The 143,802-nt window shown below is 44.3% G+C and overlaps 3 protein-coding genes across 6 annotated transcripts; 1 reads left to right on the top strand and 2 right to left on the bottom strand.

Moving 5' to 3' along the window:
- Positions 1 to 38,719: 38,719 nt before the first annotated feature.
- IL1B (interleukin 1 beta) lies at positions 38,720 to 75,527 on the bottom strand. 2 transcript variants are annotated; one of them, XM_043468801.1, is made up of 8 exons: positions 75,502 to 75,527; positions 47,799 to 47,901; positions 47,129 to 47,190; positions 46,320 to 46,368; positions 43,386 to 43,584; positions 42,438 to 42,599; positions 40,466 to 40,596; positions 38,720 to 39,519 (listed from the first exon to the last, which is right to left on the bottom strand). In XM_043468801.1, the coding sequence occupies exons 3-8, from the start codon at positions 47,173 to 47,175 to the stop codon at positions 39,307 to 39,309; spliced, it is 801 nt and encodes a 266-aa protein (XP_043324736.1). In that variant the 5' UTR covers positions 47,176 to 47,190; positions 47,799 to 47,901; positions 75,502 to 75,527; the 3' UTR covers positions 38,720 to 39,306. The 2 variants fall into 2 exon arrangements, with proteins under 2 accessions (XP_043324736.1, XP_043324737.1); XM_043468802.1 differs by lacking the exon at positions 75,502 to 75,527 and adding an exon at positions 75,469 to 75,486.
- Positions 75,528 to 104,285: 28,758 nt separating this feature from the next.
- On the top strand, positions 104,286 to 115,636 carry LOC122442616 (interleukin-37-like). 3 transcript variants are annotated; one of them, XM_043470466.1, is made up of 6 exons: positions 104,286 to 104,383; positions 107,040 to 107,171; positions 109,501 to 109,563; positions 112,708 to 112,827; positions 113,427 to 113,569; positions 113,996 to 115,636. In XM_043470466.1, the coding sequence occupies exons 2-6, from the start codon at positions 107,090 to 107,092 to the stop codon at positions 114,242 to 114,244; spliced, it is 657 nt and encodes a 218-aa protein (XP_043326401.1). In that variant the 5' UTR covers positions 104,286 to 104,383; positions 107,040 to 107,089; the 3' UTR covers positions 114,245 to 115,636. The 3 variants fall into 3 exon arrangements, with proteins under 3 accessions (XP_043326401.1, XP_043326402.1, XP_043326403.1); XM_043470467.1 differs by having other exon boundaries at positions 113,999 to 114,327; XM_043470468.1 differs by lacking the exons at positions 104,286 to 104,383; positions 107,040 to 107,171 and adding an exon at positions 109,343 to 109,425 and having other exon boundaries at positions 113,996 to 114,327.
- Positions 115,637 to 130,112: 14,476 nt separating this feature from the next.
- LOC122442615 (interleukin-37-like) lies at positions 130,113 to 142,471 on the bottom strand. The gene is made up of 6 exons (XM_043470463.1): positions 142,446 to 142,471; positions 138,630 to 138,764; positions 137,423 to 137,479; positions 132,443 to 132,562; positions 131,515 to 131,663; positions 130,113 to 131,349 (listed from the first exon to the last, which is right to left on the bottom strand). The coding sequence occupies exons 2-6, from the start codon at positions 138,712 to 138,714 to the stop codon at positions 131,110 to 131,112; spliced, it is 651 nt and encodes a 216-aa protein (XP_043326398.1). The 5' UTR covers positions 138,715 to 138,764; positions 142,446 to 142,471; the 3' UTR covers positions 130,113 to 131,109.
- Positions 142,472 to 143,802: the final 1,331 nt, after the last annotated feature.

Here is a 143,802-nt window from a genome sequence, read left to right as displayed (position 1 = left end):
TCAGTTTTTATCACACAGCAAAGTGAATCAGCTATACTTACACATATATCTTCTCCCCTTTGGACTTCCTTCCTATTTGGGTCACCATATAGTGCATTAAGTAGAGTTCTTGTACTATACAGTAGGTTCCTCTCACCTCCAGAGCGTTCAGTTTACTACTAGTTTCCTTTTCCTTCTCCCCAAATGTCCCACATTCTCCCATCTTTCCACCTTTGCTCAAGCTATTCCTGCTTTGGGGTTTATTCCGCCTCTTCCATCCATGGAGTTAGGACCTTTCTTTCCTAGCCCTATTCCCTCCTAGACACAGAATGGAAAGCATAGATTTGCTATAGGGAATGTCAAGCGTGGCTGGTGAGAGATCAGGTTACAGTCAAAGGAATTCTAAGTTGAATGCAACCTTGTCTAGGGTGGGTATAGTAGGCTGAAGTAATTATTAAAGGTTATCAGTTCATTCATTCATAAAATATGGGGATCTTTGATCTGGGAACCTGTTTGAAGCCAGTGATTAAGAGAAACATGGTTCTGGGAATTCCTGGGCGATCCAGTGGTTAGGACTCTGAGTTTTTGCTGCCAACAGTGTATGTTCAATCCCTGGTCAGGTAACTGAGATGCTACAAGCTGCATGGCACAGCCAAACCCCTCCCCTCCCCCTGTCCCACCCAAAAAAACCAACCTCATGGATCATTTCTGCTAGCTGGAAGCCATATGGGTGGTTATTAAGAAAGCTGTCATGTGGGATGCTATGGAGATATATGTGGGGTGGGGGAGGGGAGAACTGAATCTATTCTTAAAGGAAAACAATGTAATGAATAGAAAGAGGAGGATTTATCCCAATGAATGAGCAGATAGATGTAGGGAAAGCGACTCACATCTTGGGCCATGAGAACAGCATTTGGGGGCATGTTGCCCCCAAATCTAGAAGAACGATGGCGTATTAGAGAAACTGAAAAAAGGGCCAGCTTGGCAGAAGCCAAAAGAGTGAGGGGACTTTAAGTGGCCTGATGTGAGGGTGAAGGGGTTGGCAGGGCCAGGTCATGACCGGCAGCCTTGTAAACACATTAAGGATATCAGATTTATCCTGAAGGCAGTATCGAGATGTTTTGAGCAGGTAAAATCAGGTTTGTATTTTTTAAAGATCTGTATTGTGTTTAAACTGGAGAAAGCAAATGAGGGGAGAAAGCTACTCCCAGTAGCGGAGAATCCTCCCAGTAAGAGATGAGGATGGCTCTGACGTGGGTCCTGGCAGTGGAGGTAGAGGGAAAGGGTGTATTTGGGTTATTAGAAGGTAGAACCTACAAGACTTGGTGATTAGATGGGGGATGTGAGGAAGATAGATGACTCCAAGAAAACTACTCCCTCGGATGGCTGATGTATTTTATTAACAGTTATCCCTATTGTGGAAGGAGCAGTGAGGAATAACTACAGCACTATGTTCTAAGATAAACAGTAACGGACTTGCAGAAGAGGCGGTGGAGTGGGAGGAGCCTGTGACTGAAGCCAGTGGGAGTTGGGGCATGTGTTTACAGCTCAGAAAGAGCCAATGGGCTGGAGATGGCGATGTGGAATTCTTAGCAGTGCAAGTCTTGAGAAAGGGTGAGAGGCTCTGAGAGGTGCAGCTGCTGGTCAGAGGGCAGGTGCCCGGGAAAGGGTGAAAAGAGTAAATGGGAAGCCAAGGAAGTAGGGAAAGCATAGAGCATGTGAGTCCCTGGGAGTCAAAGGAGCTGCCAGCTCTGGTCCTTCCACAGGGCACAGTGCAGCTCACCTGTGGTGTTACTCATTGCTCCTCCTAGCTTGTTCTGACCTGTTTCAGCCCTTTCATTTCAGTCACCCCATGCCCTATTCTGCCCCCAGCCTTTTCGTGGCTTAGAAGAAAGCGATTTGATAAAATCTTCCATGCAAAATTTCCAGGACCAAATATAGTGCACCTTGCAGATATTGATGTCTCTTAAAAGAAGAGCTTGGAGAAAGCAAGGTTTTGGGCTGGGCCTGAGAACTGTGCTTTGTGAGGGCTACTGACCCACTGCTGTGCTCAGTCATGTCTGACTCTTTGTGACCTGGTGGACTGTAGCCTGCCAGGCTCCTCTGTCCATGAAAATTTTCAGGCAAGAATACCAGAGAGGGTTACCATTTTCTCCTCCAGGGGATCTTCCCCACCAGGGATGGAATTTGCATCTCCTGCATTGGCAGGTGGATTTGCTACCACTGTGCCAACTAGGAAGCCTTACTAACCCACTGAGAAAAATAAATACATGAGCATTAAGGTACAATGTAATTTAAAATTTTAGAAATTAACATTGGGCACCGTCATGCTTTATTCAATACTTGGATAAATAATCCTTAAATCCAGCTGAGACTGAAGGTAAAACAGGAGAGAAATAATGAAATGTTGAAGAGATCAACTGAGAGCTTGTGTCAGAGGAAGGAGAAAAGATTGAAGAGGTGGGTGGGGTTCCCAAGTTGTGGTGGGCATCTCTAAGTGTAATATCTGAACTTTCATTTATGACCAAGAATGAACCCCTGGAGTGTTTGGAGCAGAGCAATGATGCATTGGGGAAATTTTTGACAGTGATTAGCACGGAAAGTGAGTGAGGCTGGAAGCTCAGTCTGCTCCTCCAGGTGAAAAGTGACAAAAGGATGGGCAGAGGGAAGTTGTGATGGGACCGGATGCAGAAAATGGATCAGAGAGGCCCAAGTGGGGAAGGAGGAACGGACCCTGATGGGTCCTGGGTGTTTGAGAGAGAACGAGGACTCGACGGTGACATCAATCTGGACAATAGAGAAGTCTGGAGGAGGAAATGGTTTGGGGAGGAAAATGATGATTTATGCTCTAGACAGTTTGAGTCACATGGGGTGGGCTTCACCCATAGAAAGCATTTCCCATATTTCCCCATTTTACTTAGTTCTGCTTTGTCTGTGGTCCTGGGAATTTCTATAAAACGGAATCAGTGGCCTTTCCTTGCAGAGTTTGGAAAGAAGGAATTCATAGAAACAAAGTGAAAAAAAAGGAAGTGACGTATTCTTTGTCTCATAGGCTTGAGGGAAGAGACAGGATCTTCTGAGTCTCAGTCTAAATTTCCCGAAATGTAGCCTGAAAGGTGGTGGTCTCCATGTCAAAGCCAAACTTCCAGTATTTAAAAGCAGTGGGGGAATGCTTATGTTAATGAATGAATGCTGTTCAGGAAGGAATCATCCATTGAAAAAATGAAAAGGTTGCCTTCTCCATACCAAAAAGTGCTAGTGTGTCAGTCATGTCAGGCTATTGCGACCCCATGGACCATAGCCCCCCAGGCTCCTCTGTCCATGGGATTCTCCAGGCAAGAATGCTGGAGTGGGTTGCCATTCTTTTCTCCAAGGGGTCTTCCCAACCCATGGATTGAATCTGGGTCTCCTGCATTGGCAGGCACATTTTTTATTGTCTGAGCCACCAGGAAAGCCTCCAAATTCAAATTCAATTCCAAATAAATGAAAGGCATAGGCATTAAAAAAAAAAAAGAAATAATAAAATTGTGAGAAGAAAGTAAAGGCAGATATTTACATAATTCTGGGTCTTGGTAGTGGCATGCAGGGTCTTTAGATGGGGCTAGGGGCGGCGGCTGAGAGGAGCAACCCCACGTCCAAGGGAAGGAGCAGCCATAAAGAGGTAGCCATGTCCAAGGTAAAAGAAACCCAAGTAAGAGGGTAGGTGTTGTGAGAGGGCATCAAAGGGCAGACACACTGAAACCATAATCACAGAAAACTAGCCAATCTGATCACATGGACCACAGCCTTGTCTAACTCAATGAAACTAAGCCATGCCGTGTGGGGCCACCCAAGACGGCCGGGTCATGGTGGAGAGGGCTGACAGAATGTCCACTGGAGAAGGGAATGGCAAACCACTTCAGTATTCTTGCCTTGAGAACCCCATGAACAGTATGAAAAGGCAAAATGATAGGATACTGAAAGAGAAACTCCCCAGGTCAGTAGGTGCCCAATATGCTACTGGAGATCAGTGGAGAAATAACTCCAGAAGGAATGAAGGGATGGAGTCAAAGCAAAAACAATACCCAGTTGTGGATGTGACTGGTGATGGAAGCAAAGTCTGATGCTGTAAAGAGCAATATTGCATAGGAACCTGGAATGTTAGGTCCATGAATCAAGGCAAATTGGAAGTGGTCAGACAGGAGATGGCAAGAGTGAATGTCAACATTCTAGGAATCAGTGAACTAAAATGGACAGGAATGGGTGAATTTAACTTAGATGACCATTATATCTACTACTGTGGGCAGGAATCCCTTAGAAGAAATGGAGTAGCCATAATAGTCAATAACAGAGTCCTAAATGCAGTACTTGGATGCAGTCTCAAAAATGACAGAATGATCTCTGCTCATTTCAAAGGCAAACCATTCACTATCATGGTAATCCAAGCCTATGCCCCAAACAGTAATGCTGAAGAAGCTGAAGTTGAATGATTCTATGAAGACCTGCAAGACCTTTCAGAACTAACACCCAAAAAAGATGTCCTTTTCATTATAGGGGACTGGAATGCAAAAGTAGGAAGTCAAGAAACACCTGGAGTAACAGGCAAATTTGGCCTTGGAGTACACAATGAATCAGGGCAAAGGCTAATAGAGTTTTGCCAAGAGAACACACTGGTCATAGCAAACACCTTCTTCCAACAACACAAGAGAAGACTCTACACATGGACATCACCAGATGGTCAACACCAAAATCAGATTGATTATGCTCTTTGCAGTCAAAGATGAAGAAGCTCTATACAGTCAGTAAAAACAAGACCTGGAGCTGACTGTGGCTCAGATTATGAACTCCTTATTGCCAAATTCAGACTTAAATTGAAGAAAGTAGGGAAAAGCACTAGACCATTCAGGTATGACCTAAATCAAATCCCTTATGACTATACAGTGGAAATGAGAAATAGATTTAAGGGGCTAGATCTGATAGAGTGCCTGATGAACTATGGATGAAGGTTCGTGACATTGTACAGGAGACAGGGATCAAGACCATCCCCATGGAAAAGGAATGCAAAAAGGCAAAATGGTTGTCTGAGGAGGCCTTACAAATAGCTGTGAAAAGAAGAGAAGTGAAAAGCAAAGGAGAAAAGGAAAGATATTTCCATTTGAATACAGAGTTCCAAAGAATAGCAAGGAGAGATAAGAAAGCCTTCCTCAGAGATCAATGTGAAGAAATAGAGGAAAACAACAGAATGGGAAGGACTAGAGGTCTCTTCAAGAAAATTAGAGATACCAAGGAAACATTTCATGCAAAGGTGGGTTTGATAGGCCAGAAATGGTATGGACCTAACAGAAGCAGAAGATATTAAGAAGAGGTGGCAAGAATACATAGAAGAACTGTACAAAAAAGATCTTCACGACCCAGATAATTACGATGGTGTGATCACTCACCTAGAGCCAGACATCCTGTAATGTGAAGTCAAGTGGGCCTTAGAAAGCATCACTACAAACAAAGCTAGTGGAGGTGATGGAATTCCAGTTGAGCTCTTTCAAATCCTAAATGATGATGCTGTGAAAGGGCTGCACTCAATATGCCAGCAAATTTGGAAAACTCAGCAGTGGCCACAGGACTGGAAAAGGTCAGTTTTCATTCCAATCCAAAAGAAAGGCAATCCCAAAGAGTGCTCAAACTACCACACAATTGCACTCATCTCACATGCTAGTAAAGTAATGCTCAAAATTGTCCAAGCCAGGCTTCAACAATACATGAACCATGAACTTCCAGATGTTCAAGCTGGTTTTAGAAAAAGCAGAGGAACCGGAGATCAAATGCCAACATCTCTTGGATCATCGAAAAAGCAAGAGAGTTCCAGAAAAACATCTATTTCTGCTTTATTGACTATGTCAAAGCCTTTGACTGTGTGGATCACAATAAACTGTGGAAAATTCTGAAAGAGATGGGCATACCAGACCACCTGACCTGCTTCTTGAGAAACCTATATGCAGGTCAGGAAGCAACAGTTAGAAATGGACATGGAACAACAGACTGGTTCCAAATAGGAAAAGGAGTATGTCAAGGCTGTATATTGTCACCCTGCTTATTTAGCTTATATGTAGAGTACATCATGAGAAATGCTGGGCTGGAAGAAGCACAAGCTGGAATCAAGATTGCCGGGAGAAATATCAATAACCTCAGATATGCATATGACACCACCCTTATGGCAGAAAGTGAATAGGAATTAAAAAGTCTCTTGATGAAAGTGAAAGAGGAGATTGAAAAAGTTGGCTTAAAGCTCAACACTCAGAAGACAAAGATCATGGCATCTGGTCCCATCACTTCATGGCAAATAGATGGGGAAACAGTGACAGACTTTATTTTTGGGGGCTCCAAAATCACTGCAGATGGTGATTGCAGCCATGAAATTAAAAAACGCTTACTCCTTGGAAGGAAAGTTATGACCAACCTAGAGAGCATATTAAAAAGCAGAGACATTATTTTGTCAATAGAGGTCCGTCTAGTCAAGGCTATGGTTTTTTCAGTGGTCATGTATGGATGTGAGAGTTGGACTGTGTAGAAAGCTGAGCTCCCAAAAATGGATGCTTTTGAACGGTGGTGTTGGAAAAGACTCTTGAGAGTCCCTTGGACTGCGAGGAGATCCAACCAGTTCATCCTAAAGGAGATGAATCCTGGGTGTTCATTGGAAGGACTGATGCTGAAGCTGAAACTCCAGTACTTTGGCCACCTCATGCGAAGACTTGACTCATTGGAAAAGACCCTGATGCTGGGAGGGATTGAAGGCAGGAGGAGAAGGGGACAACAGAAGATGAGATGGCTGGATGGCATCACCGACTCGATGGACATGAGTTTGAGTAAACTCCTGGAGCTGGTGATGGACAAGGAGGCCTGGCGTGCTGCAATTCATAGGGTTGCAAACAGTCAGACATGACTGAGCGACTGAACTGAACTGAACTGAACTGAGTGAACTCTTAGCTATGGTATGTCGGGTCTAGTTCCCTCACCAGAGATTGAACCCAGGCTCCTTATATTGGGAGCACAGTGTCTTAGCCACTGGACCAACAGGGAAGTCCCTATTATTACTTTTTAAAACTTCTTTATAAAATAATAATGTAAACTCATTGACTCCATTGAAGCAAATATTTTTTTCCCTTTTGGTCTGCATTTCAGTTTCTGAGCAGTATTTATGATCCCATGTTATAAAAACAAATAAGACAACCCACTCCAGTATTCTTGCCTGGAAAAGTCCATGGACAGAGGAGCCTGGTGGGCTGTAGTCCATGGGGTTACATGACTGAGCGTGTGTGCACGAGGGTGGAGGGAGATGGATTGGTAGCAATAAACTAGTAGAACTGAAAAAAAAAAAAAAAAAAAAGCTGGAAATATACCAGTCTGTCACCAACAGAAATATTTTGAATTTTGGATTACAGATATTTTAAATTTTCTTCTTTGTGCTTTGCTTTATTTAAAATATTTCAACCACAAACATATATTACTTTTGTTATACTAAGAAAAAATTTAAAAATGTTTAAAAACATTTAAAACATTAAAAAAAAAGTCTTCCCCAATTGCTTATGAAAATTTTACAAAGAGATCTTCCTCTGGCCTTCAGCTCTTGGGGTTTTTCTCTTCTGGGCTTCTAAAGAGGATGGGTATGCCTCTTTTCATTGGATATGTTGGTAGTTTTTTGGGTAGCAGATCATTGTATAAAAGTCCCTCCAGACTACTCTCCAGTTGGCCTGGGCCCATGTTTATCCTTACTTAATATTCTGGGAAATCTTCTTTCTCAGCCCTCATAACTATAATTGAGCCAGGCCCTAGAACTCATTACTTCATTTCCAGGCCCTAGAACTCATTACTTCATTTCCATCCACTTGCGTTGTCTTAATGCAATTTCTTAATGTCTACTTTGGCATTTCCTGTCTCAGTTCTTGAGTTTCATGAAACAGAGACCTTAGAAAACTCCTAGTATGTGATAGACCATACCTTTTACTTCTTAGAATTTTGGAACTGTTTTCCTAGTCCAACTCTTCCTCATGGTAGAAGTTAAGTATCTTCACCTGCATTTCTTGCAAAGACTAGGGTGATTTGAGAGTTGGGGGTACTTGTAGCTTTGTGAAGCATGCTTCCCTGGTGGCTCAGTGGTAAAGAATCTGCCTACAATGCAGGAGATGCGGATTCAATCCCTGGGTTGGGAAGATTTTCTGGAGGAGGAAATGGCAACCCACTCCAGTATTCTTGTCTGGGAAATCCTATGGACAGAGGAGCCTGGAGGGCTACAGTCCATGGGGTCACAAAAGAATCAGACAGGACTTAGCAACTAAAACAACAAACAACGACAAACCTTGTGACTTTTTATTTTTATTGAAGAATAGTTAATCTACAATTTTGTGTTAGTTTCAAGTGTACAGCAAAGTTGTTCAGTTATACATCTATCTATCCTTTTTCAGATTCTTTTCCCCTATAGGTTATTAAAAGTATTGCATATACAGCCAGTAAAAACAATGAAATAATGCCATTTGCAGCAGCATGGATAGACCTAGAGATTGTTGTACTGAGTGAAGTAAGTCAGACAGAGAAGGACAAATATCATATGACATCCCTTACCTGTGGAATCTAAAAAGAAACGATACAAATGAACTGACTTACAAAACAGAAAGAGACTCATAGACTTGGAGAATGAACTCATGGTTGCTGGGGGGTGGGGGTGGGTTGGGGGAGGGATAGTTAGGGATTTGGGGATGGACATGTACACACTGCTATATTTAAAGTGGATAACCACCAACAAGGACCTACTGTATAGTACAGAGAACTCTGCTCAATGTTATGTGGCAGCCTGAATGGGAGGAGAGTTTGGGGGAGAATGGATACATGTGTGTGTGTATGATTGAGTCTCTTCACTCTTCACCTGAAGCTGTCACAATATTGTTAACGGGCTATACCCCAAGACAAAATAAAAAAATATTGAGTACAGTTCCCTGTGCTTTGCAGTAGGTCCTTATTTTTATATGCTATGATGTGCTTAGTTGCTCAGTTGTGTCTGACTCTTTGCCACCCCATAGATTGCAGCATGCCAGGCTCCTCTACATGGGAATTCTCCAGGCAAGAATAATGGAGAGGGCTGCCCTGCTCTCTTCCAAGGGATCTTCCCAACCCAGGGATCGAACCCAGATCTCCCACATGGCAGGCGGATTCTTTACTGTCTGAGTCACCAGGGAAGCCCAAGAATACTGGAGTGGGTAGCCTACCCCTTCTCAAGGGAATCTTCCTGACCCAGGAATCGAACCAGTGTCTTCTGCATTGCAGGTGGATTCTTTACCAGCTGAGCTACCAGGGAAGCCCCTATTTTATGTATGGTAGTGTGTATATGTTAATCCCAAAGTTCTGACTTATCTCTCTTTCCCCCATTCCCTTTGGGTAGCCATCAGTTTATTTCCTATGTCTGGGGTTCTATTTCTGTGTTGCATATAAATTTATTTGTAACACATTCTTTTTTTTTTAAATCCTCAGCAACTTTGTCTCTAGGCCTGGCTAAATTGTTTGTGTTAAGGATTGGGTTGAGAATGATTGAGGAGATTATTATGAAACTACAACTCTATTCAGTTTTGGGGGACAGCTTTCACATAGGCAGGGGTCCTGAGTGATTAATTCATCTGAGGAGAACTAGTTCCTTCACTTCTCGCTGCAGGAAGGAGAACCTGGGCTTTGGAGTCTGACAGACTGGTGTTTTCTAGCATCTGAAATGGGGTACCTCTCCTTATAAGGTAGTTGTGGAAATCAAACAAAAGGTGAGTTTCCTGGTAAAAAAATAAATACTCAAAAATATTCAAATTCTCTGCTTTTGCATCTGATGCAGTCCTTAAAATATTTGGAAATTCGCATCTCTCATAGAAATGAAATTTCTGTAATATGATAGAGGAAAACTTTATTCACTGATAAACTTTTGACCAACCATAAACTTATGCAAATCAATTATCCTAGTTTCCCATTTTACAGATAAGAAACCTGAGTCCCTGGGAAGTTGAGTGAGTTGTCCATGGCTACTTAACTAGTATTTCACTAGATGTTCTGTCTTCTGTGCATCATTGTCTCTGTGTCTGTGCCTTTGGTTAGGCACAGTTTAACCCATGGGACTACCATTTAGTAACTGATTCCATTTACTGGAAGAGGATTGATCCATCAAGCCACAAGTATTTCCTCTAGGCCTGGCATTGTTCTTGGTGCCAAAGAAGATACCGGTATAACTCCAGTCTCTTTAGACCTCACTGCACACCTACAAGATTGTCTGCAATGAAAAAGACTGACCATACCACATGTTGATGAATATGTAGAGGAACAGAACTTTCATACTGTACTGGTGAGAATTAAAAATGATGCAACTGCTTTGGGAAACAAGATGACAGTTTATTCACTTAAACATTTATTTACCATATGACTCAGACCTTCCACTTAGGTTTTTATTTACTTAAAGGAAATGAAAACATATGTTTATACAAAAGCACATACAAGAGTATTTATAGCAACTTTGTCATTACTTGAAAATGGTAGGGACTTCCCTGGTGGTCCAGTGGCTAAGACTCCACACTCCCAGTGCTGGGGGCCCAGTTCAGTACCTGATTGGGGCATCAGATCCCACATCCTGCAACTAAGATTTGACATGTTGCAACTAAAAATCCCTCGTGCCACAAATAAAATGTGAAGCAAGAAAATGAGTAAATAAAGATAAATATTTTAAAAATGGCAACAATCCAATGTCATCAATAAATGAATGGATAAAAAAGTATGGTACATCCACACACAGTGGAAAACTTCTCAGCCACCAAAAGGAATAAACTGATGACATACACATCAATATGGATGAATCTCAGAATAGTTATGCAGAAAGAAGCCAAACGCGGAAGAGTACATGCTGTATGATTTCATTTATAGAAAGTTCCAGAAAATGCAAACTGACTTATGGGGGCAGCAAGCATCAGTAGTTGTCTGGTGTTGGGGGCTGGTCGGGGAAGGGAGGGTTACGCAGGGGCATGGAGAAACTTTGGGGGTTACTGGAAATGTTCACTATCTTGATTGCGGGGATAGTTTCACTGGTGTATGCCTTTGTCAAAATGATCAGAATGTACTCTTTAAGTGTGTGCATTTTTTTAAACTGGTCAGTTGCATCTCAATAAAGCTGTTAAAAGACTAAACATAAAAAGACAGAACAAAGGTACTCTGGGTCTCACAATTGTGTGGCTGTAAAGAAACTGTAAAAGCAAATAAGGACCTCTGTATAGCACAGGGAACTCTATTCAATACTCTGTAGTGGCCTATATGGGAAAAGAATCTTAAAAATGGGGACTTCCCTGGCAGTCCAGTTGCTAAGACTCTGTGCTTCCGATGCAGGGGACATGGGTTTGATCACAGGTAAGGGAACTAAGGTTCTGCATGTTGCACGGTGTGGCCAATAAATAAAATAAATACGGAAAGGAATCTAAAAAAATGAGTGCATGCATGCATCCTCAGTCATGTCCAACTCTTTGCGACCCCATGGACTGTAGCCTGCCAGGCTCCTCTGTCCATGGAATTTTCCAGGCAAGAATATTGGAATGGATTGTGTATATATGTATAACTGATTCACTATTCAATAAATCTGAAACTAACACAACATTGTAAATCAACTACACACCAATAAAAATTAAAAAAAAAAAAAAAGAAGAAGAAACTACAAAAGCGTAATTCCAGTTCCCCTGACTGCTATTTCCTTCTGGCCAAGAACTCAGAGTCCGCTCCTGTGTCCCACCCGGCTTATCTTAGAGTCAGAGATAGCTTTGACACTGTAAATCGGCCTGGGAATTACAGTCTCCACGTGGCACTGACCCTGCTCTTGTTGGGAGTGGCTTGTGATGCTTCTTCAGGGCATGGTGCTGGCCCTGCTGCTGGGCATCAGCAGAGAAAGCTGATGTACAGGCCAGAGGCACAGTCCCTCCAGGAGGGGCTGCTCTCTGAGGACCTGCCTGTGGACAAGCATCAAGGCTATTCTGCATCAGAACAGAAGAGAGCAGATCACGTCCCTACCGCCTGCCTCTGTGTCTTGGGTACTTTTGACCCCCATGTCTCATGGAGTCTCTGATGAAATAACTCTCCCAAGCCCCTTCTCGTGATTTCCGTGCCTGAACAGAGGAACCTACTAAAGAAGAATGCCACAGTGTTTCCTCACCGCAGATTCCTGGGCAGATTCTCCTGCCCCCGCATTCAAATCAGCTCATGCCAATGAGTGACTTCCTGCTGCTTGCCTCACCCACTCATGTGACTAGCCTGGACCAAGTACAGTCCTGCTGTCTCCAAATACAGGCTTGACCTGGGTTTCCACCCGCCCCTCCCATCACTCAGGGCAGGCTCGGTCTGGTTGGCAAACCCCAGATATGAAGGACTTTCCCTACTTCCCACTGCTTCTTCCTAGGCTCCAAATCAGGGAGGAAGGTAGTACAGAGGAGGAAGGGCAAGGAGGAAAAAGTGAAGGAACCAACACGCTTCCTCGTCCCAGAGCCATGGCCAGGCTGAGTAGGACCCATGAGAAACTTCGAATTAGATGTGAGATTGGTATTTTTGCTTCCTCTCCTCCCCTGCCAGTTCTCACCACGAAAATCCTTAAACATCCAGATAAGTTTGAAAAGTAGCACAGGTTCTTCCTGTAACATAGGTGGTCCAGTGGTTAAGAATCTGCTTGACTATGCAGGGGACACAGGTTCCACCCCTGGTTTGGGAAGCATCCACGTGCTGTGGTGCAACTAAGACCGTGTGCCACAGCTACTGAGCCTGGACACCCTAGACCCCATTCTTTACAACAAGAGAAGCCACCACAATGAGAAGCCCGAGCACTGCAAGGAAGCAGCTCAACCCACTCACTGCAGCTAGAGAAAGCCCACATGTAGCAATGAAGACCAAGTGGAACCAAAAATAAAAATAAATTCAAGAAATTACTGTTTGTAATACTTCTCCCACCTTCAGATATACTTGGTGTTCCCTAGTTCAAAGACACTTTATTTTACAGCCTTTACAGAATGAATTTGCTGTCTTGTATTAGCACAGGAAAAGTGATCTGTAGATCTACTTATTAATTTTTTTCCCTGTTAATGTCATTTTAATTATTGTTTGTTGTTATTGTTTAGTTACTAAGTCATGTCTGACTCCTTGCTTCCCCATGGACTATAGCCCACCAGGCTCCTCTGTCCATGGGATTTCCCAGGCAAGAATACTGCAGTGGGTTGCCATTTCCTTCTCCACTTTAATTATTATCCAGATGTTAAATGACTATCATGTTGCTCTTCAAAAACATTGAGCCAGGCAGCGACAAAGAGAGTTCCCTCACAGCCCTGTCAGTACTTCTAAAAAAAACAACTTTACTAAGGTAAAACCAACATATGAGAAATTGCACATGTTTAAATTGTGCAATTCTTATGTTTTGATGTACCCATGCAAAACCATCACCACAATCAAGATAGTGAAGGCATTCCTCACTTCATAAGTTCCCGCAGGCCTCTTGGTAATTCCTTCTCCCCTCTTTCATTTCCAGCAAACACTGATCTGTTTTCTATCACTGTGACTTAGTTGACATTTTCTAGATTTTAATGGAAATAGAATTGCACAAGATGTACTTTTTTTTTTTTTGGTCTCTTTATTGGCTTTCAAGCAACCTTCCATATTTTACCCTCTACTCCTTCTTTCAGAGATACTAGATGTTGGCTGGTTCTCAGTTTTCCCACTGCTCACTTAAGGTCAGCTTCCACTTGTCCAACTACTGCTTTCCAGCTTTTGATTTTTTTTTCCCCCTTGAGAAACTCCTGCATGAGGCTGTGAACTCTTGCATCTCTGTTGTGAAAGTGAACTCAGCACAGGGCATGCCAGGGAGCTCTCTGGTCTTCATCCCCTCCCACTGTTGCAGTCTCCTTTCCTGTTCTCTTCATCCTTGTGGGTCTGTGCCTTTAAAGCCCCTTTAATGTTATTTTAGTGGGATTGGGAACAGAAATAGCAGTAGTGAAAGAGTTCATATCTGCCATCTTTATCTGGAATCTGAGACTGTTCAAATATGAAGATTATTCAAGAGAAAGCTCTGCACTGGCTGGAGGCATCAGAAGGCTCTGACAGCATGTTTGAAGCAGTTGCTTCAGGAAAACAGATGGAAAGATATACTGCATTCTTGGTCTAGAAGAATCAATATTGTTAAGATGACCCTATCACCCAAGGCACTCTACAGATTCACTGCAATTCCTATCAAATTACCAATGGCATTTTTCATAAAACTAGAACAAGTTATTTGAAAATTTGTATGGAAACACAAAAGATCCTGAATAACCAAAACAATCTTGAGAAAGAACAGAGTTGAAAGAATCACTTTGCCTGACAATACCACAAAGCTCTAGTAATCAAAACAATATGGTACTGGCACAAAAACAGACATATAGATCAATGGAACAGGATAGAAAACCCAGAAAAATAACCCATGCACTTACGTCAACTAATCTATGACAAGGCTTCCCAAGTGGCTTGGTGTTAAAGAATCTGTCTGCCTATGCAAGAGACACAAAAGATGCAGGTTTGACCCCTGAGTTGGGAATATCCCTTGGAGGAAGAAATGGCAACCCACTCCAGTATTATTGCCTGGAGAATCCCATGGACTAAGGAGCCTGGTGGGCTACAGTCCATGGGGTTACAGAGTTGGACATGACTGAGCACAACAACACAACATAACACACACACAACAATCTATGACAAAGGAGGCAAGAATATATAATGGAGAAGATAGTCTCTTCACTAAGTGGTGCTGGAAAAACTGGACAATTACATGTAAAGGAATGAAATTTGAACGTTCTCTAACACCGTACACAGAACAAGCTGAAAACAAAATATTTCATGTTGCCATTTGCACTGTTCAGACTGCCCAATGTATTGGTTATGTTTGTTGTTCAGTAAAAGCTTGTTTCTCCTCCTTCCTTCCCTCTCTCTCTCTCCCTTCATCCCTCCTTTTCCTCTTTTACTTCAGCAGCTGATTTGGGGAAATTTCCCAGGAGGAGAATGTGCCTGCCATGAGTAAGGGTAAATGAAGATAAATGAGATGCTGCAGCTTAGTTTAGGATGGTGTGAAGGTCAAGAGAGGCACCTCAGGAGTCAGCTAAGGGTGAGTCTTCCTGCCAGGAAAAGAAGAGGGAGAAAGCGAAGGGAGTTAAGATAAGCCTCTGAGTAAGGGGATTCTGAGCTTCCCTGGTGGCTCAGATGGTAAAGAACCTGCCTACAGTGCAGGTTTGACCCTTGGGTGGGAAAGTCCCCTGGAGAAGGGCACAGCACTCCACTCCAGGATTCTTGCCTGGAGAATTCCATGGACACAGGAGCCTGGTGGGTTATAGTCCATGGAGTTGCAAAAGTCAGATATGACTGAGTGACTTAACATTTCATTTCAAAGGGGTTCCAGGGCCTGAGGCCAGGAAGAGACTTAATTTTTATTTTTTGGGCTATGCCACATGACATGTGATCTTAGTTCCCTGACCAGGGATCAAACCTATGCCCCCTGCAGTGGAAGCACACAGTCTTCACCACTGAATTATCAGGGAAGTCCCAGGAAGAGACATTTAACAGTCCAGAGTTTCTGAGGTGGCAGGAACTCAGCTGATGAGGAGCAGCCTGAAGGCCTGGACTTTTTTGGTGTTCGGGTAGAAAGTTCCTTCCTCATACAGAAAGATTAAGTGGCTGATGAGTGGGTGGATGTGGAGGGACAGGTTTGGGAAATAGGTTCAGGTAGAGACTACAGAGTTCTTATAGATGAGGTTTTGTTGTCCTAATCTTAGAAAATGGAATCTAAGGCTTTCTGAGAGTGGAGGGTGGCTGGGAGGAGGAAGGGTCTCTGGGGTTTAGGTCCTGAGAAACTGGGGAGCCCCTGCCCAGGTGTCTCTCAGGGGCTCTGCTGGGGTCACTCCAAAGGTAAGAGGCTCTTAGCCCTGCTAGATAGTGTAGGCTGAGAGAATCTTATTATAGTATTTACTTCCTTTTCTTTCGATGAAAGTTTAAAGGTCACCGTTTGCTCTTGCAAAGGAAGTTCCACAAATATTCCATGTGCAGCCTTAGAAATAAATAGCACGACATCAAGTTCATTGCAAACTCCCTGTTCTGGGGGAATTCCCAAGGAAGTGGAGGCAGAGTTCTGGGAGAGACAAGATGAATTCAGAGCGATTACTCAGTAGCTGCAGCAGAGACCAAAATTTCCCTGCACGTTTATCAGGTTCTCATTTGCCAACTCAGCCTAGAAGTATTTCTGTTGATGAAAAAAAAAATAGCTGTGGGTGAAATAATTTATTTTTCAGGCATGGGCCTCCACCCCTGCTTGGCCTGGAGGCCTGGTTCCCCTTTGTCTGGGATGGCAGAGGAAGAAAGCCCTGGTGTCATTATTGAGGAAAGGGAAATGGGTGGGTATCCAGGCCCGAGTTCCATTCACTTGTAACAGTAAGCAGAGCTGAGTGTCAGCTGTGTAGACATTCTACAGGTTGTATTTGAATCCCCATCTGCCACTTCCGAGGTATTGGCAAGGACTGTGAATGGTTCTGGGACATCCCTCCCCTCTTTGGGGCAGATAACCCAAAGCTCACTTTCTATGGATGGAGGGTGGGAGGTTAAATGTAAGTAATGCAGCTGTACTGCAGGCCAGAGAGTTACATGCCAGAGTCTCATAAGTCATTCATCATTTGTGAATAGCTGTGGTATCAGGTTCAAGGTTAAAGCCTTCCTACCAGCTCTGGAGAACAAAATTTCCCTATTAGGCTGAGATACTTCTGAATAGAGAAGCATTTGGAGGGTTGAGGGACTAATATGTTATTTCCAGATGCTTTGCTTTAAAAATGTAGATTTCTTGGACTTCCCTCGTGGCACAGTGGATAAGACTCTGTCTGCCAATTCAGGGGACACAGGTTCTATCCCTGGCCCAGGAAGATTTCACATGCCTCAGAGTAACTAAGCCCATGCATCGCAACCACTGAGCCTGCACTCTAGAGCCCACAAGCCATGACTATTGAAGCCCATGTGCTGCAACTACTGAAGCCAGAGGGCCCTGAGCCTGGGCTCTGCAACAAGAGAACCCACCGCAATGAGAAGCCCACACATTGCAAGGAAGAGTAGCCCTTGCTTGCAGCAGCTAGAGAAAGCCCATGCAAAGCAATGAGGGCCCACCCAGCACAGCCAAAAATAATAAATAAATAAAAATTTTAAAAATGTATACTTCTTACTCAGGAGAGAGAGCATAGTAAGTCAGAGCAGAACCAGAAGTACAAGGGCAAAAGGAGGAGGGAAGAATTCAGGGTATCGAGTATGACGGTGTGTATTAGATTGGTACAAAAGTAATTCGGTTTCAGACCGTGAATTTTAAATTGTTATAACTAGGTTCAAACACATCTTTATTAATCAAAATAGGAACCATTACAATCAACCCATTTTTGCCAATGAGAAATGAGTTTATTTATTCCTGTAGCATAAAAAATCCATGCTTTTGGATTCCACGAACTCATGGAAAGCATTTTCTGCCTCCTGCAGCTTGTGGAAGTGCTTTCCCTGCAAAAAGTTGTCAAGGTGCTTGAAGAAGTGGTAGTCAGTTGGCAAGAGATCAGGTGAATATGGCAGATGAGGCAAAACTTCACAGCCCAATGTGTTCAACTTTTGAAGCATTCGTTGTGCCATGTGCAGTTGGGCATTGTCATGGAGAAGAATTGGGGTCATATTGTTGATCAATGCTGGCTACAGACAGCAGTTTTTGGGGCATCTTATCAATTCACTGAGCGTACTTCTCAGGTGTAATGATTTTGCCAGGATTCAGAAGGCTGTAGCGGATCAGATGGGCAGCAGACCACCAAACAGTGACCATGACCTTTCTTTTTTTGGCTCAATTTTGGCTTTGAGAAAGTGCTTTGGAGCTTCTTCTTGGTCCAACCACTGAGCTGGTCATCACCAGTTGTTGTATAAAATCCACTTTTTGTCACATGTCCCAATCCAATTGAGAAATTGTTCTTTGTTGTGTAGAGTAAGAAAAGACAATGCTTCAAAATGATGATTTTTTTGATTTTTGGTCAGTTCGTGAGGCACCCACTTGTTGAGCTTTTTCACCTTTCCAGTTTGCTTCAGATGCCCAATGACCATAGAATGGTCGACGTTTTTCTTTGGCAACTTCTCATGTAGTTATAAGAAGCTCAGCTTCATTGATTGCTCTCAATTGGTCATTGTCAACTTCTGATGTCTGGTCACTAAGGTCCTCATCTTCAAGGCTCTCATCTCGTTTGAAAAACTTCTTGAACCACCACTGCACTGTATGTTAGCAGTTCCTGGACCAAATATGTTGTGTATGTTGCCAGCTATCTTTGCTGCTTTATGATCCATTTTGAACTTGAATAAAGAAGAATCCCTCAAATTTGCTTTTTGTCTAACATCATTTCTATAGTCTAAAACAAATATAAAATAAACAGAAAATAATAATTGTTAGAAAAAAAAGCAAGAAATGAGCATTAAAATGATGTATAACATAACCACATTTATTTAAGAATGTGTTCCAATCAGTTCAGTTCAGTTCAGTCACTCAGTCGTGTCTGACTCTTTGTGACCCCATGAATCACAGCATGCCAGGCCTCCCTGTCCATCACAAACTCCTGGAGTTTACTTAAACTCATGTCCATCGAGTCAGTGATGCCATCCATCCATCTCATCCTCTGTCGTCCCCTTCTCCTCCTGCCCCCAATCTCTCCCAGCATCAGGGTCTTTCCCAATGAGTCAACTCTTCGTATGAGGTGGCCAAAGTATTGCAGTAAAGAGCAAATTTCAACAATGCAAAACTGCAATTACTGTTGCACCAAACTGATAGTAGGGTAAAGGGGAGGTGGCTGAATAGAGGGAGAAATGCTTCCACATTTGTCCACCCCCATGCCCAACTGATAATAGTCATTTTGTACTTCATTGAAACAACAAAGACAGTAGGGCAGGAATTCTCTTATTGTCCACTTGAAACACTGAGTTCACCTGTCTCTGCTTCTATTACGGTGGAAGAAGTGTCCCTAGGGACAATGGTCATCTCGAACTATGGCTTCTACATCTCCCCTTGCACCTCAGCCCACGGTCTGTTCAGGACCCTTTTCTCAGCTCCATCATCCATTCCTCCTTCTTTGCCAGGTCTCTGCCTGGGTTCTGACCTTGTGAATAAGTCCTCTTTGACCCCACATCCCTCTTCAGCCACCACCTCACTTCTTTGTGTTTCTTCCTGGAGGGCTGCAATTCTGCCCTTTCTTCATTCTACTCCAGTGTGATTTCTGTGGCCACCACTCCCCTGTTGCCAAAGCCAATCATTGACCACCATCTTGTGGGTGGTTCTCTGTCCTCATCTGCCCCAACCTATCAGCAGCACTGGAAACAGGTGGCCACTCCCTGGTTTTTGAAGTGCTTCCTTGCTTTGGTTTGTGTGACACTTAATTTTCCTGGTTTCCCTCTTACTTTTCCTCTGCCCCTGGTTGCGCTCTTCATTCACCTTTGCTGGCTCTTCCTCTCCTATTTGTTAATATTGGCATGTCCTAGGCTCAGTTTTGTGTCTGTCTTCTTCTCGGGAGGTGTAATTTAGTCCCAGGCTTCGTTTACCCTCTGTTTGTCTGATCCTAAGTTTACATCTCCAGCCTGTGTTTATTTTCTCTGAGCTTCAGACTTGTACATCTATCCAACTCTTTGTCATCATCACTTGAGTATCTAATTGATATCTCAAACTAAACATGCCCGAATGAGAATCTTTGACTCATCACCTACTTTAAGCCTCTTCCTCTCTTGGTCTTCCTCAGTAAATAGCACCAAGATTTACCTAGTTAATCTTAAGAACTTTTTTTTACAAAAAACTTTTTATTGGAGCATAGTTTATTTATAAGGTTGCGTTAGTTTCTGCTGTTCAGCAAAGTGAATCAATTATACATACATGTGTATTCACACTTTTTTAAGATTCTATTTACAGGTCATTATAGAATAGAGTAGAATTCCCTGTGCTATAATTAGGCCCTTATTAGTTATCTATTTTATGTATATTAGTGAATATATGTCAATCCCAATCTGAAACTATTTTTTTTTAAAAGAAGCTATCTGATTCATTAATTTTCCTCATTCCCATATCCAATCCACTTGGATGACCATTACTTCTACCTCTGAATTGTATCCAAAATCATTTTTTTCTTTCTTTGTTTTCCTCTAGAGAAATTTGGATGCAACATATTCTGAGCCACCATGTTCCTTGGATGGTGCAGTAACTTCCTAATTGATCTCTCAGCTTCCACTTCTACTCCTGGCCAGTCCATTTTTCATACAATGGTTACAATAATGCTTAAAAAATGTAAATCTGGCAATGTTACATTTTACTTATCATCTTAAAAACAATGGTTTCCCAATAATTTATAATAGCTCCAAATTCCTCAGAATGATTTATAAAACCTGATGATGGTGGTCCTTATCAGTTTGATTTCATACCACTCTCAGTGATGTGCTGAAGCCACTTACATCTGCTTCTGAGATGACTCAGTGCATGGCTTTCCAACTTTGCATTTATTGATACCATGTTGGTAGCTTGAAGTTGCCCATGATGGAAATATTGACACCTTGGAAATTGGTAAATGACAAAACCCAAGAATTTTTGTTTTCTCTCAGACGGTCTCCTCTTTCTCATGATGCCTCAACCACACTGGCCTTCTAACTTTAACTTGAACTTATCCATCAGGTTGTTGCCTTAGGCTCTTTATGCTTATGAAAACTTATAGTTCTCTCTGTCTGGATTATTCTTCCTTTCCATGGTTGGCTTTTTCTTATCATTTAGAGCTTAGTTCAGAGTCATTTCCTGGGAGAGGTCTTCCTTGATGAGCTTCCTTGATGAACCTCCTTAATTCTACTGTGCCACTCTGTTTTATTGCTGACACAGCATTTACCTCTAACTGAAATAATTAATTTTAAAATTTATTTATTTATTTTATTTTTGGCTGCACTGGGTCTTCATTGCTCTGTGTGGGCTTCCTCTAATTGCAGCGAGTGTGGGTCACTCTTCTTTGTGGTGCATGGGCTTCTCATCGTGGTGGCTTCCCTTGTTGCAGAGCTCAGGCTCCAGGCACTGGGGCTTCAGTAGTTGCAGCTGGTGGGTTCTAGTGTGCAGGTAGTTGTGCAGGTTCTAGTTCTGTAGTTGTGGTGTGCAGGCTTAGTTGCCCCAAGGCATGTGGAATCTTCCTGGACCCGGGATCGAACCCGTGTCCCCTGCATTGGTAGGCAGATTCTTATCCACTGCACCACCAGGGAATGCCTAAATAATTTTTTTTTACATGGTTACTCTTGTCTCTTCACTTTAAAATGTTGCCTCCTGTTGCTTCCTAGTACCTAGAACAGGGTCTGGCACATGGTTGGCACTCACTAAACATTACTGAATGAATATGTGAACTTCTTATTGTTCTTTATCCTCCTGGGCATCAATTTCCTCATCTAAAACAGGATCACTGAGGTGATGTCACAAGATGGTGATAGGAGACCCCATTCTCTGTCCCCCAACAAGGATCAACAATTAGACAGCTATCTATGAATGAAAACATCTTCAAGAGAGCTCTGGAATCCACTTACAAAATATCAGCATGAAGGTGGAAGAGAAAAAGAGAGGAAGAGAAAATCTGAGAATAACTGCACAAAATGGGAAGGAAGAATAGTTCCATTTTGCCTACATCATCCCATCCCTCGAGTGAGTGTTGCTCAGCACCAAGGGGGAAATCCCCAGTTAGAGAGAGCCCCTGTTTCTGGGAAGGGGAAAGCAGGACCAGCCACTAGCTTCCCTTTTGGGGCACTACATGAAGGACTCACTTCATTTTCACCCCACCTGGTGACAAACTACACTTATGTCACATAAAATAGACTTTAAGTGAAGAGCTGTAATAGACACAAGGTAATTATTTAATAATAAAGGTGTTAATTCATCAAGAGGATAGAATAGTTGTAAATATGTATGTACTCGACATTGGAGCACCTAAACCATAGGCAGATACTAACATACATGAAGGGAATAATAGACAATAGTACAATAATACTAGGGGACTTTCAACAATGGATAGCTCATCTACACAGGAAAGCAGTAAAGACATGTTGAATATGAATTGTGCTTTAGACTAAAAGAACCTAACAGACATACATAGAACGTTCTATCTAACAGCAGCAGAAGAGATTCTTCAAGCACATATGGAACATTGTCAGCATAGATCATATTTCAGGTTACAAAATGTATCTTACACATTGTATGTGCTCAGTTGTGTCCAACTTTTGCGACCCCATGGACTCTAGCCCACCAGGCTCCTCTGTCCATGGAATTTTCCAGGCAAGAATACTGGAGTGGGTTGCCATTTCCTTCTCCAGGGGATCATATCTTAGCAGATTTTAGAAGATTGATATCATACCTAGTAATGACCACAGTGCTCTGAAACTAGAAATCAATAACGGAGGAAAAAGGAAAATTCACAAATCTGTGGAAATTAAGTGACACCCTGAGGAACAACGAGTCAATCAAGGATAAAATAGAAAGGAAAATAAACAAATCTTGAAACAAACAAAAAAATAAACACAATATATTAAAACTTACAGAATGAAGCAAAAGCAGTGCTAAAAGGGAAGTATATAGTGATAAATGCTACATTAAAAGAAAGGAAATATTGCAAATAAGTAACCGAACTTTATATCTCACGAAACTAGGAAAAGAATGAACTAAACCTGAATTTAGCAGAACAAAAGAGATAACAAATTTCACAGTAGTAATAAGTGACAGAAATTAGGAAAACGATAGGTGAGAGTGACAAAACTGATTTTTTTAAAAGACAAACACAATTGACAATCCTTTAGCTAGATGTACTAAAGGAAAAAAAAGGATTCAATAAACAAAATTATAATTAAAGAGAGTTTTCAACTGTGATTTCAAATCACAGAAATACAAAGGAGCATAAGAAATGACTATGAACAATTATAAGCCAATAAACTGGACAACCTAGAGAAATGGATAAATTCCTAGCAAGGTATAATCTACCAGTCTGAATTTATAAGATATAGAAAATCTGAACAGATCAATAATGAATAAGGACATTGAATTAGTAATCAAAAACTTTTCAACAAAGAAAATTCTAGGACCAGATAGCTAGTGAATTCTACCAAACATTTAAAGAAGAATTAATGCCAATTCTTCCCAAGATCCTTCCAAAAAATACTTAGAAGAGGAGGGAACAGTTTCAAACTCATTTTATGAGGTCAGCACTACCCTGATATCACAACAGGCTACTAAGAAAACTACATGCCAGTATTCCTGAAGAATATAGATGCAAAAATTCTCAAGAAAATTTAGCAAACCAAATTCAACAGCACATTAAAAGGATCATACACTATGATCAGGTGGGATTTATTTCTGCCATGCCAGAATGTTTCCACATTAATCAGTGAATGTGAAACACCACAGTAATAAATAAAAGACACAATTCATACAATCACCTCAACAGATGCAGAAAAAGCACTGGACAAAACCCCACATTCTTTAAAAATAGAACTTCTGGGGATTTCCATAGTGGTCCAGTGGTTAAGACTCCACAATTCCAGTGTAAGGGCCCTGGGTTCCCTCCCTGGTTGGGTAACTAAAATCCCACATGTGGCTCAGTGTGACCAAAAAGTTGCTGATTAGTTGCTCAGTCATTTCTGACTCTTTGCGACTCCATGGACTGCAGCACGCCAGCCTTCCCTGACCTTCACCATCGCCTGGAGCTTGCTCAAATTCATGTCCATTGAGTCAGTGATGCCATCTGACCATCTCATTCTCTGTCACCCCCTTCTTTTCCTGCCTTCAATCTTTCCCAACATCAGTGTCTTTTCCAATGAGTCAGCTCTTTGCATCAGGTGGCCAAAGTATTGGAGCTTCAGCTTCAGCATCAGTCCTTCCAAGACTGGTTGGATCTCCTTGCAGTCCAAGGAATTCTCAAGAGTCTTCTCCAACACCTCAGTTCAAAAGCATCACTTCTTTGGTGCTCTGCCTTCTTTATGGTCCAACTCTTACATTCATATATGACTACTGGAAAAAAACATAGCTTTGACTGTATGGATCTTTGTTGGTAAAGTAATGTCTCTGCTTTTTCATATGCTGTCTAGGTTTGTCATAGCTTTTCTTCTGAGGGGCAAGTGTCTTTTAATTTCATTGCTGCAGTTACCATCTGCAGTGATTTTGGAGCCCAAGAAAATAAAGTCTGTCACTGTTTCCATTGTTTCCCCATCTATTTGCCTTGAAGTGATAGGACTGGATGCTATGATCTTTGTTTTCTGAATGTTGAGTTTAAAGCCAAAAAAGAAAAAAATAAAAAAGAACTATGGTGTGATCCTAATGTCCTTAGACTTCACCAGCCAGAGAATCTCTGTTATGTGGGCTTATGCTTGGACTTGCTAATGTGTGACCGCTCCCTTCTTGCCTAGTCTCTTCCACTGTTTCAGGAATTTCCCAAAGTCATGGTGCAACCCAGGAACTTCAGAACAGGTCCACACACGTTTTTGCTTCCTCTCATTTGCACATGGCTTCCTTGAGCTCCAGTGTAGGAGAGGGTTTCCCAAAGTTGCTCTACAGTCTGTAAGTTGAGTTGGGAGGGGCCTTCAATACTTGTACTGGCCTTTGGCTTCTCCTAAGCAGCATGAAACACAAAAACTCTCAACAAGTAGCTCTCTGGCCCTAACTTCTCCCTCCTCTGAGGACACAAAACCAATCTGCCAGGTTGAGAGGAGTATAAATGTAACCTTGCTGATGTAACAAAACATCAGATTTGTCTAATCTTTCACCTTTTTAGAACAGATATTATACATGTAAAATATTCATTACCTAAAACATACACACTATACTATATATCACATATATTATGTGTGTATATATGTAATGAATATATATATATGTATATTACATATATATACATGTAAATTATGTATACAAATATCAATATGTATATAGCAAAGCTAGATACAAACTAGGGTAATAATATAACAGTTGAGTTCACTATTTTCCCTGGGCAGGATTAATTTGCTATCCTATGAGAAAAAATGGCTCAGCACTCATCCATATTCTGCAGATCAAGATCCAGCTCAACACCATCTGGGCCTTGATCAATAGTAAACAGTAAGTTAAACAAAAGCACTTTTCCTCTAGCGGTTTTCCTGGTGGCTTAGTGGTTAAGAATCTACTTACAAGGCAGGAGAAGCAGGAGACCCAGGTTTAATCCTTGGGTAGGGAAGATCCCTTGGTGAAGGGAATGGCAATCCACTCCAGTATTCTTGCCTGGAAAATTCCATGAATGGAGGAGCCTGTTGGGCTACAATCTATAGAGTCACAAAGAGTCAGACACAAGTGAAGCAACTTAGTGCGCACGCACTTTCCTCTAGAGAAGGTAGTCAGCAAACTGACCCATGAGTTTAATCTGGCCTTTTGTTTGTTTTTGTAATAAAAATGCATTGGGAAACAGCCTGTCCATTTGTCACAGGTTTTATGCCAAAGCAATGGTGTTGAGCAGTTGTGATAGAGACTTTATGACCCTCAGGCATAAAAGATTTACTATCTGTACTCTTCCAGAAAAAAAAAATTTAGAACACCTGGTGCCTTTTAGGCATGCTAGTTAGATGCTGAAAAGGTGCAAATACTTTTTGTCTTTTCCCCATTGGATAAATTTTCTCAACATAATGTTTGCCTCTTATGCCTGCCTTAAATGGGCAGTTCTGCCTTAGTAAGTCCAGTTGTTTAGACTTTAGTGATGTCAGTCAGTAAAGAGAAGGGGTCTAGGATATGCAGTAGAGATTTTAACAGAGAGTTTGGAAGAGAAAGGGTGGAGGCAGCTGTGAAGGAAATGGATGGAAGAGATAGGGACATTCTAAGAAATGGTACTCAGGGACTTCTTGGTAGTCCAGTGGTTGAGACTTGGCCTTCCAATGCAGGGGGTGTGGGTTCGATCCCTGGTGGATGAGCTAAGATCCCACAAGATCTGCAGTCAACATACAAAAACATAAAACAGAAGCAATATTGTAATAAATTAGTAAAGACTTTAAGAATGGCCCACATCAAAAACAATCTTGAGGGAAAAAAAAAAGAAGAAGTGATGCTTGGGCTATGGACACTTTTCATGGGGTTTGTGGAAATAAGCCAATAATCTGAATTACTTGAAAATTACTTTTTGTTGCCAAAATGTGTGTGTGTGTGTGTGTGTGTGTGTGTGTGTGTGTGTGTGTGTGTGGTGGGTGGATGTTTTCCCATACTGGAATTCAGCCCTGAGACTAGGCAGCAGAGCTGTCCATCGTTTGAGATTCAAAGGGGCCAGTGAGAATGAAGCATTCAAGGACTGTTAACAAGTTGGGAAGAAAGAAGAAGCACAGCATCCTGAAGACCACTTGGGGACTGGCTTTTCTTTGTGGGGTGACTTCCTGTGATGTCAATTAACTCTTTTTTTAAGGTTTGAGAGTTGCTTGTGTGGGGACTTCCCTGGTGGTCCAGTGGCTAAGACTCTGAATGCAGGGGACCTGGGTTGGATCCCTAGTCAGGGCATTAGATCCCACATGCCACAACTAAGACCCAGGGCAGCCAAATAAATAATTTGAAAAAAAAGTTATGTGTGTGCTTAGAAAAAGCATTTATTTGAGCCTAAATTTGTTGTGAACTATAACCATTATACATTTAAAAACCAAGATTTTTCTTTTTTTTTTTCCATTTATTTTTATTAGTTGGAGGCGAATTACTTTACAATATTGTAGTGGTTTTTGCCATACATTGACATGAATCAGCCATGGATTTACATGTATTCCCCATTCCAATCCCCCCTCCCACCTCCCTCTCCACCCGATCCCTCTGGGTCTTCCCAGTGCACTAGCCTCGAGCACTTGTCTCATGCATCCAACCTGGGCTGGTGATGTGTTTCACACTTGATAATATACATGTTTCGATGCTGTTCTCTCTAAACATCCCACCCTCGCCTTCTCCCACAGAGTCCAAAAAGTCTGTTCTGTACATCTGTGTCTCTTTGTCTGTTTTGCGTATAGGGTTATTGTTACCATCTTTCTAAATTCCATATATATGCGTTAGTATACTGTAATGGTCTTTATCTTTCTGGCTTACTTCACTCTGTATAATGGGCTCCAGTTTCATCCATCTCATTTGAACTGATTCAATTGAATTCTTTTTAATGCTGAGTAATATTCCATGGTGTATGTGTACCACAGCTTCCTTATCCATTCATCTGCTGATGGGCATCTAGGTTGCTTCCATGTCCTGGCTATTATAAACAGTGCTGCGATGAACATTGGGGTGCACGTGTCTCTTTCAGATCTGGTTTCCTCAGTGTGTATGCCCAGAAGTGGGATTGCTGGGTCATATGGCAGTTCTATTTCCAGTTTTTTAAGAAATCTCCACACTGTTCTCCATAGCGGCTGTACTAGTTTGCATTCCCACCAACAGTGTAAGAGGGTTCTCTTTTCTCCACACCCTCTCCAGCATTTATTGCTTGTAGACTTTTGGATAACAGCCATCCTGACTGGCGTGTAATGGTACCTCATTGTGGTTTTGATTTGCATTTCTCTAATAATGAGTGATGTTGAGCATCTTTTCATGTGTTTGTTAGCCATCTGTATGTCTTCTTTGAGAAATGTCTGTTTAGTTCTTTGGTCCATTTTTTGATTGGGTCATTTATTTTTCTGGAATTGAGCTTCAGGAGTTGCTTGTATATTTTTGAGATTAATCCTTTGTCTGTTTCTTCATTTGCTATTATTTTCTCCTAATCTGAGGGCTGTCTTTTCACCTTACTTATAGTTTCCTTTGTTGTGCAAAAGCTTTTAAGTTTCATTAGGTCCCATTTGTTTATTTTTGCTTTTATTTCCAATATTCTGGGAGGTGGGTCATAGAGGATCCTGCTGTGATTTATGTTGGAGAGTGTTTTGTCTGTGCTCTCCTCTAGGAGTTTTATAGTTTCTGATCTTACACTTAGATCTTTAATCCATTTGGAGTTTATTTTTGTGTATGGTGTTAGAAAGTGTTCTAGTTTCATTCTTTTACAAGTGGTTGACCAGTTTTCCCAGCACCACTTGTTAAAAAGATTTTTCTTAATAAGTTCAAATTACAAACCTCACTATTCTAAGGCTAAGTTTTTGATAGAGCAGTGAGAAAATCACTCTCACTTTTTAAATTAATGGACAGTTATTTCACTGCTTAAAATATTAAATCTCACTGAATCTTTAGCTTTTATTTTAGCATAGTAAATTGTGTTTTCCTTAAATATTTTAAGCTATAAATTTAATATACCTACAAATTTAGTAAGTGATTCTTTCAAACACTTCAGAAACCTGCCAGGGGGAGACTTAGAAATCTAGTGAGTAAAGTATTTCTAAACACCTAAGCAATATCTATAACTCCAAAAAAAGAAAAAGAAAAAAGAAAAAAAAGTAGTAAATCAGACTAAAAATCAAACACTTTTTACAAACATAGTCAAATTTTCTATCCTTCAAATTAAAATCAGAAGCCCAATATCAATTACACTTTTCAAATTGGAATGGCAAAGTTAATATTTCAAATTCTTTAATGTTTCAATATTTTAATGGTTTCAGGCACATTAAATAACAAAGACGGTTGACCAGGAGAATCTTAAAACTTATTTCTAAACTTAATGCCAAGGTGACAAAACAATGGATCTTATTTATATCATCAGTTCTACACTTTTTCTTTTTTCCTTTAAGTACTTTCCGAGTGTTGTCAAGCCACTTAACAGAGGGGCACAGATCATAGATTAACTGTCTTAGATGGTGTGTAGGTCAAAGATTCTGACCCTGGGGTTCCTGGGTGAAAGATTTAGGAATTTGATTTGGACCATCGGCTTGAAAATCTGAGCCAGTTAGTGACCTCTTCTTGGATAACTCTTGACGCAAACCGTAAGGTAACACGCTCAGTCAACCCTTAGTGTTGGAGTCAGGCTGCTGAGTCAGTGGCGAGCCTTCGGATCAGACTTTTTAGCTGTGAACTGATTTCACAACTAAGCCCCAAGGACGTCTTTCAAAGGGCACCCTTACGCAATTTTTATCTTAACCGCTTTTCATCTTTTCCCCACCTCGTGTGTATAGACATAATCTTGCCTCTGGCCTGGATTGTGGTTAATATCTCTCATTGCTTTATCAGTTGCAACTTTCTTTACTATCTGAGTTTTTCCCCCAGTGTTAGTTGATGACTGCGATTCTGTACACATTGTATTGATTAATGGGTACTTTAATACACATACACATAACATTTCAGCATTCTCATGCATTTATTGCCTATGATAGTCACTGTTGACAGTCGTCATGTAATAATGAATAAAGGGGAGATGACTTTCAGGGCCTTCTAGAAGCTGGTATGTCCTTAAAGGGGGTGAAAGTGTGAAAATGTTAGTCGCTCAGTCGTGTCTGACTCTTTGCGATCCCGTGGAACATAGTCCGCCAGGCTCCTCTGTCCATGGGATTTTTCAGGCAAGAATACTAGAGCAGGTAGCCATTTCCTCCTCCAGGGGATCTTCCTGACCCAGGGATCAAACCTGGGCCTCCTGCATCGTGGGCAGATTCTTTATCATCTGAGCCATCAGGGAAGCCCGAAGGGGTTGACGGTAAAGCACAATAGTGTTTGGGGCTTGGCAGAGGAGACTCCACGAGAACATACATACATAGTCAGGGCAGCTCAGTCTGCTGGATCTGAGAGTCAGAGTGAGGCAGTGAAACAGTCCTGCTTAGGGAACCAGGAGAGGAGAACCCAGACTGTGCAGGACTAACGACCACAAGGGCCTTGACAGCTGGCATCACTGAGCACTCTGAGCTCTCATTCAGAAGTCAGGAAAGAGCTGCTTCGTATTTCTATCCTAGGAACGACTGACCTACCTGCCGCTGTACCCATGTATATCCCTGCAGACCCGTGCCAAGCATCACCTCCCCTGTGAGCTACTGAAGGTTTTGGCTCCTGTGATTCCCCTTTCTCTCTCCCCTCTACTGACTGACTCATATAGACCTCCCTGTGTGTTATAACAGCTCTTACCTTAAACATAAAAATCCTCTTTTGACCCCACAGCCCCCTCCAGCTACCTCGGCATTTGTCTGGCCTTCTCACTCCCACTTTTATTTCACAGTAGAACTACTGAGAGGGGCCTTGCCTACTCACTGGCTTCACTTGCTCGCTTTCTATTGAATGTGCTCAGTCACTCAGTTCTGGCCAGCTCTTCGCGACCCACCCCATGGACCGTAGCCTGCCAGGCTCCTCTGTCCATGGAATTTTCCAGGCAAGAATACTGGAGTGGGTTGCCATGTCCTCAGCTTTGTCTTTCTTTTTTCTAAAATAAAAGAAAAAATTATTTACTCATTTATTTATGGTTGCACTGGGTCTTCATTGCTGCATGCAGGTTTTCTCTAGTTGTGGTGAGTGGGGGCTACTCTTCATTGCGGTGTGCAGGTTCTCATTGCTGTGGCTTCTCTTGTTGCAGAGCACAGACTCTAGGACACACAGACTTAGTAGTTGTGGTACCTGAGGTCTAGAGCACAGGCTCAGTAGTTGTGGTACATGGGCTTAGCTGCTCCTTGGCATGTGGTATCTTCCCAGAGCAGGGATTGAACCTGAGTCCCCTGCATTGGCAGGGGGATTCTTGACCACTGAGCCACCAGAGGTCTTATTCTCATTTTTGTTATGGCCACACACCACCTCTTTCTCACTGAATCCAGTGGCCAGGTCCTCACGTACTCAACCTCTCAGCATTCTTGGATTAGGCGGACCCCTCCTTTAACCATTTTTCTCCTGTCACCCTCTTCCTTTTCCTGATTTTTCTCTTCCCTCAGTCTTTCCTCCTCCTCAACGAGAAGCCTTCAAACCAAGCTTTTGAGCTGTGAGTTGATATCACATCTAAGCCCCATGGACATCTTTCAAATGGCATCCTTACACAGTTTTTATCTTAACCGCTTTCATCTTTCCCTCACCCAATGTAGATAGATAGAATCTTGCCTCCTGTCTGGATTGTAGTTAATATCTCTCTTTGAAAGCCCCATTGCTCCCTTTCCATCTCTCTACATAGTGCCTCTGGCTCAGTCTTTGGTCACTCTCTCTTTTATAGCTACACACTCTTGGTAGGTATTCTGATGAGACCCCCAGCATTCCATGCCTTTACATGCCAGTTATTTCTGAATCTGAATCTCAAGGGGTATTCTCATTTTATATTCTCATAGAAATCTAATATGAAATGAAGTTTTCACTCCTCAAATGAAACTTGGACAAAACAAGGCTTCTGGACCACCCCTCCCCTCGACATACCACTTGTTCCTTCCCAAGTCTTCCCCATTTCCGTTAGATACCCCCATTTGCCCAGTTAACCAGCTTTCAGATCTGTGAGTTCCCCTTGATTACGCTCTTTCTCTCATCTCCCACATTTACTACATCTGCCAGTTCTGTAGTCACTACACCAGAACACATCCCTTCCTACCTTCTCTGCTTTTACCCTAGCCCAAGGTAACATTATCTCCTCGTAGTTCATTGCCACAGCCTTCCAACTTGTCTTTCTGCTTCCACTCTTAACATCCTCTCCTTCTGTCCCCAGGGTCCATTCTTCACATGACAGCAAAAGTGATAAAGCCTCTATGAGGTCATCCCTTCCGGGAGTAGGATGCTTTGTGTAACACGCTAAGTCCAAACTCCTTACGCAGAGACCTGGCCCTGGCCTGCCTTCCCATCCTCCTCTCCAGCTTTCTCTCTTTTTTTATTTCTATAATTTTATTTATTTATGTATTTTTGATGGTGCTGGGTCTTCATTGCCTCGAGGGCTTTTCTCTAGTTGTGGTGATCCGAAGCTACTCTCTAGTTGTGGTGTGTGGGCTTCTTGTGGAGCATGGGCTTTAGGTCACATGTGCTTCAGTAGTTGTGGCATGTGGGCTCAATAGTTGCAGTTCCTGGGCTCTGGAGCACAGGCTCAGTAGGGCACTAGGGGCTTGATGGCTCTGAGGCATGTAGGATCTTCCTGGACCAGGGATTGAATCAGTGTCTCCTGCATTGACAGGCAGATTCTTTACTACTGAGACACCAGGGACATTCTCCAACTCTCTCTCTCTCTCTCTCTGCTTCAGTCACACGACCTTCTTACTTTGATGAGGTTCAAAGCAGGCCACCTCCAAGTATGTCACTTAAGTGTATTGATTCTTTTGAAATAAAGTTACTTTGGAAACAGTGTAAGAAGAAGGCTCTGACCCTCCTCTGTCCCCATGAATGCCAGAAATACATCTCTCATGGAAAGAAACCCTACCTACACCAGAAGGATGGGAGACATAAGGAATATGAGATAAGGAATTCAAGGCCAAGAAAGTTGTGCAAACAAATAAGCTTCGTTACTTCAGTAGTCTTCTGCCCCAAGCAAAACCTCCTCTGTTTTGTCAAATTTTCTCAAATTTTCTTTGTCTGAAAGGTATAAAAGTTGCCTGCTTTGGTCACTTCTTTGAGCTATATATCTTTGAGTTTCTTGGATGTGTGAAATTAAATTTGATTTTTTCTTTCTCTTTTCGATGTTTTTTGTCAATTTCATTACTAGACCAGCTCAAAAGACCCTAGCATGGTAGAGGAAAGTTTTTTCTTCCTCTACACCTAATTCATGCCAAACTGATTTACAGCTCCCATTGGTTCTCTCCCCTTGGCATGCTGTCCCCCCAAATCTTTGCAAGATTGGCATCCTCTTACATCTCTGCTCAAGCCACCTCCCATAAAATGGTACCTCTCATTGCACCCACCCTTTATTTTCTATCCTAAGAAAGATTGCACACACCCTTTATTCTCTATCCTAAGAAAGCTTTGCTATTTTCCTATCACTGGCATAGATGCTAGAGCCAATGACCCAACCTCCCCTCCACCCCCATCATTACAGAGGAAGAAAAGAAGCCAGAGGTCAGAGTGGCCCCAGGCCCCCACTTCAGCCTTCTCCTTATCACTGTGCAGCAGAACTTGATTAAGTGTTGTCACTGCCATCACCTGACACCCTGACATCAGCTGCGGTCACTTTTGGCATCATTCAACCAGTCCAGAAACACAGCACCAGGGCAACAGCCCCATGAGTGGTGGGAAGGATGCTGGAGTGACCTTCACTTCCCATGTTACTTCTGTATGATCCCTGGCAGATGAAAGGCTTCATACATTTTGTCTCTGAGGGCTGGTGGGATGGGGGCACAGGGGCTGCAGGTGAGGGGCTAGAGAGAAAGAGAAGCATTGGCCCTTTCAAACAGCCTGTGGGGAAACTCAAGACTTGGAGTTTGAGTTTAACAGACTCAAATAACAATCATAACTCACACCTTGGTTTCCAGAGAGTCCTTCCTGCCTCAGCCCACCTGGGCCCCTCTGTCTCTAGCTGTCTCCCCAGTTGCCAGAAGGGAAATTGTTCTCAGAGGCAGTGATGTCCTGAGGCCCAGGCCCCTGGCACCTTCCTTGTACCTCCCAGTCTTACTTTTTCTTGTTCACATCCTGCATTTCATGGTTTTATGACCTGCTCTCAGAGAGGGATGTGAATTTTCACGATTACTTGTGTAAGCAAACAGTCATGCTTCTACAAATAAGAAGAGCGGTACTTCTGGACTTCCCACGGACGTCACTTGGCTTGCTTCCACACTGCCCATTTAGGAGCCAGGATGTGGGTGGGATGTGATAGGAATTGGGAGGAGGCTCTGACTGTGGTCCCACACCCCTGGGCGGGCATCTCATCAGTTCTCTAGGTCATCCTCACTCTGGCGTCCAGTTCAACCAGATGGTTTTGAGTACTTCAGCAATGTTGTACCAGGAAGTGGGGGATGGGTGGGGAGGAGGTCTATCCGAAGGCATACAGTCTTACCCTTGTCCCTCTGGCCGGGATTCTGGCACAGTCACCCACCCCCAGCCTGTCTTTCAGACCGGACACGCTCCCATCCACCATTGTATCATTTATCTTCCCCCACCAGCTTGCTGTAGGCCAAGCTTACAGGATGAGCCACGCCCTAACCCTATATTGGCTTGACACGGAATCCAGTTCATCAAATCAAAATCCCCAAGCACTGGCCCTCTACTCTTCAACTACCTGAATAGGATCTCCTTGAACGATAGTTGGAGCTATGGTGGTGGAGAGTGCAACCTGCTGGAGGGGCAGACAAATTGAATTCCCAGTTCATTGGAGAGACTTCCTACTTCCGGTTATATTTCCGGTTGCGTTCATGGTGGATGGGAGGGTGTCAGCTCTCCTCACTCAAACCTTCTGACCCTTTCCCTTTCCTTTCCAACAGACTATTTTTACTTGTTTTTCTCTTTCTGACTTACTTCACTCTATGACACGCTCTATCTGGGTCCATCCAGGTCTCCAATTTAGTTCCTTTCATGGCTGAGTAATATTCCATTTGTATACATGTACCATGTCTTCTTTATCCATTCATCTGTTGATGGACACTTGGGTTGCTTCCGTGTCCTTGCTGTTGTAAATAATGCAGCTATGCATACTGGGGTGCCTTTATCTTTTACACATACATGTAGAATCTAGAAAAAGGGTATAGATGATCTTATTTGCAAAGCAAAAACAGGGACACATATGTAGAGAACAAAGGTATGGACATCAAGGGGGATTGGGAGGTTGGAATTCACATTAATACCCTATAGATACTATGTATAAGATAAATAACTAATGAGAACATACTGTATAGCACAGGGAGCTCTACTCGGTGATCTGGGTGGCTTGAATGGGAAGAAAGTCCAAAAGGAAGGGGCTATTGCTGTATAGTAGAAACTGTCACAACATTGCAATGCAACTATACTCCGAAAAAAATTAATTAAGAATAGCAACCAAAAAAGAAGCCATGGAATGATACATGGAAAAAATAGGCCATTTTTCTTTTCCAGGATAAGGCTCCTCAGTGCAGAGGAGGAGAGCTGGTTTTGGGAAATAACTTGGCCACAAACCAGGAATAGAACAGCCTTTGGAGGCTCTATTTTAGTCTTTGTCTCAGGTACAGGAATTGAAACACAATTAAAATACAATATCTTAATGAAAAATATTAAAATGTAAGTACATATGTATATATATTTGTATAATTCATGAATCTATTCCTCTGGTAAAAAATTCAAACATTATGAATAAAGTTGAAGTTCCTCTTGATGACCCCCTCCCAACCCCATCCCACTATTTTCAGTCTGGTCTGTACTCTCCAGGGCTCTCTGCCTTCCATACTCTTAGAATCGCATGGTTATGCATTTTACTTTTTTTTCCCCAAAAATATATTTATTTATTTGTTTGGCTGTGCTGGGTCTTAGTTGTGGCACCCGGGATTTTGGATCTCTGATCTTCATTGTGGCATGCAGGATCTTTTTTTTTTTAGCTTCCGCATGCAGGATCTTTAGTTGCGGCGTGTCGAATTTAGGTTCCCTGACCAGGGATCAAACCCTGATCCCCTGCATTGGGAGCACGGAGTCTTAGCCACTGGGCCACCAGGGAAGTCCAGATTATACATTTTGGATGAGCAGTGTTTATTTTTTCTTTTATGTGAATGATCTCATTCTGTGCTTAGAGTTCTGCAGTCTGACTTTTGCACACAATGATTCACCTGGATCTCTCTCGTTTCAGTGCTCTCTTTTTCTTTTTAATTTGCTGTGTTTTATTTAAGATTTTTTCTAACAAAGGATGTTTAGCTTGTTTCCAGTTTACTTTTTCCTAAACAATTCTAAAATAAAAGTCCTTAAACTTGCTTCTTTAGGGGAGACACCCAGTAGGGGAACAGTAAGTCATGTTAAAAATAAATTAGGCACTGTCAGGACTTCCCTGGTGGTCCACTGGCTGAGACTCCATGGTCCCAAGGTAGGAGATCCGGGTTGATCCCCGGTCAGGGAACTAGAGTCTGCGTGCCACAACTAAAGATCCTGCGTGCCACAATGAAGTTCGAAGATCCTGCACGCTGCAACTAAGACCTGGCACAGACAAATATGATAATAAATATTAAAAAAATAAACTAGACACTATCAATTTTCTCTCCAAAATGGCTTTACCAATTTACTCTCACATAGATGATTTGCAGGGCTTCCCTAATGGCTCAAGCACTAAAAATATCTGCCTGCAATGCAGGAGACACAGGAGACTCGGGTTCGATCCCTGGGTTGGGAAGACCCCTGGAAGAAGCCATGGCAACCCATTGCAGCATTCTTGCCTGGAGAATCCCATGGACAGAGGAGCTTGGTGTGCTATAGTCCATGGGGTCGCAAAGAGTCAGACAACAACTGAAGCGACTTGAGCACCTAGACACAGATGAGTGAGATGCCTTCACAGTTTGTCAGTTTTCTTGCTGGTATGTCCTCTCTTTGGGGCCTGAGAGTGGAGTTGAACCAAGGGAAGGGAACAATACCACTGCTGGGGCTCCCACGGGGCACCTCTGCTTTCTCCCCCAAAATAGCCGCCTGCCTCCCAGGAGTCCTAGTCCATGTTGCAGATGGGTACCACTTGGATGTCTGCTCCTAACAGCCATCCCATCCTTTGCACCGCAGTTAGGAAACAGACTGAACTGGGAGAGAGGCTTTGCTGGGTTGCAGGGTCTAGTTCCATCCACATCTTGTGCCCTGGCTTGGAGAACTGTGAAGAAGGAGGAGAGGGTGTTGGGAGCAAGCCACTGAGGACCCGAACATTGTTTTTCCCCAACTAAGTCATATGCCACTCCCCCCTTTTTTGTTTTGATAGAAGGCTTTAAAAACTTAGTACTATTTTATTTGAGTAGCTAATATATTCACATGATTCAAAAATCAAGCAATATAAAAAGTATTGAGAGAAATGTCCTGCTCCCACCCTTATCCTCTTGTATCTTATTCCCCAGCCCCTCATGACTACTTTTTAAATTTGTTATGTATCTTCCAGAGTTCTTGAAATCAGATAAAGGACATTGGAAGGGACTGCCTTATTTCTTTTTAAACTTTTTATTTTGTATTGGGGTATAACTGATTAATAGTGTTGTGATAGTTTCAGGTGGACAGCAAAGAGACTCAGCCATACATATACATGTATCCATTATCCCCCAAACGCCCCTCTCATCCAGGCTGTCACAGAACATTGAGCAGAGTTCCATGTGCTATACATTAGAGGATTGCCTTATATAGTTTTTTCTGCCTCTTGTTACATGAAAGCTGTATTCTTAGTTGCTCAATCGCGTCTGACTCTTGCGACCCCATAGACTGTAGCCTGCCAGGCTCCTCTGTCCATGGGATTCTCCAGGCAAGAATAATGGAGTGGGTTGCCATTTCCTTCTCCAGGGGATCTTCCTGACCCAGGAATTGAACTCAGGTCTCCTGCATTGCAGGCAGACTCTCTAATGATTGAGCTCTTAGGAAAGCCTACATAAAAGCTAGCACACTATAAACACTGCCTCTTGTTCTTTTTTAGTTTTCACAATATCTTGGAGAGGATTCCCATAATTCATTCTACAAATGTCTCATAATTCATTCTATGAATGTCTCACAGTTCATTTAAGCCAGTCTTCTTTGATAGAAACTTGAGTTGTTTCTCATCTTTTGCTGTTACAAGTGATGCACAATGAATCATTTTGATCATTATTGCACATGACTGTATGTCCACTTGTAGGATAAACCCCCCAAAGTGAAATTGCTGGGCCATAGGGGGATGTGTATTTGTAATGTTCATAGTTACTATCAAATTTTCCTCTGTAGGAGCTGAACCCATTTATTCTCCTCATACATGCATTGTAATGTTCAGGAGTGAGTGTTTCCCCAGTCTTCCCAACAGGGTGTGATGTTAAACTTTTGGTATTTGCTAATCTGATAGCAGAGTTTAATCTCAAAATGCTGTTAATTCAACTTTATTCTAAGTAATATGGAGCATCTTTTACTCTGTCCAAGATCAAATGGTATTTCCTTTTCAGAGGACAACCTATTAATATGTTGTTTTATTAAATTTCTGCCTATTGTTTTGGTTGATTTATATGATTGCTTTTTCTCTACTGTTTTGTGGGAACTCTATATATTAAACAAATTATCTCTTTGTCTGAGATTACAATTCCTTTTCTCCCCTGGGTTGTTTTTGTGTTTTGACTGGTGACTTCTGCAATCCTGAAAGTTTCCTCTTGGCCTCCTTCATTCTTTCATCCTCCATGCCTGTGTTCATACTGGTCCATCTATCTAGGCTACGCTCTCCTTTTCTTTGTGTGGGGAACTCTTGCTCATCCTTTTAGGCCTGATTCAAACATCGCACAACTTGACCCTCGGTCTCCAGAGCAAGTCTTGTCACCCCTCTTAGCTGCTCCTTTCATACTTTGCCATGTCTCTACTTGTTATGCTTATTTTTAAAAATCCACCTTCCCTATCTAACTAGGAACGCCTTACCTTTCTGGTTTCTGTACTCCCAGCCCCTAGGACATAACACTGGCTTAAGATGTGTTTGTTGAATAAATGAATAGAGAAACACTTGGCAGTTGTTACCACCAGTCCTTACTCCCTATAATACTCTAGCTGATCCTGTTTTTCAGAGGAAACTTGTGTACCATATATACTTTTGTTGAATAACAGAAGTGAAAGGGAAGGGCGTTCAAGCTGATCTTGGCTGGACAGTGATGTTCCTAAGCGCTTTGCATTCAGGGATGAGGAGGTTTCTAATTCCCCCAGGAGAATGCTCATGACTTCATTCATCTTTACTCTTCTACATCAGATCCCAGACAAGTCAATGACCACGTGGAAAAAACATTTGTTTACAGTAAAATTTATTTCAGAATCATTGAACAATCTGATCATTCTTCCCTCTTCATAAATAATTCTATTTAAATAACCTGAGCTGGTATGCTTTCAGGTTTGGTGAAAGGACTTGGCAGAAGGATGGCACACTAGCCCAAAGGAAATTGGTTCCATAGTTATTGAAGGCTAGGGTTTTTCACAGATGCGGCTGCTTCTTGGCCCCCTGGAACTAAATTAAATAGACTAACCCATCAATAAATAAATAAATAAATAGTTAAGTGGTTGCTCATCAGAAGCTGGGTGCAAAGGACAGAGGATTTCTTTGAAACTAGTGTGCCATGGTTTCTGCCAGGCTGGCTTTGAGTGAGTAGAAGAAGTGAGAGAGGGGTGGCTCAGTGGATGGGGTCTGAAGATGGTCACTGGGAGGAAGGGATTGTTCCTCCTGGTTGGTGGGGAGATCTCTAAGCACTAATACAGGGCAGGCAGTTGGTCATGGATCAGACAATAGTGAAGTTCAGGCTGCAGCTGTGGTCTTCCCTTCCCTTCTGCCAGTCCTCGGGGTTATTCAGCCCACGTGGACTCCCCGGGTATGGCTTTCTTTAGGGAGAGAGGGTTTCCATTCTGAAGTCAGTTATATCCTGGCCGCCTCTAAAATGTCCCAGGAAGACGGGCTTTTCTTCAGTTTGAGAAGTGCTGATGTACCAGTTAGGGTACAGGACAGACTCAAACTCAACTGTATCCTTGATTTCTGTCTTGTAGAAGACAAATCGTTTTTCCATATTCCTCTTGGGGTAGACTTTGGGGTCTACTTCCTGCAGCAAAACAGAAATAAACATCTTTAAGAAGGAAAGGGCAAAGACACTCTACTCTGGTCTGGACAAAGTTGGTCTCTGGGTTGTTTAAAAATGGATTAGCAGGGTTCAGGTCTGGGAGCCAGGCTCCTGAGTTGTCTTTGGGACCCTGGCCTTCTGTGTGGTGACAGAGGGCACACTTATCCTTCTCTGAAACTTAGCATCAAATGCTAGGGTGTATAATATAGGTGGAAATGTTTTCAAAAGTGAAAATTAGGTAAAAGCTTCTAGGTGTAGTTAGTTTCCAGGGAATTATCCTGTGTTTTTCCTCATGGCTCTGGCTAGAATGACTTCAAGTTGGACATGAACTTTTTGCTGGGAAAACTGGTAGGAGGAGGAGGTGTGATTTGGGGAGTGTAGTGGAGATGGCAGTGACTGGTCCCTTGAACTGATTAAGTCCTCAAAGTGTCATCTATCAAATGATGGTTGTTGTTTAGTCACTCAGGAGTGTCCTACTCTTATGTGATCCCGTGGACTGTAACCCACCAGGCTCCTCTGTCCATAGCATTTCCAGGAAAGAATACTGGAGTGAGTTGCTATTTCCTACTCCAGGGGTTCTTCCTGACCCAGAGGTCTAATTGGCATCTCTCGTGTTGGCAGGCAGATTCTTTACCTCTGAGCCATCAGGGAAGCCCCATCAAATGGAGGAACTCTAACAATGTACTATCTGTTGGGTGGCAAGACAGAAGAAAATCTGCAGAATAATTTATTTTTTTGTAATGGGAGTGAAAGCTACATGCATTTAACATTTACATTAAATTGATTTCCATTTATGCAAAATTATCCTGTAGATCTACTCCCAGAGGTTCCGAGGAAGGGGGAAAGTTAGTTGACTTTGAAGTAAGTGATGGCTAGGGATGCCCCAGAAGAGCCTGAGAAAGGCCTTCAGCCCCTGGTACTCACTCACCTCCAGCTGCAGGGTGGGCGTATCACCTTTCTTCACACAAGACAGGTATAGATTCTTGTCCCTGATACCCAAGGCCACAGGAATCTTGTTGTCTCTTTCCTCTGCTTGCACGAAGCTCATGCAGAACACCACTGGGGAGAGGAGAGGGGTCTTGTGGTCAGGGACATGGCACTGCAGGGTCAGCCCAACCCCTGGACCCCAAGCCCGAGACTCGTACAGTATAGCATCCTCTGTGGGAACCTACACTGAGGTTCCTATGGCAACCCACTGAGGTCCCTACCGCCTAACAGATAGGGTAATCCCACAGATCATAGCAGCTTCAGTTTCTTGAAACAGCTTTTTCCCTCAAACGGTCTGGGGGCTTCTCAGAGATTCATCATAGTGGCAGTGAAAAGTCAGGGGGTCTAATTTTTAGAAATAGGAGAAAGCTCTCATGTCCCTGACTGGAAATGTGCCCAAGCACAAGAACAGAACAGTATGATCAACATGAAAATTGAGAAAAGAGATGAAGCTGGGCTCCTGAAAGACACTGGGCATGGATCTGTTTCAGGACTATAAAGAGACAAGTGGGAAGGACCTGGGAAAGGAAAAGATTAGCTGGGAAAAGTGGTTCCAAAGAAAAGACATGCAGTTTTAATCTCCCTTAGTTACAGCTGTCTCACTTAGAGGCCCCAAGGTCATGCTCACAATGCTGTTCTAAAGAAACAAGGTTGTCTTGGCTTGGTTGAAATCAGGATGCTTTCTCTCAGGGATGCCTCTCTTCAAGGTCAGCACCCTTTGAAGAGAACAGTCTGGCTGTTCCTTTCAGCTGCCCCCTTGATTGTACCCCTCCGTACAGGGTTCAGCCACAGTGGCAAAGTGCCAGACAGATTCCCGCAACCCACGGCCATCCCTGGACTTAAAACAATTGCCAGTGACATGGGCTTCCCTGGTGGCTCAATGGTAAAGAATCTGTCTGCCAATGCAGGAGACACGGGTTCAATCCCCGGTCCAGGAAGATCCCACATGCCACAGAGCAACTAAGCCCGTGCGTCACAGCTACTGACACTGTACTCTGGAGCCCATGAACCACCTCCTGAAGCCCCCTCACCCTAGAGCCCATGCTCCACAACAAGAGAAGCCACTGCAATGTGAATCCCCTGCACCACAGCTAGAGAGTAGCCCCAGCTCACCACAAGTAGAGAAAAGCCCCCACAGCAACAAAGACCCACACAGCCAAAAATAAAGAAAAATTTAAAAAGAAAAATAAAAAAGTTGCTGGTGATAGTGGAGAGATATAAGTTCCTGCTTATCAGTTAGGTTTCCCTCTAAGGAACCATCTGGTTTTGGATGGGAAGGATGTTAGGGGTGAGGGGGCAGGGTTGGGAATGAGGAGGGACAAATTATCTCCTCACCATTCTAGTTTCAACCCCAACAACCGGAAGAAAGAACCCACAGGCAGTTAGGTCATGTCCATCAAATGACCTCTTTCTAACAGAAGCATTGCCATTAAATGACTTGGCTGGGCAGTGGTCCTGGGCTCGCTGGAGCAGTCTAATTTCTCAGAGTCACCTCTGTTGCTGAAAAATGAACGTACTGAGGGACTCAATGTGGTCTCATCACTAGAATCCAAACAAAACGTTTGCATGTCCTTCATTGTTGTTGTTGTTATTTGGTTGCTAAATCATATCCGAGTCTTTGCAACCCCCTTGACTATAGCCCTCTAGGTCATGGAATTTCCCAGGTAATAATACTGGGGTGGGTTTCCATTTCCTTCTCCAGGGGATCTTCCTGATCCAGGGATTGAACCTATGTCTCCTGCATTGACAGGCAGATTCTTTACCATTAAGCCACCTGGGAAGCCCCAGAATGTCCTTTATTATATGTTATTTCACTGCCATGGATCATTTTCCTTAATGGTCTGCTCTGTTGAAAATGTAGAGAATTAGCAAGCAACGAGGAGGCCAAGAAAAGAGACAAAGTCCCCAGGTACCTTCTCGGCTCATTTCCTGTGAGAGGAGGTGGAGAGCCTTCAGCACACATGGGCTAGCCAGCACCAGGGATTTTTGCTCTCTGTCCTGGAGTTTGCAGTTTACTGACTGCACGGCTGCGTCACACAGAAACTCGTCGGAGGACGTTTCGAAGATGACAGGCTCTGAAATGTGGAGCACAGACGTTTTTTAGGGAGATGCCCAGGTGATGATGGGAGGCAGAATTTGTTTCCTTGGAGGACATCTGAGCATGCCTAGCTGACGCTCGATTACAACATCAGTGGAGAGGAAGTTGGGGTGGGTCAGAACACTGGGCCTGGCACCCTAAGAGGTAGGTTCAAACTTCAGCTCTATTACTTGCTGTGGATGAGCCATGGAGTCACTTATGTAAAATGGTGGTGGCAACCGATGTGGCCCAACAAGGACATTCTGAGATTCACAGGATATAATGTAAATGAAAGCATCCAGAATGATTGGCTGCTTTGCAAATATGAGTAGTTAATCAAGGTCCTATTTTAAGAATAGTGTCAACAACTAAAAAGGAGACTAAAACCATCACCAAGTTGAATTTTATACAGTAGTGTATTGAAATGTAACATTTGGGTACCATTTTATGCAGGTCTGTAAATTCTGGAAAAGCTTCCATAATTTTAGGATGCATAGCATGATTAGCCAGTTACATCATTATTTCATTAAGGAAGAATTCCTTAAAAAAATCTTTTAAGTGAACAAATCAGTCTGATGGAAGACAAAACAAACAAACAAAAAGACTAGTTTCAACTGAAGAGATGATTAACTGGGTTTCTAGGTGTCTCTGTTTTCCTCTCATTACTGGGCCCTCTACTTTTAAAGGGTTTCTGCCTCAGGGGGGTTAGTTGACTGTTAGGTTATGGCCTCTGAGAAGGAAATGACCAGCGATCTCATGTCTGCCCTCAGCTCTCACTAGGTACCTTCTTCGAAGATGAATGAAAGGACGTTCCTCAGGTCATCATCATGGAAGACATGTGCGTAGGCACTGTTCCTCAGCTTCTCCATGGCCACGATGACCGACACCACCTGCCTGAAGCTTTTGTTGTATAGCTGGTGAGAAATCTGCAGCTGGATGTTTCCAACTTCCACGGAGCCGAGGTCCAGGTGTTGGATGCAGCTCTGTGAAGAGACCAAAGAAGTCAGCGTTGGAAGGTGGTTGGGCCAGACAACTCCCGTTTTGACACGAGAGAGGAGGAAGGAGGAGATTCATGCGTGCTCAGCCACTCAGCCATGTCCGGCACTCAGAGACCCCATGGACTGTAGCCAGGCTCCTCTGTCCATGGGATTCTCCAGGCAAGAATTACTAAAGTGGATTGCCATTTTCTCCTCCAGGGAGTCTTCTGGACCCAGGGATCAAACCCGCCTGCGTCTCCTGCATTGGTGGGCAGATTCTTTACCACTGAGCCACCTGGGAAGCCCAAGGAAGAGAAAACAGAGCTTCTAAAGATAAACTTTCATCTCTCCACAGCCCAGAGAGGTTAAGTGGCTTATCCAAAAACCTAGCGGCCAGTGAGAGGCAGACCCTAAACCATAATGTAAGCTTTCTAATGCAGTATACAACATTCTTCTAGAATAAATCCATTCTTACCTTATCTTTTCTTACACATTCTCCACCTAACCATAAACTTATACCTTCTTACACTATTTATCTTTTTGGAAGCCTAGTGCACCAACGTTATGTATTTCATTTTTCATGGCCATGATGATCAGATTTTCAATATGCCTCTTGCCCAATCAACAATGTTCTATACAATCTTTTTCTCAAATGCTTTCTCATAAGCATCCTGCAAAACAGTGGTTACTATTATGAAATAGTTTCTCAGTTCAGAGAAACTGTTTAACTAACTGCATTAAGCCTTAACTGAAGTTGCTTGCAAGGCATTATAATGGTTTAAAAGTTTGAAGGACAGGGAGGGGGGATCGGGATGGGGAATACATGTAAACCCATGGCTGATTCATGTCAATGTATGACAAAAACCACTACAATATTGTAAAGTAATTAGCCTCCAACTAATAAAAATAAATGAAAAAAAAAAAAGGAAAAATTTTATTTATTTAATTATTTATTTTTTTTTAATTCATCTATATTTGTTACAACTTTTTAAAGCAGAATGTGACTTGAGCACTGCATTTCCACTCACAAAACTTGCTCCAAGTTACTTTTCCAGCGGCTTTACAACATGCCTGAGCAGGCTTATAAGTTTGCTACTCTAAACAATATTTTTCTTTGGAAAACAAGCCCTATGTACGGACAGCGAATCCAATCAAGTTGGTTCAGCTTGACACACTAACTTCTAGAGGCCTGGCACATGCAGTCATAACTACAGGGGATGGAAGTTTTAAAAAGTATATCCCAGAAGATGAAAACTTGCTTTAACAAGTGTTTCTTTTAAACATCACGGTATATACTTCAGAACACTTCAGTGACAAAAAATTTTGGTCTACTAAAGAATCCGCTTGATAGCTAAACACTTCAGACCACAAAGTTAACACAGGTTACACACACACCTTACAACAAACGTAACTACTTCCATCTGTTAAAATAAGCCAACATGAAACTAGGAAAAAACTAGCTCTGCTTTAGTGCTAAAAGTATCACAGTATCACACTTAGTATAAAGAAATCTTATCCTCCCCTTATGTAGTTACCATGCCATACGATTTTTAAACGTTAACAAAAATAAAGAAATACTTGAAAACATATTAGAGGGAATGGAGACAGAGTGCTAAAAAAAAGTTTGAAGGACAGTTCAAGAGACCTGTAACAACACAGAGGAAAGTTGAGTGGGAGGGACATTCTGCCCAGAGCAGAGGCACCATGAGAGAGAGCCAGAATGCTGCAAGAGACTGTGGGAGGCAGGGCTCAACAGAGAAACTGGGCTCCATCTAGGACTGGAGAAAACCAGTTATGCTGGTTTTAAAACCTTTAAAGAAAGGAACTTTTAGCAAGACAGGAATGCTAGATAAGGCTGGAGGAGGTTGTTACAAACTAAAAACATCAGAGAGAAAGAACAGCTGCCTGCTAATTGGTTCAACTGCACTAGCTAGGCTGATGGCTGGAATATCTGAGAGAGTTATTAGATTACAGAAGTTATTACACTTGCAGAAGAGGAGGGACAGCTGGAGGGTCAACAGTGCTCTCTGGGTCACAAAGTGTCAGACACTACTGAGTGAGTGAGCACACACCCACAAAGAAACGCTCCTCTGCTAGATAAACTTAGCTCCTGCAGGTAATATCTCAGAGCCAAGGGCTGCAGGATACTAGGGTCTTGGACATCATCCTGCTTATGACCCTTATTTTTCAGACGAGGATCAAAGGGGTAAAACGACTTGCTTAAGATTCAATGGCAAGTGAATAATTTTCTTGTACTTCCCAAACTCAACTTTTTGTTTACATCATGATTTGTCCTTAAGCTCCACTTCAGGGAGCAAAAAACAACCCCACCCTTAAAGGAGGCAGACATGCTCATTCTCAAGGTCATCTTCTCTGGGTCAGGTTCAGTTCAAGTGATTAATGTAGCTTCATCACTTTTAGAGCTGAACACCTCTCCTAAAAGAAGAATTAAATTTGCTTGGAAGCCTGAACTGTCTTCCTAACACAAGACAGCAAGCACTATCTCTACTAAAATTCCCCTTCTAAAAGCCTCTGCAAGCATGACCAGGATCACCAAGCCTCAGTGAAACACTGGTGGCGTGGGAGTTGCAGAGTGGCCAGCTTCCGTTTGTCTCACTGGAAGAGGAGAAAGTCATTCTATCACAAAATTCCATAGGCACAAGCCGGCCCAGAACACGTCCCTTGAGTCTTTCCCGTGTCAGAGCCCCTCAACATGCTGGGATCAAAGCCCATGGACTCACCTTCATCTGTTTGGGGCCATCAGCCTCAAATAACAGCTCATTCTCGTCACTGTAATAAAACAGAGAGGTTGCTCAATTATATCTCCTGGACAAGATTAGCTTGTCTTCCCAGTTGATAATCTTCATCATCAATGCATGTGTGCTAAGTTGCTTCAGTTGTGTCTGACTCTTTGTGATCCTGTGGACTGTAGACCACCAGGCTCCTCTGTCCATGGGATTCTCCAGGCAAGAATACTGGAGTATTGCCACGCCCTCGTCCAGGGCATCTTCTGGATCCAGGGATCAAACCCATGTCTGCTGTGTCTCCTGCATTGCAGGCAGATTCTTTACCCACTGAGCCACATGGGAAGCTGGGCAATAGGAAACTGCAAACAACGTGTTCCTGAGGGCTGCCTGAAGCAGGCAGTTGCCATGGTAATATACATGGGACAGCACAGGAGGAGGGCGGGTACCCATTGCTCTCTGAGCTCTCTGTTGTATCCTGAGACCTAACTTCCAGCCCGGTGAAAATCTGAGCTTTCCTTCTCAGTTAAGCCAAATCTGCCAAGGGATCCCCTGGATTGTTCACTTGGAATCTTTCTTTCCTGTTTCCATACACAGGAAGCCCCTGAAGCAGCATCTGGGTGGCCTAGGGGTGCCATGGCTGGACTTGCAGTGGGACATCAGTCCTTAAACCAGGTTGACTTGGAACCCTGCTTGCCATTGTAAGAGGCAGTTTGGGAGATGAATCTGGTCTCTAACCGCATGTAAAAATCCACTCTTGAGAGGAAAGCCCTGCTCACACAAGTGGTATCAATTTTCCCACTTACCTGTAGTAAGCCATCATTTCGTTGATGGGTTCAGGTACAGTTGCCATGGCTGCTTCAGAAACCTGTGCAAAGAGGAGAAAAATGAGTGACAATTTGCCATGCCAGTTCCCATGAGGACTGCCTTCTTTACATGTGAATTGCCCTCAGCATCTTGTACCTGGCAGGCAGGCAAAGAAGCCATTTTCGAATGAATGAGTGAATGCATGAAAATCATCCTTTGGGTTTAGAGTAAGTGAAAGTCACTCAGCTGTGTCTGACTCTTCGCAATTCTCCAGGCCAGGATACTGGAATAGGTAGCCTTTCCCTTCTCCAGGGGATCTTCCCAACCCAGGGGTCGAGCCCAGGTCTCCTGTATTGCAGGTAGATTCTTTACCAGCTGAGCCACAGGGGTCCAGAGTAAAGCATTTGCTAAACCAAACCCAAACCAGGAGCGGATCTCTTAGGTGATTTGGGGCAGAGGTAGGGTCCCGAGCTCTCAGATGCCAGCTGCTAGATAAGTGGTATTAATTCCCCTATTATTTTGCAAGTTATGGCATTATAACACAACTGGCAGTTTTGCAGAAAGCCCAGCTGTCAGGCAGAGAGGGAAGAGAAGAGAGAGGGAGGAAGACAGAAAAAAGAGAGAGAGACTCCTTTAAGACCTAGTCAGAAGGAAGAATTAAAGTGGTACCTGGGCAATGAAGGTTGGCTGGAGAGAATAGAATCCCCGAGTGGCTTGCTGTGCCTCCAAGCAGGTATACTGTCTGCTGGTTTCTCCTACACTGCTTTATGGCCTTCAAAAGCAGAAGTGGAGAGCTGAGAGATTTCCCCTTTGGTTAACTGATTTCACAACCAAGTTTAAAAAAAAAAAAAAAAAAAGGGAATTGATGGTAAATTCTGGGAGAGAAATAATTCTCCAGTTCTTGGGAGAGAAAGTGGTAGCAAACCGTGACACATTCTTGCAAATGTGTCATTATGCAAATATATGTTTTTCTGATGATGTCAAACAAAAATAGTGGGTTTTCCTAGATTAGAAGGATGTTTTAATTTTGGATCTCTGGGGACAAAGTGGAGGACACACAGAGGCACACACACGAAAATGCTCCCTCACTCACTCCTTTTACTTAAGTTTAGGAAACTTCTCACTTGGAGATGGATAACTGAGCAGAGGGAAGTGACAGTAACCCTGCGAATTCCGAACCCATCATGCTGTTTTCTACCTTGGAGGCTCTGGGTCAATTACTGAAGCCTCTGGGGAGACATCTGATCTTGCTAGGACAAGGCAGGGAAAACACCGTTGTGCAGGGGTGCAGGCTTCAGATGGAGCTGGGGGAACCTTGGAGACAAGCTCATCCAACCCATTCTGACCAGGTGCTGGTATCCTAGCCGATTGCATATGGAATCGACATCAATATTTGATGGACAGTGAAACAAGCCTGGATTGAGAACCTGTTTGAAAGACTGTGAATAAATTTCATAATCACATTCCCTTTTTAAAATGCAGAGATGTTGGGGTCTTTTCTGGAGGTCCAGTGATTAAGACTCTGCACTTCCACTGCAGCGGGGTTAGGTTCGATCCTTGATTGGGGAACTAAGATCCCGCATGCCTCATGGTGGAGCTGCATAAAAACTGCAGAGATGGTTTTTGCCTAACAGAATTTTTTTTTTCTGTTAAGTCTGAAAAGCAAAAAATTTCAAAATAAGAATATTCAGCTGAGACTATATCTGTTGGTAGCTCCAAGAGTTGTTAGACATTAGACCTTTTTTTCCTCTAGCTTTATTACAATGCAGTTTACATTAATATTGTATAAGTTTAAGGTGTTCAACAGGGGCTTCCCCGATGGCTCAGAGGAAAAGAATGTGCCTGCAATTCAGGAGATGCAGGAGATGTAGTTTCGATCCCTGGATTGGGAAGATCCCCTGGAGAAGGAAATGGTAACTCACTCCAGTATTCTTGCCTGGAAAATTTCATGGACAGAAGAGTCTGGTGAGGTATAGACCACAGGGTTGCAAAGAGTCAGACATGACTGAGCGACTAAGTACAGCACAAGGTATACAAGTTGATGATTTTATATCATATGTGTGTATATATATGTATATATATATATATACATATAGCAAAAAGTTTAATCATTCATAAACGTATACATATATACAAATATACATATGTACTATATGTGTGTACATATATATACATATATAATACACATAGTGTTGAGAACATTTATGATTTACTTTCTTAGCAAATTTCAGCTATATTATACAGTGCAGTGCAGTGTTAATTGCTCAGTCGTGTAACCCTATGGTCTGTAGCCCACCAGGCTCCTCTGTCCATGGGATTTCCCAGGCAAGAATACCGGAGTGGGTTGCCATTCCTTTCTGCATTCCTTTCTGGGTAGGGATCTTCCCTACCTCCAGGGATGGAACCCAGGTGATCCCACATTGCAGGTGGATTCTTTACCACCTGAACCACCAGGGAAGTCCACAAGATATGTAATACAGTACAGTTCATAATGATCGCTATACTGTACTTTAGATTCCCAGAACTTAGCTATCTTAAAACTGAAAGCATCATACATACTCTTTGACCAACATCTCTCATTTATCTCATCTAGCCCTTGGCAACTGCTATTCTTTTCTCTGTTCCTGTGAGCTTTGCTTTTATTTCTTTTTTAAGATTCCATGTATAGGTGGGATCTATAGCTTTTGTATTTCTCTGACGTATTTCACTTCGCATAATGCCCCTCAAGTTCATCTGTGTTGTCACAAAGGTAGGATTTTCTTCTTTTATTTTTTATGGCTAAATAATAATCTTTTATATACATGTTATATATCTCTAAATTGAGATATATATCTTTGTAACAATAGTCTGAAATCAGAAAGTGTGATATCTTCAGCTTTGTTGTTTTTAAGATTGTTTTGGCTATTCAATGTCTTTGGTGATTCCATACAAATTTTTGAGTTGTTTTCTATTTCTGTGAAATATGCTGTTGGAATTTTGATGGGAATTGTGGTGAATTTATAGATGGCTTTAGGTAGTATGGACAACCTAGAGGGGTGTGATGGGGATGGAGGTGGGAGGGACATTCAAGAGGAAGGGGACATATGTATACCTATGGCTGATTCATGTTGATGTATAGCAGAAACCATCAAAATACTGTAAAGTAATTATCCTCTAATTAAAAATAAAATGCATTTAAAAAATATTAGTTATCCTAGTCCAAAACATGGGATATCTTTCCCTTTACTCATGTCTTTGATTTCTTTCATCAGTGTGTTATAATTTTCAGTGTACCTGTCTTTTCGCCTTCTTAGAAATTTATTTCTAAGTATTTTGTTGCTTCTTATGCTTTGTAAATGGCACTGTTTTCTTTATTTCTCTTTTAGGTATTTTGTTATAAGGGTACAGAAATGCACCAGACTTTGTTTAACTCAGACACCAGAAGCATGCCTGCCTGGGTATTGCCCCAGGGTAGCCCTGGAAGAATGAATGAATAAATAATCAGGTCAAAACTGGTGTGTGGAGTCTAGGAACGATGCCTTCTCTACCCTCTTTGTCACCTATATTATAGCACATTTAAAAAATAATTTTATTATGTATTTATTTTTGGTTGTGTTGGATCTTCATTGCTGTACATGGGCTTTCTCTAGCTTTGGCGGGCAGGGCCTATTCTCTAGATTTGGTGCACAGGCTTCTCTTGTTGCAGAGCTCAGGCTCTAGGGAATTCAGGCTTAAGTAGTTGAAGCACACTGGCTCAGTAGTTGCAGTTCCCAGGCTCTAGAGCACAGGTTCAATAGTTGTGGCTCACGGATTCAGTTGCTCCATGTCATTTGGATCTTCCCGGATCAGGGATTGAACCTGTGTCTTCTTCAGTGGCAGGCAAAATTACCACCGAGCCACCAGGGAAACCCCATAGCACTTATAGCACTGAATCAGAACCTGGCTCACTTACCAGGTTCCCTTAGGAGCTTGTGAACTTTTAGAGCCAGGACAAGCACACTGTGTGATGTGCAAGTTCTGGCAGTAAAACTTTGCCGCAACAATGCAGGAGACATGGGTTTGATCCCCTGGAGAAGGAAATGGCAACCCATTCCAGTATTCTTCCCTGGAAAATCCCATGGACAGAGGAGTCTGGAGGGGTACAGTCCTTGGGGTCACAAAAGAGTGAGACATGACTTAGTGACTAAACAACAATCACAATAAATCTTGATATCAGGAAGGTAGATGCAAGAAGCCCATCTTCGGGATGTTGTATGTTCCACATGGAATCTAAAAGTTGCAACCTGTTCAGTACATCCATTTGTTGTGGGTTTGGGGATCTGTAGTCATCTCCTAAGTCTAAGCCCTCATAAAACTGGAGGTCTGGTTCTGCAGACTCTGTTTTGCCATCACAGGATCCACTCTGGAAATGAACCCTTGATCCTCAAGTCTCATTGAAAGAACTACCACCTTCCTCAGACTCTTTGTGCTGGGGACCTGGTGGTCTGGTAGCTCTGTGGGTTCTCCTGACAGAGAATCAGAATTGGTGATGTGATTAGAAGCCAAGTGAAGGAAGATGAAAGCCCGCAGCAGTAAGAGAAGTAGGCAAGGGACTCAAGCACCATTTCTGAATGAATCCGTTCTGTTTCTGGGATTTGAGATAGAGGTCAGGAATGAAACTACTTCTCCATCTTCTTCATCCACCAGTATCCAGAGTGCATGAGCCCTCATTCTTTCTGCTCAAGGGAAATTTTGGAGCCATGGGGCAATGCCCCTTGATGTAGTAATCGCTACAGTTCTGCCCTGTCTCATCCCGGCCCTGTGGCCTGGACACAAAATCTGGCAGCATTCTGTCCATCTCAGGAAGTGAAACTTCTTATTGTGTCAAGCACACAGATTGCACAATGCCTGTATTAAAAACTGTCTTTCCAAGGGGACGACTCAGGCCCCAGGACTTCCTTCCGGTCCCCAATAAGCAGAAAACGTCTCATTACAGATGTAGTTGCACAGAGGGAGGGCCTGGAAGAGTGATGACGATGGGGATGGAGATGCAGACAACCCGGGAATGGACCAAGCAGAAGTGGGAGATTGGCAATCCTGGATGTCATAGGGAGCTTCAGCTTTTGGGGGATTCTTCAGCTGTTGAGTCACCCAAGCTCTTCTCAGCTCAAAGTTGCCTACTACTCTGCTGAGTCATTCCTTTGAGACAGGACCCTGGCCTTACTCAGAGCAGCGTGTGCCTTGGTACCATCCTATGCCTCATCTTGGGCATCTAGCGTCTCTTATTAAGGTTGGTCTCACCCAAATGGTCTTCACTCAGTTTGAACAAGAAGACAGGAAAAATAATCATGGGTTAGTTCTTATATCGTCTTGATACATGTAGTGATGTCTGCTCTATGTTGGAGGCCATGACCAACCTTACCATCTTCCCCAAGTCCCTTCTCATCCTCAGCATTGACTTCCTAACATTTTTCCTAAGAGTCTGTCATTTTCCTTCCATTATTTCTGTAGGTCTTTCTGTTATCCGAAAGTGTAAACAATGTCCTATATAGCCACACCTGTCACCTTGGATACATGACTCCTTTTCCTTCTGCACTGGGTATTATTTGGGATTGGGAAGTCTGATTTTTAGGTTTGAGACCTCTGTTCTTTTCAGAGCAACATCTTAGTTGGGTCTGCTTCCTGCCCCCTTGAACCCAAGTACTCAGAGAGGGGACAGACTCCAGGAATGCTCCATCTTTTCTCCACATCTAGAACAAGGAGGGCTTAGCTATTTAAGCAGGAGGCTCAATTCAGTGAGGTATATGGTCTCCAGTGGACTCTTCCTATAGGATGAGATCTTTTTTCACCTCTGAGAACCCAGTGAAAACTTGCCCTTCCTTTAGATCTAGCAGAAAAACCATGGGTAGGTGAGATGGATACCAAGAACTTTGTGTTCTATATCTCTTTGCACACATAATGGGTATAGGAGAGCTGGCCATAAACATACCATCAGTGACTCTGATACAACTTATCCCAAGGGTCTAGAAACATTCTGTAGAAAGAGCCAGGTAGCAAGTATTTTAGGCTTTGTTCACAACTCAACTCCACCATTGTGAGAAAGCAGCCATGGGTAATATGTAAACAGATGGGCTTAACTGGGTATGGCCTATAGACTGAAGGATGCGTGTCCCTGTCATATACCATTGTATTACACCATTTTTATTGTATGCAGATTTAGAGATGATACTTTAAAAAAAGCTGTCCTTTCTTATACAACTCAAGGTCCAAAAAACCAAACAACTGGATTAAAATGTGGGCAGAAGAACTAAACAGATATTTTTCCAAAGAGGGAATACAGATAGCCAACAGGCAACACACCTAGTCATCAGAGAAATGTAAATCAAAGCCACAGTGAGATATCACCTCACATAGGTCAGAATGGTATCACCACTGAGAAAACAAATAACAAATGTTGGCAATGATAGGGAGAAACGGGGACACTTTTACCACATTATTGGTGGGAATGTAAATTGGTTTAGCCACTACGGAAAACAGTGTGGTTTCTTAAAAAACTAAAAATAAAACTGCCATATGACCCAGCAATTACATTCTTGGACATATATCTGAAAAGAACAAAACACTAATTTGAAAAGATACACAGCCTCAGTAATTCGAAATGAACACAGCCTCAGTGTTCATTAGCTGCATTATTTACAGTTGCCAAGATGTGGAAGCAACCTAAGGGTCCATCAGCAGATGAATGGATACTGAAGATATGGTGCGTGTACACAATGGAATATTGCTCAGTCGTAAAAAGAACGAAATTTTGCCATTTGCAACAACATGCATGGATTTGGAGGGTATTATGCTCTTAGTACGTGAACTGTGAACTTCCAGATGTTCAAGTTGGATTTAGAAAAGGCAGAGGAACCAGAGATCAAATTGCCAACATCTGCTGGATCATTGAAAAAGCAAGAGAGTTCCAGAAAAACATCTACTTCTGCTTTATTGACTATGCCAAAGCCTTTGACTGTGTGGATCACAACAAACTGTGGAAAATTCTGAAAGAGATGGGAATACCAGACTACCTGACCTGCCTCTTGAGAAACCTGTATGCAGGTCAGGAAGCAACAGTTAGAACTGGACATGGAACAACAGACTGGTTCCAAATAGGAAAAGGAGTACGTCAAGGCTGTATATTGTCACCCTGCTTATTTAACTTATATGCAGAGTACATCATGAAAAACGCTGGGCTGGATGAAGCACCAGCTGGAATCAAGATTGCAGAAATACCAATTGGATATTGGGAGAAATATCAGTAACCTCAGACATGTAGATGACACCATTATGGCAGAAAGTGAAGAAAAACTAAAGAGCCTCTTGATGAAAGTGAAAGAGGAGAGTGAAAAAGTTGGCTTAAAGTTCAACATTCAGAAAACTAAGATCATGGCATCCGGTCCCATCACTTCATGGCAAATTAGATGGGGAAACAGTGGCTGACTATTTTTTTGGGCTCCAAAATCACTGCAGATGGTGATTGCAGCCATGAGATTAAAAGACGCTTACTCCTTGGAAGGAAAGTTATGACCAACCTAGATAGCATATTAAAAAGCAGAGACATTACTTTGCCAACAAAGGTTGGTCTAGTCAAGACTATGGTTTTTCTAGTAGTCATGTATGGATGTGAGAGTTGGACTATAAAGAAAGCTGAGCACTGAAGAATTGGTGCTTTTGAACTGTGGTGTTGGAGAAGACTCTTGAGGGTCCCTTGGACTGCAAGGAGATCCAACCAGTCCATCCTAAAGGAGATCAGTCCTGGGTGTTCATTGGAAGGACTGATGTTGAAGCTAAGACTCCAATAATTTGGCCACCTCATGCGAAGAGTTGACTCACTGGAAAAGACCCTGATGCTGGGAAAGATTGAGGGCAGGTGGAGAAGGGGACGACAGAGGATGAGATGGTTGCATGGCATCACCTACTCAATGGACATGAGTTTGAATAAACTCCGGGAGTTGGTGATGGACGGGGAGGCCTGGCATGCTGCAGTCCATGGGGTCACAGAGTCGGACACGACTGAGCAACTGAAATGAACTGAACTGAATGCTTAGTGAAATAAGTCAGATAGAGAAAGGCAAATACTGTTTACAATCAATTAAATGTGGAATCTGGGACTTCCTGGGTGGCCGAGTAATTAAGATTCCACACTTCCACAGCAGAGGGCATGGGTTTGATCCCTGGCCAATAAACTAAGATCACGCATGATGCATGGTGTGGCCAAAAAAAAAAAAAAAAGCAAACTAGTGAATGTAGCAAAAAAGAAGTGGACTCTCAGATATAGAGAACAAAATAATGGTTACCAGTGAGGAGAGACGAAGGCGGAGGGGACAGTATAAGGGTGGGGAAGTAAGAGGTACAGACTATTAGATATAAAATATGCTACAAAGATATATTGTACAATACAGGGAATATAGCCAATATTTTATAAATAACCATAAATGGAGTTATTATTTTCATTTAGTTACTCAGTCATGTCTGACTCTTTTGCCATCCCATGAACTATAGACCACCAGGCTCCTCTGTCCATGGGATTCTCCAGGCAAGAATACTGGAGTGGGTTGCCATTTCCTCCTCCAGGGGATCTTGCTGACCCAGGGATCAAACCCGAGTCTCCCACATCACAGGTGGCTTCTTTACCACTGAGCCACCAGAGAAGCTCATAAAAGGAGTACAACCTACAAAAATTGTGACAGTCTATTGTACACATGTAACATATAATATTGTATAGCAACTATAACTCAAAAATAAAAAGTCAATGCAAAAAAAAGGGGGAAAAAAAGCTTTCTTTTATTGGGCACCTACAGAGGATGAGGTGGTTGGATGGCATCACCAACTCGATGGACATAAGTTTGAGTAAGCTCCGGGAGCTGGTGATGGACAGGGAAGCTTGGCGTGCTGCAGTCCATGGGGTTGCAAAGAGTTGGACACAACTGAGCGACTGAACTGAACTGAACTGAAGTACCAGGCACCTTTATCTCATTATCTTATTTAGTCTTCACTATTTACCTTTGAACTTTAAGGTAAACAGTACCGATCCATTTCACCTGTGGGGAAACTAAGGCTAACAGAAGTAATTTATCTAAGACCAAACAACTAGCAAGTGTTGAAATCATGACTCAGATATGGGTTTGCTGAACCCAAACCAGATCCTTTTTTTTTTTTTTTTTTAAATCTCTTAATTTATTGTCGTGAACACTTCTTGCCCCATTCCTGTGATGTCCATGGTGTCCATCTTTCCGCTCCTTTCTCAATAATTCAGTTATATTCCAAAGGATGTCGCCCTGGCAGATTGCGTGTTTGCCCCTAAGTGTTTCTACACTGGCCTAGTAGGGTTAGGGTGGACTCTTCCCTCCTTTTCCCACCTGTGACAAGTTGTGTGAGTTTGAGTCTTTCTCCTTCTCTCAGGGCACCACAGGGACTTTCCAGCTGGGTTCTCAGTTCTCTCTCTTCCCTTTTCTGAGTATCTTCCTTATTCCTCTTCACTTTCTTACCTGCTCTGGCCGCTGTGTTGCCTGATCTCCTCTGTTCTATCCTTTTTCCTTAAGACTTTGCTATAGCACTGTCAAAACAATCCTTTTAGGGTTTCTACCCCCAGAATCTTACACCTTTAAAAAAAAAATGATGCTAAAAAATACATCTCTCCTAAAATCTGTGATAAAATGCATCTCTCCTAAACTCTCTGTTGTGTATTCTACCCGCTGGTTGTTACATAATCAAAGGCAATTTGGCCACTTCCTTCTATGGCTTACTTAATTTCACTTCTTGACTCATTTTCTCCGAATTGGCTAGAACTGAGTTTTCTATTTTCTGGGAGAGGAAGTTCTCAGCAAGGTCACTCAGGATTTATTGGGTGTACTGGTTAAGTCTAGTAACCCAAACTCTGGGTGATTATCTCCCCTAATTACTGAACGAGGATGTCTGATTGTGTAAAGGTGTTATAACAATTCTGCTCAAATTTCAATACAGTGGATAGATATTACAGAATTCACCAACCTCTGACTTGGAGTTTCTTTCTTGCCCTAATATTAGAAGGCTAGAAAATCAATACCTCCCTTTAAAGCATCAGTGGAACCGTCACATAGAACCCGTTTTTCAAATTAGGTTTTTATAGAGTGATGTTTGACATGATAGTTCTGGAAATGATCAAAGTTAATTGATGATGTGCACAGGCAGAAAGTTATATGCTAGAACTAGTCCCAATATCCTTGGGACTTCCCTGGCAGTCCAGTGGTTAAGAATCTGCCTTCCAATGCAGGGTATGTGGGTATGATCCCTGGTCCGGGAGCTAAGATTCCATGTGCCTCGCAGTTAGTGAGCCTGCACACCACAACTGGAGAACCCACATGTGACAACTAAGAACCAATACAGCCAAACATAAATGAATAAATTAAAAAAAACTCCAATACCTTTCTTGGGCTTTTTGTTAATACATGTGTGTGTTAAGTCGCTTCAGTCGTGTCTGACTCTTTGCAACCCTGTGGACTGTAGCCTGCCAGGCTCCTCTGTCCATGGAATTCTCCAGACAAGAATACTGGAGTGGGTTGCCATTCCCTTCTCTAGGGGATCTTCCTGACACAGGGATTGAACCTGTGTCTCTTACATCTCCTTCCTTGGCAGATGGGTTCTTTACCGCTAGCACCAACTAGGAAGCCCTTTGTTAATATATATGCTCATTTTAAGATTTTCAAGTAATTCAAAAATATTTAGAATTAAAAGAGGAAGCTCTCTACTCCCCTTCCCCACTTCCTCTCTCACTGGAAAAGGCATTCAATCAGAAAGTATCCCAGTTCCTAGAAAGGGTCTTTCTTGAGTGCTTCCTAAATGCCTGGGGTCTGTAGATTTCTCTTCATCCCCATACCTCACTACCGTTCAAGTCTTCCTTCTCACCTAGGTTATTTCAATCATGTCCTAATTGGTTCACTTGCTGCCATGGAAATTCCATCCATCCATTCCCCACATACCAGCCACAGAGATCACAAAACAAATCTGGGACCCAAGCCCTTGTATCAGTCCTGTCATTGGCTTCCCATCCCCTTTGTGGATGAGCCCTCCTAAGCAGGGCAGACAAGTCCCATCATGGAGTCTTCCGCTTTCCTCTCTGAGCCCACGCTTCAGCCCTCCCAAACTATTTGCAGTCCCTTGAATGTGGTGACCTTTCTGGGCTTTGGTACGACCTGTTCTTTCTGGCCTGAAACCTGCTTCTCCTATTTGGGGTTTGGCCAAACCCTAGTCCTTAAGGCTCATGCTTTGCCTCCTCCATGACAAGTCTCTTCCCAAGTTGGGTGGTGGGTACCCTTCTTACCTATGATGTGCCTCTAACACCCTCTGCAGGCCTCCTTCATTGTGTTTTATTTGCTTGTCTCCATTACTATTTTTTCTTTTTATTATTGGAGTATAATTGCTTTTGGAGCTTCCCTGGTGACTCAGATGGTAAAGAATCTGCCTGCAATGCAGGTTTGATCCCTGGGTTGGGAAGATCTCCTGGAGAAGGGAAAGGCAACCCACTCTAGTATTCTTGCCTGGAGAATCCCATGGACAGAAGAGCCTGGGGGGTTACAGTCCATGAGGTTGCAAAAAGTTGGGCACAACTGAGTGACTAACACATGCATAATTGCTTTACTGTGTTCTTTAGTTTCTGTTGTACAATGAAGTGAGTCAGCTATATGTCTACATATCCCCTCCCTCTTGGACCTATCTCACCCTGTCCCCCTCACCCCATCCCTCTAGGTCATCACAGAGCACTGAGCTAAGCTCCCTGTGCTATAGAGCGGCTTCCCACTAGCTATCTATTTTACACATGGTAGTGTATATATATCAATCCTACTCTCCTAGTTCATCCCATCCTCTGTTTTTCCCCCATGTCCATATGTCTGTTCTCTACATCTGTATCTCTATTTCTGCTTTACAAATAAGGTCATCTATACCATTTTTTCCTATGGGCTTCCCAGGTGACGCTAGGGTAAAGAACCTGCTTGTCAATGCAGGAGACATAAGAGACATGGGTTCGATCCCTGGATCGGGGAGATCCCCTGAAGGAAGGCATGGCAACCAACTACAGTTTTCTTGCCTGGAGAATCCCATGGACAGAAGAGCCTGGCTGGTTATGGTTCATAGGTTTGCAAAGAATTGGACACAGCTGAAGCAACTTAGCATGCACATACCATTTTTTGTAGATTCTACATATATGTGTTAACATACTGTATTTTTTTCTTTCTGACTTCACCGTATATGACAAACTCTAAGGTCATCCACATCTATACAAATGACTCAGTTTCCTTCCTTTTTATGGCCAAGTAATATTCCATTGCACATATGTACCACATCTTTTCTATCCATTCATCTATTGACGGACATTTCAGTTCAGTTCAGTTGCTCAGTCATGTCCAACTCTTTGCGACCCCATGGACTGCAGCACATCAGGCTCCCCTGTCCATCACCAACTCCTGGAATTTGCTCAAACTCATGTCCATTGAGTCGGTGATGCCATCCATTTAGTTCCTTACTATAAATGTACCTGTTGCAGGCTTGGGATTATTACAGCTTTGACCTCTGTGCCTGGCACGTAATGGTGCTCCATAAATGTTGGTTGACCAAATGTATGAAAGTCAGGAGTGATCACACCATGCCACTCTCATTGCTTCCATCTTATGCTAGCTTCCTCTAATGGGGAAGAGTTTCCTTAGAAAAGAATCTCCTTGCATGAAAAGCAGAGATTCATCAGAAGTACAATGTCCATCCCAGAATGAACTCTTCAGCAACAAATAGGCCCCTCCAGACTCTTAGAGCGGGAGAGTGGTTCTGGGCCCAGTCAGGGGTGTTACCCTCTGGGAGAAGCTCAGCTCCTGCCATGAAGGCACAGTGTACACCTTACTGCTTGGTCTTGTGTCAGAGCAGGGCCCACCTGCTTCTCTGGGGAACTCTGACCCTTTTATGAAGTTAGTTTTGGGACAGGCAGGTAATGGGAGCTCCCCCCATAACCACAAACAGGTGATCTGGGTCTCACCAGAAATACCCTGGAGGCAAATTTCTGGAAAGATGCTCCAATTTCTCCAACAGGGCAATTTTGAAGTGTTTCTTGAGGGCTTTTCAAATTCCTCTGAAAATGCAGGAATTCTAGGAAGATGAAGTCAGAGCTGATGACAGGTTGGGGTGAGAAAGTTTAGGTCAGGTCAGGTAAGGTAATGTCCATCATTCATTCAACACACCAGGTACCAGTTTGATGTGTGTTTGTGTGTGTATGTGTGTATGCACAGAGGAAGCGTAACACAACTAAACGAGACATGATGGCTGTCCTCAGGGAGTTTTTGCAAACGTCCATAATTTAAGATGGAATATGGCAGTGCTGGGACAGATATAAAACATCATGAAGCTGTCGTCTCCTTTTCCTCTCCACACTCAGGGACACAGCCAGGCCACAGGAGGGAGAGAAACATGTTCCAGCTCTCTGTGGGCTGCATATGCTCCAGACTGCATGCTGGGCTGCTTTTGGGGGACTTGTGGACTTTGGTGGGAAGGGTCATTTAGTGCAGGGCAGGGCTGAGGACCCGAGAATGCCAGGAAAGGAGTGGGGTGAGCATCCCCTCACTCTGGACAAGAGACTGTGAGGAAGAGCAGCGCTGGCCTTGGCTATATGGTGTCTGGAGAAACTACAAAAGTCTTCAGGTCCTACTCTATAGCACAGGGCATTCTGCTCAATGTTATGTGGCAGCCTGGATGGAAGGGGAGTCTGGGGGACAATGGATATAAGTATATGTATGTCTGAATCCCTTTGCTGTCCACCTGAAATTAACACAACATTGTTAATTGGCTGTACCCCAATGCAAAATTTGTTGTTGTGGTTCAGTCACTCAGTTGTGTCCTACTCTTTATGATCCCATGGACTGCAGCATGCCAGGCTTCTCTGACCTTCACTGTCTCCCAGAGTTGTTCAAACTCATATCCACTGAGTCAACGATGCCATCTAACCATGTCATCCTTTGTCACACCCTTCTCCTCCTGCCCTCAATCTTTCGAGCATCAGGGTCTTTTCCAATGAGTCAGCTCATCGCATCAGGTAGCCAAAGCATTGGAGCTTCAGCTGCAGCATCAGTCCTTCCAATGAATATTCAGGGTAGATTTCCTTTAGGATGGACTGGTTTTGGATCTGCTGTTTACTGACAATCGAAACTGGTTGTATTCTCATTGTGTCCCCAGGCCAGGGTATGTGATGAACAATTGTTGTTCAATTGGGGATTGATCAGACCATCCTTCGCAAGTTCTGGATGGCTGATTCTCTCTGGATTCTGTTTAGGTCTTACTCCTCCTTCTCCAAAGGATGCAGGCCCTGGAAAGTTAGTGTCATTCAATTCAGTGCCTCTGGGTGGGCGGCTCATGTCCCTCGGTCCTGCCAGGGAGATTGTACTACTTTAGCTGATGGGGCAAGTTTCCCTGCCTCTCTCAGTTCCTCATGGGAGTTCCTTCTAAAATTGCTTGCTCAGTCCAGAGAGTGACCTTACCCAATAGGGTCCTACTTCACAGGGGCTTAAGGCACTGTGATGTCCTGATCAGACGTCTCCTCCTGAGCTCCCCAGGGCAGCCGATGGCCGAGGGACCAGCCTGGCCCAGGGTCCAGCCCAGATCCAGCAAAGCACAGACTCCCATTCAGGTACCCAACTTCCGGCTCGAGGTCCTCCCACCCATGCTGTATGTTCAGATGGAGAGAGCATGAGGTGCTCCACTGTGCCCCCGGGAAACCCCAGGACTCTGAAATCTCAGTGTCAGCCAAGGCCATGTTCTTCACACAGTTCCTGCCACTTGAAATCAGTCCCCTGCTTGTTGTCTTTTTTTTTAATTTAATTAATTTATTTTTGGCTGCGCTGGATCTTCATTGCTGCCCGAGGGCTTTCTCTCATTGCAGAGGTGGGTGGACTTCTTGCAGGCTCTAGGGCATGTGGGCTCAGTAGCTGTGGCACATGGGCTCAATCGCTCTGAGGCATGTGGGATCTTCCAGGATCAGGGATCAAACCTGTGTCTCCTGCATAAGCAGGTGGCTTCTTTACCTTGAGACCACCAGGGAAGCCCTGCCTATTGTCTTTTCTATAAATGACGTTGTTGACAAGCGGACTAGGCTGGTGTGAGTGGAGATGGAGGGAAAAGGGAATACATTCTCAATGTTTCCTCTGAATCCACAGCGGTCAGGTTGGCTGAGCACATGTGGTTTTGTCAGACCACTTAGCTCTTATGTTGTCTTGTAAATACCCAGCTCTCAGGAGTTGGCTGGTTTCTGTGAATTCCAGCAAGTTCTTTAACTCTTTCTTTCCAGAGGGTGATTTCCTAGGAGACATTATTTTAAAGTATCAAGAGTACGACTGGATTCACCTCAGGCTCCTGTTGTCACAGGACAGGGAGATTTCCTCTGACTTCTTTTAAGTTCTAAGTCATGAGAAAGCAAGCCTACAAACAAGCAAACAAACTCGTCACATGGATACCCAGAACTGAACCTTTTAACTTAATCTCCCCAGGTGACAGCGTCCTTCTTGGTTACTAGGGAACCGCTTTGGGTGTGATGGTTTGGGGACATAGCTGACCCTCCCCACCAGTCTGTAAGTTCCTAGGGGGCCATGACAAAATTGTCCACCTCGCCTTCTCCTGTGACACCTTGCTTAGGGCAGGCACTCAGTGAACCGGCTGAGTTAACACTGAATAAAGGATTCCAGGAGGCACTCAATCAGTGAGCTGAAAAGACCAAGGAGGGCATCAGATACAGTGTTGCCCTCCTTGTCCTGCCTGCAGATGTCATTCCCTTCATAATGAGAAGTTGTCCCTTCCTTGTGAGAGTGACCTCATTTCCACCGCTGCCACTGAATCTCTGACTGTAGCGATAATCCAACAGGGACTGTTGGTTGTGAGTGAGCGCTGTGCTGTGCTTAGTCGCTCCGGTCGTGTCTGACTCTTTGCGATCCTGTACCCCACCAGGCTCCCCTGTCCATGGGATTCTCCAGGCAAGAATACTGGAGTGGGTTGCCATGCCCTCCTCCAGGGGATCTTCCTGACCCTGGGATCGAACTCACATCTCTTAAGTCTCCTGCTTTGGCAGGCGGGTTCTTTATCACTAGCACCACCTGGGAAGCCATGTGAGTGAGTATGTATGCTTTAAGACTGGAAAATGCTAACTGGCAACAGTGACTCCTAAAGAGCTCACTTGACCTGGGGCTGCAGTGAACTTGGGGAATCCTGTTCCCCGGTGCGCATCACTGCTCCTTTGTCTCATGAGTTCCCTGAGACTTCTGACTGAATGGAACCCCAAGTGGGCTTACGGCGCAGGGGTTTCCTGAGGTTTCCCACATCCCTCATAATTTATCCTCCTCCCTTCCCAAAGGTTATCATTACCTTCCATGTAGTATTTTCAGTACTGCTGGGAATACAAAGATGGATTAAAGATGGTTTAATCAAGGAACACGGGCTTCCCTGGTGGCTCAGCGGTGAAGAATCTGCTTCCAATGCAGGGAACCTAGGTTCGATCTCTAGGTTGGGAAGACTCCCCTGGAAAAGGTCGCAAAGAGTTGGACACAGCTGAGTGACTAATATTTCCACTTACTATCACCTTGAATATAAGGAATTAATACTCCAGGCAGAAGAAGCCTTACTCTGGCCACCGCCAAGGTTGGATGCCTCTTGGAAAGGCTCCATTTCAGCAATCATGCATGCAGGCGTCCCGTTCTCTGCCTGCAGCATTCCTGCTTTCTCACTCCCCCACTCTCAAAGCACCAGTTATTCACCCTTATCAGAACCTCTAGCCCACAGACATCCCCCCTCTCTATCTGCCCCCTCTGCTTTTGCTTCCTTATCCATCCAGTTTAATTTCTAGGCTCCATCTTTGCAACCATTTCCTTGACAGTCTTCTCAGCAGACTTCCTCTTTTTCCTTCCTAGCGTACGTGTGCATGTTCAGTAGCACAGTCACGTCTGACTCTTGATGACCCCATGGACTGTAGCCTGCCAGCTTCCTCTGTCCGTGGGATTATCTGGCAAGAATACTGGAGTGGGTTGCCATTTCCCCCTCCATTTCTTCCCTAGTACTCACTAGACAAAACCTCCGACCTGGTTGTGTTAATGGTCTGCCTCTCTGTTGGGACTGCTGGGGACTGTTGGAGAAAACCACTTGGCCTTACATATGGCTGTAACCTGGATGCATGGGCTCCACCACCACCTACTGCTCTCTCATTTTGCTCAGTCATCCTAGGAAGCTTTCCTTGGCGTTTGTTCACAGCAGCAATATCCTGATTCCATCACTCACATGCTCAGTCCTTAAAAATAAATCTCATCATCTGAAAGTCTGCTCAGCATCTCCCACCATACTGTCAACTGCATCCCACCCACCCCTACTATGCTCTTATTCCTGGATTGGTACAGGCTCTTTCTTTTCCCCAGGTCCTGAACATCCTGACTCATTGTTATTTATTTATTTTTGGCTGCACTGGGTCTTCATCGCTGTGTGTGAGCCTTTATCTAGTTGCAGATAGCAGAAGCAACTCTCTAGTTGCCGTGTATGGGCTTCTCATTGCAGTGGCTTCTCTTCTTGCGGAGCACAAGTCCTAGGTGCATGGACTTTGCAGCTTGTTGACTCTAGGGTGTGGAGATTTCAGTAGTTGTGGTACACTGGTTTAGTTCTTCTGTGGCATGTGGAATTTTCCCGGACCAGGGATTGAACCCGTGTCACCTGCATTGGCAAGCAGATTCTTATCCACTGAGCCATCAGGGAAGTCCCTGACTCATTATTATATAATAAAAAATTTTATCTGAACTTTGTCCCAGATTTCTGGCAGGGTGCTTCTGAAACCCTTGGAATTTCCTCAGTGACAGGTAATGATCTGACTCATGGCAGGGCATCTAGAGAGTTTCATGCTGGTGCCTGGTCATCAGAAGGACCAATTTGATGATTAGAGGGCTGGGGCTGGGAGACACATGATATCAATCCTTTCTTCTGGCCTCCTGGGATGAGAGGGGGGTTGGGGATTGAGTTCAATCACATAGCCAATGATTTAATCCATCATACTTGTGTAATAAAATCCCCCCAAACTCTGGACACTGAAGCTTGGAGAAGCTTTCTGGATGGGACAAACAATGATGTACCAGGCAGGTGAGGCAGTCCGACCCACAGGGAGAAGGCAAGAAAGCTCTGTGGTTCCTCTCAGACCTTCCTCTAGATGTCTTGTCATTTGGCCTGTCTTCCTATATAATAAAATTATAATACTTTACACTACAATTGTTGTTATTGTTCAGTCGCTTTGTCATGTCTGACTCTTTGCAACACCGTGGGCTGGCTGCAGCATGTCAGGCTTCTCTGTCCTTCACTATCTCCCAGAGTTTGCTCAAACTCATGTCCATTGAGCTGATGATGCCATCCAACCATCTCATCCTCTGTTGCCCGCTTCTCCTCCCTCCCTCAGTCTTTCCCAGCATCAGGGTCTTTTCCAAGTATCTGGGAAGTACTTTTCCAAAGTACTGGAGCTTCATCTTCAACATCAGTCCTTCCAAGGAACGTTCAGGGTTGATTTCCTTTAGGATTGACTGGTTTGATCTATTTGCTGCCCAAGGGCCTCTCATATAGTAACAATAATAGTACTTTCCTGAGTCCTGTGAATCTTTCTCATGATTTATCCAACCTGAGGGGGTCATGGGAACTTCTCAGGTTACAGCCACTTAGTTGGAAGGGTGGGTGGCCTGGGGACCCCTGAAGCACAGCTGGCATTGAAAGTAAGGGATGGTGCCTTTTAACTTGTGGGGTCTGTACTGACTCTAGGTGATTATTACTAGAGCTGAAATGAAGTACACCCATTTGGGATTCAAATGGGATACCCATCTTCTCAAAGACCTTGTATTGATCTTGCTCATCTTCAACCATTTGCTCTCTGCAGCTCCATCTCACCAGACCCACTCATGTCTTGCTTTTCTAAAACAAAACAAGGGAAGACAACATCTTTCCTCTACTCTCTGCCTATTGCTTTGCTTTTCTTGAAAGAGTGCCTTCTCTTGCTTCTCCTCCCACTCTTCAACCCTCAATGGTTTGCTGCCTCCCAGATGGAAACTTCTCTCATGAAGGTCATCCCTGGCCCACAGATGATGGACCATTTTCTGCCCCCTCCCCTTTAAAAAATTATTTATTTAATTTTTTGATTGCGCTGAGTCTTTGTTACTCCATGGGCTTTCTCTAGTTGCAGCAAGTGGGGACCTGTCTTTGTTGTGGTGCGTGAGCTTCTCACTGTGGTAGCTTCTCTTGTTGCAGAGTATGGGTGCATAGGCTTTGGTAGTTGTGGCTCTCCAGCTTAGTTGCTCCACAGCATGTTGAGTCTTCCCAGACCAGGGATCGAACCCATGTATGCTTCACTAGCAGGCAGATTCTTATCCATTGAACCACCAGGGAAGTCTTCCCCTCCCCTTTCAAATTTGACTTCTCAGCAGTATTTCACATTATTGACTATTTTCTTATCTTCTTCAACTATAAACCCCTCCTACCCTAGCTTCTGCAATACCACATTGATTTTCCTTTGTCCTATTTTTGAGTTTATTTTTTTTTATTATTGAATTTATTTATTTGGCTGAGTGGGTTCTTAGTTGTGGCACGTGGGATTTTCGTTGTGTTATCAGGATCTTTCCTTGTGGCCTACAGTGGGCTTAATTGCCCTGTGGCATGTGGGATCTTAATTCCCTGACCAGGGATCGAACCTTCTTCCTCTGCATAGCAAGACAGATTCTTAACCACAGGACCACCAGGGAAGTCCTGTGCCCTTCTCTTGTATTTCCAGCCTACAGAAGTCTCATCATCCACATGGGTTCCTAGAGCACTACCTTGATTCCTTCTCCTCATTCACTAAGCTAGCTCCTCTTCTGATCAACTACTTGTTTGGCTTCTTCTACCTCCAAGATACCTTTGGTCTCTGTGCATATACACCCTCTGAGTCTGCTGCTCCCTAGTCCAGATGACAACCCCCAACTCACCTCTTCATTGGTCTCCCTGCTGTTCCTCAAGTGACTCTCCAACTTATTCTCCACCTACAGCTGGAATGATATTTTCAGAACAGATGCAGTCACATAGAGCCAGAGCTTTATGTGGGGCTTCCCTGGCGGCTCGGATGGTAAAGAGTCTGCCTGCAAGGCAGGAGACTGGGTTCAATCCCTGGGTTGGGAAGATCCCCTGGAGAAGGAGATGGCAACATACTCCAGTATTCTTGCCTGGAGAATTCCAAGGACAGAAGAGCCTGGTGGGCTATAGTCCACTGAGTCAGAGAGAGTTGGACACAACTGAGTGAAAATATTTTTTGATTTGGTCTATGTAAGGTACTAGTGGCTTTTTGGTTGAATGAATGAATGTCATGTCCTAGCTTAAACCCCAAAAGCTTATTTTATGTATTTATTTATTTTAATTGAAGGATGATTGCTTTGCAATATTGACTTGGTTTCTGCCATATATCAACATGAATCAGCCATAGGTATACATATGTTCCCTCCAACTCCTACCCCATCCCGCCCCTCTAGGTTGTCCCAGAGCACTAGTCTGAGTTCCCTGAGTCACACAGCCAATTCCCACTGGCTATCTACTTTGCATAGGGTAGTGTACATGCTTCCATGCTATTCTCCATCTGTTCCCGCCTCTCCTTCCACTCACCTCCCTGCCTGTGTCCATAAGTCTGCTCTTTATGTCTGTGTCTCCATTGCTGCCCTGCAAATAGGTTCATCAGTACCATCTTTCTAGATTCCATATATATGCATTAATATATGATACTTGTTTTTCTCTTTCTGACCTTCTTCACTCTGTATAATAGGCTCTAGGTTCAACCACCTCATTAGAACGGACTCAAATGTGTTCCTTTACACAGCTGAATAATATTCCATTGCATTTATATACCTCAGCTTTTTATCCTTCAACTGTTGATGGACATCTAGACTGCTTCCATGTCCTAGCTATTGATGTAGTGCTGCAAGGAACAACCTAATAGTTTCTCGTGAACCTTAGAGTCCAAGCTCCTGGACACAGTTTCTAGCCCTTCTGACCTAGCCCTTATACACGCCTCTCTTTAACTTCAGTTGTTATCATGCTCACCCTCCCTCTATGTGGGACACTCTGCCTTTGTTTTCCCTGTTATTCATCTTCTACATTTCAACTTTCATGGGCCTTTTCCTGTCTCACCTGCTATTGGGTCCTAGTCACTTCCTGCTCCACCTATTATATACCAATTACATTTTTATTGTGGTTGTTTACAGTATCTATTTGCACACCCTTATCCGTGTCTTAGTATCCCCATCACTCCATATTCTTGGCAACATTTGATGTAGCCAGACTTTAAAAAAATGGATAACTTGCTAGAAAATGATATCTTATTATAACTTAATTCCCATTTTTCAAATTTTTAATGAGGTTGAGCATCTATTTAAATATTTTCTAGCCAGGTGTGTTCTTCTATGAAATGCTTATAATTCTCCCTGATGATTTTTATTTTTAAAATTCATTTGTAGGAGTTCTATTTATATCATCTGAATACCAATTTTTTTTTTTTACTCCACTGAGTGGCAGGCGGGATCTTAATTCCTTCTGTCTATGTCTATGTGCTTAGTTGCTCAATCGTGTCCAACTCTTTGGACCCCATGGACTGCAGCATGCCAGGTTTATGGGGATTCTCCAGGCGAGAATAGTGGAGTGGGTTGCCATGCCCTCCTCCAGGGGAATCTTCCCAATCCAGGCATTGAAGCCAGGTCTCCCGCATTGCAGGCGGATTCTTTACCATCTGAGTCACGAGGGAAGCCCAGAATACTGGAGTGGGTAGCCTATCCCTTCTCCAGGGGATCTTCCCAACCCAGGAATCAAACCAGGGTCTCCTGCATTGAAGGCGAATTCTTTACCAGCTGAGTTACCAGGGAAGCCCTAACCAGGGATCAAATCATGCCCCCTGCAATGGAAGTGCAGTCTTAACCTCCGGACCACCAGGGAAGTTCCTAAATATCAATCTTTTGTGAAATGTGTATGTTGCAAATATTATATTCCAGTTTGTAGCTTGCCATTTCACTTTTAATGAAAAAAGTTTAACTTTTAAAATGAGATCAAGTCGATCCATTTTCTAGTTATGGTCTATACCTTTGGTGTCTTGTTTAAGAAATATCTTCCTGCCCAAAGCCACAAAAATATCCTCCTGTGTTTTGTCCTAAAAGTTTTCAAGTTTTGCTTTTCACATGTGTGCCTTTATTCCATTTAATTTACTGCCTCCTCTGCTGGAGAGGGGCTTCCCTGATAGCTCAGTTGGTAAAGAATCTGCCTGCAATGGAGGAGACCCCTGTTCAATTCCTGGGTTGGGAAGATCCGCTAGAGAAGGGATAGGCTACCCACTCCAGTATTCTTGGGCATCCATTGTGGCTCAGCTGATAAAGAATCCACCTGCAATGTCGGAGGTCTGGGTTCGATCCCTGGGTAAGGAAGATCCCCTGGAGGAGGAAACGGCTATCCACTACAGTATTCTGGCCTGGAGAATTCCATGGACAGTACAGTCCATGGGGTCTCAAAGAGTCAGACATGTCTGAGCGACTTTTCACTTTCACTTTCTGCTAGGGAGAAGCTGCAGGAGGATGTAAAACATCAGTATTGTTTCTTGGTGATCCCCAGAGCCCCAAGTAGTCACTGGTACCCAATAATGGACCTGTGACTAAAGAAATAAATAGTTGAGTGACTGAAGGTAGAAACAAAGTAGCATGGGTGTTCAAAGGGAGCAAGAGATACCTTTGAAGAGAGGAAGGTGAAAAAGTAGGATAGTGGTTCTCAATCCTGGGTCCTCAATGGAATTCCCCAGACAGCATTAAAATGTACTGTGGAGAGACTTCCCTGGTGGTCCAGTGGCTAAGACTCCATGCTCCCAATTCAGGGGCCCTGGGTTCAATCCCTGGTCAGGGAACTAGGATCCCACTTGCTGCAACTAAAACCTGGCACAGTCAAATAAATTCATTAAATAAATAAAAATAATTTAAAAAATAAATAAAGGGGAAGGGGAGGGAAGACAGCTGGTGAGAAGGACCACTAGAATGGGTAGAGAGTGTGAGGAAGAGAGTAGTGGGGAATCTGCCCCGGGAGAAAGGTGAATGAACAGATGTCAAGGGGATGGTTTCTCAGGGATCCCCATGGACACAGCGCTCCTCCCAATCTCCAACTCAGCCATCAGTAAGCAAGGGTTCCAGGTTCTCTCTTTCTCTTCCTTGTTCCAGGAGCAGAACAGTGACTGATATATACAGGAGGAGAATGGAGGCAGCCTGGTGGGGAGTGAGGGGTGCAGAATGCAAAGATGGAGGAAGAGGATGAGGCTTCTGTCCCCAGAGGAGGAAGACTGGGGCTACAGAGAGGCCTGTGGGTGATGCCAGACTCCACCTTAGGTCAGGAAGGAAGTATTTCTATGAAGAATGATGTGGAGTGTTGTGGTAGAAGCAGCCAGCCATAGTCAGCTTCCTGAAGTGTCAAGCCTTTTAGATGGCTTTTAAAAGCCATTTAACGGTGTTTTACCCTTCATGGATCACAGCCTTGTTGTGGCAAAGGGGCTATGGTTTTTCCAGTAGTCATGTATGGATATGAGAGTTGGATCATAAAAAAGGCTGAGCACCAAAGAATTGATGATTTTGAATTGTGGTGCTGGAGAAGACTCTTGAGAGTCCCTTGGACTGCAAGGAGATCAAACCAGTCAATCCTAAAGGAATCAGCCCTGAATATTCATTGGAAGGACTGTTACTGAAGCTGAAGCACCAATACTTTGGCCACCTGATGCAAAGAGCTGACTCACTGGAAAATTACCCTGATGTTAGGAAAAACTGAAGGCAAAAGGAGAAAGGGGAGGCAGAGGAAGTGATGGTCAGATAGCATCACTGACTCAATGAACATGAATTTGAGCAAACTCCGGGAGAGAGTGGTGGACAGAGAAGCCTGGCATGCTACAGTCCATGGGGTTGCAAAGAATCAGAAATGACTTAGCAACTGGACAATAACAACAACAAATAGAGTTTTATTTGGTGTTCAAGTTCACAGGCAACTAATATAGTAACAATGGGAAGCTATTTGCGAAGGCTCAAGGGAGTGGCCTGGAAGTTCTGTGTTGTTATAGCAGGTGACTTAGGGTGAGTTCAGACTTGGATCTTTGCATACCTGGCACAGTCACCTGGCTATCCTAGAGCATCTTCACCTTAACATGCCTTGCAACGAACTTTGATATTTCTGCTCAACCCATCCCTACACCCATCTCCCAGCTCTCACCAAATGGTACTCCAACCACCCAATTGCTTAAGTAAAAGTCTTAGTACTCATCCTGAATTTCTCCCTATCCCTGTTCTGTCACCCCATTCAATCCATCAGAGCTTCTGGCAGGCTCTGTCTCTGACATAAATCCTGCCTGTGTGTTGCCAGTTCATTCCAACTACCTTTCAAGGGACTCCTGTCAAGACAGGCAGGCCTGTAAATGCAACCAGGAGACTTAAAATGTAACCGATACAACTGGGTGGAATTACACTTACCGGTTATTCTTCCTTGAACAACAAACATTTGCTATTTATATAGGGAAACAAGCCATCTTTTTTCTCATGCCAACTAACAGACGTTATTAGTTGACAAAATCTGCTGATACCACCAGTACTGTTTTTGAATGCTCAACTTGAATTATTCTCACTGTCATATATGGGAGTTATTCTTGGGGAAAGGTAATTGAGTTTTCCAAAGCAAACAGAAATTTGGGGTGTGCCTCTGGAGCATGACTCATGGAATCAGATTCTCAGAGGGAGCTCCGCGTGCCTCCAGGTGACTGTAAAGGAGCTTTGATGGCTGCCATGGGGGTTTGGTTGACCTTTGCTGGAGTTATCAAGGTTGAAGTTTGGCTTGCTTGCCTAAGTGTTCCTTATCTGATTACTAAGAATCAGATTCATAGGGGTTGATTAATAAGCTAGAACGCCAATGTATCACATTTATGGTGAAGGCCATATCTATAGTAACTGTATGTAGTCAAGTTCATATCAGGATGAAAGTTCTGACAAATATATAACACAGGTGAGGGGCTACCCTGGTGGCTCAGTGCTAAAGAATCCACCTGCTAATCCAGGAAACAAGAGTGTGATCACCGATCCAGGAAGATCCCACATGCCGCGGAGCGACTAACCCCGTGCCCCGCAACTATTGAGCCTGTGCTCTAGACCCAGGAACCACAATACTGAGCTCACGTGCTGCAGCTACTGAACCTGAGACCCTAGAGCCTGTGCTCGGCCGCAAGAGAAGCCGCTGCAATGAAAGTCTGCTCAGAGCACCTGGAGAGTAGCCCTGGCTCGCTGCAACTGGAGAAAAGCCCCTGTAGCCAAGAAGACCCAGCACAGCCAAAAAATCTAACTAATAAATAATTTAAAAAATAGCATGTGAGAACCATTGGACTGCAATTTAGATTCTCCTGGAAAACTGTGGTTGCCATTAACTTACCTTTCTGCAGACTGTGATTCTCAAGCCCCTAATATTAAAAGACATGTTCCCATCTGCTGCTTTACTGCCAGTTTTCTTTTTGAAACCTTAATCAGTAAGTCAAGTGGGCCTTAGGAAGCATCACTATGAGCAAAGCTAGTGGAGGTGATGGAGTTCCAGTTGAGCTCTTTCAAATCCTAAAATATGATGCTGTGAAAGTGCTGCACTCAATATGCCAGCAAATCTGGAAAACTCAGCAGTGGCCACAGGACTGGAGAAGGTCAGTTTTCATTCCAATACCAAAGAAAGGCTATGCCAAAGAATGCTCAATCTACTGCACAATTGCGCTCATCTCACAGAGTGGTAAAGTCATGCTCAAAATTCTCCAAGCCAGGCTTCAACAAAACATGAACCATGAACTTCCAGATTTTCAAGCTGGCTTTAGAAAAGGCAGAGGAACCAGAGATCAAATTGCCAACATCCACTGGATCATTGAAAAAGCAAGAGGGTTCTAGAAAAACATCTATTTCTGCTTTATTGACTATGCCAAAGCCTTTGACTGTGTGGATCACAATAAACTGGAATATTCTTCAAGAGATAGGAATACCAGACCACCTGACCTGCCTCTTGAGAAATCTGTATGCAGGTCAGGAAGCAACAGTTAGAACTGGACATGGAACAACAGACTGGTTCCAAATAGGAAAAGGAGTATGTCAAGGCTGTATATTGTCTTATTTAACGTATTATTTAATACGTTATTAAACGTATTATTATTTAACGTATATGCAGAGTACATCATGAGAAACACTGGGCTGGATGAAGCACAAGCTGGAATCAAGATTGCTGGAGAAATATCAATAACCTCAGATATGCAGATGACACCACCCTTATGGCAGAAAGTGAAGAACTAAAGAGCCTCTTGATGAAAGTGAAAGAGGAGAGTGGAAAAGTTGGCTTAAAGCTCAACCTTCAGAAAACTAAGATCATGGCATCCAGTCCCATCACTTCATGGCAAATTAGATGGGGAAGCAGTGGAAACAGTGGCAGACTTTATTTTTTTTGGGCTCCAAAATCACTGCAGATGGTGACTTTAGGCATTAAATTAAAAGACACTTGCTCCTTGGAAGAAAAGCTATGACCAACCTAGACAGCATATTAAAAAGTAGAGACATTACTTTGCCAACAAAGGTCCGTCTAGTCAAAGCTATGGCTTTTCCAGTAGTCATGTATGGATGTGAGAGTTGGACTATAAAGAAAGCTGAGCGTCGAAGAAATGATGTGTTTGAACTGTGGTGTTGGAGAAGACTCTTGAGAGTCCCTTGGACTGCAAGAAGATTCAGCCAGTCCATCCTAAAGGAAATCAGTCCTGAGTGTTAGTTGGAAGGAGTGATGTTGAAACTGAAACTCCAATACTTTGGCTGTTGACTCATTGGAAAAGACCCTGATGCTGGGAAAGCTTGAAGGCAGGAGGAGAACGGGACGATGAGATGAGATAGATGGATGGCATCACCGACTCAGTGGAGATGAGTTTGAGTAAACTCCAGGAGTTGGTGATGGAGAGGGAAGCCTGGCATGCTGCAGTTCATGGGGTTGCAAAGTGTCGGACACGACCAAGTGACTGAACTGAACTGAATCAGTTCCTATTGTTCCCTGACCTCCATTCCTGAAAGGCTCACAGCTTTCTGTTGAACGAAAAAGCAGATTTCTGTTTTGGGCAACATGGCTGAGTATAGACTTTGCAGGGTCTTTCTGGCTCAAAACAAATGTTGTAGATAAAACAGACTTAAACACGCAATTTTTTTTTTTTTATTTCCAGTAAGGAAAGAAAATCTCTAAATTCCTCCTTCTGTGTCTCTCACCCCCCGCCTCCACTCCATGCCCTCTAAAGTGAACTTGAGCCAGAGGGGTGGTAAACAGCAGCAGGTAAACATATTGCAAATTCAGTCTTCCTCCCAGAGAGGAAAACACTTACTTTAGCATTGTGGTCAGTGGCACCTCTGAATTAGAGTTCAAGGTCAGTGGGAAGGTTGGGGCTGACCCCAAGGTCACAATCTAGGACCTTCAAAGCATGCTAAACTGGGCTCCAGGTTATTAACATTTTCCTGGTCTTCCAGCAGTTTGAGTTAAATCCCTGGACAGGGGTGATATTAAAAATGTTTGACAACTTACACAGCATAGACACCAGCTAATCAGAACAGGAGCCATCCAGAAAAGATCATGACTACAATAATGATGTCAGTTGTTTTGTTTGTTTAATTGCTAGGTCATGTCTGACTCTTCTGTGACCCCACGGACTGTAGCCCACCAGGCCCCACTGTCCATGGGATTTCCCAGGCAAGATATTTGAGTGGGTTGTCATTTCCTTCTCCAGGGGATCTTCCTGGCCCAGAGATTGAACCTGAGTCTCCTGCATTGGCAGGTGGATTCTTTACCACTTGGCCACCTGGGAAGAATTCGTTTCCCAATGCAGGAGATGTGAGTTTGATCCCTGTGATAGGAAGATCTCCTGGAGAAGGAAATGGCAACCCACTCCAGTATTCTTGCCACAATAATCCTATGGACAGAGGAGCCTGGCAGGCTACAGTCCACGGAGTCGCAAAGAGTCCTGTCAGACAGGACTGAGTGACGGAGCAGGCATGCCCAGTCTCCCAGCAGAGGGAAACACAATCCTCTCTGCAGGCAGGACTCCAATCTGCCATCGATTAAAGTCCCCACAAGCTAACATCCATCATCAATGAGCTCACAATCAACGGTCACCGAACACAGCGCCACAAACAGTGAGTGACATGAATCAGAGTCAATAGAAACTACACACAACAGCTGGGACCTCCCAGACCTCAGCTCTTGGAATGCCTGAATATAGAATACAGCTGCTACCAGAGTGAACATTTTAATCAGTACTTACTACGCAGCAGGCCCTGTTAAAAGCACTGCATACCTTGTGCCAGGTGCGGTGACTCAGCTCCACACTCACCTTCTCATTTGCACTGGATTAAAAGGTGGGTAGAAGGTGGGAGCTATTTTGGTCTTGGCAGTGCCTCTGGCAGCCACTGCCAAATGGGCAGTAGCAATGGTAGTGCCAGCTCTTGTGGCTTGGACTGAGGCAGGGACTTACATGCACACTGTCCCCCTGGAGGGCCAGTGGTCAGCAAATGAGCAGTGCTGTATAGCTCCTGCTGTCTAGATCGTGCATGCTGCTAAGTCACTTCAGTCATGCCCAACTCTTTGCCATCCCATGGACTGTATCCCACCAGGCTCCTCTTTTCATGGGATTCTCCAGGCAAGAATACTGGAGTGGGTTGCCATGCCCTTCTCCAGGGTTATCTTCCCCAACCAGGGATCGAACCAGCATCTCTTATGTCTCTGGCTTTGGCAGGAGGGTTCTTTACCGTGAGTGCCACCGGGAAAGCTCACTACACTTAAGAATAAGCTCATTTCTACATTGGGCTCCCTCTGTGGCTACTGAGAGATAGTAACTCAGCAGGGCTTATTGCTTAATAGTGAATATCTGAGAGACACGTGAATATGATCCTAGGAAAGTCTTTTGTGTCTTTGAAAGGTCCACGAGGCTTAAATTTTCCTGAAGTCCTAGCAAGTGTTTTTATAATCACACCCATGTTTTCAAGACAGATTCTGTGTGTGGAAGACACATTTTAATTATAGCATTGTTTGCTCTCTGGAGAGGCTGGGAATGAGAAATAGTTTTATTGCTGAACTTTGCAAGTCTGGGCTCTTAAAATTTTTTTTTCAATTGGAGGATAATGGCTTAACAATACTGTGTTGGTTTCTGCTGTACAATAACATGAATTAGCCATGAGCATACATATGTCCCCTTCCTCTTGAGCCTCTTTCTTATCCCTACCTCCCCCCATTCCATCCCTGTATGTTGTCACAGAGCACCAGGCTGAACTCCCTGTGTTATCCAGCAACTTCCCACTAGTTATCTATTTTACACATGGTAATGCATATATTTCAATGCTTCTCTCTCAATTTGTCTTACCCTCTCCTTACCCCAATGTGGTACCTGGAGGTTTGAATTTTTTTTTTTTTTTTTGGTTATTTACTTATTCCCCACAGCACACTGAATGCTTAATAAATGGTTATGGACTTTGAGTTTCATTTAAATGGGTATGTTCCTTGTCTAATTGGCTCCTGGACAATTGAATAGTTCCTCTCTAGCATCACCAGGAGAAGGGGAGCCACTTTGGGCTGCACTGTGCCAGGTGGAAATGCATGAATTCACCCTGGCTCCTGACAAAGAGCATGGGAAGATGCTAAACTGAAACCTTCCATTTTTAGAACAATGTAGTGATGTGGCACTCATCACTCTCAGGTGGTATTTTATCCTGTAGTTACCACTGGTGTTTTATGACAGAGCTTACCCAGGTATGGATTTTATTTCCCATGCAGGGAACTGAGGACAGGAATGAGGTTGAAGCAGACTCTAGATAGTGAAACCAACATTCATATAATTTCTATTATGTGATTTTTGTAGAATTTTGTTTTGCATTCCTTTAGGTGGTGCAGTGGTAAAGAATCTATTTGCCAATGCAGGAGACGCAGGTTCCATCCCTGGGTTGGGAAGATTCTCTGGAGTAGGAAATGGCAACCCACTCCAGTATCATTGCCTGAAGAATTCCATGGACAGAGGAGCCTGGCAGGCTACAGTCCATGGGGTCTCAAAAGAGTCAGACACAACTGAGCGATGGAGCATTAATGTTCCATCTTAATGGAGCTTAAGCATTGAGCAACACTTATCTAACTTGATAGTTGTAGGCTGACTGAATGTTTGAGATGTCCTCAAAAATTATGGCTTTGGTCTTAGAAAAGCTATTTGAAACTATTATTTCTAGTGATATTTAAACAGCATGGACACTGAGTCTGGAGACTTCCCTTAGACTATGAAATATCCTAGATGGTAAAATCACATCATCTTTGAGTAGAAAAATGCTTATCCTTTCGTCCTGCACAGTGGGATAGGTACCTAGCTTGTCTCCACAATGAAATCAGATGAGTAAAGCGTACTTTACTAAGAAAAGAGTTGAAGCAAAGAAATCTCTGCTGCATTTACTCTGTAGGAAATCATCTATTCATCAGACTTCCAACTGACCTCAACTCTTAAGAAATAACTACAACAAGCATAAACATTGAGTTACATTTTTAAAGAAATTTTCCCACGATTTAGGGGACTGTTGACTGGATAAACTGACAGATCTATAATTCTGGGAGAGTAGACTGTTGCCCTGACTGGTTTGACTTATTTCAAAGCTACACTTAATTTTTTTTGTGTGTGTGAAATAGTCTGGATTCTTAAAAAAAAAAAAAAAAGTTGGATTACATAATATTGAGAAATACTGAGCCATTTGCCTGGAAGAAGTGGATGTGAGAGAAAATTTGAACTAATTTAGAGATGGATACTATTGATATCTACCTTCTGAGACTTTTAGGCTGACCCACTGAAGAGGCATTACTTAACAGCACCAGGCAACTATGGGGATGATCAGCTTAGAGTGTTTGGTGGTATTGTGTTTGTGAGAGAGAAGGGGAAGAGGGCAGTAAGGATTCCAAAGTAAGGGCCAAGTTATGCCTGAGCTATTTGATCCATAACATAAGGGAGATTGAAGCAAAGAATCTCAAGCAAGAGGGGTGTGCATTTATTGATCTTCCTTTAAGAAGGACACAATGATAAGCATTGGGAAAATGAGGATGAGTAAGAATTGGTCTCTGATCTCAAGAGGCTCACAGGTTTGCTGGAGGACAGACAAAAATATTTGATAAGTATGGCAGAGTGTTAGAGATGCTCTGATAGAGGTCAGTGCGGGAGACCAGGAAGAGAAGGGCCAGTTGATTGAGTCTAGGAATCTGGGAGAATATATTCATGGGCAGATGCTACTCACATGTCTTATAGGAGAAGTAGCCCTCAGAGGGGATGGAGGGTATCAGACTTAATGTCTTCAGGTAGGCTCTTTGAAGGCAAGTGATGAGAGATGAGACTAGCAAAGTAGGCAAGGACCACATTAGGAAGGACCTTGTGTACTAGGCAAAGGAGATCTCGGTGATACAACAGAATTTGCATTTTGGCAAGTTTATATTTTCACTGTACAGCTGGAGTTGGGCCAGGCTCAAATCCGGGAGACAGTCTAGGAGGAAATGATGAGGTCTTGAGATAAGCGAATGGTGGTGGGAAGAGAGTAGAAGGGATAGAGCTGAGACATTTTCAAGGTAGAATTGGAAGGAACTTAATGATTTTAGATATGAACGGGGATTGAAGAAGCAAAGTTGAAGCTAACTCTCAGACTTTTAGATTGACCTGCTGGAAGAGGCATTACTTAACACCACCAAGCAACCAGTGGGACGATCAGCTTAGTATGTTTGCTTGCTCTAGGGGGAGGGATAAAAAAGGAGTCATTGCAGTAGAGCTTGGATAAATGAATTTGTTATGTTTTTGGTATTTATAGGTAAATCTCCCTAGACAACAGTTTGGCTGGTGATGCACAGTTAATGGAAGAAGTCATTCTATTTCCCTGAAGTCCATGGGGTCTCAAGTAGCCAGACATGACTCAGCAACTGAACTATGATTCTGTTTCCCAGACCTCAGAGAGAGTACATGGTGACCCTGCAGAAGCTGGGTGAGGAGCTTGGGGAATAAATGTTCTCACTTCTCACCCTTCTGCCTTCTGACTTCCTCTCCATTCCTCTGGTAGGCTGAACCGAACTGAAAGCTAGACACCCAGAGAGCCCAGTGAATGCAGTCCATGTGAGTCAGACTCCAAGGGAACAAGTAGGGTGGAAGAGAGTGATAGAAGATCTGGGAGTTCAAAATGAATATATGTAGGACAGGAAACACCTGAGGGCAGGTAGTATAAGAATTGTCAGTACGGGAGAAAAGAAGAAGGCCAGAAGAAAAAGCAGGTGAAGGACTTCTTTGGCGGTCCAGTGGTAAAGACTTCACCTTCCAATGCAGGGGGTGCTGGTTCAATCCCTGGTCAGGGAACTAGATCCCAAATGCCTTGTGGTCAAAAAATCAAAAACAGAAGCAATATTGTAACAAATTCAATAAAGATTTAATAACTGGTCCACATTTTAAAAATCTTGAAAAAAAAAGTAAAACTGGTATTTAAAAATAAAAGAGAAAGAAAAACCAGGTGACTCAGAGGATAAAAGAAAAAGGAAATGGAAATGGTCAGTGGTGCCTAGGGCTTCCCAGGTAGCACTAGTGGTAAAGAATCCTCCTGCTAATAAAAGAGATGAAAGAGACCTGGCTTCCATTCCTGGCTGGGGAAGATCCCCTGGAGGAGGAAATGGCAACCCACTCCAGTATTCTTGCCTGGGAAATCCCATGGACAGAGGAGCCTGGTGGGCTACAGTCCATGGGGTCGGAAAGAAATGGACATGGCTAAGCACAGCACCCAGGAATGTGGCCTAAGATGTGGGTAAATCCACTGGATTTAGGAAGATTTCACAAAAGTAGCTTCAGTGGAGTGGTGGAACCAGGAGTCAATCAGATGAAGTGGATTAAAAAATAAAAAGGCTTTTCAAAATGAAGTTCTTCTGAGTCTTCTGAGAAGGCCAAACCTTCCTAATTCCTTCATTTCTTCATACAACAATGTTTTAGGTTCTTTCAACTTTCGAGTCATTCTTTGTGTTCATATTTATTTGTTTTCTTGTTTGTTGAATATCTCTCCTATCAAGCTGTAAGTTCCATAGGGCAACATCATATCTGTTTTATGCTCCAATATACATCCAGTATCTAATACAATGCCTCACAATTAGAAGGTTCTCAACAAATATTTGCTGAATTAATAAGTGAACAAAGTAGTGAAGAAACTTAAAAAAAAAAATAAAAAGGCTTTTCATTTCTAGCCATATAGATGACTAATTGTGTAGCATGATTTCTCCCAGTAAAAGAATCTGAAACATAAAGATTAAGTTAGCTCTCATTAGCATATTTTTAAAAGCATGACTCAGCTGATAAGAGAAATAATATGAGACTGGATGCAGTAAGAAAATTATTTCACAAGTGAGGTTAACCACATTTATGCATGCTAAGCCACTTTAGCAATGTCCAACTCTTTGTGACCCTATGAACCATAGCCCGCCAGGCTCTTCTGTCCATAAGATTCTCCAGACAAGAATTCTGGAGTGGGTTGCCATGCCCTCTTCCAGGGTATGCACAGGAGATACCAAAGAGAAGTTGGTTAGTTACAGAGGCACAACAATTAGAATGATGGGGAACTCTTCAACAGTTAAAGTGAAAGCTGAAAAACAGTGCAATAATGGTTTTACAGTATTGTAAGCAAATGCTATCAACTGAGAATTGTGGGTCCCATAAAAACATCTTTCAAGAACAAGAACCATGCAAAAATGTCAGTGGTGAGAAGTTTCATACCAAGAGGCCTTTATTAAACTAACTTCCAAAGGCTGTACTAGGGGGAGGGGAAAATGACCCCACTAGGAAAGTCTGGGATGTAAGAAGAAATGGTGGGCTAAGAACATAGTTAGTGTTTGAATAAAGCTAAACAAATGTTTGAGCTTCCCAAGTGGGACACTGGTAAAGAAACTGTCAATGAAGGAGATGTAAGAGACACCAGTTTGATCCCTGGGTTGGGAAGATCCCCTGGAGTAGGAAATGGGGTAGGAGCCTGGTGGCCTACAGTCCATGGGGTTGCAGAGAATTGGACTCAACTGAGCACACACACACACACACACACACACTCACAAACAAGCATCAGCTGTTCAAAATAATAAAACTAATTTGTGAGGGAACTATAGTAGGTTTGGGGAGGGGAGAGATAGAAGTTAAAGCACTCTGAGGTTCTTTTTAGTTTGAGAGAAGGGAATAAATATTGACAAATTTATTTTTGTCAAGACAGATTTTGACAAAGTAGATTTTCTTTAATTAAATATGATGTTAAAAACTCTTAGAGGTAAGCACTTTTATAACAGAGATAAAATATATAATTTCTTTAGACTAGTGAACAAAACATTAATGAAAAAATGACACAAAGCTCAAACCATCTAAGAAAAGAGAAAAAGATGACATGAGAATTCATAGCACATGCCATATTTTTACAAAACAGAAGTAGAGTCACAGATGTAGAAAGCAAACATACGTTTACCAGGGGACAAGGTGGGGAGGGATAAATTGGGAAATAGGGATTGACATATATTTCGGCATATATTTACTACTATATACGCAGGCTTCCCTGATATTTCAGTTGGTAAAGAAGCTACCTGCAATGCAGGAGACTCCGGTTCAATTCCTGGGTCTGGAAGATACCCTGGAGAAGGGATAGGCTACCCTCTCCAATATTCTTGGGCTTCCCTTGTGGCTCAGCTGGTAAAGAATCCGCCTGTAATGCGGGAGACCTGGGTTCAATTCCTGGGTTGGGAGGATTCCCTGGAGGAGGGAAAGGCTATCGACTCCAGTATTCTGGCCTGGAGAATTCCATGGACTGTACACCCCATGGGGTCACAAAGAGTCAGACATGACTGAGCAACTTTCACTTCACTTCACTTCACTACTACTATATACAAAATAGCCTAAATAGCACAGGGGACTCTACTCAGCACTCTGTAATAACCTGTATGGGAAAAGAATCTAGAAAGTGGATGTATGTATCTGTGTAACTGATTCACTGTGCTGTATCAGAAACTAACACAACATTGTGTATCACCTATAGTCCAATAAAATTTAAAAAAATAAGAAAAAATAAAAAAGGAGAAACTTCTCTGAAAGAAACAAAGCAAAACAAAACCTCTCTTAGCCTGGAGAGAAATTCTGGGAAAAAAATGGCACTTCCAAATAATTCCAGATTCATATAAAAGGATGACACTAGCAGTGAGCTGGAGGTGACTCATACTGGGTCTGAGTTTCCAAGCCTGTCTAATCCTGACAGATCCGAAGCACTGAGTGGGCTGGAGGAGGGCCTCTTGCTTCTCACGAAAGTCCTGGAAAAATGGCTCTGGCTAACTGGGTTTCATTCTGAGGACCAGCCTGGGGGCTGCAAATGAGAGAGAGTGATGGGTGATGCCCCCAGCCCCTGGCAATGGCTTCACACACTCAAGCCTGTGAAGATTGGGTTTTAGGTTTTTATTTTTTAAGTTTTTTTTAATTTTTGGCTGTGCTGAGTCTTTGTTGCTGCACGGGCCTTTCTCTAATTTCGGTGAGTCAGGGCAGCACTGCGCCGGCTTCTCATCGCAGTGGCTTCTCTTATTGCGGAGCACAAGCTCTAGAGTGCTGGGGCCTCGGTAGCTGTGGCTCCTGGACTCTAGAGCCCAAGCTCAATAGTTGTGGTGCATGGGTGTAGTTGCTCCACAGCATGCGGGATCATCCCGGACCAGGGGTTGAACCCACGTCTCCTGCATTGGCCCGAGGATTCCTTACCAGGGAAGCCCCGCGGGGGAGCTTTTAAAAAGCTTCTTAGAATTTTACTTTCCTTGAACGTCTCTTCTTTGGAAGAGGTGGCTCAACAAGGGAACAGTTTAGCAGGTTAAAAGATCTCCTGGGTGGAGGTGAGGGTGAAAAAAAGTGAGCACTTACAGTTTTTCTCTGAGACAAGCTGGAAATATATTCTTAGAGAAAACACCCATTTCTTGAGCCTTGAGCTCTCCAGGAAAGCTTGGACTGGTAGAGTAGCCACTCCCACAGGAGTCTAAGAATTTCTATATCACCCATCCCCTTTAATTCCCTCACCAATCTTGGGTGATATTAGGGAACTCTGGCAGGTAAACTTCCAAGTATTTGATAGTAATGGGGTGGATGGTATGGGTGGCATGGGATGTGTGAAGCCATGATGTGGAAAGGCAGTTGGTTCTAGACCGGAGAACTGAATGGATTGTTTCAAAATTGTTCTGATGCGATTAAACTCAGGAGCAAAGAATTGGTGCTGTTGATGGACAGGACTGTGTGTGCGTGTGTGTGTGCATGCTCAGTCATAATCGACTCTGGGAATCCATGGACTGTAGCCCTCCAGTCTCCGCTAACCATGCCATTTTCCAGGCAAGAATTCTGGAGGGGGTAGCCATTTCCTACTCCAGGGGATCTTCCCAACCCAGGGATCAAATCTGTGTCTCTCGAGTCTCCTGCCTTAGCGGCGGGTGGATTCTTTACCACTGTACCACCTGGGAAGCTACTCTATCTAATTGGTATGTCAGTTTGTCCCACCCTCTCTTCCCCTGCCGGGTCATGTGAACTAATACATGATATTTGTTGTTCTCTTTCTGACTTACTTCCCTCTGTATAATAGGCTCTGGGTTCATTCACCTCACTAGAACGGACTCAAATGCGTTTCTTTTTATGGCTGAATAGCATTTCATTGTCTATATGTGCCACGACTTCTTTATCCATTTATCTGTTGATGGACAGACATCTAAGTTGCTTCCATGTCCTAACTAAATAGTGTTGAATGTAAATAGTGCTGCAGTGAACACTGGGATACACATGTCTTTTTCAAATTTGGTTTCCTCAGAGTATATACCCAGTAGTGGGGTTGCTGGGTCATATGGTAGTTTTATTCCTAGTTTTTAAAGGAATCTCCATACTGTTCTCCATAGGGGCTGTTATCAATTTACATTCCCAATGACAGTGCAAGAGGGTTCTCTTTTCTCCACTTTCTCCAGCATTTGTTGCTATTAGTTTTTAAAAAGCTTACAAGCATAGGATAAGAAATCAAACAGGGCTTTGGGGAAATAAAGGAGTAAAAAAAAAAAAAAAAGAAATCAAACAGCGTGAAAGCTTTCGTTGTGAAAAGTGACACTGTCTCTGCTCTGAGTCATATATTGCAGCCCAGAGATTACTGCCATCAAGAGTGATTTTTCTATTTTGATGGTTTTATTCATTGGAAGGACTGATGCTGAAGCTCCGATACTTTGGCCATCTGATGTGAAGAGCTGACTCATTGGAAAAGACCCTGATGCTGGGAAAGATTGAGGGCAGGAGAAAAAGGGGACAACACAGGAGGAGATGGCTGGATGGCATCATCAACTCAATGGACATGAGTTTGAGCAAGCTCTGGAAGATGTTGAAAGAGAAGACTGGTGTGCTGTAGTCCATGGGGTTGCAAAGAGTTAGACATGACTTAGTGACTGAACAACAACAGGGATTTATAGCTTTAAAAAGTAGATACTAGGGTAGATCTCAGGAAAATTATCGTGGATGAAGGCACAGCTGCCTCACAAAGACAGACACATGCACAGCGGGGACACTTCCCATGGGGCTCACTAGCTGCTGTCTCTTGCTTCTGTGCCCATGTTGGGCTCAGGATACCCTGCAGTTGGGGTCAGCTGGGGGGAGAAGGCTAGCATGTAGTTCTCCAGAGACCACTTATCATCCTAGATCACCTGGAAAGCCTATTGAAGAAACCAGATTCCCGGAGGTTCTCAGGAGGGCCATTTGGTGTTTTGGCAATTTGGAAAGTCTGTTGAAGAAACCAGATTCCCTGAGGCTCACAGGGGGGCCATTTGGGGTTTTCTAACCCTAGGGCTTCCCAAGTGGTTCAGTGCTAAAGAATCCACTTGCCAAGCAGGAGACACAGGTTTGATCCCTGGGTCAGTAAGATCCCCTGGAGGAGGAAATGGCAACCAGTCTAGTATTGTTCTGGGAAATCCCAGGGACGGAGGAGCCTGATGGGCTATAGTCCATGGCGTTTCAAAAGATATGGACAAGACTTAGTGACCAAACAACTACAACGGCCTCGAGATTAAGGAGGAAGAGTTTGCCTTTGGCCACATGCCCCTTCACTCAGCAGATGCAAGGCACCCAGGAGCTGCTGGGTTGGATCCTGGGCAGGAGAGCAAGGCAGGGACAAAAGCCAGGAAGTTGATGGGTTGTAGGAAATCTCATGGTGGGTGCTGCGCAGCGGAAGTTAAAGTTAGGAGTCCTTGTGGCAACTGTGGGTGCAGAGGTGGGAGAAATGAAGCCTCTGGGGCTGTTGGTGTCCTGACTGTGCTACTTTGCTTTCTCAAAGCTCATCTTGGGCTCTTACTGCAAATGGCTGACAGCTGCAGCTTCAGCCAGCAGCAGCAGCAGCAGACAGGCAGGTTGGCTGAAGGAGAGGCATGCAGACAGCTGTTCAATTCAATTAGTATTTTTGGACTCCCAGCCAGGGAGTTCTCGATGACAGATCAAATGAAAGAGGAAATGAGGTCACCAGTGACTCAGTGCCCACAGATGCTGGGGGTCTTAGGGTGAGATCCCATCCATTGCCTGGGTCTTCTTTGTAGCTGGATCTGAGCATGACTGGTGAGGAGTGAGCTGGTCCAAGAGGCTGTGCAGAGTTCATCACGCAATCTTGCAGGAATGTAAGCACGCAAGCTCTTAAGTATGCAAGCGCGTACCGACAGGTATGCTGTCGCTTTCCACTTTCACACCAGGACCACGTCTGGGCTGCCTTGGCTCTGCCACATGAGAAAACAGGCTGTCCCTGGGGAGCCCCTACATCCTGTGTCTGGGCCACATATGTCAACAGATGTCTGCTCTTCTAAGACTGGGCCTCTGGGCCAGTTGGCAGTCTTTTACCTCCATGTGACACACTCTACCTAATGAGGGGCTCCCCGTTGTCTCCATTCTCTTTGCCTCTAGCAAGTGGAGGTACAGAGCCTTTGCAAGGTGCAGTGACTGTTGGAGAAAGTGAACAAGAACAACCAAAAGTTATCTAAATGGCATTTCCCATGGGACAAGGGAGGGGTCTGTCTGTCATCTGACTCCTATCCCCATTTGCTGACCTTGTTCCCAAGACTGGACATGCCATGGAGGAAGGGAGGCTGAATACAAGATTCAAGAAGGAGAACTTCCAACCTTTTGTAGAACACAGGGAGCTCAGTACTCTGTAATGGCCTATATGGGAAAACAATCTAAAAAGGGGTGCATATATGTATACGTAGGCTTACCAGGTGGTGCTAGTGGTAAAGAACCCACAGCCAATGTAGGAGACATAAGAGATTCCGGTTCGATCCCTGGGTTGGGAAGATCCCCTGGAGGACACCAAGGAAACCCACTCCAGTATTCTTGCCTGGAGGATCCCTAGGACAGAGGAGCCTGGCAGGCTATAGTCCACAGGGTTGCAAAGAGTAGGACACGACTGAAGAGACGTAGCACGCACGCACATATGTATATGTATGGGAATTCCGAGGTGGCTCTGTAGTAAAGAATCCTCCTGCAAATGCAGGAGACATGGGTTCGATCCCTGGGTCAGGAAGACTCCCTGGAGTAGGAAATGGCAACCCACTCCAGTATTCTTGCCTGGAAAATCCCATGGACAAAGGAGCCTGGTGGGCTACAGTCTGTGGGGTTGCAAAAGAGTCGGAAATGACTTAAGCAACTGAGCACATATGTGTATGTTTAACTGATTCTCTTTGCTGTACCCTGAAAGTAACACAACATTATAAATTAAATATACTCTAATAAAAATTAAAAAAAAAAAAGAAGTAACCATTTCCAAGCTGCCCCAAATACCCAGCCTGACCAGAGAAATACTGGCCTTGACTCAGCCCATGTGTTATATCCTTGTTGTGTTGACTCATCTCTGTTTAATACTATAAAGCCCCCCTTTCCTGTGACAGGAAGAGCCTGGGGCTAGTTACTTTCAGTCTATGCAAATTGGGCAGGAGGGATGATGGGTTTGTGTGCCTATGGTCTGGGAGGGCAAACAGAGGCCAACACAGAGATGGGACTTGATCCCCAGCTGTGCCTAAGGGAGAGGCCCAGCCTCTTGCAAAGGAGTGATTCTCCTGCTTCTTGTCTGTTCCAGAAATGTGAGCCAGAGGACTTCCCAGGTGGTCCAGTGGTTAGGACTCTGCACTTCACTGCAGGGAGCCTGGGTTTAATCCTTGGTTGGGGAAGATACCACAAGTCAAGTGGCCAAAAAAAAAAAAAAAAATGTGAGCTAGATCCTCAAGTTGTTATTCAGTCACTGAGTCGTGTCCAACTCTTCAAAACCACATGGACTGCAGCCTCAAAACTTGGACTTATTTCCACAGCTGAGGGCAAAGCGCCTCAGCTCTGGGAAGAGAAGGCTTCTCCTCCTGGTATCATAGCTTTCCCTTTGCTTCTGCCCGCCCCCCTCCCTGCATGGGAGTGGTTGGGAAAGCTAGGAAGGGGAGTGGAGGTGTACTGCCCAGCCACAGGATATGTGTGTCCTCTTAAGGGAGAGACAGGATGTGCATATGCCTACTTGGACATGGAGAATTGACAAACAGGCAGCTTAACGCATGCCAGTGAGTTTTCCAAGTCAGAACCGCCAGAAGGATGGAAGTAGGGATCCAAGTAGAGGCCTGGTAGGGACCATGGATGTTGGGGCATCCATGGAGGGGCTGCACTGGCTAAAGGAAAATTTAAGGAAAATCTCTGGTCTTTGTCAAAGCTATAGTTTTTCCAGTAGTCATGTATGGATGTGAGAGCTGGACCATAAGGAAGCCTGAGTGCTATGATGCTTGAGAAGACTCTTGAGAGTCCCTTGGACTGCACGAGATCAAAGCAGTCAATGCTAAAGGAAATCAACCCTGAATATTTGTTGAAAAGACTGATGCTTAAGTTCCAATACTTTGGCCACCTGATGCGAAGAGCCGACTCATTGGAAAAGACCCTGGTTCTAGGAAAGATTGAGGGGAGGAGAAGAAGGAGATGACAGAGGATGAGATAGTTGGAATGGCAACACTGACTCAGTGGACATGAGTTTGGGCAGACTCTGGGAGGTAGTGAAGGACAGGAAAGCCTGGTGTGCTGCAGTCCATGGGGTTGAAAAGAGTAGGACACGACTGATTGACTGAACAACTATCAGTCTTTGTATTCAAAACAAAGCAATTAACTGAATCTCTCATTTGGTTACTGGAGAAAGGGTCAGGGAAGGCTCCCTGGCTGCCTGAGTCTGAGGTTCTTGGAGCTCCAATGGTTTCTTGGGCATCAGAGGCTGTTCTGGCCTTGAGCTGTCATTGCAGTGGGAACATAGCAGACACACAGAAAACTGTAAATCAGGAGGGTAACTGCAAGGCCTTAGTAGCCCATCTGATAGGCTATCACTGGCAAGACAGAAATGATTTACATTACTATTGACAAGGCCAGACAGGAAGGCTTGTTCATCAAAAGGAAAGTGAAGCCTTGTCATTTGGTCTTTAAAAAATTTTTTTTATTTATTTAGGCTGTGCTGGATCTTTGCTGCTTTGCTTGGGCTTTTCTCTATTTGTGGCGAGCCGGGGCTACTCTTTGTTGAGGTGCACGGTCTTCTCACTGCTGTGGATTCTCTTGCTGCAGAACATGGGTTCTAGTAGTTGTGGCACATGGGCTTATTTGCCTAGCAGCAAGTGGAGTCATCCCGGACCAGGGATCAAAACCATGTCCTCTGCATTGGCAGGTGGATTTGTAACCACTGGATTGTCAGGGAAGTCCTGGTTTTTTTTTTTTTTTAAATGCTGTTAAGATAGGAATTTCAACAGTGAAGACACAAGCAATAAATATTTTCTTGACTTGATTGATTTGGATATTACTGGGGCTAGTTTTATAGCTAGTCTTGAACCTTAGGAAACAGAAGAATTACTTGGTTATTTTCATTATAAAAGCTAGATATTTCTGAAGTGGCAGAAAGAAAGATGTTAGTATTGCATGGGGCCTTGGGTATCCAATCCCTGTAGATGAGGAAGGCATCTGAGACGGTGTGGTCTGCCTGGAAATACTCATCTGGGGACAGAAGAAACCTGGCTCCAAACTCACCACCACCGCCAGCTGTATTACCTGTTTGCAGGATGCTTTCCTGCCTAAGTCTTTGATGTGACTTGTCTCATTTCTTGCTTCGAATGTGAACAGGACAATAGTTATCATGAACACCTCTTCTGTGTGCCAATTGGGGGTGCCAGGGGCATGCATCCTGGGGACCCAAGAGCTGGAGGCTGTTGCTACAGAAACGGAAACAGAATGAAAGGCAATGAAAGAAACTCACATGAAAGTGGCTGCCACATCACAGACCCAGTCCCCATCAGGGTCCAGTGAGGTCTTTTCTGTGTTCACACCCACCCATCTCTGCTGGGTCTTCAGTGGGTGGGTCAGGATCACCTTGGAGACCTCCTCCATGCCCACAGCTTGCTCCACCCTTCAGATCATCAAATATTACTTCCCCATAGCCTTCTCTCTCCTCCCCAGATGGGAAAACTGAGGCACCCCAAACAAATCACCGTGCTTTCCCAAACTAGGTAGAAGTTCACTTCTGTAAGCACAACTTTGCACTTAAAAAAAAAAACACAGTATTATTGCATTTCAAATTTATTCACAAGCATTGGTTGCTTTTACAAAGTGAACTTTCAATACAGCTTAAGGAGTGAACTCAAAATGAGAATGAGGATCATCAGGGAATCTGGGAAATCTGTATTAGAAAAAGAGTGGTTATCAGTCACCCCATATTTATTATTTCACTTTATCCTCATACCATCATTAAGCTTCATTAAACACCTTGACCTTCCCTCCTTAGAGAGTATAAACCAGGCTTAGAGGAGTTAAGTAAATGGCCCAAGTTTCAGTAAATAGGAAGTAGCAGAGACAGGACATGAACCAGAGTCTCACATCTTCAAAACTTCTGCACTTTCTCAAGCTTTGACTTCTGGCTTTCTGAGCAGCCACTGGAAACAGAAACACAAAAGTATAAGTAAAAAACACCACCAGCAAAAAAGCACACAAAAAAGGAAAAACCTCAAACAAAACCTTGGTCTCAGGAATCTTTTGTCTTTCTATAGAGTACACTGACTCTGGAAGCTTTGGAAAATAATCAGTAAAGATCACATAAAAATAGACATCAAATTCATGTCATTGAGCAGTGTCATCTGATAAAAATCCAATTGTAAGCTGCAAATGTGAGCCTCATAGGGAATTAAAATTTTTGTAGAACCTGCATTTAAAAAGTAAAAAGGAAAGAGATAAGATTAATTTTTGTATATTTTATTTAACCCAGTAGATCCAAAATATTGTCATTTGAACACATTATTAATATAATAATAATCAGTGAGATATTTTATGTCCTTTATTTAATAATAAAGAACGAAAACTATGTCATCTGTGACATTTGGGGTGTGTTTTATACTTTAGATGCTCAAGAGCCATGTATGGTGAGTGTATAGTGCAGGTCTATAAGTAAAGAGAAGGAAAAATATTCCTGGAAGGATGGTCGTTGGGTGTCAAGGCCATGGTTAATTTTTAAGGGCTTGAAATTTACCCTGGCATGGAGTGTTGAAAATATCAGCAAGAAGTAAGATGAGAGAGTGATTGTTATGCCTAAATTATATATAACAACCACTCTCTCATCTTACTATTGAAATTATATACAAGCCTCTGTCCTCATCTTTTGAAGTAAAAGGCTGATTGAAGAGCTAATGATTGGGAAATGTGAAGATGCAGAAACTCTGAGGCTGGGAAACTGGTAACAATTTATACTATAATTCTGCCACATAGCAGAATCACAGAACTCACGATTATCTGCAAGATATTGGTATAGGCCTGATACACTTTTCTGAACTGTTTCTTATAAGAGGCAGACCCTCCATTAGGTGAAAACTACTGACCACAAGAACAGTGACCCCAGACTGGCTGGAACCAGAAGGCTGTTGTTGCTGACTCCCAACTACCTCACCACCGCCAATCAGAAGAATATCTACAAGCTGGCCACGCCCTGCCCCTTGAACCATAACACTTCTCAGGACCCCTGCCAGGGTGGATCATGCAGTTTTGAGGGCAGCAGCCTGCTGGGGCCCCCTCTGCCTAGCAAAGCAATGAAGCTATTTCTATTTCATCCAAAACTCTGTCTCCAAGATTTAATTTGGCACTGGTGTATGGAAGCTGAATTTCAGCAACATTATTATTATTTTTGATTTAAGAAAGTCAAAATCACTGCAGATGGCGAATGCAGCCATGAAATTAAAAGATACTCCTTGGAAGGAAAGTTATGACCAACCTAGATAGCATATTAAAAAGCAGAGATGTTACTTTGTCAACAAAGGTCCATCTAGTCAAGCCTATGGTTTTTCCAGTGGTCATGTATGGATGTGAGAGTTGGACTGTGAAGAAAGCTGAGCACAGGAGAATTGATGCTTTTGAACTGTGGTGTTGGAGAAGACTCTTGAGAGTCCCTTGGACTGCAAGGAGATCCAACCAGTCCATCCTAAAGGAGATCAGTCCTGGGTATTCACTGGAAGGACTGATGCTGAAGCTGAAACTGCAGTACTTTGGCCACCTGATGCAAAGAAGTGACTCATTGGAAAAGACCCTGATGCTGGGAGGGATTGGGGGACAGGAGAAGGGGATGACAGAGGATGAGATGGTTGGATGGCATCACTGACTCGATGATGTAAACTCCTGGAGTTGGAGTTGGCGTGCTGCGATTCATGGGGTCGCAGAGTCGGACATGACTGAGTGACTGAACTCAACTGAACTGAAACATTTCACACACGGACTAGGAGTGAGATGAAGGGAGCAGATTCGAAGTGAAGAACTGCTGGGTTCACGTTCAAGCTGCGTTCCCCACCAGCAACTCTGGGAAGGTTGTTTAACTGCCTTGAACTCAGTTGACTTGTTTGCAAAACAGGATCCCACGACCTGCCTTGTGGAGATCTCAACTGAGAGAATGTGGCGATGATCACGGAGCCAATTTCTGGGGCTCACTTCCTTCTTTTCATAGTAACTTCCCTGCCTTCTGTGTGAAGTTCAGAAATAGAAGTCAGCTTAAGTCCCATTACTAAGAACTCGGCTTTGGGCCATTTCCCAGGAAGTGAACACACGTCAGTGATCATAGACTCAGGGGAGCACAAATAGCATTTTCCTCCTTTTTTTGGTAACTCCCTGCATCTCTGAGGGCTTTGCTAGTGGCTCAGTTGGTTAAGAATCTGCCTGTAATGCAGGAGGCCTGGGTTCAATCCCTAGGTAGGGAAGATGCTCTGGAGAAGGGAGTGGCTACCCACTCCAGCATTCTTGCCTGGAGAATTCCATGGACAGAGGAGCCTGTTGGGCTACAGTCCACATGGTCACAAAGAATTGGGCACTACTGAGCAACTAACTAACACTTTCACTGCATCTCTGATGGAATACCTAATTTTGTTGTTATTGTTGTTTCTTTTAGGCGAACTTAGGCAATTCAAATTTTCCATAGTCATTTCATCTTATTTCATTTTATTTTTTAATTGAAGGACTTTAAGATATCCTCAGGTCTGCTTTTTAAAAACTGTTTATTTCTGGCTGTGCTGGGTCTTCATTGCTGCCTGTGGGTTTTCTCTAGTTGGAGTGAGCAGGGGTTACTCTAGTTGTGGTAAATGGGCTTCTCATTGCAGTGGCTTCTCTTGTGGAGCGTGGGCTCTACGTTAACTGGGCTTCAGTAGTTGTAGCACACGGGCTCAGTGGTTGTGGCCCATGGGCTTAGACGTTCCTTGGCATATGGAATCTCCCCTGACCAGGGATCAAACACGCGTCCCCTGTATTGGCAGGTGGATTCTTATCCACTGAAACACCAGGGAGGTCCTTCACAGTCATTTTAGGTTTAAACTCAGCCAGGATTTAAACTCAGGTTTAAACTCAGGATTTCAACCCCCTCCCTTCTCCCCTGGAGGCACCCAGGATGTGAAGAGGTCTTCCCTTGTAGAGCTGCTGGGGGGCTGCAGGGGGCAGGTCTGTGTCTAGCCGCATCTGCTCTCTGGTGTGCGTGCTGGCACTCGGTCGTGTCAGACTCTTTGGGACCCCATGGACTCTAGCCCGCCAGGCTCCTCTGTCCTAGTGATTCTCCAGGCAAGAATACTGGAGTGGGTTTCCATGCCCTCTTCCAGGAGATCTTCCCGACCCAGGGATCCAACCCATGTCTCTTGCATTTCCTGCATTGGCAGGCGGGTACTTAACCAGTATTGCCACCGGGGAAACCCCATCTAGTCTCTAGTCATTGGCTTTGTCTCCCATGGTTCCTGCTGTAGGGTGCTTTGTGTGTTTCTTCTCCCAACCACCAGTTTCAGGCCGGCAGACCTCTCTCACTGCTGAGATACGGAGTAAAGGCAGCTTCTGGAAGATATTTGTCTGAGCTTTCCTGGAAACTGCAAGGCTGTATAATGGTTTCTGTTTAGCGTTTTCTTGCTACCACTTTGGTCATTTCTAGCTTCTGTAAGGCTTGCAGCTTTCTTGGGCTCCCTTAGATGTCTCAATGGATCTTGGGGTTGATCATCCACTCATTGCCTGGCTCAGCCCGGAGAAGGGGGCTCTCTCTGGACCGCAGCCCCTGCCAAGTCTGGCCTGGTGGGAAGGTTGTCTGACTCTTCAACATAGAGTGGGTGTAGGTTTGGGTCAGACAAATCTCATGTGGAATCAATGTTACTCTTGGAAACCTCATAGAAAGTTGTCTCATTGATACTGTCACCTGGCTCTCCTTAAGTCCACAAACCAGTTTTTTCTGGGGTAGTTTTGGAAGGCAGGTCAGGAATAATGTGGCTCAGACGGTAAAGAATCTGCCTGCATTTCAAAAGACCCGGGTTCGATCAGTGGAGAAGGGAATAGCAACCCACTCAAGTATTCCTGCCTAGAGAATTCCATGGACAGAGGAGCCTGGTGAGCTATATAGTCCATGGGGTTGCAGAGTCAGACACAACTGATCTGCTTTCATTTCACAAGTGGAGGGGGTTGTATAAAACAGATGAGAAAAGGCAGAAGAAATTGTGAAGTGGGTGAAAGTATGTGACAATCCTTAGCTAAATTTTCAAATTCTACCTTGCCACCAAGGCACCCTCTTCCCAGATTTGGGCTCATTGCCATCCTATCAGCTGTTTCTCTCCATTGAGAGAAAAGCCAGCAGGAAGCAATGGGAGCGAGAATTCCTCCGCATTATATAGCAGTTGAAGGGTGTGCTGCGTGTTGTCTGGGTTCCAGGCTGATTTAAGAAGAGGGCGTTTGGAGGCAAAGCCAAGCCGGGCTCAGCTGAGCCATAAACCACTGCTTTGCTGGAGAAGTGTCTGCCTTCAGCACCTTATATCAGGAAACATTTTTAAAAACGAGTTTGCCACAGTTTTCTTCTGAAGTCTATATAATATTTTCATCATTAGATAGGCATGTTATGGAGGTTTTAACAAACACATTCTACGCTTCCTAGGAAGTTGTGGGTCAGAAAGACCCAGTCACTTTGTGGCGAGCTGTGCAGCGGTCTACATCCACCCAAGCCGCACCACCCCCGCCCCCGAGCCGCAAGGAACTCGCTCTCTCTCGCCACCTAGTGGTCATGTACCCACAGTTCAGGGGAAGTGCCTTTGAGAGCATGCCAGTCTAGGCTCTGTTACAGATTTTTTAGCAAAGAAAAGCTAAACTCAGAAGAGAAATAGGGAGGAAAACAAAAACAAAAAACAACCTCTTGCCACAAAAGTGTTTTAAGTGTTTTAAGAGAAAATTGGCGTTTGTTTTTCTGCTCTGTCTATTCATTGCTTCTTAAATAGGGCTATCTGTATCTGACACTGTTCTAAAATTACAAACAGATTTTTAGATGCGCTCAGTTTGAGGGAACTAAAAACGGCTGGGGCTTCACTGGTGGCTCAGTTGGTAAAGAATCCGCGTGCGATGCAGGAGATGCAGGCTCCATTCCTGACAATCCCCTGGAGGAGCGAACGGCTACCCACTCCAGTATTCTTGCCTGGGAAATTTCATGGACAGAGGACCCTGGCGGTCCACAGTTCATGGGGTCGAGAGGAGTCCAGCATGACTGAGTGCACACACACACACACACACATACACACACACACACACACAATTTCATGGACAGAGGACCCTGGCGGTCCACAGTTCATGGGGTCGAGAGGAGTCCAGCATGACAGAGTATACACACACACACACACACACACACACACGATGGTTGATATAAACTTTGTTATGCTTCATATTTTTGGAAGTAAAGTGCAGAATTTTTTGAGGTCTGGGCTGTAGCATTCTGGAATGTTCAGAGAACTATTCCTAATGATACCAGGAGGGGCTAAGCCGTGGACCTGGCGGAGAGCATTGACAGGTGAATCTGTGAATCCTGTCTGTGCCAAGTGACCCCAGAGGATGTGGAAGCAGAGACACAGCTCTTTCTATTCCTGAGAAGACATTATTAGTAACAATGACATAAATATTTATTTAACACTTGAAATCAGGATCTACAGCACTGTTTCCACTGAAACTGAGCAATGTTTTCCATAATTAGGACTTTCCTAAGTGACGTTTGGGTGGCTTTGTGTGCCATCAAACTGAGCAACAGATGGTGGAGAATGTCTTCCTTCTGAGCCCCCTCTTGGGACCTGGGTCATTCCGACTGATGGAATCAGAAAGCTTGGACTTGAATCTCATCCGCCTCTAGTGTTTCCTGGACAAATCCCAGAAGCTGCATCTTCTTCTAAGTTGTTTTTAGCGTAGACTTTGTAGAACAAAAGGTCGACGTCCTGGTTTATACCTCCTCACTCCCAAATGCGCTGATCTGAAGTACTTTATTTGGCTGACATCTTTTGCATTTATACATACAAACATACTTTTTTTTTTTTTGCCTAAATGAGGTCACACTTAGTTATATTATTTTCTTTTAAAAAGCAACCTTACTAAAATTATAATTTACATACAGTAAAAGTTCATTTTTAAAAGTTTTTTTGATGTGGCCCATTTTTAGAGTCTCCCAGGTGGCGCTAATGGTAAAGAACCCGCCTGCCGTGCAGGAGATGTAAGAGACACCGGGTCAATCCCTGGGTTGGATAGGTTCCCTGGAGGAGGAAATGGCAACCTACTCCAGTATTCTTGCCTGGAGAATCCCATAGACAGAAGAGCCTGGGGGTTGCAAAAAGTTGGACACCATGGAAGTGACTTAGCACACATTGAATTTGTTACAATATTGTTTCTGTTTTATGTTCTGGTTTTTCAGTTGTGAGGTATGTGGGATCTTAGCTCCCTGACCAGTGATTGAACCCTTACTCCCTGCACTGGAAGGCAAAGTCTTAACCACAGAACCACCAGTTCAGTTCAGCTCAGTCGCTCAGTCGTGTCTGACTCTTTGCGACCCCATGAATTGCAGCATGCCAGGCCTCCTTGTCCATCACCAACTCCCGGAGTTTACTCAAACTCATGTCCATTGAGTCAGTGATGCCATCCGACCATCTCATCCTCTGTCGTCCCCTTCTCCTCCTGCCGCCAATCCCTCCCAGCATCAGGGTCTTTTCCAATGAGTCAGCTCTTTGCATGAGGTGGCCAAAGTATTGGAGTTTCAGCTTCAGCATCAGTCCTTCCAATGAACACCCAGGACTGATCTCCTTTAGTTGGTTGGATCTCCTTGCAGTCCAAGGGACTCTCAAGTGCCTTCTCCAACATCACAGTTCAAAAGCATCAATTCTCCTGTGCTCAGCTTTCTTCACAGTCCAACTCTCACATCCATACATGACCCCTGGAAAAACCATAATCTTGACCAGACGGACCTTTGTTGGCAAAGTAATGTCTCTGCTTTTTAATATGCTATCTAGGTTGGTCATAATTTTCCCTCCAAGGAATAAGCGTCTTTTACTTTCATGGCTGCAATCACCATCTGCAATGATTTTGGAGCCCCCCAAAATGAAGTCTGACACTGTTTCTGCTGTTTCCCCATCTATTTGCCATGAAGTGATGGGACCAGATGCCATGATCTTAGTTTTCTGAATGTTGAACTTCAAGCCAACTTTTTCACTTTCCTCTTTCACTTTCATCAAGAGACTTTTTAGTTCCTCTTCACTTTCTGCCATAAGGGTGTTGTCATCTGCATATCTGAGGTTATTGATATTTCTCCAGCAATCTTGATTCCAGCTTGTGCTTCTTCCAGCTCAGCGTTTCTCATGATGTACTCTGCATATAAGTTAAATAAGCAGGGTGACAATATACAGCCTTGACATACTCCTTTTCCTATTTGGAACCAGTCTGTTGTTCCATGTCCAGTTCTAACTGTTGCTTCCTGACCTGCATACAGGTTTCTCAAGAGGCAGGTCAGGTGGTCTGGTATGCCCATGTCTTTCAGAATTTTCCACAGTTTATTGTGATCCGCACAGTCAAAGGCTTTGGCATAGTCAATAAAGCAGAAATAGATGTTTTTCTAGAACTCTCTTGCTTTTTCTATGATCCAGCAGCTGTTGGCAATTTGATCTCTGGTTCCTCTGCCTTTTCTAAAACCAGCTTGAACCACCAGGGAAGCCTCTAAAAATCCATTTGTAAATGTAAAGTTTTGACAAATAAAAAGACTTGTGAAACAAATACCTCGATCAAATCATAGAGTATGTGTCTCACCTCCTAAAGTTCCCTTAAGCCTCTTTGCAGCCAGCCTCCCATCCCCACCCGCCACTCTACCCCAGGCAATGACTTATCTATTTTCTATCATTGTAACTTCAATTGGCCCCCTCTCTAATTTCATGCTTCCCTGGTGGCTCAGCTGGTAAAGAATCTGCCCGCAATGTGGGAGACCTGGGTTTGACCCCTAGGTTGGGGAGATCCCCTGGAGAAGGGAAAGGTTATCCACTCCAGTATTCTGGCCAGGAGAATTCGATGGACTGTATAGTTCACAGGGTCACAAAGAGTTGGACATGATCAAATGACTTTCACTCACTAATTTCATATGAATGGAATTCTATATGGTATTTTTCTTTGTGGCTGGCTTCTTTTGCACAGCCTAATGTTTTCTGAGATTTTCCCAGGTTTTGGTCTTTGTCAACAGTTAGATCCTTCCTACTGTTGAGTAGTTTTCCATTGTAAGGATATGCCATAATTTGCATATTCATTTGACTCCTGATGAATGTTTGATTTGTTTACCATTTTTGACAGTTGTACACAGAGCTATTATGAACATCCCCGTACAGGTCTTTGTGGGGACTTATGTTTTCATTTCTCTTGTTTAAGTAGCTAGGACTGGAATGGCTGGGTCACATGGTAAGCATAGGTTTAGCACTTTGTAAGAAGCTGCCAGAGTTATTTATAACGCTGATAACATTTTTTTTTTCCCTCCTGGAATTTGTGAAAGTTTCAGTTGCTCACATCTTTGCAAAATCTGTTTTATTTAATAATAGACTATATATAGAGGCATCTCATTGTGTTCTAAATTTTTTTTTTCTTGATGATTAACAGTGTTGAGTGATTGTTCATATACATTTGGACCATTCACATATCTTCTTTTGTAGATGGCTTTTCTTCAAATCTTTTGCCCATTAAAAAAAAAATTGGTGGTTTGTCTTACTATGTTGGAAGATTTGAGATAATGGGAAATATTTATACTGCTCTCTGCCTCCAATTCCTAGTACAGAGCTCCTAAAACCTTTGTACATTCCTAAGTGATAAGGTAAGATTTAAGGTTTCAAAAAATAAAGAGCATCTTTTTGTTCTATTGAGGCGACTCTGGGGGGATTTTCAGATGAGCACTGGTCACCAGAAAGACCAAACCATAATTAGAGGCTATGAATTTCAGTCCCACCCCCATCCTCCAGAGAGGGGAGAGGGGCTGGAAATGGAATTAGAAATTGATCATGTCCATATAAGGAAGCAGCCATAAAATACCAACAGTACAGCATTCAGAGAGCTTCCTGGTATGTGAACACGTCTACACCAAGAGGGTGATGCACTTCAACTCCATGGGAATGGAAGCTCCTGAACTCGGGACCCTCCCAGACCTCACCCTATCTACCTCTTCATCTGGCTGCTCATCTATATCCTTTATCATATATTTAATTTTTTTTAACTTTTCAATTTTACATTGGAGTAGAGCTGATTAACCATGTGGTGATAGTTTCATATGAACAGTGAAGGGACTCAGCCGTACATATACATGTATCCATTCTCCCCTAAACTCCCCTCCCATCCAGGTTGCCACATAACATTGAGCAGAGTTCCCTGTGCTATATAGTAGGACCTTGTTAATTATCCATTTAAAATATAACAGTGTGTACATGTCCATCCCAAACTCCCTAACTATTCTTTCCCTCCATCCTTCTCCTGGGCAACACTAAGTTTGTTCTCTAAGTTTTTATGTGTCTGTTTCTGTCTTGTAATTAAGTTCTTTACTATCATTTCTTTTTAGATTCCAAATATAAAGAATGTCCTATGTGTGTGACGTATGTGTGACTTAACTTCACTCAGTTGACAATCTCCAGGTATGATATCCGGTAATAAGCTGGTAAATGTAAGTATGTTTTTGAATTGTGGTGCTGGAGAAGACTCTTGAGAGTCTCTTGGACTGTAAGGAGAACAAACCGTTCAGTCCTTAAGGGAATCAACCTGAATATTCACTGGAAGGACTGATATTGTAGCTGAAGCTCCAGTACTTTGGCCACCTGATGTGAGAGCCGACTCATTAGAAAAGACCCTGATGCTGCAAAGATTGAAGGCAAAGAAGAAGTGGGCAGCAGAGGATGAGGTGGGAAGATAGCATCACCGACTCAATGGACATGAGTTTGAGCAAACTCTGGGTGACAGTGAAGGACAGAGGAGCTGGATGGCTGCAGTCCATGGAGTTGCAAAGTTGGACACGACTTAGTGAATGACCAACAACAACAACAACAACAAATGTAAGTGTTTCCCTGAGTTTTGTGAGCCACTCTAACAAATTAATCAAACCAAACCCAAGGAGATGGTCTTGGGAACTACTGATTTATAGCCAAGCTGAGCAGAAGTGGTGGATGAGGGGGGACCTACAACTTGTGATTGGTGTCTGAAGTGGGGTCGGAGTGTCTTGTAGGACTGAGCCCTTAACCTGTGGAGTCTCATGCTGTCTTGGGGAGATAGTGTTAGAATTGAATTGAATTGTGGTACACCTAGCTCGTGTGGCAGAGAATTGCTTGGTGGATGTGTGTGTGTTAATAACCCTCTGCCATTTTATCTGGATCTTAGAATCATTACAGAAAACTTCCATATTTAGCTTTTCTTTATCATTTTGTATACAATTCCTTTGTTAGATATAATAATATCCATCTTGCCTCCTCAGAGGTCAGATAAGATAATGAGCAGCAAGTGCTTTACAAATGGGGATGGGTAATTTGATGTCATTCACTAAAGGCATAAGGTCCTTCCTGTTGTGGTCACAGAAGCTGCCTGTTCCTTCCTGCCTTTTATGACCAGCATGGTGGAGCCATCTGGGCTATCTGTGTCGGCTGCCGTGAGTCAATCAGAGGGCTTTCTGTTTGTCTTTTCTCACCACGTCATTCCAATTTGTGACACACAGACAACCACAACCTGTGTTTTTGGTTGTGACATTGACCTGGGAGGCCAAGAGGCAGTGTGATGTGGGCTTCCGTGATTTTGCAACAGTGGTGTCTCTCTGGTCTTATTACTACAGCTTCTGTTAACGCACATTCATGGAAATGAAATGTCTGGAAAAATACCTTGAAGATATTCTCCCCTTCTTCATGACCCTGACTTCTCATAATTACAATGGTTTTTTGGTTCCCTTATCTTAAAAGCATTTTAAGGCTCATTGAGAAAATATGGAAACAACATATTGGGGAAAAAAAAATTACCATTATCTCCAAGTCCTCTTTGTTTTCTCACATAGGGTGTAATTTCTGGGATTTTTAAAAAGTTCTTTTCTGTCCTGATTTGCATGATTGTAAACTCTGGACCTGGAAGTATTTGGATTTGGCTTGTAAATCCTCAGAGAGAAGACTGCAGAGTGGGGGGTCCCCAACACCTTCTGGATGCATTAATTCCTACAGAGTTGTCCTTGCAGTCACAATGGAGAATCACTGAGGACATTTCACACAGCCAAACACAGGGAGTGGGGTTGCCCCAGGATGCTACTGACCAGGGCTCTTGGCCTCCTTAATTAATAGATACTGACTATAAGCCAGACAAGAAATTCAGGCAAATCTTTACTGAGGCCCCTGCTGAAACAGGGGGCAGTGAGAACAAGTAACAGGTTTCCTTACTTACTTGCTCCCTGAGAAAGGTGGGCTGGTTCCTTACATGGGGTGAAGGTAGGGGTATGTCCAGAGGTAAGGCCAAGGGGTGACTTAAGTGCTTTGCCCACCCCTGAGGAGGTGTTGTGTGGAGGGGGCATGTGCAGTACCCTGTTTTTCTCCTGGCTCTTCAAAAGTGGGGCAGCAGACACAGGTTTTATCCCTTTGTTGGCAAGATCCCCTGGAAGAGGGCATGGCAACTCACTCCAGTATTCTTGTCTGGAGAATCCACGGACAGAGAAGCCTGGCGGGCTACAGTCCATGGGGCCGCAAAATAGTTGGACACAACTTAGTGACTATACAACAACAGTAGTTGATTTACAATATTATGCTCATTTATACTGGACAGCAAAGTGATGAGTTATACATATATACATTCTGTTTCATATTTTTTCCTTTATGATTTATACCAGGATATTGAATATAGTTCCCTGTGCTATACAGTAGGACTTTGTTTATCCATCCCATGTCATCCTTGGCTTCTGCCTTCTGTCTTATCTCCCAGTTCAGCTCTTCTCTGCCCAGATTCAGCTTTCACACTGCGTGAAAGAGAGCATTATAAAAGGAAAACTTGAAGGAATTCCCTCTTGCCTAAGGACCCCAAACCCAAGGGCATTGTGTGGCACCTGTGACCAGCTTGTTCTGTGCAAATTCCTTGACCTCATCTCCAGCCAACCTGATGCCAAGGTCCAGCCACACAGAAGGGCTGGCCATGCCCAGAGCAGAACAGCTTCTCCTGTGCCCCTGGGCCTTGCCTTTGCCACTTTCTCTGCTGAAAATGTCCTTCTGTCTTGTTTCCCTATAGGGAAACATATAGGCACTTTCTATACTGTGAGCATCCTGGGAGCAAGGGCAATCGTGGACCAATTCCTAGTGTACCTTCAGTATCCAGTTTAGCACCTGAAGAAAAAAAAGAAAGTGAAAGTGTTAGTCGCTCAGTCGTGTCCAACCCTTTGCAACTCCATGGACTGTAGCCACCAGGCTCCTCTGTCCATGGGATTTCCCAGGCAAGAATACTGGAGTGGGTTGCCATGCCCTCCTCCAGGGGATCTTCCCGAACCAGGGATCAATTCCATGTCTCTTATGTATCCCGCATTGGCAGGCAGGTTCTACACCAATAGCGTCACCTATATATGATGATGTTACCTTAAATTTTCATTTTCTTTCCAAAAATGAAAAGCTAGGAGTTTCCCCCATGTTCTCAAGGTTTATTCTAATGACCTATATACTCAGCCACCCCTCACTGCATGTCTGTGTCAGCCTGTGTCACCTGTCCCCACATCCGTCACCCCTTCTCACAAGGTCTCTTCAGTGACAAGAAGGCAGTCAGAGTCTGAGACAGCTCTGAGCCTCTGGGACCCTGTTGGGGAGAGGGTGTGGTCAGTGCTTCATGGGGGCAATGGGACTCCAGTGTGTGGCCTTGGGTAAGGGACCTCACGTTTCTGAAATGTGCTTGCAAAGAGTCGGACACGACTTAGTGGCTAAAAACAATGATAACAATACTCCTGAACAGATCTACCAGGGAACAGGAGGAGGTAAGTCTCCTAAAAGTTACTGCTTTTTTACAGATTTTATGAAATCTAAGAGATGGATGAAGTAAACAGGCAGGGTTCAATAGTAATGTGTGGGGAAATTATCTGACTTCAATTAATAAGTCTTTCCCCCCTTTATACAATGGTATTGAAAGCTATTAAAAATATTAAACCTAATTAAAAAAATCAAACATCTGAACTGAGTACCTTTATTAAATATTTACTTCTAGATTGAAAAATATATATCTTAGGTAAATGTTAACCTCTAAATCTATACTCATCATTAAGAGTAAACCAAAAATACTAAAATATGAAATGAAAGAGATAAATATATGATTACAAGTTTATTATAGTCTCCAAAAGAAAAGAATATTCATAGACTATTGTGAAGGAAGGAAATGGATCAGCATACAGTTTACTTCCAGTGTTAACTCAATAATAGATTTTTATAATAGGTTTTTATTTTAGAAAGTACCTGTGTTTTCATAAATTACTAAAAACACTCCAATAAAACACCGTTTTTGTTTTTAAAAAAGGAAGGTCCCTTGAGAATGCTTTGCATGTCATCACTGAAGAAAAGAGGACAGAGAAGAGGTGGAGGGAGGTGTCAGTGGTAGCCTGGAGTGCATTGGAAGGACAGATGAAAGAAGAACATTTTTCTCTGAAATGTGGGTGCCCCAGCAATCAATCCTGAATATTCATTGGAAGGACTGATGCAATACTTTGGCCACCTGATTCGAAGAGCCGACTCATTAGAAAAGACTCTAATGCTGGGAAAGATTGAAGGCAGGAGGAGAAGGGGATGACAGAGAATGAGATGTGGGTGGCATTACTGACTCAATGGACGTGAGCTTGAGCAAGCTCTGGGAGATGGTGAAGGACAGGGAAGCCTGGTGTGCTACAGTCCATAGGGTCACAAAGAGTCAGACACAATTGAGCTACTGAACAACAACACTTACCTGAACACCATGAGGATGGGGACTTTCCTGCACCTCCCAGACTGTCTGCCCAACCTGTGTCTCCTCTTTCCTTCCATTTACATCTCTTTCCTATACCACTGTTGTCAGACTAGATGGGCACCCACACAGTCTATCTCAAGCACCGTGAAATGTGTTGAATGGATGTAACATGATCCTTGGCAATGTGATACTACCCACAGGAATTCCTTTATACCTTTGGTATGAAAGATGGCAGGCAATGAGTGATGAACTAATAAGCTCAGATGTCATCAATGACTGGCTGGAGAGATGCTGCATGTGCGTATAGGCTTCCAAACTGATTACTCAAAGTGAGGATCACGCCTGGTCCCTCCAGAGTATAAGACAACAGTGCTCCAGGAGCCCAAGACAGAGCCACAGGCTTCGGGGATCCCTGACCCAGGTAAGTGGTCCTTTGTTGTTGTTCATTCGCTCCGTCATGCCCAAGTCTTGGTGACCTCATGGATTGTAGCCTGCTGGGCTCCTTTGTCCATGGGATTTCCCAGGCAAGAATACTGGAGTGAGTTGCCATTTCCTTCTCTAGGGGATCTTCCCAACCCAGGGACTGAACCTGTATCTCCTGCATTGGCAGGCAGATTCTTTACCACTGAGCCTCTAGGAAGCCCACATGGTCCTTACCCCTGGCTTGAGAAACCACCTGATATAGATGGAGGAGCCCAGTAGCAACCGGTGCCTGCCTTGCTATTTCCCTAACAGAAGCCTGCCCCTCTGTGGATTTCCTGAATTTCTAAATGTTCTCTCTGAGACCTGCCCAGACCACCTTGCTCTCAGCCCCCAGTGCAGCTGGAAGCCTTTTAGGAGGGCCACCACCAATAAGCAAGCATTGCTCCAGGGCCAGGCAATCCCTGAGCTTAGGAAACCTGCAAACTCTGATAATGCCAGCCTCTTCTCTGAAGGCTGAGAAGACTCATTCCAGAGTCTGGAAAGTGCTGGTCTTCAGAAAGATAGTTTGGAACCCAATATTTTGAGCAATCTGAGCTGGAGAGATGGTTGTCAATGGCTGAATGCACTGCCTCTTTAGGAAGCTCTGTGGAAGCCACCTGCATTTACCTTGATATAGGTGGCAAATTCCATAAACAGCTCACAGGGACATCCCTAGGTCCTCCAGCCTGTGGGCATCCTTCTGGTCACCAACAGCATCTTCACGTATTTGGATACCTACATTTTAATCTTTTGTTCTGATGCCATCTCATGAATGCCAATTTCTCTGCCTTCTCAAGTGCCATCAATCCTCTGTGTCCCTTGATTTGTCCCTCAAACTGCAAAGGCAGGTGTGCTTTCTGGATTCAGGGGGTGCAAACAATGAACTACTGAGGATCAAATAGTAGATATCTGTGCCCTTAAAGAGCCATCAGTTCTCCCCCAGAACTGCCCGGTCGTCCTCCTCTCCTTTGCTTACTGTCCTACTGACAAGCCCTGGAGTTCTTCCTAGTCAGTTTTACTTATTATAAAACCATCTAGGTTCTCTTTGTCTTTTTCCTAAGCCCTTTTCCAAGGATTGGGTTTTCACACAACACTTCCATCTCTGCAACCTTAAAAGTGGTGTCAGCTTTGAGATGTCACCTACCTTCAGGTTTTTCATCTGTAAATTGGGAATAAACAATTCTTGTCCTGCTTCCCTCACTGTGTTGCCCTGAACTCATGCTGGGGAACGGGCTTCGTGAATCGGGTGAGAGGTGATATGTACCATTGGAAGGTATTCGGAAGCTTCTCTCCTCTGAGCCTGTTCTGTGAGGGGATTCTGAGTCAGCCCTGTCCCAAGACATCAGGAGTTGAGCTCCTTGGGATCTTTGGAGGTTCTGTTTTCCATGACAAGAGGCTGCAAAGAAATGACCTTTCTTTGCTGACTAGACTCTAGCAGTGGGTTGGCAAAGTTTTTCTATGAAGATTGGGACAGTAAGCAGTAGAGTCTTTATTTTACTCTCTTTCAATGACTCATCTCTGCTGTTGCAGCCAGAGAACAGCCATAGACAACACGTAAACACAGGTATGATTGTGTTCCAATAAAACTTTATTTAAAACCAGGTGGTAGGACAGATTTGGCCTGTAGGCTGTCTTTCTCCAGTCCAGGGATTAGAAAAATATACTTCCAACTTTTTATTTTGTATTGGGGTATAGCTTATTAACAAACAATGATGTCATAGTTTCAGGTGAACATCAAAGGGACTCAGCCATACACACACATGCATCCATTATCCCTCAAACTCCCCTCGCATCCAGGTTGCCCCATGAGCAGAATTCTCTGTGCTGTATCATAGGTCCTTGTTGGTTATCCATTTGGAATATAGCAGTGTGTACCTGTTTATCCCAAACTCCCTAACTATCCCTTCTCTCCATCCTTCCCCACCCTCGCAACCGCAAGTTCATTCTCTAAGTCTGTGAGTCTCTTTCTGCTTTGTAAATAGCTTCATTTGCATCATTTCTCTTTAGATTCCATATATAAGGGATGTCATATGATACTGCTCCTTCTCTGTCTGACTTAACTTCACTCAGTATGACAATCTCTAGATCCATCCATGTTACTGCAAATGGCATTATTTCATTGTTTTTAGTGGCTGGACAATATTTCATTGTATATACACACCATATCCTCTTTATCCATTCCTCTGTTTTTGGATATTTAGGTTGCTTCCATGTCTTCACTATTGTATACTCCTTCAGTGAATGTTGGGGAGCATGTATCCTTTTGGATCATGTTTTTATCTGGATATACACCCAGTAGTGGGATTCGGGGTCATGTGGTAGCTCTATTTTTAGTTTTGAAAGGAACTTCCATACTGTAGAACAATATACTTTGAATTTTCTGTTTCATTTTGCTAAACTGTTGTCAAGATCATAAAAATGATATGTTTCAAAAATATCGCTTTGGAGGGGCACACATCAAAAAAGGATGGCCCAGCCCTGGGAAGACTTCCTTGATGCAGCAAACTTTTCCAGGCAGAGAGCAAGGCCTGCAGCCTGATGGACACTTAGGGGCATTCAGCAAGGTCTTCAGGGGTCAGAAGATGCCATTACCAATTTTCTTCCTGTCCACTCAGGTCCTGCCCTTCATCCCAGCCTCCTGTTGAGTCATTTCCTTACACTGAAAATGTCCATTTTGGAGGAGAACCCAGGTGTGAAAATGGACTGTGAAGACTGGGAAAGAGATGAACTTCAGTGCTCCTCAGAAGGTAAGATTCTTATTTAAAAAATCCACACCAGGGTCAAAGAGTAACTCCTAAAGAGGGACCTTGTGAGGTGCTGGGCCCAGACCCAGCTTCTCCCTGTTGACCTTGCCTGGCATGTGAGTTTTGAGAACTTCCTTGGAAAATGAATTAGACAAGAGAAATCCTTGAAGGGAGAATGAAGCTTTATCCCATGTGTCCAGGTGCACCAGATGGTAGCTAAATCTTCACCCAAAGAGCTGGGGTGCCAAAGTCCTGATTCAACACCTGGATTTTTTTTTTAAATTCATTTATTTTTGGCTGCACTGGGCCTTCATTACTGCATGGACTTTTCTCTAGCTGTAGTGAGCAGGGGCTACTCTGTAGTTGTGGTGCATGAGCTTCTCACTGCAGTGGCTTCTCTTGTTGCAGAGCATGGGCTCTAGGGCTCTTGGGCTTCAGTAGCTGCAGCACTTGGCCACAGTAGTTGTGGTATGTGGGCTTAGTTGCTCTGTGGCATAGGGGATCTTCCCAACCTAGCGATTGAACCCATGTCTCCCATATTGGCGGGCAGGGCCGTCAGGGAAGCCCCACCACCTGAACTCTTTTGAATCCTCCAAAGGCATCTTCTTTCTCCCCACCGGCCGAGGCAGAGGAGAAAGCCATGTGATGGAAGGGGTTCTCTGAGTCTGGGTTGGAAAAGGGAACCTAGCTCAGGGCTTCTGAGTACCTGCTGGAGGAAGGCACTTGGATATCAGCTCCACAGGAACAAGAAAGGGAGGCTTTTGACCCAAATGACTGTCTAATGCACAGATTGTGAACGGAGAGGTCTGTAACACACCAGAAACCAAATCCTGGAGTTTTCATCCCACACACAGTGTTTACTCTTGCAAAACTAAGAATCAGGATGTTGGTCTGGTGGACGTGGACCTGCTAACAGTGACAACAGAGCAGTTTGGCAACAGCCCTGCTCCTGTGACACGGTGATGTGCTCCTGAGACATGGTGATGTGGAGGTCACCCTGCCCATTCTGTCCCCAAGACAGTGGGGAGCAGACACTGGAAGGCACAGGCCCCGGATACCATGGTTTCCGAATGCCAGGAAGCTTCAGACCGTGACTTTGAGACCACATCCTTGCTCAACTTCTGTCTGTTTTTGCACAAGAGGTGAAGGCATGCCTCCTGTTCCCCACACAGAGCTGGAGAAGCTTCTGGTCTGAGCCACCTCTCCCCCCAGCCTTCCACTCCCGCTTCTTGGAAGCCTAGACTGTTAGAGCTGGAGGGACAGACGGGAGGATGATGGTCAAAGCGGTGGGAGGCAGAGCTGTCTCAGATGGCAGAGGAGCAGCAAAGTAAAGACAGGATGACACCTTCACACCAGAGCACAGGGTTCAGTTTTTCCTCTTCTGGAGAAGGAAATGGCAGCCCACTCCAATATTCTTGCCTGGAGAATCCTGTGGATGGAGGAGCCTGGTGGGCTGCTGTCCATAGGGTTGCCCAGAGTCAGACACAACTGAGGCAACTTAGCATGCATGCATGCGTTGGAGAAGGAAATGGCAACCCACTCCAGTATTCTTGCCTGGAGAATCCCAGGGACAGAGGAGCCTGGTGGGCTGCCGTCTATGGGGTTGCACGGAGTCGGACACGACTGAAGCGACTTAGCAGCAGCAGCAGCAGCAGGTTCTATGTGTTCTCAGTGTGCAAGAGTTGTAAGGTTTATGACCAGACACTTCATCTGGGAATTTCTCCAATGATGTTTCATGAAGGAAAATCCTCCAGATGATTCTCAGAGTAATGTGGGCAAGGTATATTGTCTCCACTGGAAGAATGCAGTGCATGTGTTTCTAATAAGTATGGGCTCTAGGAAGTTCTGCATTCAGAAACTATTTCCTTTTTTAAAAAATTGTTTATTTTTAGCTGTGCTTGGTCTTCATTGCTGCGTGCGGGTTTTCTCCAGCTGCAGCAAGCAGGGGCTACTCTTTGTTGCCGTGTGTGGGGTTCTCACCACGTGGCTTCTCTTGTTGCAGAGCACGGGCTCTAGAGCACATGGGCTTCAGTAGCTGTGGTGCAGGTGCTTAGCTGCTCCGCAGGACACAAAATCTTCCTGGACCACGGATCGAATCCATGTACCTTGCCCTGGCAGGCAGATTCTTATCCACGGTACCACACCAGAAGCCCCCAGAAACTATTTAATCTTCACCTTCACCATTTTGGACCAAAGAAGCTATTTATAATGTCATCACTATTTCTCTGCTTCAGTGTTTCTCAAAACACGTGCAAAAGTAAGACAGTCAATGGCCCCTGATGCTCCTGAAAATTTCAATTGCCTGTGCTAACCTCCCTGTCTCTGATCCCAGACCCAGTCAGAGAAGCCTTGGAGCCAGGCCCCAGCCTCACCTCCATGAATTCTGCCCATGCAGGTAAGGCCTCCAGGTGAACTGATGAGTGTGGTAAAGGGTGAGGGAGTGGATGGGGGATGAGCTGCTGGGCTCTCAGGGTAGTGGGAGAATTAGAGACTGGGGGCACCTCAGGTGCTGGGATGGAGCTGAGGCTTTATCTTCATAGAAGCAAGTTTCAGGAGGGCCGATAACATGTATGGTGTTGATATATGGCAGAAACCAATACAATATTGTAAAGCAATTATCCTCCAATTAAAAATAAATAAATTTACAAAAAAAATAAAGATGAGCCCAAGTTGGTTTCTGAGGTGCAGGTAATATGCAGCAGCTGAGGGGCACAAGAGAAGAAAGGTTTTGAGCCTGGTAGTCCCTCTGATCATGGCCGGGAGCCTGGACACCCTGAAGTCCTTCCTCACTGTGTTTATGAAAATCAGAGACATGGCCAGCAGGGGGCGCCCTGGAACCCACACCCCTGAAGGCCATGGTGGCTCCACTAAGCTAAAACTCTTCTCACAAGCTGCCCTGTGAACCTCCCATAACCCCATGAGGAAATGGTTAACATCACCAATTCTACAGGCAGAAACTGAGGAACAGTGGCTAAGTGACAGATGCTGGAATCTAAAGGTACTGCATGACCTTCCCACGTGGCACTAGTGGTAAAGAATCTGAGTGCCAATGCAGGAGACACAGATTCAATTCCTGGGTTGGGAAGATCCCCCAGAGGAGGGCTTGGCAACTCCAGTATTCTTGCCTGAGAAATGCTATGGACAGAGGAGCCTGGTAGGCTACAGTTCATGGGGTCGCAAAGAGTCTGACACGACTGAGTAACTTTCATTTCACTTTTCATTTTTTTCATAATGTGAGAAACACAAGTTAAGAGGATCCTACCCAAGCTTTGGTGTGAGATGACGGGGGCCCAAGCGAGGGTGTGATAGGAGGGAAACAGAAGGAAAGGAAGACTAGATTTAGGAAATGCTAAAAAGGTTAGAAAAAATAAAGCACAATATTAATGCTAGGAATGCAACCTATATAGTATGTCTGGGTCTCACCCTGGACCAATTGAATCAGAATCTCAGGGGGCTGGGGCTTGGGCATCTATGGTCTTAAAAGGTCACCCACCAGGTGATTTCTGCTGTAGAGCCAAGACTGAGAACACTGCCTTAGACAGTGACACTCAAAGCGTGGTCCTCAGACCAGTAGCATCAACAGCCCTGAAAGGCTGAGTCTGTAGGTCTGGTTAACATTTGACACATTGAAAGGCTGAGAGTTATTCTAGTTTAATGATTCTGAATCAACATGCATCCAAACCATGAACTCAGAACGTCCAGGGCCCAGAAATGCTGCCTAGGACATTCTAACCTGAGCAGAGCTGAGAAGCATGAATCTCATCTGATCCTACACCACTACAGAGCCTCTTAGGGTCTTGCCTGGGCCAGTCATCTTTTCCATCAAATGTCCATGATTTGTGGGGCTCTAGGCTGGGGCTGAGGATGGTGGGTAGGTACATCAGGCAGGGGAACTGCTCCCAGGGGGCTTACAATGCTGCAGGGAGATGGGGCAAGGACACCAATACCTATGCTTCAGGGATGGGTACAAAGAGCTGTGTGGTCCAGAGAGGAAGTGGGCCCCACAGAGGGGCTTAGGAGGGCTTCCTGGAGGAGGTGGCAGGAGAGCCAGCAGGAGCCTTCCCCACTCACGGGCAGAAGAAGGAGACCAGAAGGATATTCCAAGCTGAGACCAGTCAGGGGCCTTGTGCTGATTACAGAGGATGAGAACAAGACTTCAGATTTCATCTCTGGTTATAATTGCCTAGGGTGGATAATTATATTACACAGCCACTTGGTGTGGTGGTTACTGTGTTATCACCCTGGACATTTCACAGCCACCCATCCCTGATGGTTACTGGCCCACGTGTGGGCTCCTGCCCTTCATCCTACAAGGGAGGGCTGGGTCACCTGCCCTGTCTGAGGCCCAGTAGGGAAGACTCCCTGTGCCGCACTCTAGGCAGGAATGGCCCAAATGTGTCTCTAGGAGCCAGGCCCTGGGAAGTCCCCTGGTATTCTTGTGGCAGGTCATGACTGTTGAGGGAGGTTCCTCCAAGGCCAGGCACAAACCCTGTAGCTTCTCGTGGGAACCTGGCAATGCCAGCTCAATCTTGTATGAAGCTGTGCTCCTGGGTCCTTCCTACCTCCACGTCTCACCTCCTGCTCTGCCACTGTCCATGCATCGGCTCAGCAGGGGTTTGTCCCAGGCCAGGCAGTACTGGTGGTGTGATGCCCCCAGTGAGAAGATGCAGGAAAGAGGGTTAAGAAGAGTAATGATTCACTAGTACCGAGCGATTTCTGAAGCTGATATCTGGCTAACTCTTATTCATCTGATTAAGCATTTTAATTCTCTCAAGACCCCAGGTAGGCGCTGTTATTACCACTTCCCCTCATTTCACATATGAGGAAGTTGAGGTTTAGAGAGATTTAGTAACTTCTAAGTCCTAAAGTATGTCTTCCCTGGTGGCTCAATGGTAAACAATCCCCCTGCCAATGCAGGAGGTGTGAGTTCCCTCCCTGGGTCGGGAATATCCCCTGGTGAAGAAAATGGCAACCCACTCCAGTGTTCTTGTCTGGGAATTCCCTTGGATAGAGGAGCCTGATGGGCTCCAGTGCGTGGGGAGGCAAAGAGTCAGAAACGACTTAACGACTAAACAAGTCCTAAAGTAGTAAGCGGCAGATTTTGGATTTGAACCCACGTGTCAGAATCAGAGCCCAGGTGCTTACATACATGCTAAATTGCTTGTTTTGAGCAAGGCAGACAGCCTGGGGTGGGAGAAATCTTCAGGGGGCTGTGATGGCCAAGTTCACAGGCAGGGTGGGGGGCCAGGACCATTGACCAAGGGCTAGGTGGCTCAGATGATAGAGTCTGCCTGCAATGCAGCAGACCTGGGTTTGATCCCAGGGTTGGGAGGATTCCCTGGAGAAGGGAATGGTGATCCACTCCAGTATTCTTGCTTGGAGAATTCCATGGACAGAGGAGCCTGGTGGGCTACAGTCCATGGGGTTTCAAAGAGTTGGACACAACTGAGCAGCTCACACACACACACACATACAGGGATGGAAGGTCGAATTTTCTGTGCTCATTGTGAAATGTTACTATCTGGTTAATTTGATCTAGGTCCAAGAGTGAAGGCCAAGGGCCCGGAGAAATTCACCATCCATGACAGGGATCACAAAGTTTTGGTCCTGGACTCTGAGACCCTCAGAGCAGTTCCGGATAAGACCTACATACTCCCAGGTGACTCTCAGGGGTGTCGTGTGTTCCGTCCCTGAAGTCAGGGGACCGCCTTCTTGTGAGGGGCTCAGCTCAGGCTGCATCACTCCTGCAGCTCCAGATGGTCGGGGGGAGCAGGGTGAAAGGGTCCAGGAACCATTAGGATTGCTAGGAATTAGATGGCAGGTCTGTAATGATGACTAGACTTGAGGGATGTCTTTCTGGGAGGATTCTCCTTCTGAAAGAAGGACCCAGGCTGTGGAAGAAGGGGCAACTTGGCCAGAATGAATGGGGGGGGGTGTCTTTGACCCAGAGCCAAGGACTTCCCTGGCGGCTCAGATGGCAGAGAACCTGCCTGCAATGCGTGAGACCTGGGTTTGATCCCTGACTCAGGAAGATGCCCTAGAGGCAGGATCAGCAACCCACTCCAGTATTCTTGCCTGGAGAATCCCATGGACAGAGGAGCCTAGCAGGCTACAATCCATGGGTTTGCAAAGAGTCGGACACAACTGAGCCACTAACAGACATGAAGGAAAGGTGTTCATATCTTTCCCAAAACCCCAGCAGACAAGAGGGCCTCTTCCCTATGCCAAGGACCAACCCATTCCTCTATCATTTTCCAGAAACCTTCTTTGTATTAGCCTCCCGTGTGAAGTCAGCTTGTGAGAACAAAGGAAGCCCCATTCTCCTGGCCGTCTCAAAAGGCGACCTCTGTCTCTGCTGTGACACGAAGAAAGGGCAAAGCCAGCCATCCCTGCAGCTGAAGGTGAGGGTTTCAGCCGGTTTCTTCTGCCCTTGGCCACCCAAGTGGAAAGTCAAAGTCCTCAATGCCTGTCTGTGCTGTGTTGTTCTCAGTCACTTCAGTCGTGACTGACTCTCTGCGACCCCATGGACTGTAGCCTGCCAGGGTCCTCCATCCACAGGATTCTCCAGGCAAGGATCTGGAGTGGGTTGCTATGCCCTTCTCCAGGGGATCTTTCCAAATCAGGGATCAAACCTGTGTCTCTTGTGTCTCCTGCACGGCAGGCAGATTCTTTACCCACATGCTCCACAAATTTTAATTTTGGCTAATATAACAGGAGCATCCATCTGCCTGAAAGTATTGAGTGGAAGGATTTCTGCAAGAGCACACACACTGAGTTTTCTCCATCCCAAAGCCTGTACTGTCTAATTCATCTCTCTTACCTCCTAGAAGAAGAAACTTTCTAACCTGGCTGCCCAGAAGAAACCGACATGTCTGCCCTTCATCTTTTATCGGAATAAAGTGGGCTCTTGGAATACCTTAGAGTCGGCTGCCCACCCTGAATGGTTCGTCTGCACCTCCAACCATCCTGGGGAACCAGTTGGAATGACAAAATGTCACGGAAGAAGGAAACACACTGAGTTTTCATTTCGGCACATCTGCAATGCTGAAATGAGCCCCAGTGAAGTCAGCAAATAAGAAACAGCCCCATCAGATGCCTTCCTGTCTTTTCTTCTCTAACTGTGTACCAATGGCAGAAGAATATGGGAACTACTCATTAACCTCTTTTTGTTTCTTAATAATGTTGTAGCCATGCGTTCTGGGAAACAAACTCACTCAGAAGGACAATGCAGATAGTGGAGTGCAGTTTATTACACCAGGGGACCCAAGGCAGAGTCTCCTCTTAGCCAAGGACCCCAACCAGTTTTTGGGAAAAACTTATATGCCCTAAGTGCACATGCACAAACCCACCTCCTCAAATTCCCTGACAATCAAAGTTAACTCGTGATTCATATGCCTTAAGCCTAGGTAGTTAACAGTGGACAATTATCAATAGGCCTGTGGTCATACTCCGATAAGCACAATAGAATGTATGATTCTATTAGATTACACAGATAATTAGGGTTTTCTTTTAGGCAATGGAGAGCCCTAGGGCCCTTCCTTCAGGGGGCCTGGTTTTCCAGTTGGTATTTCGTTTCCATAGATACTGGGCATATAGCTCAAAGTCCACAGTCCAGCCCAAGATGGAGTCCTGCTTTCAAGATAGAACCTGTTCTGTTTCCTCCTTCATTCCCCACTCTTGATGCTCTTAACTCATAGTATGAGCATCATTCATAGGGATATATTGCACCCTGGCTCTCCAACCGCCAATTTGAGAGAACGACACCGATCTTTGTATTACAAAGTTCATAATACATTGTAAAATGCAGGGTCCACAAAGCAGAACCATCAAGGCAACTATAACAATGTTCCACAAATCACCCTTCACCCAAGATAGTGCCTAGAGGCAGCATTAACCTTTGAGCAGGCAGTGCAGTTCTGAGATTCTGTCCTGCATAGGGAAAAGAGATGGGGAACCAAGAAATATTTTCAAATTAGCTCTTCCAGTTTATCATGGCCTAGGTGGAATGCTTGGTGTGTTTGGCTTATCAGAGTGGGTGCCAGTTCCTCCGGTACCAATAATTTGTCACTTGGCAATTCCCACCATCCCTTTTCAGTCTTCATGGCCCCTTCCACTTTGGCTAGTTGATTTGGGGCTTCAGTGTATTTTGGAGACTCCGGTGTTAGCGCAGGCAGCTCCACCAATACGAGAGCTTTAGTAGGGGCTTCACTTGTCACCCACAAGCCCTCGGCTGCTTGTTTAGCGGTTTTATCTGCCAGTCTATTTATCTGCCTGGAGGGTATCCTTTTCTTGATGTCCTCAGCAGTGTATGACTGCAACCCTTTTTGGTTCCCAGATAGCATCTAATAGGGTCAGAATTTCTTCTTTATTTTTAATGTCCTTTCTGCTGGCTGTCAGAAGACCTCTGTCTTTATATAAAGCCCCATGTACATGTAAAGTAGCAAAAGCATACCTGGAGTCTATGTAAATGTTTGTCTTCTTACCTTTTGACAGCTGGAGGGCCCGAATTAGAGCATATAGTTTGACCCATTGAGCAGAACAGTGTGATGGCAAAGAGCTAGCCTCAATGATGGTTTCTTCCATGACTGCTGCATATCCCGACAGTCGTTGTCCTTGTCTCACCAGGCTGGTGCCATTGGTGTACAGGACCCAACCTGGGTCCGGGATTGGCTGGTCTCTCAAGTCAGATCTGCTGGCATATTTCTTTGCAATCATGTGAGGGCCCACCTTCTCCCACAGGAAGGAGAGTGGCAGGATTCAGGGCCTGACAAGGCTCAATAGTAACGTGGGGGTTCTCACATAACAGTCCCTGGTATTGAGTAATCTGGGATGTCGACGGCCGTTTATGGGTGTCCCCTCACAGGAGAGTGTTGATCTCATGCAGGACTTTTACGATCAAATCTTGGCCCAGAGTCAGCTTGGTTGTCTCCCGGACCAGTAAGGCAACCACAGCAACTGCCCGTAAGCATCCCAGCCACCCAGTGGCAACACTGTTCAACTGATTTGAGAGATAAGCCATGGGTCTGTCCCATGTCCCCATAGTCTGGGACAGCACTCCCATAGCCACCTTGAACTTTTCAGTTGAGCAAATGGCTTAGGAAAGTCTGGCAGGCCCAAGGCGGGTGCTGACCTAATTGTACCGGGTTTGAGTTCTATTACCACTGGGACTTGTTTTGTAAGCCTGGGAGGGTTGTCTTCCGCCCCGACCTCAGGGAATTGTTGAGTTAACTCTCTCTCTCTCTCTCTCTCTCTCTCTCTCTCTCTCTCTCTCGGTCGACTGTTTAGCCCACCCGGTTTCCCTTCTGGGAGACTGTGCAACCTCCATTCATCTTGAGGGGTTACCAAGAGGAAGAGTGAATAAGTGGTTGAGCCCACTCAAAAAGTGGGTCTTTCATGGTGGGGGGGGAAGGTCACTTGTGCCCCCAATTTAGACAGCAAGTCTCTTCCCAACAAAGGTACTGGGCATTCAGAGATGTATAAAAATTCATGAGTCATTTGGTGTCCCCCCATCTGACATTTTCGGGGTAGGCTTGAAACACAAAGGCTGCATTTATCACCATCTGAGACCCAGCAGACTCTGGATCTATTGGCATATAAAGTATATAGGCTCGCACAGTCTTTCGTAGAACTCAAAGGGTGATTCGCTTTCCCTTTGAATCACTTCGGAGGATTTTGCCCTATTTACAGGTTTTTGGGCCCCGCTCTTGAGACCTTGTAAAATAGCTGCCCAATATCTCTCCAGGTGGCCTCTCCCTTCCTCTGTTACAGTCCCAACAGGGCCTCTCATCGGGGGTGGCTAGTTCTGCCCGTCGCTGCAGGCTTGCAGTACCCCCAGGTGCCATTTCTCGTAATCATTTTCTGGCCTCAGTTAGGATCCTCTGTCTGTCCTCAGTGCTGAAGAGGGAGACTAAAAGTTGGGTTATGTCATCCCATGTAGGGCAGTGGGTTCGAAAAATAGTCTCCATTAGCTTAATCTGGTAATAATAGGCTACGGGGGGCTGATGGTAGTCGCCATCTGCCCCTGAACTGGAGGCTGTTGTAACTCTCCGAGGGGCATTTGTATTGGGGTCCTTTCCTCTGGCTCCTTAGCAGAACGCAGCCTCTGTTTGATTCTGGTGTCTCCTTTTCCCTTTCTGTCAGTACTTACCAGGAGAGGCGGGTATAGCTTGGGCAGTTCGGCTGAAGCTGGATCCTGGAAGTGTTGGCCAGAGGCTTCTGCCACCAGGATCGGAGCCTGCCGAGGTGGCGGCTCTACGACCTCCAGGAGAGCTGGCGGAGGAGCAGTGGCTGCTGCAGGAACTTCACCTGGCCCTGGATCGGGCATTAAGGCAGCTTCTAGTCCTGGTGGAGCACTGGGTGGTGGGCACTTCATCATCCAGTGTGGGGGAGGGGTGGGTCATCCTCGTCCAAATCCTGTCAGATCCCAGAGGGAGAAGGGGGATCAGCGTCTCTTCACCTGCCAGTCAGTATGGCCGAACCAGAACACCATGTGGTCCAAGACTATTTCTTCCTTAAAGTCAGTTCTGCTTTGGTGGACTTGATCAGGTGTGGATGAAAACACAGATGGGTTAAATATCCCACATCTCCAGAAAAGCCAATTCATACTCACTTACGTATCCCCCTCCTTCTAGCCTGATAATTCCGAGGGGGTCCAGAATTTCATAGCAGACAGGACACCTCCTGGGGGAGGGTAGAATACAAGCATACAAGGACCAAGTTTCTTCTAAAAATCCCCTGGTGATTGCTTGGTAATAATTTTCCCCAAGACGGCGTGGACACACCTCCTAAATGACCCTCACAAATTTCCTTCCTAAGGTCTAACACACTTTTCGACCCGTGTACCAAGCAATCGCTGCCATCTGCCTATTCCAGGCTCCTGTGGGTCCGTGCCCCTTCTAGTTCCTCCCCGGGGGTGGGGGGGATCAGGCCCCCTCTTCCACCCTGCAGGGTGGGTTCCTCCTCACCTGAGCATTCAGTTCCCCTGCTGCTATCCATTACCTGCTAAGTGAAAGATCCAGGCGTTGAGAAGCAGAATCCTTCGAGAAGGGCGAGGCACCTTCCCCCCTCTTGAAGATTCAAGCCATAAGGCCTCAGAGTAGTCCCACGTGGGACTTGTCTCCTCAAAGTGAGGCATTTCCCGGCCAATGCACCAAATGTTGTAGCCACGCGCTCCGGGAAACAAACTCACTCAGAGGGACAATGCAGATAGTGGAGTGCAGTTTATTATACCGGTGGGCCCAAGGCAGAGTCTCCTCTTAGTCAAGGACCCCGACCAGTTTTTGGGAAAACTTTATATACGCTAAGTGTGCACAAACCCACCTCCCCAAATTCCCTGACAATCAAAGTTAACCCAGTGATTCATATGCCTTAAGCCGTAGTTACCAGTGGACAATTATCAATAGTCCTGTGGTCATACCCCAATAAGCATAATAGAATGTATGATTCTATTCAGTTACACAGATAATTAGGATATTCTTTTAGCAACGGAGAGCCCTGGGGCTCTTCCTTCCGGAGGCCTGGTTTTGCAGTTGGTAGGTTGTTTCCATAGATCCTGGGCATATAGCTCAAAGTCCACAGTCCAGCCCAAGATGGAGTCCTGCTCTCAAGATAGAACCTGTTCTGTTTCCTCCTTCAATAGCACTATGGGAATTTGTATCTTTAAGTAGAAGGATACACATATAGAAGGAAGGGTTGCTTCATTGTAGAGTTCTCAGATGAAATAAAGTTCTCTCTGTGCACTGCTTACCCTGAGCCATCAGACACTTATCAGTGGTGTCATATCACATGGTCTAGCCAGGCAGAGTCTGAACTGGCCTAATCCTATGCTCCAGAATCAGCCATTCCTACTGGGAGCTGACGGGTTTCCCAGGTGGCCAATGCAGGTTTGATCCCTGGGTTGTGAAAATACTCTGGAGTAGGAAATGACAACCCACTCCAGTATTCTTGCCTGGGAAGTCCCTTGGAAATTCCAGAGGTTCCTGGCAGGCTACAGTTCAAGGGGTCGCAAGAGTCAGACATGACTTCATGGCTAAACAACAGCAACAATGACAAGTGGGATTGAAGGAGGAAACAGACAGAGCTGGACTCCATCTTAGGCCAGGCTGTGAACATTAGGCTACAAGCATGGTCACCCTCCCAGTGGACTCTGAACTTTGTGCCCGGTGTCTATAGAAATGGCATACCAATGGAAAAGCAGACCCCCAGCCCCCCCCCCCCCCCCCCCCCAGGTAAAACAGCCTCAGGACTTGTACTTGGACTCTCCGTTGCCTAAAAGAATATGCTAATTATCACTGTAACAGAACAAAGTGGTAAATTCCATTATGTTTATTGGGATATGACCACAAGCCTATTGATAAATATCCACTGTTTATCTAGTCTTGTGACTCATGAATCATGGGTTAACTTTGATCGTATCTCTCTTTTACGTTGTCCAGACTAGTTTCAAGTAATTTGGGGAGGTGGGATTGAGCAAGTACACTTAGGGTATATAAGGTTTTCACAAAAACTGGTCAGGGTCCTTGGCTAAGAGGAAATTCTGCCTTGGGCCCGCCAGAGTAATAAACTGCACTCCACTGTCTGCATTGTCGTTGTGAGTGAGTTTGTTTCCCGGAATGCGTGGCTACAACAGGATCTGATAGGCAACGAGGGTGGTGGTGTTGAAGTCCACGGAAGTTGTTTAGTCTGTATCTAGGGCACAGTGTGATGGGGGAGAAAAGCAACAGCAAGTCACCATCCAGCCAAGCGATAAGTGGAAAAGGGTGGGGTGGGTCTCAGACGAGGAGTAGGGTGACCTAAAATGTGGGAGAGACAGACACAAGGAATCTGGGTCAAGGGACAGCCAGGAGACTAGTTGAGCAACCAATTGGTGTCTGGGAGTGAGGCACAGATTTCCAGGTAGGAAGGCCAGGAGTCTCCAAATGGAGGAAATAGGCTGCAAGTGTCAGACATCTTTTCTCGCTCTCTTTAGCAGCAGGAGGAAACAAACTAGTGTTACATTTTTTCCCCCTTCTCTATACAAATTTAAAAAGAGGTTTCTCTTAAAATTCTGTGTTGACCTAATGACAGCTGGTTCCACCTGAATTTAACTTTTCTCAAACCTTGAGCTAACCAAAGCATTTTTCTTATGGAAATGACTGTCTTCAGTTCAGTTCATTCGCTCAGTCATGTCCGACTCTCTGCGACCCCAGGAATCGCAGCACGCCAGGCCTCCCTGTCCATCACCAACTCCTGGAGTTTACTCAAACTCATGTCCATCGAGTCGGTGATGCCATCCAGCCGTCTCATCCTCTCTTGTCCCCTTCTCTTCCTGCCCCAATCCCTCCCAGCATCAGGGTCTTTTCCAATGAGTCAACTCTTCGCATGAGGTGGCCAAAGTATTGGAGTTTCAGCTTTAGCAGGAGTCCTTCCAATGAACACCTAGGACTGATCTCCTTTAGGATGGACTGGTTGGATCTCCTTGAAGTCCAAGGGACTCTCAAGAGTCTTCTCCAACACCACAATTCAAAAGCATCAATTCTTCTGTGCTCAGCTTTCTCCACAGTCCAACTCTCACATCCATACATGACCACTGGAAAAACCATAGCCTTGACTAGATGGAACTTTGTTGGCAAAGTTTTGAGTATTGGCAAATATTTTGAGTATTGCCAACTTTGTTGGCAAAAAGCAAATGTCTCTGCTTTTTAATATGCTATCTAGGATGGTCATAATTTTCCCTCCAAGGAGTAAGCATCTTTTAATTTCATGGCTGCAATCACCATCTGCAGCGATTTTGGAGCCCCCAAAAATAAAGTCTGACACAGGTTCCCCATCCATTTCCCATGGAGTGATGGGACCAGATGCCATGATCTTAGTTTTCTGAATGTTGAACTTCAAGCCAACTTTTTCACTTTCCTCTTTCACTTTTATCAAGAGGCTTTTTAGTTCCTCTTCACTTTCTGCCTTAAGGGTGATATCATCTGCATATCTGAGGTTGTTGATATTTCTCCAGCAATCTTGATTCCAGCTTGTGCTTCTTCCAGCCCAGCATTTCTCATGATGTACTCTGCATATAAGTTAAATAAGCAGGGTGACAATATACAGCCTTGATATACTCCTTTACCTATTTGGAACCAGTCTGTTGTTCCATGTCCAGTTCTAACTGTTGCTTCCTGACCTGCATACAGCTTTCTCAAGAGGCAGGTCAGGTGGTCTGGTATGCCCATCTCTTTCAGAATTTTCCACAGTTTATTGTGATCCACACAGTCAAAGGCTTTGGCATAATCAGTAAAGCAGAAATAGATGTTTCTCTGGAACTCTCTTGCTTTTTCTGTGATCCAGCAGCTGTTGGCAATTTGATCTCTGGTTCCTCTGCCTTTTCTAAAACCAGCTTGAACATCTGGAAGTTCATGGTTCAAGTATTGCTGAAGCCTGGCTTGGAGAATTTTGAACATTACTTTACTAGTGTGTGAGATGAGTGCAATCGTTCGGTAGTTTGAGTATTCTTTGGCATTGCCTTTCTTTGGGATTGGAATGATAACTGACATTTTCCAGTCCTGTGGCCACTGCTGAGTTTTCCAAATTTGCTGGTGTATTGAGTGTTTTTAATTATCTAGGCTTAAACCACATGATCACGGGTTAACTTTGATTGTATCTTTCTTTTTTCTTTGTTCAGACTAGTTTCAGGGAACCTTATACACTTAAGGTATATAAGGTTTTCCCAAAAACTGGTTGGGGTCCTTGGCTAAGAGGAAATTCTGCCTTGGGTCTGCCGGTGTAATAAACTGCACTCCACTATCTGCAGTGTCCTTCTGAGTGAGTTTGTTTCCCGGAACGCGTGGCTGCAACAATATGGTAGTTTTATTCCTAGTTTTTCAAGGAATCTCCATACACTCTCCATAGTGGCTGTATCAATTTACATCCCCACCAAGGTAGTACTTCTTAATCAAACTCTCTACAAGATACCTCCTTACTTTTCAAAGAGGCAGTGAAGGTCCTTCAAGTCAAGTTGAACTGATCTCAGGTTAAGGGTGTGTGGGTGCTGGGCAGGAAGACAAAGCGATGCCTTCCTGAATCCCCTCATATGTAACTAGGACTATGACATCACCCCAGTCTGTGAGGGTCAAGGGGGACAAGACCCCGGGAAAGAACTTCGGCAAGGTCAGCTGCTTCTCATTCTGATCTGAAGATGCTGGTGACCAATACCAGGCCAGCAGGGAAAAAAAGTATTTGGTATTTTCAGCATTTGAAAATGTGTCCATGTGACAGTGATGTTTGGGGACAGGGGAGGGTGTGTCTTCTTAACATCATGGAAACTCTTTGCAGCCAAGACATAACTATTCAAATTAGTCTTCAAGCCAAGCAGGGCTGTCTCCTAACAGTGGAAATTCTGGCTCCCTTATGGGAGAGAGACAAGCTCAATGACTGCAGTCTTGAGGAGGTCACATTGTGGACCGAATGGAGACAGGCATAGCCCCGACTCCATCCTCCTCCCCTGTCCTTTCTACCTGGTGTCAGGTAGCAAATCGCTGTGGTGCATGTAGTAGGTTGTGTGGGCTTCCAGCGAGGCTGCACGGGGATTACAAACATACCCGCTTCCTGCAGAAGCAGATTCCTGTGTGCTCTGACTTTATTATTGGAAACTCAGGTGATCATACAGGTGTGGTACCCCACTTAGTGCTGTGAGCTGCTCCCCACACCATGACCATCAACCCTCATTTACCTAGACTTATTTTTTTTTTGTCCTTCTAACATATTATATATTTTTTTTAAAAAATCAAGTCTCTCGTTCTTAGCTTTTCTTTCTTATTTTCCCTTCCTTTGTTCTCCCTTCCTTTCTTTCCTTCTTTCTTTTCCCTTTCTTTCTCTATTTCTTTCTTTCACTGCACCAGGTCTTAGTTGCTGCATGTGGGATCTTTATTTGCTCATTCAAACTCTTAGCTGCAGAATGTGGGATCTAGTTACCTGACCAGGGATGGAACCCAGGCCCCCTGCATTTGAAAGTGCAGAGTCTTAGCCAATGGACCACCAGAGAAGTCTCAGCATACCATATAATTTGCTTATTTGTTATGCTTATTGTGTGGATCTTCCACTAAGATGTAAGTTCCATGTGATCTCTACTCTCTGATGTATACCAGAAACCTGCTTGGCACTTGTAGACATCGGATGCATTTTTTAATGAATGAAGGAAGGAGGAAGAAAGACCTGAGGATGAAGGAAGAAAGGGAGAGAGGGAAGAGTAGCCATTGAAGTTTGGTCTTATTACTGCAGCTATTATGACTTCTCCTGCAAAGCAGATGCATTTTTGAAAACTTTCATAAAATCAGCTAGGGTGATTTGGATTTTATTTTCCTAACTGTCATTGTAATCATGGGTCTGGATGTTCATGTGAAAGTTTGGGCCCATACATATGACACCTGAGAATCCCAATGTCTTCCTTTCCTAGGACTGTTATAACAAAGTAAAACCACTAGGTGGCTTAAAGCAACAGAACTCTATTCTCTCAGTTCTGAAAGCTGGAAGTGTGAAAGCAAGCTGTGGGCTGAGTGGATAAAAGAGAATGAAATTAATGCCATTTGCAGCAGCATGGATGGCCCTAGAGATTATTGTACTAAATGAAGGAAGCCAGAGAAAGACAAAAGTCATATGATATCGCTTACATGTGGAATAAAAAAAAAAAAGATACAAATGGACTTATATACAAAACAGAAATAGACACACAGACATAGAAAACAAACTATGGTTATCCAAGGATAAAGGAGGGTGGGAAGGATAAATTAGGGGGGTGTGATTAACATATACACACTACTATACATAAAGTAGATAACCAACAAGGACTTATTGTATAGTTCCTACAGGGAACTATACTCAATATTTTGTGATAGCCTATGAAGGAAAATGAATAGCCTATGAAGGAAAAATAATATATAAATAAAATTGAATGTATATATTTAAAACTGAATATATATATGAAACTGAATCACTTTGATGTATACCTGAAACTAACACAACATTGTAAATCAACTATACTTCAATTCGAAAAAATGTTTTAAGAAAAAGGTGTTGGCAGGGTGGGTTCCTTCTTGGGCTGTGAACATTTTCCAATGCCTCTTCTAGTTTCTGGTTTGGTTAGCAAGCCCCGGTGTTTCTTGGTTTGTAGATGCACCATTCAGGTTCTGTAGGCACATGGACTTCTCCCTGTGTCTTCTGTCTTCCTATCCTCTCTGTGTATCAGTCTCCAAATTTCCCTTTTCTCATAAGGACAGCAGTCACCTTGGATCAAGACACATCCTAAGAACTTTATCTTGATGACATCTGCAAAGAATCTCTTTCCAAATAATGTCACATTCACAGGACCCAGGGGTTAGGACTTTAACATCCATTTTGGAGTATGGTAAATTCATATCCCTGTTTCAATCCGTAACACCCAGCATTCCAACTGCTCACCTCAGGGCATTCTCTACGCTTGTTAAAGGGTGATCCTATGGCACTGACTGCAGCAAGAACAACTGCCGGAGGTCCCTGTCCAGGCAGTCCTTCCCAGCTGGTCATTCCTACCACCCTCATCCAAGGTCCTGGGCAGGACAGGGTGAGGGGAAGAGAAAGGCTGTACCGGGGAGAGAAAGAGAAAACCCTTATCCATCCTGCAGTCTTCTTGGGAGTTAGTAACCCAGCACAGAGCATAACACACAGCCTTAGGAATGGTGCACACCAAGCACTTTGGATCCCAGTTGTCCCAATCCATTAAACAAAACTGAGGACACATCTTGAAATGTGGGCAATAGAACTTTGTGAAACTTACATAATGTTAGGAAATTTACAAGGACTAGATAAAATAGGAACTGACATTTTGTGGTTTCTTCTCAGGTTCCAATAGACTGTCTGGCTTGCCCAGCCTCTGCTTCTCACCCCAGTCTCTGCAGATACACCCCTAGTGGTGGGCTGGTATGTGTTTAACAACCAGTTCTCTGGGGGGCGGTGGAGGGGTGGGGGTGGGAATAGGCGGGAGTTCTGACACACAGCTCATGCCAGTTTCCAGGGTGTAAGGACTGCCAGCACAGCCAATGTATTTATCTATTGGAGTATAATTGCCTTGCAATGTTGTGTAAGTTTTTGCTGTACAACAAAGTAAATCAGCTATATGTGTGTGTGTGTGTGTATCAGCTATATGTGTACATGTGTATCAGATTTATTTATACATGTATCCCCTTCCTCTTGAGCCTTTCTGCCACCCCCCACCCTCCATCCCACTCCTCTAGGTCCTCACAGAGCACTGAGCTGAGCCCCCTGTGACTACTTTAAACTGCCCACATGAAGTCACTGGACATGCCATCAGGAAGGGATGTTGGTCCTTTAATGGACTGGAACCTGGTGGTCCGGAGTCGATGATGAGAAAGTGAAAGAAGGAAAGAGGCTAATATTCCCTGGGTTATACAGCCGGCTTTCGCGTTCCAGGGAATCAGCCAGAAATAGAGAGATAAAGAGAAAGAGAGGAAGAGAAAGAAAGAAAGAATGAAAGACACGGGGACCAAAGCTCTGATGGAACAAAGGTGTTTTAACCAACATGGCATGGGCATATATACTCTTACAAGGTAGTTATTCTCAGCAAAGATAAAGATTAAAATTCCAGACTTACAAAACACAAGGTGATCCCTATTAAAGAGAGAAGAGGGTACTTATCACCATAATGAGAAACTAACAAAGGAAATGCCTGGATTCCTCAGCCCTGGGAAGGCATGACTCTCCTCTTAATTCCTGAATATTCAGGGATTAATAAGGCCCAGAGGATTCCTGACAAAAGGGTGCTAACAGTGGGCTCTTACAGGCTGAGATGAATTGGCTCCAGCACACCAGGGCTGCCCCTTTAAGATGTTCATCTGAGAGTCAGGGGTGGTTGGCAAACCATAGCCTGTAGGCAAAATCCAGCTCTCTGCCTATTTCAAATAGTTAGCTAATACAGTCAGGGCCACTGGTTCCCTATGGCTACCTTCCCCTTACAGTAGAGCATGTGGCTGTTCAGTCTGCAAAGCCTAGACTATTTACTCTCTAGCCCTTTACAGAAAGTTTGTGGACTCCTTCTCTAGAAGGCAAGAGGCCACAGACTGTTTGCAGCCTCCAGATATTGACAGCCCCTGAGTAATTTTAGAATTTTCTATTTTCCATCAGAGAGCTGCAATGCATAATGGTCTCCATCTCACTCACCAAAGCCTGCATTGCTTTTTACTGCAAAAGTAACATTATTTTTGTTTGCCTGTTTGACTTAGCTCTGCTTCTCTTGGAATTTTTCAGGAGGAAAATACATTCTAAATTCCACCTAATCAAGGGACCCAGACACTGCCTGCCACTTCCCCACAGCCCTGTTGCAGAATATGCTTTGTCAGACAAAGCAGCTCTGTGCAGGGGCTCAGGGCAGGATCAGAGACCAGTTGACCAATGCCAGGAACAGACTTTTTGCAGAAAGTGCAGAGGGGACTGCTTGGCTGACTCTCAGGATCTTGCTGATTTCTGGGCTGTGACGCAGATTTCATAATGCACTGGGTAACTACTGCATCTGCCTAACGTTGGGACGAGGACTGAATGGGAATTATGCTCATTTCACAGAGGAAGAAACATACTCAGAGACAAGTAGTTTGACCAGTCACCCAGATTGTAAATGGCAGCCTTTCAGGTGTTCCAACGTCTAGTACAGAACTGTTTGTGTGTGCGTGCGTGCTCAGCTGTCACTCAGTCATGTCCCACTCTTTGGAACCCCATGTACTGCAGTCCACCAGACTCCTCTGTCCATGGGACTCTCCAGGCAAGAATACTGGAGTGGGTTGCCATTTTTCACTCCAGGGGATCTTCCTGATCAGGGGTTGAACCCACTTCTCTTGTGTCTCCTGCATTGGCAGGAAGAGTCTTTACCACTGAGCCACCTGGGAAGCTCAAATACCTTTGCGCTGCCCCTGGGGCTTAAAATGCTCCTGTGCTTAAGAATCTCCTGGAAACCTTCTGATGAACCTTGAAGACATTATGCTGAGTGAACTACATCAGAGAGACAAAGAAAAGTGATACAACTTATATGCCGATTTTAAAAAAGCCAAACTCCGAGAACCAGAGAAGAGAGTGGTGGTTACCAGGGGCTGGTGGGGTGGGGAAAGTGGGGGAGATTCTGGTCAAAGGATAACAACTTCCATTTATAAGATTAACACATCCTGGGGATCTAAAGTATGTCATGGTGGTTATAGTTAGTAGTATTGTGTTATATACTTGACTTGAATAAAAGAGATTCCTTGGTGGCTCAGAAGATAAAGAATCTGCTTGCAATGCAGGAGACTTGAGCTCAGTCCCTGGTCAGGAAGATCCCCTGGAGAAGGGCATGGCTACCCATTCCAGTATTCTTGCCTGGAGAATACCATGGACAGAGCAGCCTAGCGGGCTGTACTCCATGGGGTCACAAAGAGTTGTATGTGACTGAGAAACTAACATTTTCTATATACTTGACGGTTGCTATAGGTAGATCTTAAATCTCACCAGAAAAAAAAAGAAAGATAATTATGTGATGAGGTAGAAAAGTTAGCTAAGGCAATGGTGGCAATCATATTGCAACATACAGAAATGTATCAAATCAACACTTTATACACTTTAAAGTTGCACAATGTTATATGTCAATTAGTTCCATAAAGCTGGAAAAAATATATAGATTCTCAGTGTTGCTCACCCTCAGATTCTTCTGATCTAGGTATTCTGGGATGTAGCCTTGGGACATTACTGCCTTTTTGTTTTAAATTTCAAATTTTATACAATTTTTAAAGGTTGCTTTCCACTTACAGTTATTACAAAATGATGATGCTATCCCCATGTTGTGCAATACAATCTCGAGCCTGTCTTATACTCAGTAGTTTGTACCTCCCGCACCCTCATCCCTAAATCGCCCCTCCCCCTCCCACTGGTAACCACCAGTTTGTTTCCTGTATCTGTGAGTCTGCTTTTTTAAATCAAACTGCACTTTCTTTCATTTGGCTGTGTTGGGTCTTAGTTGCTGCATGCAGGATCTTCCTTGCAGCATGGGGTCTTTTGTTGTGGAGTGAAAACTCTCTAGTTCTGCAACTCAGGCTCAGTAGTTGCAGCTTGAAGGCTTAGTTGCCCTATGACATGTGGGATCTTAGTTCCTCAACCAGGGATCGAACCCACTTCCCCTGCCTTGGAAGGTGGATTCTTAACCACTAGACCACCAGTTAAGTCCCATTATCCGACTGTCTTTTAAAAAAAAAGCCCCAGGGTTTTTTGATTCAGGCATTTCTTTCTGGTCTACACTTTGAAAAACACTGCCTCCTCCCCATACATTTCATTAGAAAATGACAATTGCTTTCTAGCTGAATAGCTAGCTGAAAGCTATTTCTGACTGATTGGGTACCAGCCACCAACAGTACAGGGCTTAAACCTGTACTGCTAGGAAGGTCCTGCTCCAGGTGACATGAGCCTGAACCAGAGAATGGATTCTCTGATCATTGCCTGATCCATCTGGTGACGGTCCCCTGTCCCCAGCCAGGAGGCACCCAGCAGAACATAGCTCTGAGAGGGGTTTCTTCACCCAGAGCTTGGACTCTGTGGGCTGGGATGGTGAGCCCTCTGCCAGCTGATTCATTCATTACAACAATGTTTGTGCTGGGCTCTGAGTGAGGTGCTGAGGATGGAATGTTAAGCAGACTCACAGGCAGACCCTGCCCTCAAGGTGCTTGTGATCTGATGGGGAGACAGACCATCAAATAAGGCCAACACAATTGTAAGTGGAGAAGTAGTGCCCAGTGTAGGATGAGGGTGTGTAACCCAGTCAGGAAAGCAGAAGGATTTCCCTGGGCAAGAGACCCCTGAGTGAGATCAGAAGGAAGAGTGGGTGTTAGCCAGGCTGGAGGTGGGAGAGCTTCCTGCCATCTTTGAGGGGTCCTGATGTGCTCAGCTGCTCAGCTGTGTCTGACTCTTTGCGATTCCACGGACTATAGCCCACCAGGCTCCTCTGTCCATGGAATTTTCCCAGGTGAGAATACTGGAGTGGGTTGCCATTTCCTTCTCCGGGGAAGAGTTTCCTTTACTGCTATTGAAAAAGGCAAAGATGGGGAAAAGGGAGAGATGTGAATGGCATAGAGCCAGCTGCATCTCCACAGCTGGCAGGGATGTTTTATGGAACGTTCCCCATCTGCATGATACAGGGTGCGAACAGGACAGTGCTTAGGAGGCAGAGGGGGCCTCTGTCACTCATTCCTCTTCCATCCTATCTCCTGACCTGTGCAAAACTCACTTTCTCACTTGGCAGGTGAACCAAGTGTGGCTGGAAGAAAAATGAATGAATACAGGCCATGGGCACATCCATGGAGTGAGACAACCAGTGCTTTTCTCAGAAATTTGGGAAGAGAACTACTTTCTGCTTGTTACATAGCCCCAAAGAAGAATCTGGTCTCTGATCCAGTTTCTAAAGTGGTGACCACAACCCATGTATTACCCAAGGCTGCATAAGAGCCAGAAGGGCAGGCACATTTCAAAATATTGCTGTGTGCTAGCCTTGGTCAGCAGACTCCTTCGTGGGAAAGTTAAACTCAGACCAGCGCCCACCAGATGGTAAACAAAGATGGAAAAAAACCCTGCTTAGCTAAGGGAAGCTAGCTTCTGTCTGCTACCTGCTCTGGATTCGTCGTCATTGGTTCCTCCCACTGGTTCACACCCACCGCTTTGCTCTCCTGCACTGAGGACTCACAAACAATGCCTTACTATACACCTTGGCATTGAACCCCACTAAACCTCTTCTGTTGGCAGCTGGATCAGTTTCCCTAGATTTCATTCACTCTCTACACACATCAATGATTTTAGAGCTTGCGTAGTCCGGGCTGCCCTCTTGGAGGAGATAATCATTATGGCCTGGCTACCTCTTGAGAAACAGAAGGAGCTGGGCAAGGTTGCATGTGTTTAGGAAAGCCACAACCCCACAGACACTGAAATCATCAATCCCTAGAAATTTATTTAAGCCTTTGTAATTAACCACACCCTATTTTTATAGCCCAAACTCCATACACATGAAAGGGACAAATGACAGTGAAAGCCAAGCCCATGATGAAGTCGAGATATTACAAGGAGATATCTTTTCTTATTTGCTCCTCCTCTCTTTGGCTGTTGTTTTTAATTTCATTACTCCAGGAGGTGGGTCATAAAAGATCTTGCTGTGATTTATGTCCAAGATCGTTCTGCCTATGTTTTCCTCAAAGAGTTTTATTGTGTCTGACCTTATATTTAGATTTTAATTCCATTTTGAGTTTATTTTGGTGTATGGTGTTAGGGAGTGTTCTACTTTCATTGTTTTTATGTGTAGCTGTCCCGTTTTCCCAGCACCGCTTATTGAAGACTCTCTTCAATATTCAGTATTCTTGCCTCCTTTGACTATTCAAGAGGAAATGGCACCTATTTATTCAGAGCTGGCTATATCAAAGGAAGTCAGACATTGTCAATAGCTTTTGGCAGAGACTCAGGGCAGGCAGAAAGGGAGGGCTCCAGGTATGCTTTGATTGGACTTGTTGCCATGGCGAAGCTGGGGGAGGGGCATCTTCGTGATTGGTTTGGACAACATAGCTGCCTTTTCCTAATTGGTCCTGAGTTGGAAGTGGGTGCCAAAATAGAGAAGCTGGCAGTCATTGACTTTTCCTTGACTATTCCCCGATGACTCAGGGGGTAAAGAATCCACCGTAACGTAGGAGATGTAGACGACATGGGCTTGATCTCTGGGTGGGAAAGATCCCCTGCAGGAGGAAATAGCAACCCTTTCCAGTATTCTTGTCTGACGAATCCCATGGACAGAGGAGCCGGCATGCTATAGTTCATGAGGTCTCGAAGAACCAGACAGGACTGAGCACAATGGGCTTGGCTTGGCTTTCTGGGCCAATTGCTATTAGAAGTTGAGGGTTGTGACTGTTGTCAAACTGGCCACTGTCAGTTGGTATATTCAATCTTGCACTGTGTCGAGTTCCATTTTAGTCTCTTGAAATTGAAAATGAATGTTTCTTTCTTGCCCTAGTTCTTTGGTCATTCCTATAGGTTGTCCAGGTTTGTTGGAGGTGTAGATAAAATATCCTGGGTTTGCAGCTGACTCCAGAGTGAAATAGGAACCCACCTGTTCCTTGATGAAAGTGAACGGCAGACAATCCTTAGCCTTCAGTGAACTCAGTTCTTTGATGTGCTTTTTCTGAAACACAGAGCAGAGTTTGTTAGGTGGCCAGGCTACCTTGGGAAGAAAGAAAGGAGAGATCAAGGCAGTTGTTTTCAAATTTCAGGCTTTCAGTCTTATCATTTAGGCTTTGCACTTTTCTGGGTGGCAGGACAGGGGTCATTTTGTTCCTAGGTCTCCTACCTTTAGTTGCAAAGAAGGGGGCTTTGGCCCTTTGGCTTTTTCACAGTAGAGACAGAACTCGCCTTTCGAGACAGCCAAAAAAATATGATTCTTTCCCTCGTTCGTAGGTTTCACAACTCTTCTGTGTGAAACTGATATATAAAAAGTCTCTGAAATTATGGACAAGGGTGGGGAGGAGGAAGGAGAGGATGAGAAGAATGGAGAGAGTAGCATGGAAGCATATACACTAACACATGTAAAACAGATAGCCCGTGGGAATTTTCTGTATGACTCAGGGAACTCAAACTGGGACTCTAACAACTTAGAGGGCTGGGAATGGGTGGGGAAGGTGGGGGGGAGGTTTAAGACGGAGGAGATATATGTACATCTATGGTTGATTCATGCTGATATATGACAGAAATCAAACCAACATTGTAAAGCAATCATCAATCAATTAAAAATAAATAAATATAATAATAATAAAGTCTTTGGAAAAAGCCAGAAACTGTATCAGCCCAAGAGGAGAAAAATGATCTTTTTTTTTTTTTTCCTGTTGACATTTTGGGTTTAACTGCCATGTTTCCCTGTGCAGTGTCATCAAATTCTCAGGCCTGGGTTGTCCCAGGACCCAAGAATGTCCCTCTTCCTGGAATATCCCACTCCCTGTCCCTCTGGCTCCTCTTCCTCCCAGCCCTCCCAGGGAGACTTCTTTGAAGTCAGGGGGTCTCTGGGCCCATTCCCATCCTTGCTGCCAACCGCCATCAGTTGCCCTGTGCTCTTTCTTTTTATTTTATTTTTTGCCCTGTGCTCCTTCCAGGAGGCAGCCCTTTGCCAGTCCCAGGGGTGGGGGTGGCTGAGCTGCCCCAGTGGGGAGGTCCTCCCTGCAGGCAAAGTGGGCAGTGAGAGAATGAGAACGACTTCTGCTGAGTAAAGCAAGGCTGAGAGTCACCTCGGGCTGTGACGTCTTTGTCTGGGACTGCCTTGAGGACCCCGCCTTCCAAAACCAGAACTTGCTGGTTCCTGTCTCGAATATTACACTTCTTAAAGGTTACAGATTTGACTCTTGGACCTGAAAAACAGTACCAGAGATTAGAAACCATTAACAAGGCCTCAGGTCCCGACCTTCCTCAGTGGACTTAGGCGAGATGTATACCTCTCATTAGTTTTTTATCCTAACTCATCCATCCATTCATCGATGAACTTCAGTGATTAACCCCTACACCCTGAAGTCAGACTGAGTCGGGGTCCAATCCCTGTTCAATCATTTACAAGCTGATGAGTGCGTGTGTGCTCAGTTGTGTCCGAGTCTTTACGACCCCATGGACTACAGCCTACCAATCTCCTCTGTCCATGGGATTTGCCAGGCAAGAATTCTGGAGTGGGTTGCCACTTTCTTCTCCATGTTTACAAGCTGAACAAGTTCCTAAATCTCATTCGGCCCACCAGTAACATGAGGCTTCTAAAGGCTACTTTACGTAGGGTTGGTGTGGGGAATAGGAGGGGTTCAAGGAAAGTTCATTATTATTATTATTAGTGGTGGTATGGGTAACATTCATTGAAAAGTCATCATTGCTATAATAGTTGTATTGATACATCCAAATGAAAGGAAAGTAATACATCATACAAAAGTAATATATCCACGACAGTACTAAAGATACATCCCCATCATTACTAGTAATAGTATTGATAACCCTTTTTTCTGCATCATCTCCCTGGTGGGCCCATGCTATCAGTAAGGCTGGGGTGGCACAGATATCTGCCATGTTGGGCACTAGTGGGGCCAATGGTGAGGAGGGTGAAAGGCTCAAAATAATGAGGTGGAGCAGGAAGGCCCCAAGAACAGAAGCTTTGGATTGAGAGGAACTGGAGGTCCAAGGGTTTGGAGCAAAGTTCAGAGGGACTGTGTCTGCCCTTGTGGAGCCTGAGTGGGCGGGGCCAGCTGCGACATTGGCCAGGGATTTGCCTGAGCCTGTTGGGGGCAGGGGGGACAATTGGAGCATTCAGTCAACGCAGCCCTGCTTAGAAGAGAGGGGCAATCCTAGACTGGGAGCTTGTCCCTGTGTCACTTGTGATAGGGCCAGTGACCATCCATCAGATGGTCAGGTGCTGGGGCTTCCCTGGTGGTCCAGTGCTTAAGAGTCTGCCTTGCAGTGCAGGAGATGTGGGTTCAATCCCTGGTCCAGGAAGATCTCACATGCCGTGGAGCAACTAAACCCATGAGCCACAACTACTGAGCCTGTACTCTAGAACCCCTGAGTCACAACTGCTGAAGCCCGAGTGCTCTAGGGCCCGTATTCTGCAACAAGAGAAGCCACTGCAGTGAGAAACCAGTGCACCGCAACTAGAGATTTGCCCCTGCTCCCAACAACTAGAGAAAGCCTGTGTGCAACAGTGAAGACCCAGAGCAGCAAAAGTAATTGAATAAAATTATAAAGAAAGATGGTCAGGTGTTGCAGCCCATACATAGAATTGATGATACAGTCTATCTAGAACAACAGATATAAAATATGATAATTGATAGATGACCCTTGTAGATTAGAAATTGTACTATATAATTATACACAGACATAACATAGTCTGGATTCCTACTCACTATAAACATAATGCTTTCAGCCAGGAGCCGTGGTATGCGCCCTCCTCCTGCTGCCTATGGCCCACCTCCTCCCTGTCCTGTCATCTTAACTCACATGCCACCTCCTCCTCCTGAAGCTCTCTGTTAATCCCTTAGTGAGAGAGACATTTTCTACTTGGATCTGCCCCAGCCATCAGTGTTTGGGGAAGGACAGCAGGATGGCAAGACCTCATACTGCGGGTATTGCATGCTTGTGTGGCGTTAATTTCTGACTCATTCTATATTTTTCACAGGCTCAGGGTGGGGCTTTCAGTAATCAGTCTTGGGTCAGAGTTCACTGAGGTGGCCTTTCTGGGTCTGGAGGAAGTTATCAGGGTGCTTCAGAGGGCTCTTCTTCTTAAAAAAATTTTATTATTATTATTAATTTTTTTAATTAAAAAAATATTTGGCTGCCTTGGGTCTTAGTTATGGCACAGGAGATCTTTGTTGGGTCATGCGGGATCTTTCATTGCAGCGCTCTGACTCTTTGATTGTGATGCATGGACTTAATTGCTCCCCAGCATGTGAGATCTTAGTTCCCTGACCAGGGATTGAACTTGTGTCCCCTGCATTGCAAGGCAGAGTCTTAACTACTGGACCACCAGGGAAGTCCCCCAAAGGCTCTTTTGACCCCAGCCATATGTGACTTTTGTTGGGGAATAAAACAATGAAGGTCGAAACTAACTGAAGATGCATCTACTTGTATCCCCAAGTTCAAATTGTCTTTTTTTGGGGAAAAATAGATTGACACAAAAAATGGAATAAAAAGTACTGGAATATTGTTAAAAATCAATGGTTCAAGCATGTATATTATCTATGGTGAAACAGGTCACCAGCCCAGGTGGGATGCATGAGACAAGTGCTCGGGCCTGGTGCACTGGGAAGACCCAGAGGAATCGGGTGGAGAGGGAGGTGGGAGGGGGGATCGGGATGGGGAATACGTGTAAATCTATTGCTGATTCATGTCAATGTATGACAAAACCCACTGAAAAAATAAATAAATAAATAAATTTAAAAAAAAAAAAAACTCTTTAAATACCACTCCAAAAAAAAAAAAAAAAAAAAATCAATGGTTCAACACTTCCTGGTACTTATGGGGTCTAAGAGAAGAAGTATACTACTGACCTTTTACAAAACTTGCATCAGGGCTGCACTACATGGTTGGCACGCATTGAAAGGAAATCATCCTGAGTTTGGTACCACTAAGATAGGACAGCCCAACTGAGGAAACCTTCTTCTGCATCATAAGGGCATGGTCATTCAGGGAGGTGGACAAAGTTTTCATCACTTGGCTTTTTCAGCCTGCATTCCTGCCATTCCTCCTCTGTGGCTTCATGCCTCAAGCTCCTTCTCTTCCATATGCTCCTCTATGCCTTTGTTTACGCTGTTCCTTCTGCCTGGGATTACTTTCTACCTTTATTCCCAGTGTAATTCCAACTTCTCCTTTGAGATTCAGTGCAGGCATCACCTCTTCTGAGATGTATAACACAATTCAACCCCCTCAACATAAACTGGTTTTCTGTGTTCCTGAAGCAACCTGTGCTGCCTTCTACTGCAGTTTCTTCTGTTCTTTGTGTATCAAAATTGTTGTTAGAAGTCTGTTGCCCCCACTTGCTCCCCCACTGGCCTGCAACTGCTGAAAGTTGAATGAAAGTCATCCTGTGCTCATTTGCATAAGTACTAAGGGAGCATTCACAGGACCTTCCTTGCCTGGCCACGCTGCAGTCTTGGAACAGCAACTTCTATACCCAAAGTCAATGGCCAGAGGTCTTACACCAGGGCCTGGGTTCCAGGGGCAGGTTGGGAGATCTTGAAACAAGGGCATCTCAGCAGAGAATGGCAATCAGTGGGTTTCTGGTGGGAGGAGCTTCCAATGTATCACTTTCCCTAGTCTCTGAGGGACATCAGGGCCAGAGGAATTGGGGCCAGTGCAGGACAGGAGTCTAACTTTTAAAGCCAAACAAACCATCATTGCCACCAACAAAACTGGGAGTGGCAATCACTGGCTGGGCTAGCAGTGAATGTTCATCTTTTCTTTCTGTCATTGGGTTTTCATAGCACTTTATAGACAAGGAAGTGTGGGACCCATGCAAACATTCTGGGACTCAAATTGAGGTCTTCCCATTGTGTGTGATGGAAGGAACCATGGACTTAGAGGTAGGCAGACCTGCTAATCATCCTGTCTCTGCTACTTGTCACTACATGTCTTAGATGAGTTACTCACACTTCTGATGGTCTCTGTCGGGACCAGCCCAAAAACGAACCGATCCAAGGGAGCAGTGTTGCAGAAGAATAAAGAAGAAGAAGACTCAGAAATAAAGTGGGGCTCAGAGGGCTGATGCCATTCACAGGCAAAAGCCCAGATCCTAATCCTTGCATGCCTTTTATTGTTAATTTCTACTTCCTTATTCCTGCTCTAGAGATATCTGTTCTTTACAATCTCAGATCCGGGATAAAGAAATACAATGCACAGCCCTCAGTGTCAAACCTTCAGGCCTTTCATGACTTTGTTTAGCCTTTTGGCTAGTGACGCCCTTCCTTAGCTACTGTCTCAAGGCTCTGGTTACGGGAACAGTCACTAATGGTTTTCCATCAATCACATCAGTACTTAAAACATCTTGTTTTCAAGATGTCTTTTCACTATGTACTTTTTACTGCTCCCAGCCCTTCACCTGGGGGTGATGAGAAAGTCATTCTTATTTTTCCAAGAATCCCTGTTAATTATAGTACAGGCTTGTGCATAGCATATTCCCTACACTGTCTTTGTCAAAAAGGTGGAAATATAGCACTTTCCCAGTAAAGCTGGGCTTCCCAGGTGGCACAGCTGGTAAAGAATCCGCCTGCCAATGCAGGAGACTCAGGAGATGTGAGTTCTATTCCTGGGTCAGAAAGATTCCCTGGAGTAGGAAATGACAATCCACTCTAGTATTTTTGATTGGAAGATTCCATGGACAGAGGAGCCTGGCAGGCCGCAGTCCATGGGGTGGCAAATAGTCAGATATGACTGAGCACACAGTAAAGTTGACATGGGAAACAAGCATTCTCTTGAGGAAAGAGTTCAGCATGGAGTTTGGTATATATTTATCAAGAAATGTGAATTTCTTGTCCTTCACCAGCTCCAGGTCCTATATCAACTTCCTGGGTTTATTCTTCCCCCAAAGGCTAATTCTTTCAAAGCAGAAATTGCAAAGGCTGGGTGCCAATTCCAATCACCCACCCCCAGTTTTAGATGCCCCAGGAGAAAGTTCCCTGCTTCTTAAGGGAGATTTAACTACCCACCACCCTCCCCTCCCATCCCACAACCCCTTGGAAAGTCACCAGAGTGGGTGGAAGCCACAGAAGAAAGGCTGGGGTCTGATGCCAGGGCGCCTTGTGCTAATGATAAGAGACAAAGACAAAAAGTTAGCAAATGCAATGCCATTAACCTGAGGTATAAGTTCTTTGGCTTAGAGGTGACTTAATTCTTAACTTTGGCAGTTGCTAAAGGGCAATCTGTAAAACTCTCACACAGAAACATATTAATGCTCTTAAGACGGTTCTGTGTCCAATAATTTGAGGAGATTCTGAATTAAGTACTGTTAAGCTTGATTCCGTGACTGAACTGAACTGAACTGAAGCTTGATTCCTTAAAGTGGGACTTCTCAGAGCCATTGTTCCCCCCAAAATATTTGGTGAGGAATCACAAGAGTTTTGCCAATGGTGATCTAGCTAGACCTACTCCAGTCCAAAAAAAGGGGTCCCTTTTCTGATTTTTGGGCTGGAGGGCTAAGTAAGACTTTCAACAAGATGGATCTCACTCCTGGTTATTCCTTTGAGATTTTTAAATTTAATTTTATTTATTTATTTGACTGTGCTGGGTCTTATAGTTGCAGCATGTGGGATCCAGTTCCCTGAGCAGGGATCCAACCTAGGCCTCTCTCTTTGGGAGTACAGAGTCTTAGCTACTGGACCACCAAGGAAGTCCTGTGGTTTTGCCTTTTGTGGTCTAGGGAGTTTAGTATCTGCAAACCAGTTGCTTGGAAAAGTGGTGCTTTGAAGTTTTGTTCTGTTTTTTTAAATCATAGTGTATGTATGAAAATTGTGTCTACTCAGGATAGGACTGGGGTCCTGAATCCTAATATGTCCCTTTCCAAAACTTTTCATAACTATCCCTGTCTACCTAATGTGCTTGGGCTTCCCAGGTGGCTCAGTAGTAGAGGATCCACCTGCAATGCAGGAGACCCAGGTTCAGTTCCTGGGTGGGGAAGATCCTCTGGAGAAGGAAATGGTAACCCACTCCGGTATTCTTGCCTGGAGAATCCCATGGACAGAGGAGCCTGGCAGGCTATAGTCAATAAGGTTGCAAAGAGTTGGACATGACTTAGAGACTAAAAAACAACAATTTAACGTGCTAGGGAAATTCCTGGAGCTCAGTTCTTTGGCAAATTGGACAGAGGAAGAACCATTTCTATAGACAGCATTGAACACATTTCCTGTTTGGGAATCACTTTTTGATGCTCATGATGAATTTGTAGAGGCTGCGTACCTTCCAGGTCTGGCAAGGATTCAGACTCATCTTCATGGAACTCACGGTCAGTTTTCATGTCTGAGCTGCCCTCTGAAGAAGACATCACCAAGGGGGAGAACTAATGTGATGGGAGAGGTGAAGGGAGCTCTTGACCTGCAGAGATCAGGGGACACTGGTTATGAAATCTCCCTAGTCTAGAAAACCTCACCTAGTGCCCTAATGCCTACCTGCAGGACCTTGCCTCGTCTCTACTTGGGGATGTTGCTTTAATGTCAAAGTACAAAATCATTTCAATTCATAAAGAAATTCCGTTTAGAGTTAGTCCACTGAAGTAATACAGTGGTTTGCCTTTCAAATGACTATTTTTGGCTACTTTCTGTGTTTTATTTCCCATGTGGAAGAATTCCCAGGAATCACCTGGAAGGAGTCTTGCTAAAATGCAGATTCTGATACAGCAGGTCTGGCAAGTTCATAAGAGATGCTGCTGGTTCCCAGACTGAGTGTGTGTGTGTGTGTGTGTGTGTGTGTGTGTCTGTGTGTCTGTGTGTCTGTGTGTGTGTGTTAGTCACTTAGTCATGTCCAACTCTTTGCAACCCTATGGACTGTCTATGGAATTCTCCAGGCAAGAATACTGGAGTGGGTTGCCATTTCCTTCTCCAGGGGATCTTCCTGACGCAGGGATTGAACTCAAGTCTCCTGCAGTGCCGGCAGACGCTTTCCTGTCTGAGCCACCAGGGAAGCCACTGTCAGGCATATGTTGGATTTCCCCAAAAGTATTTTTGGGTTTTCAGTAACAGCTTATGGAAAACCTGAATGAAATTTTGAGCCAACCAAATACACACACACACACACACACACGCACACACTATACTTGTCTTAGAGATTCTTACAGAAATCCCCTAGACACCAAGGAATTCAGTGTTTGAGTTGAGAAGTTTGGGGACCACTGGTTTAGAAGGTAGAGGTCATGTTAATCAGGCAGCGTACTCCCTTGGGATTAGTCAGTCCCTATGACAGTGCATAGGAGAAGAAAATGGCAACCCACTCCACTGTTCTTGCCTGGAGAATCCCAGGGACAGAGGAGCCTGATGGGCTGCCGTCTACGGGGTTGCACAGAGTCGGACACGACTGAAGCGACTTAGCAGCAGCATGACAGTGCATTTAGGCATGGAAACAAAACTGTTAAAATGGGGTTGGGTTGTGCTGGGAGACAAAGAGGACTGGATTGATCCACCCAATAAAGAAAAAAGTCTGATACTTCCATAAGCACCTGAGAAGGGCAAGGCAAGGGCCCTGGAAATTGAGGGAGGCCAAGGAGTATGAAAGGAGAAAGAGAAGACTGGGAGTTGGGGCTGGAGGAGATGGTGTGTGAGAAGTTTCTGATGAAGGTATCACTGATGTGTGTCTTAGCAGAAAGGTACAGGTTGTTTGCTATATGCTGTCATCTCCCATGTGTGCGATGACCCCTTGCTACTCTGGGTGTGGTCTGGGGATCTGTAGTATCAGTAACACTTGAGAGCTTATTAGACAGAAATAGAGAACATGGGGCCCCACCTCAACCCCAGAAACAGAGTCTGCATTCTAACAAGATATCCGGATCATTCCCATACACACTGGTGTTTGAGAAGCACTGTGCTAGCTGAGTTTCTCACTACTGCTAACACAGAAATACTCAGAGGAGTTAATAAAAATATGGAGGCCTGGATCTCACCCTCAGAAATTCCTATTTGAGGGACTTCCATGGTGGTCCAGTAGTTAAGGCTTTGCTAGCTAATGCAGGGGACATGGGTTCCATCCCTGGCTCAGGAACAACCCACATGCTGTTGGACAACTAAGTCTGTGTGCCACAGATAGTGAGCCCGCCTGCGTCCTGATCCCGTACTCTGCAACCACAGAAGACACCACAATGAGAAGCCACAGCACTACTGCTAGAGAAGAGCTTCTGACTGCTACAACCAGAGAAAGCCTGTGCATAGCGACGAAGACCTAGGGTGGCCAAAAATAAATAAATAAAAAAGAAATTCCTATTTGATTGATCTAGGAAGTTGACTCAGCATCCGGATATTTAAAAGTCTTACAGGTGTTTCTAAAGCCAAGTGAGAACTGCAGGGCTGGTACTGTTCAGTACCACTTTTTGTTTTGTTTTGTTTTTGGAGGAAATAAAAGTTCTGGGTCAGTTTGGGACCAACACAAGAACCAGCTGAAATATGTAAGCCAAGAGAGAGATCAGAGGGCATAAGAAATCCCTGATGGGATGTCTGCTTTCCAAAAGTCTACAAGTAATAAATGCTGGAGAGGGTGTGGAGAAAAGGGAACCCTCTTACACTGTTGGTGGGAATGCAAACTAGTACAGCCGCTATGGAGAACAGTGTGGAGATTCCTTAAAAAACTGGAAATAGAACTGCCATATGACCCAGCAATACCACTCCTGGGCATACACACTGAGGAAACCAAATTTGAAAGAGACACGTGCACCCCAATGTTCATCACAGCACTGTTTATAATAGCCAGGAATGGAAGCAACCTAGATGCCATCAGCAGATGAATGGATAGGAAGCTGTGGTACATATCACCATGGAATATTACTCAGCCTTAAAAAAATTCATTTGAATCAGTTCTAATGAGATGGATGAACTGGAGGCCATATACGAGTGAAGTAGCAGAAAGATATAGACATTACAGTTACTACATATATATGGAATTTGAAAGTGGTATGATAACTATGTGCAAACGAAGAGACACAGATGTAAGAGAGAAGACTTTTGGACTCTGTGGGAGAAGGCGAGGATGGGATGTTTCGAGAGAAAGCATTGAAACATGTATATTATATGGTGAACAGATCACCAGCAGTTGGATGCATGAGACAAGTGCTGGGCCTGGTGCGCTGGGAAGACCGAGGGATCAGGTGGAGAGGGAGGTGGGAGGGGGGATCGGGATGGGAATACGTAAATCATGGCTGATTCATGTCAATGTATGACAAAAACCACTACAATATTGTAAAGTAATTAGCCTCCAACTAATAAAAATAAATGAAAAAAAAAAAAAGAAATCCCTCATGACAAAGAGGTACCCTGAGGTTTTAGGAAATAGGGTAAGAGAAATTGGTTTTCCACCATATGTTGGATAGGTGATTAAGTCAATTCCTACTTAAACATTGCAAAAAAGATGATTCCAATAGCCTGGAGAACTTGGAGATGTCTAGGTAACTGACATCCAGTTATGGACAAAACAGACTCACAAGGCTAATGAAATTCACAACAGACTTTTAGATGATATTTACTTGGGTGGTATCTACAGATCCATCTAAAAAAGTCACATTCAGCCATCTGGCATCTGTCTCCATCAAGCAGAGTGCTCAAAACAGTGAGTCCAAAAGCACTCTTCTAAGACAAATTCTCTATTTGCCTTCAAAATTAGTCACTCCAGCCGCTGGAATAGAGAGGTTTGTGACATCAGTGGCACTCTACCATGACACACCAAGATAGGTATGATCTCGAGCTTCATACTCGCCCTCTCCCATTGTTGTTGTATCACTAACAACCCATTGATATCTAGGGCCTCCTGGGAGAAAATGCCTGTTCTTGTTCTTAGGAGCAAGTTGCTCAAGGTGGTCTTAGGGATAAAATTCCGAATAGCTAGAAAAGCATAAACATAATTTAAAAAAAACATTCAGCCAAGCCAATGAGTGCTATTCCACCTTTTCATCTATGCAGGTCCATAGCTAAGGAAAACAATTTAGATGTAACTTGATCCAGAAGACTGTGAAGGGACAAAGTCATTGGGACCCACAGCTCAGAGGGTGATTTCTAGAAACCAGGGATGAGGACCACATACCTGGGCCAGGGAGATCCGTGTCTGAGGCTCTGAGTGGATATCAGCGTGCTAGTATGTCTTATATTCTACAAGGACTGCGGCTCATTTGGATAATGGATGGGAGTGGGCAGATGTGGAATTATGATAACAAAAATTAGTTAACAACTCACTGGTGGGGCAGATTAAAGATGACTGTGGAGTCTTTAATATTCCTCTCCTTGAGATGAGTGATTCATGTATCCTGTCTTTGACTCTGGTGGGCTCTGTGATTGCTCAGCCAATAAAAGGTGGTGGAATTGTGTCTGTTTCCAGCCTCTTCCAGGTCTTAGGGACTGGTGGCTTTTGCTTCCTGTCTCTTGGGATATTTGTTCTTGCAACACATTCATTATTCTGTGAGAAAACCCAAGTAGCCCCACTTTTGGAAAGAAATTAAGGCTCCACTGAGACCCCTGCTGAGCTCCTGGCTGACACTCAGCACCGATATGAGAGCAAAAGGGGGGGCCTCCTGGGAAAGCATCCTCCAGGCCCAGTTGAGTCACATGAAACAGAGTCACTATCTCAGCTGAGCCCTGCCCATAATGCAGAATTGTGAGCAAAATAAGCCAAAAAATGAAACTTTCCAGTTGGTCCAGTAGCTAAGACTCTGCACTTCCACTGCAGGGGGCACAGGCTTGATCCCTGAGGGGACTGAGATTCCACATGCCATGCTGCATGGCCAAAAAAAAAAAGAAAAAGAAAAAGAAAAAGCCACAAAGTTTTGGGGTGGTTGGTTATGGCAGGAATAGATAATTAGAAGAAATTTTGGTATCAGGAGTGAGGTGCTCCAGTAACTAAAGTTTAAAATACGTGACTCCAGCTTTGTGTTTGAGAGGCTGGTAGAAGCTGGAAGGCTTTGCGGAGACTGCTCAAAAAGGCTTGAAGGGCAGCAGGGAAGATGCAACTGAAAACTGGAGAAAAGAATGGTGTGTGCTATGTCACAGAGGGGGCAAGTTCAGCAAAACTGATGCCTGAAGCAATGTGGGAAATTGAATCTCAGAAGGATTGAAGGGTGTGCCTGGGAGGTCCTTTAAAAAACTTGAAGGTCTTGTCCCACAGAAACCTCACAAGTGATGCAAGGTAGGTGGGCTGTCTGCAAAGGAAATGTAGGTGTGTCTTTTTGTCTAGTGGAATTGATTATCGACTGAGAATGCAAGACATTTTTTTAAACTTCCAGTTATTGAATTTATTTACCCATTAGTGAAAAATTTAATTAATTTATAATCTATAGTTTGATTCCAAGTTAGTTAAAAGGAAGATCATCAGAATTATATTATGATGATCTTGTTGTTGTTTAGTTGCTAAGTTTGGTCTGACTATTTGCAACCCCACGGACTGTAGC

Source organism: Cervus canadensis, chromosome 5, assembly GCF_019320065.1.
Source record: "Cervus canadensis isolate Bull #8, Minnesota chromosome 5, ASM1932006v1, whole genome shotgun sequence".
In the NCBI taxonomy this organism is placed as follows: domain Eukaryota; kingdom Metazoa; phylum Chordata; class Mammalia; order Artiodactyla; family Cervidae; genus Cervus; species Cervus canadensis.
This window is presented reverse-complemented; position numbering and strand designations above follow the sequence as displayed.

Bases quoted from the DNA above. Each gene is read 5' to 3' on its own strand.
- IL1B (XM_043468801.1), bottom strand. From the start codon at position 47,175: ATGGCAACTGTACCTGAACCCATCAACGAAATGATGGCTTACTACAG. The intron at 46,369-47,128 runs GTAAGTGGGAAA...GTTTTATTACAG, and splicing joins GAAATGATGGCTTACTACAG to TGACGAGAATGAGCTGTTAT. The intron at 39,520-40,465 runs GTGAGTGAGTAC...GTTTTGCTGCAG, and splicing joins CGCCCACCCTGCAGCTGGAG to GAAGTAGACCCCAAAGTCTA.
- LOC122442615 (XM_043470463.1), bottom strand. From the start codon at position 138,714: ATGTCTTCTTCAGAGGGCAGCTCAGACATGAAAACTGACCGTGAGTTC. The intron at 132,563-137,422 runs GTGACTTTCCAA...ACTGTTTTTCAG, and splicing joins TGTGGCTTCCACCCACTCTG to GTCCAAGAGTCAAATCTGTA. The intron at 131,664-132,442 runs GTGACTCTCAGC...CCATAATTTCAG, and splicing joins CAAAGACGTCACAGCCCGAG to AGACTTTTTATATATCAGTT.
- LOC122442616 (XM_043470466.1), top strand. From the start codon at position 107,090: ATGTCCATTTTGGAGGAGAACCCAGGTGTGAAAATGGACTGTGAAGAC. The intron at 107,172-109,500 runs GTAAGATTCTTA...CTCTGATCCCAG, and splicing joins ACTTCAGTGCTCCTCAGAAG to ACCCAGTCAGAGAAGCCTTG. The intron at 113,570-113,995 runs GTGAGGGTTTCA...CTTACCTCCTAG, and splicing joins AGCCATCCCTGCAGCTGAAG to AAGAAGAAACTTTCTAACCT.